Source organism: Phyllostomus hastatus, unplaced genomic scaffold (genome assembly GCF_019186645.2).
Source record: "Phyllostomus hastatus isolate PE091 unplaced genomic scaffold, TTU_PhHast_1.1 phas_contig_98, whole genome shotgun sequence".
Classification (NCBI taxonomy): Eukaryota; Metazoa; Chordata; class Mammalia; order Chiroptera; family Phyllostomidae; genus Phyllostomus; species Phyllostomus hastatus.
In genome coordinates, this window is record NW_025333999.1 from 5412124 (window position 1) to 5537534 (window position 125411).

Below are 125411 nucleotides of genomic sequence, written 5' to 3' on the forward strand. Positions count from 1 at the left end.
TACCAACGAGGTACTGACCAGAGATCACACTGTCGACATTCACAAGCACATCCGTGGAGTGGGTTTCAAGAAGGGTGACCTTCAGTCACCCAGAGAGATCCGGAAATTTGCCTTGAAGGAGATAGGAACTCCAGACGTGTGCACGAACACCCCCAGGCTCAACACAGCCATTGGGGCCGAAGGAATTAGGAGTGTCCTGTTTGGTATCCAGGTGTGGTGGTCCAGAATCCGTAATGAGGATGAAGATCCACCAAACAAGCTCTGTACTTTGGTTACCTACGTACCTGCCACCACTTTAAAAAATCTACAAATAGTTAACGTGGATGACAACTAACTACTGATTGTCAAATAAAGTTATAAAATAGAAAAAAAATACATGGAGTCACCCGTTATGGGGTGAATTGTGTCTCCCCAAAAGATATGTTGAAGTCCTAACTTCTGGCACCTATGAATGGCCTTATTTAGAATCTTTGTCATCAAACACTGCTGAGGCCACAAGGCGGGGCCTAATCCAATGTGACTGTTGTCCTATGAGAAGAGGAGAGTAGAACTCATATGTAAAGAGGAGAAGGCATGTGATCAATGACGGAAACAGAAATTGGAGTAATGCAATCTTTTAAAGATTACATATACTTAGTTTTAGAGAGGAAGAGAGGGAGAAAGAAAGGGAGAGAAACATCGATGGGAGACACATCGATCATTTATCTCTCCTAAGAGCCCAGGCCAGGACCAAACCCACAACCCAGGCACGTGCCCATGGGGAATCAAACCAGCGACCCTTTGTTTTGTGGGTTGATGCTCCAATCACCTGAGTCACACTGGTCAGGGCTAAAGTAATATTTTTTAAAATCCAAATCAATGCAAAAAAATCCATGATGAGCAAAATAAAAAAAAACAGGATCCAGCCCTGATTCCCATATTCCCCTTATTTGTCTCACTGTATTTAAAATTGTGACATTTCATTTATTGTGAATTTTTCTGCATTGATTTTGATTTTTCAAAAATTGCATTAAAACATTCCTCCTTTTGCCCCAGATGGTGTGGCTCAGTGGACTGAATGCTGGCTTGCAAACCAAAGGGTCACCAGTTTGATTCCCAGTCAGGGCACATGCCTGGGTTGCAGACCAGGTCCCCAGTAGGGGGCGTTCGAGAGGAAACCACATATTGATGTTTTTCTCCCTATCTCCCTCCTTTCCCCTCCCTCTAAAAATAACATTTTAAAAATCTCTAAAAAAATAAAATATTCTAAAGTAATTTTTAAAAACATGTCTCCTTTTACCACAATTTTTAAAATTGGAAAAAAGTGCTATTTATTTTATCTTTATTGCTTTTTTTTAACCGACGTCCCCCCTCAAATGATATGCCTTAGGACAATGGCTCAGCTGACTGCAGGTTACACCAACCTCTGCCCATTCCCGTGACAGCCCCTGCTATGGCCACCAGAGGGCGCTGCTTCCCCGTTCATGTTCAGCGCAGGCACCTCCTTCCAGGCTGAGTGAGATTCCGTTTATTAACATATCCCAGCCTGGATTTCTCTTCAGTAACCTGGGGATGATCACGTTTGGGGTTCAGGGATGGCAGGGGAGGTATGGAAATCCCCTGGCCTCGGTCTCGGCACCTACTCAACACAGAATACTCATGACTATTTTCTAAGCGCACAGACGGAAGAGTATTTTACCCTTTCACTAAAGAGAATAAGAGGATTTCAAACATGAAAGTCGGGAGAATCATATAATGAGCCCACGGTTGTCCCAGCCCTGACCACCATCGCCCCAGCCAATCTTACCTCGTCCTCCTCACCACCTGGGATTATTATTTCTAAACAAATCCTAGTCTTTCTATAAATTTTATCATTCTATAAGTATTTTTTATTATGTGTCTCCAAAAGATAAAGACTTTAAAAATCTAACAATGCCATATCACACTTTAAAAACTTTGTCAAGAATTTTTTTTTAGATTTCACTTATTTACTTATTTATTTTTGGGGAGAGAGGACGAGAGGGAAAGAAACGTCGATGTGTGGTTGCCTCTCACACACCCCCTACTGGGGACCTGGCCCGCAACCTGGGCATGTGCCGTGACTGGGAATTGAACTGGTGACCCTTTGGTTCACAAGCCAGCACTCAGTCCAATGAGCCACACCAGCCAGGGCTCAAGAGTGCTTTAATATCCATAGATTCCAAGGTAGCTGACAAAGCTACAAGGTTTGACTCTGCTCAGCTTGGGCAAATTATTGAATTTCTCTACAGCTGATTTTCATCATTGGTAAACCAGGGAGCAAAATGAAGTCCCAACGTCACTGGGAGTATTAGAGGCAGTATTTGTATTTGTTCTTGAAACCTTAAAATTACTTAACGTGTAGCGACATGATCACAGTAACATGACTATATAACATGAGAGAGCAGTGGTTCTCAATCAGGGGGTGGGGGCGGGGACGCTGCTCCCCAGGCGGCAATGTTGGGAGTGCTGGTGCTACTGGCATCTAGTGGGGAAGGTTTCCCATCCCTGGGCCCTGCTCAACATCCTGCAGTGCACAGGACGGCCCCTCCCCAGAGGATGGTCCGGCCCCAAATGTCAGCAGTGCTAAGGATGGGAAACCCTGCTCTAGAGACTGAGATTTTATTAACACTTGCTGGCACACAGATACCGGAGGTGTGGACTCCTGACTTCGCCACTTGCTGAGTGGGCCTAGTGATGATGTTGATCAATCATGGCCAACGTTTGGTGGGCCTTGTGCATGATTCCAGAGTGGTACTAGGCTCACTGTACATGTGCATTTCATTCTTTTCCCACCCAGGAGGTTGCTGAGAAAACTTGAATTCAGAGTGGCTCACGAAAGGGGTCTCATCTCCCTGGACCTCATTTCTTCATTCATGGTACAGGATCATAATATCCACCTCTCAGGCTGTGTGTGGGCTGAGGATGCCAAAGGCCAACCAGCTGGCACCTCGTGGACCCACAACAAATGGCATCTGCTGTGCCGACTGTATTAGCCTGGCACACAACAGTTAACTGCCAAGTCTGGCTAAGTGCCCAGCTAAGCTGGGACGCTGGGGCCTGGGAACCACACAATTTCTTTCATTATCCCAGTTGCTGGGGGAATTGGCAGGGAGAGACCTGTGAAGTACCTAAGACAAAAGTTACCAGGATTGCTGGAGGCTTGCCTTCCGGCCAGCCTGAGCCCAAAAAACTGTCTTCTTCAATCTACTTCCCTAGAGGATTCTAAAGTGGCCCTCCCACCACCGACATGAGTGAGAGGGAGGCTGGAGCCCTTGAGGAGAGAAATCGCTGCAAGGGGCCTCCGTCCTTCCCAGGGAAGTCCAGGCCCGCTCAGTTGTCTGCAGTGGCAAACAGGAGCTGAGAGAGATGGGTAGTTGTGATGAGCTTGTGGATGTGACAACTATTTACTGAGCACCTACTATGTGCCAGGCATGCCAACCTTGGCAGACAAGGTTCCTCACTTGGAAATCACATTCTCTTGGGAGAGACAACCAGTAAACAAGCAAAGAAGAAGTACCAGCTGATGGTGAGTACCGTGCAAAGAGTTAAAATAGGGTGATGGCGTCAGAGTGACGGGAGGTCACTGAGTCATGAGATGGTAAAGGAGAGCCTCTCAGGAGGTGGTGTTTAAGCTAAAATGTGACAGATGTGAAAGGACGAAGAAGGGAGCATTCATGGTGCATGCAAAGGTGCTGAGGTTAAAATAATTAGCAATGTTAGACCAGGGGGTCTTAACCAGTTCTTCACTTAAGTACTCTGCATCACAGTGCTTACTCTGTGTCACAGTCCTTACTCTGTGTCACAGTGCTTATTCTGCATCACAGTGGATACTCTGTGTCACAGTCCTTACTCTGCATCACTGCTTACTCTGTATCACAGTCCTTACTTTGCATCACAGTGGTTACTCTGTGTCACAGTCCTTACTCTGCATCACAATGCTTACTCTGTGTCACAGTCCTTACTCTGCATCACAATACTTACTCTGGGTCACAGTGCTTACTGGTTTGTGCAGGGAAGGATGAGCTCAGCAGACCTAGGTTGTCCATACTCTGCTGTGAAAGCTTTGGCCTTTGCCCAGCTCCTGGGAATTGTCCCTTAAGCCCTAGAAATGACCTGACTGATAAGAGGGTCTTTGCCAGATAATCCATGCTAACACTGTGACTTAGGACAGGGGCATTGGGCCATGTGGTGTCATCTGGACCTCTAGAGGTCCGCCGTGTCTGTGTGACTGGCACCTACTTAAAGCCCTGGACACCGAGGCTCGGGTGGGCTTCCTGGGCTGGCAGCACACCACACATATTGTCACACATCATTGCTGTGAGAATTAAACATTGTCCACATGTCTCCAGTGGGAGGGGACAGCTGGAAGCTCATGCTCAGTCTTTCCTGGATATTCCCTGGATGTTCCCCAGGCACCCTTTCCCTTGGGAAAGGGAGGGAGAGAGAGAGTGGGGGAAATATCGATGTGAGAGAGAAACATGGATTGGTTGCCTCTCTCATGCACCCCAACCAGGGTATGTGCCTTGGCTGGGAATAGAACCTGCAACCTTTTGGTCTATGGGACAATGCTCCAACCAACTGAGCCACAGCCACCAGGGCTTGGCTCCTTTGAGTCTGTATCTTTTGTATGTGTGACTTTCTCCAGGAGGCCCTCACTAGCTACCCAATGTCAAGCAGAACCTGCTTGTTAATCTTTTTCATAGAACTAGTGCTAGGATAATCTTACACTTAAGGTCTCCCTTCAGCTATTTCTGTTTTAGCAATAAAGCATTTGCAAATGTAAGGGGGTGTCAAAGAGACACCCAGTGTAGCTGTTTTATTTAGAAGAGGCATTCTGGAACTCTGAAAGCCTTCCAAAAATGCATCATTTCTGTTAGTTAGTAGCATCTAAAAGAATATAAAGTATTTTAAATGGTCAACATTAAGTTGTATAAAAATTTACGCAGCCCTGGTCAGGTGGCTCAGATAATAGGAATGTTGTCCTGTACTCCGAAAGGCTGTGGGTTCAGTTCATGGTCAGGGCACATGCCCAGGCTACAGGTTAAATTCCAGGTCGGGGTGCGTTCAGGAAGCAACCAACTGATGTTTTGTTTTGTTTTTCTCACACCACTGTTTCTCTCTCTTTCTCTCTCTCTCCCTAAAATCAATGAGCATATCCTTGAGTGAAGACTAAAAAAAAGGGAAAGAAACTTATGCATATGGTCCCTGACTTACAATGATTTGACTTAACAAATTTTACAATGGTGGGAAAGTGACACACATTCAGTAGAAACTGTACTTCGATTTCTGATTTTTGATCTTTACTGGGGCAAGTGATACGCGGTACAAAACCCTCTTGGGACGCTGCGCAGCGGCAGGGCCAGCCCCCAGTCCGTCTGGTTGTCAGGAGGGCAGACAGCAGGTGCTGTGCGGTGTGGTGTTAAGTGCATTTCTGATTTAAAATAGCTTCAACGTACAGTGGGTGTGCTGGGGTTTGACCCCATCGTAACTTGAGGAGCATCTGTGTAATGAGAAATAAGTTTCCCTTCCAATCAAGGCCTTGAACTCTGCCAACCCTAGCCAACCCTTGCAGCAAACCATAACGGTGAGTAGGACAACTTTTTCCACACCTGGTGAGTCCTTCTCGTGAGTCCCCAAAAGCAAGGGTGGTCTTGAGGACCCCCGGACAGCAGGGTCTTTTCTGAGTGAACAAGGCAGGGAAGGTGAGTTGAGGCAGAGAAGGAAAAGGTAGGGAAAAGCTCATACTATTTGGTTGAACTGACAGCACTATTTGTCGAGTGCCGGCACATAAGTGGAGGCTTTGCACGCTTCTCTCCCAAATGTCCTGGGTGCATTTTATTGATCTCCGACGGACGTGTTGGCTTTCATCTTGACTTCCAGGCACACTGTCGTCCTCGCGTGTTGCACCTGAGGCGAGTGCCTCGCTTTCCTCCCCCTAGCCTACCCCTGAGTGGTTCCCACCCCCACTTCACTGACGGTGCAGCTGACGTCCCAGGAGAGAAGCCACTTGCTTGAATCCTCCAGGAAGGCAGTGGAGGAGCCGCATTCCCACCGGGATGTGGAGGTGTAACCTCCGCTCTGTCTGTGGTTTATTAACTGTGACAGGCGGGTGGGCAGGACTTAGATCTCAGGGCACTTCCAATAAGGTCTAATCCTGAGAAGGTCTCTCCCTGGTCAGGCAGCCCATATTTCTTATTATTTTCCCAGCTTTATTGCGATGGTATCGACATATAATATTGTGTAAGTTTAAAGTGTGCAACGTGTTGGTTTGAGGCACTTACAAATTACAAACTGGTTACCACCCCAGGTTAACCAATACCCCCATCACATCACATAATTACCATTTCTTTTTTGTGATGAGAACATTTAGGAGCTACTCTCTTAGCAAGTGCCCAGTAACACAATACAGTATTGTTAACTGTACTTCCCATCCTGTAAATTGGATCTCCAGAGCTCATCCGTCTTATAATTGGACGTTCGTGATCTCCGACCAGCATCCCCACTTTCCCCACCTCCAGTCCCTGGTAACCACCATTCTGCTCTCTATTTTACGAGTTTGTTTTCTTCAGGTTCTACAGATAAGTGACATCATACAGTTACTGGTCTTTTTCTGTCTGACTTATTGCGCTTAGCATAATGCCCTCAAGGTCTACCCATGTTGTTGCAGGTGGAACTGTTGCTCATTATTTCAAAGAGCACTCTCGGTGTGTGGTGGGTAGGTCCCCCACTGCCCCCAGAGACTTGCTAATCTCTCTTCTATCGGAGAGAGCTGGCCTGGGCTCCTGGCCTCCGCAGGCAAGGAAATCTGCCGAGAGCTCACTGAGAGCTGGTTCTCGATTTCCCCACACTGCCTGCATTTGGGGACAGATGTGGTTGCTGTCCTATACACCAAAGGGTGTTCAACACATGCCTGGGGTCCACCCACTAGATGCCCATACCCCGCCCCCTGTCATGGCAACCCAAATGTCTCCAGGCATTGCAAGTGTCCCTGGGGAGAAGCATGGCCCCCAGCTGAGAACTGCCAGTTTAAATAGTGCTCGTGCTGTCTGGACCTCAGTGGAGGGCCGGTGAGTGCAGGATGGGGCGGGGAGTCCCACTGTGTGTTCATCCTCCTGGCGTGCCCTGACAGGGCTGGGCACGGCTCCCAGAGTCCCACAGCCTCCCTCTGCACACCTGGACCCAAGCTCAGCTTTCACAGAGCCCCAGGGGACCCAGATGTTGGAGAGGCTGGCTGGCCCCAGGGCCCCAGGGCCCCAGGGCCCTAGTGCCAAGTGCCAAGAAACCACAGTTGCTGTGGCGACTGCTGAGCTCTTAGGGCGAGGAGCTGGTTGGTTGAGGGGCAAGTCTCCTGTGCCTGGAGGAGCCAACATCCAGGGCCTCGGCAAGAAGGCCACCATCCAATGTCCACCCATTAGCATTTGCAGACCAAGCAGAGCAGTGGGGAGTGGTTGGTTCAGCTTCCCAGGAACACTGGAGGGGACAGGGCTGCAGGTCACTGAGGGGACCTTGGAGGGTGAGACAGACACTTCACTCTAGAGAGCCCTGCCTGGCTGGCTTCCCAGGAAGGCCACCTGGCCACTGGGGTGAGGTGTCTGACATCAGGCTCTGTCCCAGAGAAAGATCATCCAGGTGGGTGGACAGCATGAGCCTGGGCCCCCTCAGTCCAGATACCCGCCGGCGGCTTCTCCAGGGCCAGGTGGACCCCCTCCCAGAACCTCCCTCCAGCAGCGTGGCCATCTTCATCAGCTCCACAGTCTCAGGTAAGCGGCAGGGCAGGGCTTGGGGCCAGGGGAGCCGGCACAGAGCACAGCTCACGGTGTGCTCTAGGGGACCCCAGTGCGCCTGCAGCCCTGCTGGTGACCCCCCAGTGCGCCTGCAGCCCTGCTGGTGACCCATGTGGGAACGGGGAAGGGGAGCACCCCAGACCCTCTGTTTCTTCTTTGATAATCCAGCCTGAGAGCCTGTCTTGACAGAGTGATGTCAGTGGCAAATGAAATTGCAACTAACATTTCCGATGCATGCAGAAATGTTAGGGGTGAGAAAGTGCAGCATCTTCCAGCGAGGACAAGGCCCTGTGCGACCAACCACTCACCTCCCTGACTTTACCTCGTGTGACCCGCCCCTCCCCCACACACGCTGGACTCCAGCAGACCCTGGAACCCGTGAAGCCCTAGGCCCCCAAAGCTGGAGATACTCAATTTACATGTTCACTTTATGCCTGGCTCCTCCCACCCGGCTATAAGCGCCTCAATAGCAAAACTACATTGAGTGGTGTGCTGGCAAGTGTTTAATAACCTGTTCTTCAAGAATTTTAAACTACAGAGACAAAAGCCACAGAGCACCTGATTTGTACTGCCTGCCAGTTTCTGGGTGCAGGTGCTCCCACTCAGTCCATTGCAAGCTGCTGGTGTGACTTCTCGGACACCAGGGGCAGAGCTGCGCCCTGGCCTGCCACCCTCTGATATTTTCCTGCTACAAAAGCTAGCGCAGCAAACAAAGTCAAGGGCAGGGCTCACAGCCAAACGTGGTAAAATGATCAGGAAGTGATGAGTTTTGGGTACTTGTGATCTTGCTTTTGCTATAATGTATTCCATTGTAAGTTCAGGTCATTTAACTTTTCGTAACGGCTGTGCCAACAACTGGCTCACTGAATTCCTGAAGATTTAGCCATCAGCTCTCCCAGGCCAGCAGGGGCCAGCTCGGGCTCACTGCATTATTTATACATGTCTCATCTGATGCTGTGCCCCAGATCTAAGCGGTGTCTAGATCGAAACAAACTCCCCAGTTGGTATTTTGTGGACAAATGTAAATAACCTGTGGGGTTTATAAGACAGGCCCGGGAAGGGAAGGGGCGGGGACAGGTCCAAGAATGGCATCCAGGTCAGCCCTTCGTCCCAGTGGCCGTGGGCATCCTGTGAAGGACGCAGAAATGACCTCCCCTCCCCCCAGCCACGTGGAGAAAACCAGTGCTTCTTCAGAACCTACCTTGCACCAGGTTCTTCACTCGTAAGATTCAGTGGTTCTACCGGCATTTACTGAGCACCTGTGTTGCGTGCTGAGAAATCAGTAAGGGCTGAGACCAGAAGAGGTTTTCTTCTATATTACTTTGGGGAGCCCTGCAGAGCAGAGGGATCACCCCATGTTACAGAGGAGGAGACTGAGGCTAGCCTGACACTTGGCACCACAGTGAAGTCAGTGGTGGAGAAGGTCTTAGAGTCCAGGTTTACCTTGGGTAGGACTGCCAGATTTGGCAAAACAAAACAAAACAAAACAACAACAACAAAAAACAATAGAAACATTAACAACAAAACCAGGGCATTCAGTTAAATTTCATTTCTTTTTTTAAGAATTTATTTATTTATTTTTAGAGAGAGGGGAAGAGAGGGAGAAAGAGAGGGAGAGAAACATCAGTGTGTGGTTGCCTCTCATGTGTCCCCCACTGGGGACCTGGCCAGCAACCCAGGCATGTGCCCTGACTGGGAATTGAACCGGCAACCCTTTGGTCTGCAGGCCCACTCTCAATCCACTGAGCCACACCAGCCAGGGCTAAATTTCATTTCAGATAAACAACAAATATACTTTTCTGTAAGTATAACCCAAATAGTGTATGGAACATACTTAGGCTAAGGACTGACTGGTTGTTTACCTCATATGCAGTTGAACTGGATTCATCAGATATGCATTGGTGTCCAAACATTGAGTTGAACAGGACATACATATGCTAACAAATTATTTGTTGCTTATCTGAAGTGCAAATGGAACAGGGTTCACTACAAATGCAAATTTATCCATATTGTGGAATGGAATGGATTTATGCTATTAAGTTATTCATTGTTTATCTGAAAAGCAAATTCTAATGAGTATCCTGTATTTTATCTGGCAACCCTAACCCAGGGCAACCAACCACCCAGTTAGCTGGAAGCAAAGGGTTTCCGTTGTGTGGGATTTTTAGGGCTCACAGGAGATGAAGGCCCAGGCTATCCAGGTGGTTGGTCTCCTTAGGTTGACCTTATGTTTTCAAGTCTTTTGATTTGCCCAGAAGGGCCCCAGTCTGGATGGGGTGGGGCGGGGCGGGGCAGGTGGTTGGGATGGCAAGGAGACAGAAATAAAGCTAAAAGCAGAGCCAGCCCTGGCCTGGTTGCTCAGCTAGTTAGTCATCCCAATACATCAATGTTTCGGGTTCGATCCCCAGTCAGGGCACATACAAAAAGCAACCAATCAATGCATAAATAAGCAGAACAAAAATTGATGTTCCCCCCCCTCTCACTCTCTTCCTCCCTTCCTCTCTCTCTCTCTCTCTCTCTCTCTAAAAAGAATATCATGTTAGTAAAATAAATAGACAAAGACGTTTGGTAAAAGCAGGACCAGGGAAGAGGTCTGGGTTCCTCCATCTAACGCTTTCCACGCTGTCCCTTGCAGACATGGATGTGGAGAGAGAAGCTCTGCAGAGCACCGCATACCCCGAAGTGCAGACCTTCTGCCAAAAGCACGGACTGATGTTTGAGGTAATCGCCTGCCCACTCCTCACAGCCTCAGTTTCCTCTGCCTGGAAACTCGGTAGCCAGGGTGTGCCCCCGGACAGTCTGTCACAGAGGGGCTCTGTGCGCACTTACTGCTTTCCTGTTGAGTCTTGAAATTCATAATGATTTTTGAACAAGAGACCCACCTTTTCTTTTGCCAGCAGCCTCTGCAGATTCTGTATCAGGCTCTGGCAATGGGCCAGGGAGATGAAAAGTCCTTTGAAAGGCAGGTGGAGGAGTTACGGCGGTGGGCACTGCTGTCAGCACAGGCGGTGTGGCCCGGTGCTGGGAATGGATGTCCTGAGACCCTGCTCCTTGGGTGTGTCACCTTTTGTGTCGTTTTCTCCTGCCCTCCCAACTCTCCCTGCACTGAGCAGCTTCAGGGGAGTCTAAGAGGGCTGTGGGATACACAGGGTGGGCACTGAGGAGGGATGCGCCTTCTTCTGGAGCCCAGACGGGGTGCCTGCTGGACACAGTCATCACTGGCCCCAGACAGAGCCTCACACCAGCCTCGGTGGGGATGTCACTGCCCACACGTGTGATATGGAAACCAACAAACCATCTCTGGAGTCTCAGCTTTCATGGATGTTACCTGCTTGCCCTTTATGACAGCAATTCAGCACCTCGAAGGTCCTTGGACTGGAAGACATACCATCATTGATCTATTACTAAGAAAACAGCAGGATATACTGCTAAGAAAATTCAACTCTGCCTGCCATTGAACATGAGACACAGCTCAGAGGCAGAGGCACTGAAAAGGAAGACCTCCATGCTGAGAACTAATGAAATGCCCACGCTCATCCTTTAATGCCCACACAGGTGCTGGCTGTGCGACACGCACTGTGACCAGCCTCAGCTCAGAGGTGGGGAGACCGTGGTCTGGAGGGAGCAAAGTTCATGCCCAAGGCTGATGATGGCTGACACTCTTCCCTTCTCCCTGCTTCCTCCAGTCCCAGCCAGCACTGCGGTCTTTCACCCTGCGCTATAGTTCATTAGGACCCGTCTTTCCCTCTGGGCAAGAGAATTTAGGGAGGTAGAGACTGTTCTGAGTCCCATTACCCCTCCCCCCACCTCTGCCCTGTCCACCTCAATCCAGCCTTTCGCAGGGTCAGCCTAGCTACTTGAATTGAGCTGTTCTGCCGGAGCCCCTCCAGCTAGCGGGCAAAAATGGACCACAAGTGTGTGGTTGCCAAGGAGACTTCACCACATCTGATTTTGGCCAAACTAAACAATCTCCTTTGCAAAGAAAGCGCTGCAAATAAGTGTGGACATGTCTTTGCTTTGAAAGAAACAGTTTGAAAATGCTCAAGGTCTTAAAATTTTTTAATTTTTTAATTGATTGATTTGAGAGAGAGAGAAAGGGAAAGAGAGAGAAAGAGAGAGAGAGAGAGAGATCAGTTTGTTGTTTCACTAATATACGTATTTATTGGTTGTTTCCCGAATGTGCCCTGACCAAGGATTGAACCCACAGCTCGGCGTATGGGGACAATGCCCTAACCAACCAAGCTGCCTGGCCAGGTTGATGTTTTTAAGTAGACTGTTGTTTTGGAAGTCAGATTTACAGGAAACCCCGCATATGGTACAGAGTTTCCATATATCCCGCACCCAGTTTTTCCTGAATGTGAACATCTCACGTTATCAGGCCCATTTGTATAACTGAGAAGTTGACACTGGTATATTATTATTAACCAGTCTCCTGACATCATCCAGAGAACCCCAGTTCTCTCTGGTCTACAACCCCGCCCAGGGAACCCCAGGTGCTTTTAGTAGTTGTGCCTCCCCCATCTCTTCCAGTCTGGGATGGCTCCTTGGTCCTTCCTTGTTGCTCATGACCATGGCAGTCTCTGGGAGGACTGGCCTGGCATCCTGCAGAATGCTCCAAATCCGCATTTACCTGATATTTTTCTCATGATTGCTCTGGGGTTATAGGATTCATTCAAGTTCTTTTAACCCAGGCATGCCCCTTTGGGGAGAGCCTGTCAAAAATTATTGAAAGAAAACTTTATGACTTTGCCAAAGGGAATTGAAAAAGTCACCCATCCTGGCACTCCCTGACCAGCCTACACTTGTAATCTCCAGGTGGTTGATCTGAGGTGGGGAATTCAGCACACCGAGGCCACCGACCACATGACCACGGATCTCTGCCTGGAGGAGGTCGACCGGTGTCGGAAAACATCCCTGGGGCCGGCTTTTGTTGTGAGTCTCTTGGAAGGGATGGGGTCACTCTTATTTCTCCTCCAGTACCAGGGTATGGCCCCTGCTTTCAAGCCAAACCCACCGGTGGAGGGAGGTGGGTGGCACTTCTGCCATCATACCCAATTGCCATAGCCTGTGTGTTGCAGACATTGCTAATCATTCACAGCACATTTTCTGCAGAGCTGGCTGAGATCCAGACATTAGCAGTCAAGTGGAAGCAGCAGGTAAACTGGAGAGCAGAGTGTTGAAGTCCGAAGGGATTTTAGAATTGGCCCTGGACCTTCCCCCAGCTTTCCCACCCCATCCACTTTATGTCTGGGATTTTTTTTCCTTCCATGTGCCTGTGGTGCTGGGAGCTGGCTCTGTGGCCCATCTGGAGCCTGCCCCAGGGGTAAACCTCCTCCAATCCTAGGCCAATTTTTATAGGGTCTTCTTTCCTCCCCTCCCAACTACCCCCTCTGTCACCAAAATAACCCCCAGCTCACAATCAATGGGCTATGATCAGCAGATGATATTCAAGTTTTGATTTATTATACCACCAGGTTCCAGATCTATCTGTGAAGTATGACATTTTGGCTCCAAATTCCCAGAGCAGGGATCCGCTGACTGTAGCTCATGGGACAAACCTGGCCCCTACCTATTCACACAAACAAAGCTTGATGGGCATGTAGTCACACCCAGTGCTTACGTCTGGTCCTGGACTGCTTTCTAGCTACAGCTCTGTAGCCAAGCAGCTGGATCAGAGGCTGTGCGGCCTGGAAAGTTGAAAATATTGGCCATCCAGCCCTTGATAGAAAAAAGTTTGCTAATTCCTCTTCTAGAAAGTAAAGGTGGGAAAAGCCAAGAAAGTATCTTCGCCCAATACACCTTAACCACAAAGAAGCTTTGAGCAGCTACCAATAAAAAGAAACCCCCCCCCCCCGGACCTCTCCTGGGGATAAGGATGCAGACTGAGGAGAGCGTGGTACCATTAGAAACGTTCTTTTCTAGGAAATACAGAGAACTAGGCGGGACCTGTTTGGCCTTAGAATTGCCATCCCAGTGCAGTAGCCATGAACCACATGTAGCGATTCAAAATTAAATCAATTAAAAATCAAGTAGAATTAAAATTTCATTCCTTAGTACTATGGCCCGAGTTGCAACACAGGTTGCTACCAGACTCCCGAGGCACAGGAAGTGCCGCCTGAGGGGTTAGGCCACTTTAAAAGAAGCAAAGGGAAAAAAGGAAAAAAAAAAAAAAAGAAGCGAAGGCCTGGGCAGGGTGTGCGAGAGGCTCTCTTTGTTGTAGATTGTTTCATCTCTGCGGAGGAGCTCGTGTGCAGCCCTCGGTGCTGTTACTTGGTCCCCAGCCCGACTGGGACGAAACTGACGTGCAGCCCTGTGTGTGTTGAAGGTGTTCGGCTTGATGGCTTCAGTTACATAGACTGTGAAATGATTACTACAGTAATAAGTTTAGTTAACATTCATCCTTTTGTACAGATACAAAAAAGAGAAAAGGACTATTTTTTCCTTGTGATGAGAATTCTCAGGATCAACTTTCAAGCGACCCAGGCAGCGGGGTTCGCTGCAGCCATCGTGCTGCCCTTCCAGCCCCAGGACGCATGCGCCTCGGCACGGGAATTCGCATCTCGTGAACACCTCTGCCTTAGGTGTCGTTGCTTTAAAAGACCCCCTAGCATTTGGCAGGCTCTATGCTCCTGCTTGCATATCTCCCTCACAAAAAAACTTTTTCCCAACCTTCTCGTTTAGTTTTCCAAACAAGCCTGGTGATTGATCATTTTGTTCAGTTTCAAGGAAAAAAAAGAAAGGAAAAAACTCTTAAAGGAAAAAGGGAGATGGGGAGAAAAAGAACTCCAGGGGGAATTGGATTTTGCAACCCATGCTGCAGGCTGCAAAAAGCACAGCGCAGCTTCCAGGCGATGTGGGGCATGGAGCCTGATCTCCAGCTTCCCCCAGGCCTCACTGTCCCAGGAACCTTTCGAGTCCTTCTCAAAGGGCTCTCGGGCAGATGGATGGGTGACCTCTGCCTATGTCCTGCTTCTCCTGTGCCAGGCATCTCCCCTCCGTTGCCGAGAGTCACAGCTTCACTCTCCTTCAGTGGCTCTGACGTGGGTCCTTTCCATGAAAATTGGAGCTGTGCTTGGGACCTTGGAGAGGCTCCTTTCTGGTAAATAAGTCATTAGGCAGCGTGGCAAGGGCCCTCTCCCCGGGGGCTTCCTCCTCGAGGCCCAGGGTCTCCTGGGCACCAGAGCCCCACACTGGTGCTCTGATGGCTCCTTGGTCTCCTTTGCAGCTCTTCCTGCTCCCCTGGACCTGACCAGTTTTTTGTTTTTGTTTCTGTTTTTCAACCATCTGTCTCCTTCCAACGATTTCTGTTTTGTGATTGGCTGGTGACACCTTTTTCACCTTCCTTGTTCCTCTGAGGTTCTCACTGCTGGGAAGGCCCTGGGAAAACAGCATCCTCTTCAACCGCCTGTCATCACAGATTCTATTTATCCAGGTCTCCTGGGTGCACATCCCAGAATAGTCTAGAACAATTCAATGAAGCAGGGAGGGGTGCTTGCTTCTATTTTATGAGGACACTGAAGACTTTGGGCTCAATGTCCTAGGCCTAATTCTCTTGCATTCCAGTTTGCACTTTCTCTGAACATGTTGGGGCAGGGAGAGGGCCTCCTAGTGTTCTCAGCACTAGGACCAAAACCTTTGGGCCTCACCACACTCTACAAAATCTTGCCCACAGGATGTCCTTTTCTTCCACCACTGCTCCCTCCTTGTTGGTGTTCAGTCCCCTGGATTTTCTGCACTGGAACATGTGTTTCCTCTGCTTGCACTTGCCTGCACTTCCTGCCACAGGGACTTTGCACATGCTCTTCTCACTGCTTGCACATGCCTGCACTTCTTGCCATAGGGACTTTGCATATGCTGTTCTCACTGCTTGCCAGACTCTCTGCCCAGTGCAGTCTTCTCATATCTCATTCTGCACCTCTACCATCACTTCCTCAGGGGAATTTTCCTGATTCCACAGCCCCTGTGTGACCCACGTTTATCCTTTCCTTCTAGCACTGGGTCAGCTGCACTTTGACATGGGGCTATTCTCAGATTGATGCCTGACTCTCCTGTTAGGACTCCATGGTCCAGGAAGGCAAGGACCAAGACCGTATTGGTCACTGCTGTCAATATTTATTGAGCAGCTATCATGGGCTTAGTTCAATACATATTTGGGGAATGACTGTGCTCAGAGCTCAGAGGTTCCACACTGGGATCTACCCCCACCTCCCTTGTTGGCCCTTTCAAACCCCTGACCTCACATCAATTCCATTTGGTGCCTTACTTGGGGCTTTAGTTTCCACATCTAAAAAGGAGGGAGCAGGACTTAGGGTTTTCTGAAGCTTGCAGCTGTTCTAATGCTCCCTGGAGGGGCAGGGAGGAGAGTGAGGCACTTGTCCACAGCACAAAATTTAAGGGGGTACCAAAAATCTTAGTTATAAAGATAAATATTTTAATGCAATTTTTTTTGTAATCAAAATTGATCCAAAAAATCCATGAGGAACAAAATATCAAAATTCTGAATAAAGATAGGATACTTCCTACACTCTTAAAAAATATTTTCTTTATTTATTTTTAGAGAGAGGGGAAGGAAGGAGGAAAATAAGGGAGAGAAGCATCAATGTGTGGTTGCCTCTTGTATGCCCCCTACTGGGGACCTGGCCCACAACCCAGGCATATGCTCTGACTGGGAATTGAACCACTGATCCTTTGGTTTGCAGTCCAGCAATTAATCCACTGAGCCACACCAGTGGGGTCTTCCTGCACTTTTGAGACCTACCTCTACTTTCCACTTATCGGGGAAGCCACTTATAGCAGCCACTGTTCCCTGGCTGCTGTTGGAGACAGTCTGTTCCCAGGGCCACCTCATAGCATGAGATTTGGGCAGAGCCAATGGAAGCTGTATCTCTTGTCCCAGCTGTATTCCTGGGACAACCCAGTGCCTACCTATAAGGGGCCCAAGTTTTATATACAATGAAGGGCAATATGAGTGTGCTGAGGCTGCTATAATAAATGACCACAAACCATGTGGCTTAAAGCAACAGAATTTATTCTCTTGTGCCCTAGAGACCAGAAGTCTGAAACTGAGGTGTCAACAGGGTCACACTACTGCCTATATTTCTCAGAGAGAATTTTTCCTTGTCTTGGCCAGCTTCGGGGGCTCCACACATCTTTGGCTTGTGGCAGCGTCACTCCCATCTCCGGCTTCATTGTCCTATCATCTTTTTGTCTTTCGCTTGTGTCACACCTCCCTCTGCCTGTCTCTTCTTAAAGACTCTTGGGATTGCATTTGGGTCCCATCTGGATATTCCAGGATACTCTCCCCAGCTCAAGAGCCTTAACTTAATCACAGCAGCCGAGACCTTTGTATGAGTCAGGGGTTTCCCAGAGAAACAGAACCAATGGGATAGATAAATAGATAGTTAGATATAGAGAAGATATTTGTTATAGGAATAGGCTCACATGGCTATGGAGGCTGAGAAGCCCCACCACATGCTGTCAATAAGCTGGAGCCCAGGAAAGCTGGTGGTATAATTCAGCCTGAGAATGGCGGGGCTGGTGGTGTAAATCCCATCTGAGTCTGAATACCTGAGAACCGATGTCCAACAACAGATAGCTCAGCTGAAGCAGAGAGGAAATTCTGCCTTCTCCTTCTTTCTGTTCTGCCGGGCCCGTGATGGACTGGATGCGGCCCACCTGCACTGGGGAGGGCCATCTGCTGTTACTCAGCCCACCAGCTCAGGTGTTCATCTCTTCCACAGATGCCTGCACAGGCAGACCCAGAAATCATGCTTGACCAGTGCTCTGGGCGTCCCTTAGCTCAACCATGTTGACACATAAAAGTAACCATCACGACCTTCTTTTGATTAAAGGTGCATTCACGGGGTCCAGGAATTAGACCAGATGTCTTTGTGGAGGGCCACTATTCAATTACCGCAGAGCATTCCCCAAGCAAAAGGTTCTGTGATGTCTGGCGCTCAGTCAGATTCCATATTTACCAGCCTCATGCCCCATGACCTCAGGTTCATCCACACGCAGGTGCTGTCTTTTCCTAATGCCTGCACTTGTTAATAAAATCATCACCTGGCACTACAGCCAGACTGATTTTTAGGAGCTCTGCATGCCTTACCAGCAGTCATAGAGCTAAGTTCCAGAGCCAAGATCGGAACCTGTGCCTCTCTCTCTCCCCTCACTCTGCCAGGCCCTCCTAGGGAACCAGTACGGCCACTGTCTGGTCCCCACGCTGATCAAAGAGAAGGAGTGGGAGGCCCTGAAGGCCCAGCTGACCAGCAGGCCAGGTGACCTGGAGCTGGTGGCTCACCATTTCCAGAGGGACGAGAATACCGTGCCCCCCACCTACGTGCTGCAGGCCCGGGGCACCAGGGAGGCCCATGGGCCTGAGGAGGCCACCCTGACCTCTGTGCTGCGCTGTGGAGCCCAGGAAGCCAGGAGGCTGGGCCTCATCACCCAGGAGCAGTGGCATCGCTACCACCGGTCAGGTGAGGTAGTGGGACTGCCCTCGGGGTCTGTGGGAAATGCCCATGTGTTCAGAAAACACACAGTGTTGTCCAAAAGCCACGGTCCATGCTTCTCTAAATGCCAAGGCTGCCTAACTAATTGCTTCCATGGCACGTCTGCCATCAAGGCCAAAGTCAGTGTCTATGGTCTGTACTTCGGGATGGGGCTGAATTTATAGCTCAGCCTGGCCCCTTTCCAACTATACTGGCCTGCGGCAGACTTAGAGCCTCCGTTTTCTCATCTGTAAAAAGGGACTAGTTAGAGTTAGTGCATGATGGAGCCACTGTGGGGTTTAAAGTGTCATGTCTCATCTGTGACATCATTCAAGCTCTAACCTGCAGTGCCTAACCTAGCCCGGTAAGAAGTCCCACCTGAATGAACAAAGAGGAACTCCTTGAAAGTGTCAGGAAGCACAATGCATGTCAGCAATGGTGTTCAGGGCATGTGACTGTCCAGGTATCTTGCTTTCTCTTTAAAAAAACTTTTTATTTTGAAATAGAGATTCACAGGAAGTTGCAAAAAAGTAGGAAGAGGTCCTGACCAGTGTGGTTCAGTTGGTTGGGCTTTGTCCTGCAAAACGAAAGGTCGTGAGTTCAGTTCCCGGTGGGGACACATGCCTGGGTTGCGGGTTCAGTCCCTGGTTGGGGGTGTGCAAGGGGCAGTTGATGGATGTTTCTCTCTCACATCGATATTTCTTTCCTTCTCTTTCTCCCTCCCTTCCCCCCTCTTTAAAAATAATGAAATAAAACCTTTTAAAAATTAGTAGGAAGAGGTTCCATGTATCATTTGTATTATTTTTATTTTTAAAGAAAAAAAAGTTTATTACCTACAGGCCGTGGAGTGGACAAGGGGTGCCGGGACTCACAGCAAGGTGTGCGGGGGGAGGAGAGAGCAAGAGTAAGCACGAGCCTGGGGATCTGCTTTTTATTTATTATTTTGACATTCAATATTACTTCATATTAGTTTCAGGTACACAGCACAGTGGTCAGACATTTATGTAATTTACAGAGTGATCCCCTGAGAAGTCTAGTACCCACCTAGCACTGTACATAGATATCACAATGTTATTGATTAATATATTCCCTTTGCTTACTTTACATCCTGGTGACTATTTTGTGACCACCAACCATAGATCACTTACCCAGTTTCCCCCAAAGGTGACAGCTTGCAAAACTAGAGTACAATGCCACAGCCAAGAAGTGGATGTTGTTACACCCCAGAGAGAGCACGCTTTCACAGGCACATGTCTGCGTGGGCATGCACTGTGCGTGTGCCTGTGCGTGTGTGTTTCGTTCTGCACAATGTTATCACCTGTGTAGCTTTGAGGAACCACCACAGTTAATTCATAGGGCTGTTCTCTCCTTTCGAGGCTCACTCACCGCTCGCTGCCACGCCCAGCCCCTGGCAACCACTAATTCGTCTCTATCTCTGTAATTTTATTTCAACATGTTATAGAAGAAGGAATTGCACAGTCTGTAATCTTTTGAGATTGGCTTTGTTCCTTTAGCATAACGTGCTCAGCTTTCCACCAGTGTTAGATCATAGAAAATCCTCATAACAGCCCTTCAAGGTTGGACTGGTATATCTGTGTGGCAGGAGAGGAACAGATTCAGAGAGGTGCAGTGATTTGCACAAGGGCACACAGCTCGAAGGTGGTCTTGGATTGGTTCATGCTGAAATGTGTCCAAAAAGATTCCATTTTGGGACTGTGAGTTGTCTTCACACCTCTGACCTGTACACACAGGACTGAGGCAGAGACTTAAGTCCTGTCTCTCAGGGCCTGACTGACTCAGCTGCAGAGAGCTAGGATCCTCTGCTGAGTGCAGGGCAGCTTCAGAAAAAACTTCTTGGGTCTGACCTCTGTTTCCAAACAATAGCCTCCAAGAAGTCAGTGTAGGCTTTTGGTCCAGGAAAATATGGGTTCTCGGGGCAGCCGCTACATGTTCTGGGACCAGGGTGTGGCAAACAATAGCCCAAGGGCCAAATCTAGCCCACCTTTTGCCCAGGTGGGACAGTGACTTATTTATTTTTGTAAATAAAGTTTTACTGGGACATACTCGAGAATATCCGGTTGCATGTGGCATGTCTATGGCCATGACATGTCACTCAGGTGCATGCTGAGCTTCAGAACCAATATCCCCACTTCCCTAATGTGTCTCCCAAGTGCCACCACCCAGGCCAGCTGATGACACAATGACCACACTCTCTTCCCATCTCCAATTTTCAGCCATCGAGTGGGAGATAGAACGGGGCCTGCTGAGCCTGACAGATGGGGACCAGGGGGCCACTGTCTTCTTGAGGGATATCCAAGACCTTAACAAACACATCCTGGACGACTGTGCCCTAAAGATGGTGGACCGGCTCGCAGATGGCTGCCTGGACACGGATGCCCAGAACCTTCTCAGCAGCCTCAAGGGGCGCATCGCTGACATGCAGCCTGGAGTCCTCAAGACCCACCACCTGCCATGGAGCCGTGACCTTGTGAACCCCAAAAATAAGGCTCATGCCCGGTACCTGAAGGAGCTTGGAGAGCAGTTTGTGGCCAGGGCTAACCACCAGGTCCTTGAGCGCCTCCGGGAGCTGGAGGCAGGCAGGCAGGAACTGGCATGGCTCTACCAGGAGATCCGCCACCACCTGGGGCTGAGTGCCGAGGCCACCAGGACCTTCTGTGGGCGCCAAGAGCTCCTGGCCCAGGTGGGACAGCGACTCCAGCAGAATGACAGCCACCCCCACACGCCCCTGGTGCTTTTCGGACCCCCAGGCATTGGAAAGACGGCTCTGATGTGCAAGCTGGCTGAGCAAATGCCAGGGCTGCTGGGCCGAAAAACGATGACTGTCCTGCGGCTTCTGGGGACATCGCAGATGAGCTGTGACACCCATAGCCTGCTCCAGAGCATCTGCTTCCAAGTGTGCCTGGCCTACGGGCTGCCCCTGCCTCCTGCACAGGTCCTGGAGGCCCACAGCAGGGTGGTCCACTTTTTCCACACCCTCCTGCACACTGTCTCCAGCAGAAACTTCGAGTCCCTTGTGATCCTGTTAGACTCTGTGGATGATGTGGACCCCATCCACCATGCTCGGAGGGTCCCCTGGCTGCCTCCCAAGTGTCCCCCGAGGGTCCACCTCATCCTCTCCGCCTGCTCAGGGCAGCGGAGAGTTTTAGACACGGTGCAGCAGACACTCATGGACCCCGAGTCCTACTGGGAGGTGAAACCCCTCTCCAGCAACCAAGGGCAAGAGATGATCCAGCTTCTGCTGGCGGCCTCCAGGAGGACCCTGAGCCCAGGGCAGCAGGATCTGCTCTGGGCCAGCCTCCCAGAGTGCGGGCACCCGGGGCAGCTGAGGCTTGCCTTTGAGGAGGCCCGGAAATGGGCCTCCTTCACTGTGCCCACCCCTCTGGCCTCCACCGCTACGGAGGTGATGCACCAGCTGTGTGCGCGTCTGGAGCAGACCCACGGGCAGCTCCTGGTATCCCGGGTGCTGGGCTACATTGTGTCTTCCCGGTAAGTCTCTTTTTATTATTATTATTATTTTTAATCCTTACCTGAGGATATGCTTTTTGGTTTTAGAGAGAAGGAAGGGGGAGAGAGAGAAAAATATCCCAATGCTCCAACCAACTGAGCCACTGGGCCAGGGTTGACTCATTTTTAAAAAAAGTCTGGATTAATTTTAGGTTTTATGCTAGTAAACAGAGCTCAAGTACAAGGAAAATACAGAACATGCTACACAAAAGTCTAACTCTTAAAAATAAGTATGATTTAATGTACTAAGTTGCAATCTAACATACAACTCATATATTTTAATACATGTTACTGAGAATCATTAGTTGCAATGCATTTTTTGAAAGGTGCTTCCTGCCTTATTTTTAAAGAAAGTTTTATTGTTGTTCAGTTACAGTCGTCCCCATTTCCCCCTGTTGCTCTCCCCTGCCCTGCCCACCCCCATCTCCCACATTCAACTCTCCCCACCGTTATCCTTGTCCACGGGTCCTTTATACTTTTCTGCCTTATTTTTTACAATAAAACTATTTTTAGTTTTTTTAAAACAAACAAGGAAATTCTCAGAATACCTCAAGCAAAAAACTTTTACAGGCCTGAGGGAGTCTAATAAGTTTATAATATTAATTTGACCTCTATTATCATTGTCATTATATTATTATTATTTTCAATATAACCTTGTTCTAGATCATATATTTTTTCTTTTCCAGCAATTCGCCATCCTCCTCCCCTTTGGCAACTGTCAGTTTGTTCTCTGTATCTATGGGTCAGGTCTGTTTCTGTTTTGTTTTGTGTTTTAGATTTCATGCATAAGTTAAATCATACGGTATTTGTCATTTGCTGACTTACTTCATTTAGTAGATCCATCCAGGTTGTCACAAATGGCAAAATTTCATTCTTTTTATGGATGAGTAATATTCCATTACATATGTATGTCTTCTTTATTTGTTCATTCTCGGGTGGACACTTAGGTTGCTTCCATACCTTAGCTATTGATTTAAATAACTCTTCAGTAAACATAGGGTATGTATGCTTTTTTGAATTAGTGTTTTTAATTTCTTTGGGTAAAGAAATACCTGGAGGTAGAATTGTTTGATCCATGTGGCAGCTTTATTTTTAATTTTTTGAGGCACCTCCATATTTTTTCCCATACTGGCTGTACCAATTTGCAATCCTACCAACAGTGTACAAGGGTTCCCTTTTAACTCTTTTTAAGACTGAGATATAAGGCATGCAGTCATCTCCTAGGGCTGCAGTAACCAATCCCAAATGGAGTGGCAGGTCCAGAACAAGAGAAATCCATGCTCCCACAGTGCTGGAGCCCACGAGTCTGAAATCGAGGCATCAGCAGGGCCATGCTCGGGTGCTACAGCAGACTCTGCTCTAGGCCTTTCTCCCTGTCCCGTAGCTTGTAAACACATCCCTCCGATCTCTGCCTCCATCGTCTCCTGGCCTCTCCCTGTGTGTGTCTCTCCGTCTGAATTTCCTTCTTCTTGTAAGGACACTTCTCTTTGGATTAGGGCCACCGTAATCCAGGATGGCCTCATTTTAAACTTGATTACTTTCCCAAAGATTGTTTTCAAATAAGGTCTCATTCACAGGTCCCAGGTGGATGTTAATTTGGGGAAACACCATTCAACCCACAACAATTCATGTATCATAAAGTTCACTCTTTTATTTATTGATTGGAGAGAGAGAGAGAAGAGAAGAGAAGAGAAGAGAAGGAGGAGGGGGAAGGGGAGGAGAAGAAGAAGAAAAAGAAGAAGAAGGGAGAGAAACACTGATCTGTTGTTCCACTTACTTATGCATTCATTGGTTGCTGCTTGTACAAGTGTGTGCCTGGACTGGGGATCAGACCTGCAACCTTGGTGTATCAGGAGGATGCTCTCTCAGTGGAGCTACCCAGCCAGGACTCACAAAGTTCACTTTTTTAAAGTGGACATTCCAGTGACATTTTGTACATTCCCAGTGTTGAACAACCACGATCCATCTCTAGAACATTTCATCACCCCCAAAGCAGACCCCATCTGCATGACCAGTCCTTCCCCATCCTCCCTCCCTCAGCTTGATGTCTCTATGGAAACAGAAATATAATATTTCTTCGTAAAAATTTTACTTTGAGATAGCGTCAAATTATAGACTGTTGGAAGAACTCCCATAGTGCAAAACATAGGGCAAAGAATTTCACTATCAGGTTTTCTCAGCCGAGGCACTGCTGACAGTGGGGCCCGGGGCCGCCTGTGCACCATGGGCGGGAACAGCCTCCCTGGCCACGCCCACAGGGTACCCCGGCGCCATCCCCATCAGGGCAGCTGCACAGTCTCAGGATGGTGCCAAGTGTCCCCTGCAGGCTGCACAGGCTCCAGTCGAGAAGTGCCGCCACATTAGCTTTGTCTCTCCCTCTCATGCTCTCTGTCTCTCTTTTTACTTATCAATTTTTTCCCTTCATTCCCTCCTTCTATTTTCCTGTCTATGTCATTTTTCTTTCTATTTTTCTACTCATCTATCATTTATTTTTCTCCAAGTAGCTAGCTATTTTTCTTTTTATTTATAATCCTTCTTTCTATTTACCTATCATTCTATCTTTCTTTGTTCTATCTTTTTAGATATCTGTCTACCTCATCACTGTCTCTATAGCTATATTTACACACGCACACACACAAAGACACACATAATTTTCTCTCAACCGTGAGAATTCATTACAGGCATCACTCCTCTTTTTTTAAAATATTTATTTATTTATTTTTAAAGATTTTATTTCTTTATTTTTAGAGAGAGGGTAAAGGAGGAGAAAGAGAGGGAGAGAAACATCAATGTGTGGTTGCCTCACGCACAATGGGACCTGGCCTGCAACCCAGACATGTGCCCTGACTGGGAATTGAACCTGTGACCCTTTGATTCACAGGCTTTGGTTCACAGGCCGGAGCTCAATCCACTGAGCCACACCAGCCTGGGCTCCTCTTTACCTTTAAATATGTCAGATGTTTTTGAAATACAAGGACAATCAGAACCCCACATTGTCACAGGATAATTATAAAACTCAGGAAATATATCAACAACACAATAATATTTTTAACACACAGTTTATAGTCAAAACTTGTAACTGTCTCAAGATGTCCTTTATAGCTGCCAATTTAGGATCCCACGTTGCATTTAGTAGTCATCTCTTTGGTTTCCTATAATCTGGAACATCCTGCCCCCTGTCTTTGTACTTTTGAACAGTATGGGGTACATTCCTTCATTTTTTTAAAGATTTTATTTATTTTTTTTAGAGAGAGGGGAAGGGAAGGAGAAAGAGGGAGAGAAACATAGATCTGTGAAAGATACATCAACCAGGTTGCCTCTCACGCACCCCCATCTGGGGACCTGGCCTGCAACCCAGGTATGTGCCCTGACTGGGAATCGAACCTGTGACCTTTCGGTTCACAGGCTGGTTTTCGATCCACAGAGCCACATCAGCCAGGGCCACATTCTCAATTTTTAATGGATATATTTATCCTTGTCCTGTTTTTGAATAATGACCCTGGCTCAGCCAGTCTGGGATGGGGCTTAGGTCACAGGGTTTCTCCCACCCATGCTGCTGGCCCTGAGGGGGGCCAGCCCGGGGGAGAAGGGGGGACTGTAGTTTGGTCAGAGGTCTCCTTGTGATCCCATCTAGGTTACACCTGAGTGAGGCTCAGCCCTTCACTGTAAAAATCAGTGGGCACTGATGTTTTCCCCGTGTAAGTTTGCAATGTTCCCCTTTGTAATGATTAAACAACATGTAGGGAGATCTCAGAAAAATCTCCTTAAAACTTCTCTGATGCTTCTCTGAAGAATCAATTGCAAGCCTGTGTCTACATCTAATTTCAGGCTTGTAGCATGGGAGTTAGCAACAGTCTGCCAGGAAAATCCAGGTCCAGTGTGTTTATAGAGTTTAAGGAATGAAGGCTGAAATGAGGTTGCTCAGCCCAGAGAAAGTTTTGGGCCTGCAAACCCTGATGAACCGGGGTCAGGAGGGTAAGGAGGCCAGAGATGCCAGATGTGGACAGCAAGTCAGAAATAATGAGCAGGAGAGAGGAGTGTGTTTGTCAGACGTCCAACATCAGAGTCCCCGCCCCCTGGAGGAGGGTGGAGGCCAATTAGCAACACACCTGGCAATAGAGCTTTACCATCACAAAAACAGCCATTGGGAACGCCAGAGCCCATAATCAGAATTGACAATGCAATCTCGGCTCCTCTCAGTTTGGGGACAATTTTCCTCTTTCTGACCTTTGTCTTTCACCACAGATCAAGCAAGATGGGCGGGGACCAGTGAAGGGGGCTTTTTGTTGGTTGGTTGATTGGCTGGTTGGTTGGTTTGCCAGGAACAGAATCCCACTCACACTAACACATAAAAAACAAGGGCTACGTGCCAAGGCCACCGGAGGAGCTTGGGAAGCCAGGGCCACCCCGTATCCAACTCTAGGGGAGCATACCCCAGATTTTGCCATGGGTGCCCCAAATAGGGGCCTGGCCTGAGCTCTACAAACCTAGACTGGGGAATGTTCCAGAAGAAAGGGGTTGGACCATCAGGACACTCTGATGTTGTCTATGTGGAGGAAGCAGGGTTGTCGTGGAAACCGGCAAGCCACAAGAATCAGAGCAGTTTCTCACCCCCTCTCCCTCTGGATCCTCTCTGCACATCAGGTTTTGTTCTAGACTCTTCCTCTCTCCTCCCCAGCTCAGTTTGCCTCAAGCTTCTGTTGGCATCACGTGCTCCCATTTCAGGGGCCTGAGGCAGTCGTTCTGGCTCCTTCTTGAGTCCCGGCTGCAAAATCTGAGGAGACAAATCAATTGGCCTTTTTGGTCCTATGTCTGATCCAATTAGTAAAGCAGGGGGCTTCACAGAGTGTGGGACCCACCCCCCAGAGGAGAAGGGCAGTGGAAGGATGGCGGCAGTGTGGAGGCGATCTCACCTCCAGCCCCATGAAAACATGTCACGTTTACAGATGGAGTGGCTGCCATGGCTGGTGGTCCAGCTCTTGGAGCAGATCAGAGCTCTGCTAGGCCAGCGGTTCTCACCTGGGGCGATTCTGCCCGCCCCCGCCCCCAGGAACACCTGGTGGTGTCTGCAGACATTTTGGTTGTGATAATGGGGTGGGAAAGCTACTGACATCTAATGCGTGGAGACCAGGGATGCTGCTCAATGCACAGGACACCCCACAGAGAATGGGGGCCCCAAATGTCAGTAGTGCTGAGTGTGAGAAAGTCTGCCTTAGCCTGAGAGATCCTGTCTGCATTCTCTTTCTCTCTCTCTCCCTGTCTCTGATGTTGAGACCCATTGTAATCCAGCAGAAAATTCTAAGTGAGCAGGTATTCTGTATATGTGAAGAACATGGCAAGTGTCTTAATCAAAAGGAGGACTTTGCTCAACATCAGAAAATTTTTTTAAAAAATCCACAGGAGGTGTTTTTACCCCGAGAGGTGCAAACAGAAGCTGCCTCCCTCTCTCCCCGCTCTGAGAGGAGATGAACTCTGGTGTTCCGCACCCCAGCAGGGCTCTCGCTGCAGGTGCATCCACAGCCTCTCCCGGTTCAGGCTCACAGACGTTAGGAAGTCCGTTCAGTTCAGCACCAACACTCCAGTCGGTCACACTGTTTAAAGCCATTCCCTTTCTCAGGCCAGGAAACATGGGGTGGGCCGGGGTGGGCACAATTGGTTTCTGCACTATTTCCCTAAGTTACTGCCTCCCTCCCTCCCTGTGCTCCCTGGGGGGAGGGCCAATTTGAGGATCTGTCGCTGCGTGGGTGCAGAAGGAAAGATCAGGAAAGGTCTTGTGTGATGGGTATAGGTGGGTGCTGTACAGCTGGCCACGTCCCCCCCAGGAGCCTCCGTCCTCCACATGCAGGAGACGCAGGTGTGTTTCTCACCCTTCTTGCCTGCAGGCGCGGGCTCTCGGAGCCTGAGCTGAAGGACGTCCTGTCCTTGGATGACGAGGTCCTACAGGCTGTGTACCGAGACTGGACGCCGCCCAGCAGGGAGCTGCTGCGTTTCCCACCCCTGCTGTGGGTCAGGCTTCGTCGTGATCTGGGAAACTGCTTGGCCAGGCGACCCATGGATGGGTTCATACTCCTGGCCATCGCCCACAGGTAGGTCCGGTGCAGAGGTGACACTGGCTGGGTGCCCAAGAGCCAGAACTCACCAATGGGGCTCCTTCTTGACCCAAATGCCCTTCTGTCCCTATTTCCTGGGAATCAGGCCCATTTGGCACAACATTCAAGGGTTTCTGTGCATGACCAACTAGAACACAAGTAACTTGTTTTTTAAATTGAGGAGAAATTCACACAACATGAAATTCACATTTTAAAGTGAACAATTCAGTGGCACTTAGTACATTCACAGTGTTGTGTGACCCTTGTCTCTATCTAGTTCCAGAACATTTTCATCACCCCAAAGGGAAACCCCACCCCCATGAGCAGTGACTCACCATCCCCGCCCCGGGCCCCTGGCAACCACTGACCCACTTTCTGTCTCTGAGGATCTGCCCGTTCTGCACCTTTCACATAGATGGAGTCACACAATGTGGGGCTTTTGTGTCTGGCTTCTCTCCCTCAGCATGATATTTTTGAGATTCATCCATATGGTAATGTGTGTCAAACCTTCATTCCTTTTTATGACTGTATGGATGTATCACTATTTATGTATCCATTCATCAGGTTTTTGGGCTGTTTCCACCTTTTAGGCAAGTAAAGAGCGCTGCTACAAACTTGTGTGTACAAGTTGTCAATTCCTTTGGTATACACTTGGAGTATACACACTGGGTATAATTCCAGGAGTGGAATTTCTGGGTCATGCAGTAACTTATTTTATGGGGTTTTTAAAAGATTTTATTTATTTATTTTTTACAGAGGGACAGGGAGGGAGAAAGAGAGGGAGAGAAACATCAATGTGTGGTTTCCCCTCATGTGCCCTGTACCTACCAGTGGCCTGGCCCGAAACCCAGGAATGTGCCCTGACTGGGAATCGAACCAGCAACCCTTTGATTTGCAGGCCGGCACTCAACTAGCCAGGGCTTATTTTATGTTTAACATGAGAATTCCCAAAGTTCCTCTTTAAAGTACATTTATTTGAGGAAAAAAAAAATAGATGGGCCGATGTTGAGATAAATGTTAGGTGGTCAGTAGACTTTTTGAGCATCTGAATGGTGGTGTAGGATGGACCTGCGTTTGGGAACTGCCTCCTGGAAGGCTAGTGGTCAACTCTGAGCTTGCCCGGTCCCCCAGACCCACCGGCCCACGCCCCCTCTCTGCAGACAGCTGATGGAGGTGATCCGAGAGCGCTACTTGTCAGGGTCCGAGAAAGCCAAGAGGCATGGAATGTTGGCCGATTTCTTCCTGGGGACCTGGAGCCAGGGCACCAAGAAACTCATCACCCTGCCATTGGTGGGGAAGCCCATGAACCTGGACCGAAAGGTGAGGTGTCTGCACCCCATTCCCCACCTGCAACTTCCACACTGCTATGTGGGCAAGACCAAGTCGCTATTCACAAATTCCCTTCCAGTCTTTCTTCTTTTGTGCCCGGGAGCTCTAAGACTTGGCATCCTTAACTAGTGTGCTGCCCCCTCATTTTTTGCCTCTTAAACACCTTACAGCCCAACTCAAATGCCTCTTCCTTCAGGAAGCTTTCCAGGTTTTCCTTCTTTCCTGATTACTTTGTGTTCCCTTCACTCTGAGGCAGAACTTACAAGTTTTTAAAAACTTTTAGTTTTGAAATCATTTTAAATTTACAGAAGAGTTGCAAGTCCAGTAGAGAGAGTTCCCAGGGACACTTCTGTCAGTTTCCCCTGATGTTAATGAACATCTCCATAACTGTAGCGCACTGATTACTACCAGCAAATATACTTGTAAGTCTTTTGTTATCATTAGATTTTTCTTTCACTTTGTCTCCATGGATGGACAGGGGAGGCCAGAGGCAGGGCCAGGCCTGATATTTCTTGGCGCTGCCCTGATGACTCACAGGTCTCCTCCCTGTGCCCAGAACCCCTGGGGGCTCAGTCTCCTCCCTGCACTCTGGGCCGTGGTGTGTACTTCTTTCTGGCCTCCCAGACTCGGGACCTCCTGCTTCAGTCCATCCTCCCAGGGAATGCTTTTGACAATGCAATCTGATCATGCCTCTCCTGTAACACCTCACATGGTTCCCGAGTGCCTTTGTGTTCTGCCCACCCCCACCCCAGCCTGATATTCATGATCCGCTGCCTGCAAACTCCCTGGTCTCATCCCCACCATGATTGCCTACTCTGCCTTATAATTCAGCCCTCCCTAAAACTCTTGTCCTGCACCCTCCCACCTCTGGACCTTTGCACATACCATTCCCTCGCCCAAGAACCCATTGTTTTCTGACATATTTCACCAGACAAACTCCTACTTATCCTCTGAGGCTCCGCTTCCAATGCCCCTTGGATTTCCTGAGCCCCACGTCCCTCCCTCTGCCGCAGCCCAACTTGCAGTGGGAATAGGGCGTCTCTGTCTGGAATTGTGTCCCCATTCCCTCCAGCATCACGTGGTGCCCAGCCTGGCTCCTGTTTGTGGAGTGAATGAATGACCTCCTGTGGTAGTGGCCTGGCTGCCATGCCCTCCTCCTCTGCAGGTGGCGCCCCAGCCCCTGTGGTTCTCAGACACTGTTGCAAACCTTCGGAAGCTGAAGGAGTTGCCCCATCACCTGCTCAACTCAGGCCGCATCGAGGAGCTGAAGCAGGAGGTGCTGGGTAAGGCCCCCTACCCCGCCTTGAAGGAGATGGAGCAGGTCTGTACCCTGCCCCATGCTCCCTGTTTCCAGAGCCTGGGAAGAGTGAAGGGCAAAAGTCAATATCCTTGGCTCCTCTTAGGGCGCTGGGTCTCACCTGGTGCAGCTCTGCACCTCCTTCCCAGGGGACACCTGGCAATGCCTGGAGATATTTTGGTCATCAAGACTCGGGGAGGGGGTGCTACTGGCATCAAGTGCTGGTTGATAGCAGAGGGTGAGAAAGTCAGCCTTAGAATGAGAGAGATCCTGTCTGTCAATATGTCATCAATTGTCTCTATCTCTGCTTATCTGTTTATCTGCCAATCATCTCTACCTATCATATCTGTCTTTCTATCCTATTTCTAATCTATATCTTTCTATCATCTTTATATCTATTTGTCCATCTATTGTCTATCCATCCATTTTCTCTTTGTCTATTTATTACCTATCATCTCTGTCTCTAGCTACCGTCTAGGTTTGTCTGTTTAGCCATCGTCTCTCTTTCTCGCTATCATCTATGTCTATCATGTTTATGTCTACCCATCCACCATCTATCTATCCACCCATCCTTCTGTCTATCCACCTATTTGCCTATTGTCTGTCTGTCTGTCTGTCTCTCTCTCTCATTCATCTCTGTGATTCTCAACCAGGGGTGATACTGCTGCCACGGGCAGTGTTTGTGTTCTTGATTGTCATGACTTTGGGGGGAAGCTGCTGGCATCTGGCGGGTGGAGACCAGGGATACTGCTCGATGCCGTGCACTGCACAGGACTGCCCGCCACAGAGGGTCACCTGGCCCCGTGCCAGCAGTGCCAGGAGTGAGACCCCCTGGGAGAATGGGAGAGGTGGGAGCCCACCTCCCAGGATGAACTGGAGGGAAGAACGTGCTCCCCACAGCCCCCCTTCTCCCCACAGGCAGCATGGACTGGATTTCCTGCCGGGGTATCTCCGGGGGCATTGAGAGCCTGTTGGATGACTTTGGCCTGTACGCCCCTCATGTGGACTGTCCCGAGCTGGGCCTGGTCCGAGAAGCTCTCCAGCTGTGCCGCCCAGCCGTGGAGTTCCGAGGCATGGGTGAGGGGGGCTGGCCTGGTGGGGGGATCCACTCTAGTGGCCACTAGAAGCTCACTCTCCCTACTGAGCCACCAGCTGGATTGTTTTTAACCTGCATACCTTTCCTGTCTACACCTACGGGGCTTTTACCAGCCCAGACTCTAGAACTTTAACTTGAACCTGGAAGAGCTTTGGATTGACAGCCACCAAAGCAGTGCCTATCCCTCGCCCCCGGCCCAACCCCTATTTCTAGAAAGGACCAGATAGGTGATATTTCAAGCAAAATCAAGGAAATGATGCCAATACTTAATATAACAAGAGAGAAAACACATTCCCACAGATTTTTTATTGATGAAATTCAAAATACAACTATAATATTGAGCATGACTTTTTTTGGTAACTTAGGTCTACAATGATAAAGACAAGGGAATTCTTGTTCTGGGGAATAATGTTTTGCTTAGTTGTGGGTCAAGGTCAGTGTTTCCTGCCATTCCATGGATTGCAAACGCTGGTCTGGAAAAGCCATTCGTAGCTCTCAGGGCAAGTCGCCGGGCTGCCCTAGAAGCTGAAGAACCTCTCAATGTTCAGTTGATGCTCTGTCCAGGATGGTATTTTGTTTGTTTTTTATTTTCTATGTTTTATTGTAAAGATTTTATTTGTTTAATTTTAGAGAAGAGAAGGGAGGAGGAAAGAGAGGGAGTGAAACATCAATGTGTGGTTGCCTCTCGCACACCCTCTACTGGGGACCTGCCCCGCAACCCAGGCATGTGCCTTGACTGGGAATTGAACCAGCGACCCTTTGGTTTGCAGTCTGGTGCTCAATCCACTGAGCCACACCAGCCAGAGCTGTTTGTTTTTGTATTTCAAAATTGTGGTAAAATACATGTAACATCGAATTTACCACTGTAATCTTTGTTAAGCACACAGTTCAGTGGCGTTAAGTTGTTCACGTCATTCTGTAACCATGACCACTGTCTGTCTCAGAACTTTTCATCTTGCCACACATTTAACTGTCCCCATTCAACACCAGTTCTCCACTCCCCTCTCTCAAAGAGGACTGGAAACAAACATTGCGACCAGAGGATGCAGCTGGGCAACCATGTGCTCTCTGCACATTCCAGCTCCTAGAAAACGGGTGGATATTTCTGACTTCTGTTGTCTCCACCTCCAGGATCACTTGCATGGTGCCATTTTTCTCCTTCCTTCCTTCCTTCCTTCTTTCCTTCCTTCCTTCCTTCCCTCCTTCCCTCTTTCCCTCCTTCCCTCCTTCCTTTTTTCTTTCCTTATTTATTTAGAGAAAGGGGACAGGGAAGGAAAAAGAGAAAGGGAGAAACATCGATAGGCTGCCCCTCACACCCCACTAACTGGGGACCGCAACCAGGCACGCATGTGCCCTGATGGAGGATCAGTGACTTGGGGGATGGAACTGATGACCTTTCACTTTGTGGAATAACACCTAACCGAGCCACACCAGCCAGGGTAGTGTGGTGCCCTTTCTAACCCTGTTTTTATTTAAAAGATTGTTATTTTGTTCATCATGGGTTTGAGGTACATTACTTTTGATTTTTTAAATGTTGCATTAAAACAGTATTTATCTTGATGGCTGAATTTATAGGTGCCTCCTTAAATTTTGCACCCATGACAAGGGAGGCACTTGCCCCTAGTCCTGGCCCTGCCCCACCAGCAAACCAAGGCACAGGACATTGCCACCACTGTCCTGAGCCCCACAGTTACAGTGTGCCAACAACAGGAGCAAAGTAAACTGCCCACCTGCAGTGTCTCTGATCTTTACTCAGCACTGGAATCAAGCTCTTTAGGTCAGATCTGGCTGTGTGACCTTGTGTAGATTGCTTAACCTCTCTGTGCCCCAATTTTCCCCTTTATAAATTTGAGGTGATAACGATGATACCTCTGTGAATAACTGCCAACCACCAGCAAATGTATATTCACTTCCTAATCTCTAAAACCCGTGACAACTGCCTTACCTGGCAAGAGATGTGATTAAGTGAAGGATCTTGAGATGGAGAGTTCATGCCTGGTTATATGGGTAGACCCTCAGTGAAAGCACAAGCATCCTTATAAGAAGGAAGCAGAGAGAGAATTGAAACAGAAAAGGAGAAAACATGGAGACACACAGACAGGAAGGTCATGTGAAGATAGAGGCAGAGATTGGGGTGATGTAGCCACAAGCCAAGGGCTCCTGGAGCCCCCAGAAGCTGGAAGAGACAAGCAGGATCCTCTCCTAGAGCCTTCAGAGGGAGCGTGGCCCTGCCGTCGCCTTGGTTCTGGACATCTCCTCCCTCAAACCGGGAGAGAACAAAGTTCTGTTGTTTTAAGCTACCCAGTTTGTGGTCATTTGTTACAGTAGCCACAGGAAACTAATGTGCTCTCACTGTGAAGTAATGGGGTAATGATAGGTGTTTTTCTAGCAGATACTTGCTGGGTGTCTGTAAGGTTCTAGCTAGGCAGTAAGAACACAGCAATAAACAAGATAGACCTTATTCCTCCAGGTCCAGGCAGTGGGGGCAGCTGGGCCATCAAATAAACACATGAAGAAATGTCAGATGGCAGCTGCAATAAGATCTGAGCTTCAGGACTGTAGGGACCACAGGGCTGGACTGGAGAATGCTTTACTCAGAAGTGACCTTGGAGCTAAGATGAGGATGAAATGATTGGTATAAGAAACGGGAGGGGGAGGAGGGGGGAAGCATTCCAGGCAGAGGCCCGAAGGCTGGGAACTACCTGGTGCACTCGAATCAGGGACAAATGAATGCGGGTAACAGGCAGGAGAGGATGATGGGTGAGGTGGGTGTTCGACTCAGGAAAGCAGAGCCCTTCCCTTAACCGGAGTTCCTTCGTTGCAGAGAGGAGCATCCTGTGTACAGAAATCCTGGCCAGACTCCATTTCTTCGCCACCTCGCATCCAGCACTGGTGGGACAGCTCTGCCAACAGGCCCAGAGCTGGTTCCGGGCATGCCCACACCCTGTGCTGGTGCCTCTTGGAGGATTCCTCCAGCCCCCAGGAGGTCCCCTCCGGGTGACCCTCACTGGCTGTCACAAAGGTGGGTCTCCCAGTGTAGCAAAAGTCCTGCTAGGCCCCCCCTTTCCCCAGGGGCAGTGGAGGGCAGGAGTTTCAGCCTGCTCTCTGGGGCTCCTCTCTGCTGGTAGGGAGGTCCCACGGGTGCCATCAGGGCTGCCCCTGCTGTCTCCTGCTGGCTCGCTCTCTCTGTCCCACCAGGGACTGTAGATGACTACTGTGAAGACTGCTAATGAGCCCAGAGTGAGGGGATGCCAGCCGCCTCAGGGGTCTGGTCTGTAGGCATTTAGTGCCCGTCTTACAGAGGGTTTCTGCAATTTACAGGCTGGTGCTAGTAAGTCTGGAAGCTAAGGACTGGTGCCTGACTAGCCCCGGAGATGCTGATGGAACTCACAGATTCCCTGGCACACCAGAGTGTTAAAGAGACAAGAGGGTTTCAATCTCTCTGTTCATCTGTCATCCATTTATCCATCCTTCTCTCCTTCCATCTGTCCTTCTGTTCATCCCCCCTTCCTTTCTTCATCCATCCATCTATGCTTCCTCCCTTCCTTCCTTTCCTCCTTTTTTCCTTCCTCCCTCCCCCTTTCTTTCTTACTTCCTTCCATCCATCTATTCATCTATCCATCCATCTACCTCACTTCCCCCCTTCTATCCATATGTCCATCTATCTGTCCTATCCACCCATCCATCCACCCACACTCCCTTTCTACATTCCTTCCTTCCTTCCATCCATCCATTCATCACCATTCATGCTTTATCACCTTTCCACCCATTCCTGTATCCATGCTACTTACGTTTCCATTTCCTTCACCTGGCCATGCTCCATCCACTCACTTACCCCTCCACCCATCCATCCACTCAGCCAGTTATCAGCTCACCCACCCATCTGTCAATTGATTCGTCCACCTCCTCATCTAATACCTATCCATTCACACACCCACTCATCTAACCAACTGCCTGGCCACTTACCAACCAATCCACCTCCATCGTCAATCCCTTTTTCTGCTCACCCACAACCTCTTGCATTAATTAGGAGGCCACTCAATACAATTAGCTTGTGGTTCAAAGGTCAGTTATTGCGACTCAGGACATTTCTATGCTGCATTGCCCTGAATGAAAATACACTCCCAAGGCATAGCACTTCCAAAACAGAAATTCTAAGAGACACTACATACAATTAATGGAAGAATTGATTTAGGGTCAGCCACTAGAATGCTGTATTGAGGAGTCTGAGACTGAATCTGGTTTAATGTAATACTGTATATTTGTTAAGATACAGGTTTGAATGCTGTGACAAAGGCCAAAACAGCAGTGGCTTCGATAAAATAAAATAGTTCATTTCTCTCTCGCATAACAGTCCAGTGCTACCCTGGACAGCCTGGGTAGCAGAATTGCTGCTGGGTAAAGAACACTGAACTAGAGAGACACTTGAGACCAAGCTGTGGTTTCTCTCCTAAGGGCAACATAAACATTACAGCCGGGATCTTAGTCTGGTGTCTGGCAGCTCTAGGTTTGCGATCCTGGCTCTGTTACCTCCTAGGTGTGTGGCTCTGGACAGGGACTGAATCTGACCCTGCCTCAGTTTCCCTGTCTGTGAAGTGGGGGTCCGTGAGAGGACCTCATGGCTGAGCACTCATATATGGGGACTGATGTTCTCCCTGTTGTCTTCTGTGGGCTGTAGGCATCACTGCTATGGCATGGAGCCTGGAAGAGAAACTGCTGGTGGTTGGCAGCCAGGATGGCATCGTGGCCGTGTGGGACATGGAAGAACAGCAGGTGATCCACATCCTAACTGGACACACAAGTGAGACTCTGGGGGGGGGGTTCCCATCACCTTTTTCCTAGTGTCTCACATCAACTAGTCAGTCTCCAGAACCCTTTCACTACCAATTCACTTCTCTGCACCAAAACCCTGGCTTTGATCCTGTTATCAGTTAGCTATTGCTGCATAACAAAACACCTCAAAACATAGTAGCTTTAAACAATAGCTGTTCATTTAGCTCACCTTCTGTGGATTGGCAGCTCAGGCCGGACTGAGCTGGGCAGCTCTTCTGGTCTCAGCCGGACTTGCTCATGCATCTGTGATCCGTTAGTGAGGCATCTGGGGGCTGACTGGTCCGGGATGTTCTCAGCTGAGGCAAGTCAGCTGTGCTGCACACAGTCTCTCGGCCTCCAGCGGGCTGGCGGGGGCAGCGGCAGGGCCTCCAGAGGGCAAGCAGAAGTGCACAAGACTCTTAAGGCCCAGCACTGTCCTTGGAACTGGCACCCTGTCACATTCGGCTGGCGAAGGGAAGAAGTCACAAGAACAGACCAAAATTAGTGAGCAGGGAAACAGACTTCATTTATTGATGGGATGTGTAGAGCCACACTGAGAAGGTACATATGTACCAGGGAGGGTAAAGACTTGTGGCCATCTATGCAACTGTCTAGCGCAGTAAGGTTTTCTTTTCTCAGAGTCCCATCACCACTATGGTTCACTCATTTGATCAATTATCAATTATTGAGTGCCTACTGTATACCAGGCCCTGTTCTAGAGGTCAGAGAGAGGCAGACCAGGGACAAGATTAGGGTGAGAGGAGTAAGGCACACACCTCAGGTGTACAATTTAAAGGGGAGCCCCCATAGTTGATGAAACCTTACTCATCGAGATAAATACTATTTTAATACAATGTTTTTTTTAAAATGGAAATTAATGCTAAAAGAACCACAATGAATAAATATCTTGAACCCTGTCTTGAATGAAGGGTCCCATCACCACTATGGTTCACTCACTTGATCAATTCAGTCGCACAGGGAGCTCCCTGGTGACCTCTTGCGGCCCACCCCTGCTCCAGCACCCCGGCTGCCCGGCAACCGGCAGTTGCTTTCTGAATCCCTAGGTTGGCTTTCTGGGCATTTCGTATAAATGGAATCGTGCGCTCTGTGAGCGCTTGCACCCAGCTTCTTTCACTCAGCGCGACGGGTCTGAGGCGCCTCCCCGCTGCTGCGCTGCTGCGGGGTTCGTCCGGCTGCATCGCAGCGTCCTATCCGTTGTGGGGGTGAGTGGGCTGAAGAGCATTCACACCGTTTCCAGCTCGTGTTGTTTGAGTAATGCTGCTGTGATCACGCTCCAGAATTTATTAAACTATTAAAAATGTTTATGTTTAGACTATTTCTAGTTATCTGCTATGCTGGGTAATGGTGGGATGAATCTCTTATTACTCTTATCAATATTTTTAGCATTCTGTCGAATATTTCCAGTAAGCGGGACCCTTGAATTGAAGGGCACGAACACTCCTCTGAGTTTGGACAAGTTTTCGTATCACGGGTTTCTAGACAGGCGGCGCGCAGCACACACCCCCACCCCCCACCCCCAAAGCTCCGGCGTCTGACGTTTCCGTTTGCTCTTCTCTTCCCGAGGAGTGGGAGTGCAGTGGGTGCTGTCAGGGTGTCTTTCAAGTGAGGTACCGTTCATTTCATTATCGCCAGGACAGCTCTGTGTTGACAAATACAAATATTCAAGACCTGTGCCCATTTACAATGGTGACCTTGATTTCTTTTTTAAAGTCACCAAACTCTTGTTATTTGTAATCGGAAAAATTCAGTAACCAATTTATTGAAAAATTCAATTAGACACGTACATGAAAAGTGAGTTTCTGACCACACGGCAGCACACTGCGGGTGGTTCCTGTTGGCTTGGCTTGCGGCAGCTGGTCGGGACGTTTTCAGGGATGTTGTAAGGCAGTTGACAGATAAGCCATTATTAAACAGAATATTACGTATGTAATTAAATCACTTCTATTGCTACAAGGTAATATATACTCAAAACTTGTCACTTTCTAATTGTTTCACCACACTCCGGCATTGCCGATGTTCTCGGCCGCTGTACCAGCGTGGTAGGAACGGTGAGCCCCTGGGCATTGCTCTCCCCGCCACAGTCAACGGTGGCTTGGAATCAGCCACAGCTGGAGCACTTGCACCGTGAAAAACGAGCAGCACCACAATCAGGGCTTTCTTCCACCTCCTTGTAGAGCTAGTTGTTCAACATTTCCCAGCATATTGCTGTTCTAATCTCTTCCTCCAGGGGGCGTTGGGTTTTATACAGTCGTATCCTGCTCAAGGACAGGGATCCATCCTGAGGAACGATTGCTAGGAATTTCGTCTCTGTGGGAGCATCATAGTCACACCCGCGCGCAGTGGATGCGTTTGCAGCAGCATCGCCACAACTAGGGAGGAATGTGTCGCATTACAGTGGCTACAATGTCACTATGCCATAGGGATTTTTCAGCTCCAATCTCATCTCATGGGACCACTTTGTGTACACAATCATTGACCAAAATGTCATTATGTGGCATGTAACTGTATTCAAATATAGTTATATATACACAAGTATATATAGTATGTATGTATGCAGTTATATATATGCTTTATATACATATGGTTATATAGTCATATAAGCTTTTACCTTTTTCTCAGTTAACATATATTTTACCTCTGCATATCATATATATGTCTCTAATTCATGTTAGCAGTAATATATTGTTCTCTATGGGCATATATTGTAAAATACTACTATTTATAAAAATCTTGCTTGAAAATACCCAAATTACAACAAATAAAAATCACACACTATCTTGGTGGCATTTGAATTATAAAGGAATAAAACTCTCTCCCTTTATTCTCTCCCCCTTTGCATACCCCCTTCCCCCCTAAAGTGGCCAGAGTTCACAGTTCGTTATATGCCAACGGCACATTCTCTGTAGGCTGCTGCCGACATAGCTCCCTATGGGCTCAGGTACTTGGAGTTTTGTCAAAAATCAGATCATGTTATTTTATATACTGTGCTGCAACTAGCTTTTATCACAATACCTTGTAACAATATTCTGTAGTGGTTGAGAGCTTGGGCTCTGGACTCAAATCCTGACTCCATTACTTATTAACCATGTGGCTTTGGATAAGTTACTAAATTCTGCTGAGCCTCCATTTCCACATCTGTCTAATGGCTAATAATCATATCTCACAGAGTTGTTATGAGGATTAAAAGAATTTAATGTATGTAAACTCTTACAACTATGCTTGGCACATAGAAGACACGCAGTAAGTATTGGCTGTTATAATAATAATGATTATCAGGGTAAAGACACTGTGTATATACATCCATCTTATTAGTATTATTATTTTAACCCTCACCTGAGGATATATTTATTGATTTGGGAGAGAGAGAGAAAGAGAGACATTGATATGAGAGAGAAACATCGATTGGTTGCCTCCTGTACAAGCCCTGACCAGAGGTCAAACTGGCAACCTAGATATTGTATGTGCCCTGACTGGGCTTTGAACCCTCAAGCTTTTGGTTTATGTGTTGATGCTCCAGCCAACTAAGCCACCTGGCCAGGATCCATCTTATTATCTTTAATGCCTGCATAATATTCTTCATGTACAAGTAATATGAAATTAAAGTGCTTCTAGAACTTCACAGAGTTATGCTATTATTTCTGCAAGATATATTTCTAGAAGCGAGATTTCTGAGTCAAATTGTATGCAGATTTTTTTATTTCTCTTTTTCTTAGCCATTTACTTTGAAATATTGAGTACTTGCAGACCCACATGAAGATGCTAGCTAAAATGGTACAGAGAGCTCTAAAATGGTACCCTTCATTCACCTGACTGGTAACATCTTAAATGATTCCAATATGTTACCAAAACCAAGAGATTGCCCATTGTAACTTTTAATAAATGGTACCAAATGCCCTCTTACAAATTTATATCAACTTAAACTTCTATCAGCAAGGTAGGACCATAACTGATTTCTTGTATCTTTGCCAACCCTTCAATGATCAACCTATATGTCAATATGATGGGTAATGATGATATTGGAATTTCATCTTGCATTTTTGCACTGACTATGAGAGGTTGAGCATCATTTTCTAAAGCTTATTGTCTGTTTTACTATTTCTGTAAGTTTCCTGTTTATATTCCTTGTCCAATTTGTGAATAGGTTATTTGTGTTTTCCTTGCTTATTTGTAAGAACTTTTTGTTTATTAAGGAGGTCACCACGCATATGTTATATACTGCAAATATTTTCTCCCAATCTGCCACATGCCTTTCAGTTACATTTTACCCTCCTGAAATTTTACATTTTTATATAATCCAGTTGCTTAATTTTTCCCTTTATGTCTTTGAAATTCCATGTTTTGCTTAGAGAATATCTCTCCCAAATTGTAGAATCTCCTCCTATAGTTTTACCTTGCTTTTCTTACACGCCCTGGATGATGCTGAAGTTTTATTTATTTTAATAATCTCTGTTTATTACAGATTCAACATCTGGGCAGTTGATCTACTCCCCACCAGTTGTTACATGCTTTGCCACATATTACCTCCCCCCACCTTTGTTTTGTAAATGAGGGAATTTCCAAGCCAACAGGCATTTTGGTAGATGGAAGGTCAAAGTGTGCCCAGCTAATACCCTCTCCCCCACCCTGGCCTGCTGCAGGAGAGATCAGGTGCATAAAAGTGTTTGCCAAAGGGACGCAAGCCATCTCTGCCTCCAAGGACCGCACGCTGCGCTTGTGGAACTTGCTCACTGGCCAGGAGAAATTCACCATTTGGGAGGGAGGCTCAAAAGATCCCACTGAATCTCAGGTCTGGAGCCTCCACGTGGACGAAGCGAAGAAGATTGTATATTTGGCATCTAGCTTCAAGGTAACAAAGGTGGCTCATAAAAATTTAGTTACTTGTGGCCCCTGGCTGGCGTAGCTCAGTGGATTGAGCACAGGCTGTGAACCAAAGTGTCGCAGGTTTGATTCCCAGTCAGGGCACATGCCTGGGTTGCAGGCCATAACCCCCAGCAACCGCACATTGATGTTTCTCTCTCTCCCTCTCTTTCTCCCTCCCTCCCCTCTCTAAAAATAAGTAAATAAAATCTTTAAGAAAATTTAGTTACATGTGGCTTGCATTGTATTTTTATTGGTTGATGCAGGCTTACATATTAGAGGAGTGTTGATTTCAAAACTGATTATAGAAATCATCTTTGTTATCTGCAAAGTTTGGAAATGACAGTAAAGAAACAATGAATAATAACAATAAACTCAAAGATAACCGCTGTTAACATTTACATGATATTATTTTATGTGTGTGTGTTTGCAAATGCCTGTGTGTATAAAACAAAATCAGGATAAAACCATATGTGTTTTATAAAGCTATGTCTTTTTTCTATGTTTTTTAAAAGATTTTATTTATGTGTGTATTTTTGAGAGAGAAGAAGGGAGGGAGAGGGAGAGATACATCAGTGTGTGGTTGCCTCTCATGCGCCCCCTACTGGGGACCTGGCCCACAACCCAGGCATGTGCTCTGACTGGAAATCAAATCAGGGACCCTTTGGTTCCCAAACCGGCGCTCAGCCCGTTGAGCCACACCAGCCAGGTCTGTAAAGCTATTTTCATTGGCTCATAACCTTAAACAGTCTTCAAAAAGAGCTTGCTGAGTGATTTTATAAGATGCCTCTGCATGGCTCCACTATTGTTTATTTAACTAATCCCTTCCTGTTGGACATATAGGTTGTGTCCAGTTCTTTAAGCTTTCAAATAACTGAGATAACTTTCCTTACTCATATATTTTTGTGTGTATCTCTCCTTATTTCTTTAACACAAACCCCAGAAGTAAAAGTAGTGGGCAAATGTTTACTATTTAAATGGTTACTGCTGATAAAAATATAATTTTTTGTGAGGTTAAATAGGGGAACTGCTTTAATCAATAATTACTTGTAATGGACATATGATGTTGATGCATATGGTATGGCTGGCTTTTCTCTATTTTTAAAACTTTTTATTTTGCAGCAATTTTAGACTTATGCAAAAGTTATAAAGATATTATAGAGTTCCCTTGTGCCCTTGATTTAACCTTCTCCAATGCCAACATCTTACATGAGTACATTTGTCAAAACTAAGACATTAATAGTGATCATTTCTATCAACCTAATTCCAGACTTTATTTGGATTTCATCAGTTTTCTGCAAATGTCCTTTTGCTCTTCCAGGATCCAGTTCAGGACATCTCTCTCTGACTCCCTTATATTTGGAGCTGGCAGAGTGTTGGAAGTAAAATGCATGAACTATAAAAAGGAGCAGGTTTTGCAGTTGACTCTGGAAAACTTGCAGCCTAGGCCGTCTGCCAAGTTTTCTCTTCCTTTCCATCCTGTTAGGTCAGTGCGTGGAATCTGGAAACTGCAGAGCTGGTTTTCCAAGTCCTGGGAGATGCCTCCGACCCCTGGCTGTGCACGGCAGTGCTGGGGGCCGCGCTGCTGACGGTGTCCGAGGGCTGTGTGGTCAGTCCGTGGAGCTCGGCCACAGGCAGAGTGCAGGGGAAGTGGCACTTGTCCAGTGTCAAAGAGGAAACACCTACCTGTGGGGTCTTAATCCAGAAGTCAGGACGGATGGTTATTGGGTTCAGCAAGGGCTCCATCTCTTTGGTAAGCAACTTTTATTGAATATGAGGCCAACACTCACTCAGCTCCAAAGTGCTTGGCTGTCCTAGAAGCTGGGAGAAACCATCTTTTAATAAATGATGCTTGACTTCCTAATCCCAGAGATTCACAATTCAGCACATTTCAGGAAACATCTACAGCTACCTCCTGGGGGCTGGCCAGTGGGGGCCATTGCTGGCATCCAGTCCTGCTAGGGATGACATGGGAGGCAGTGGAAGAATGGGCTTTAGCGCTGTCCCCGCCGAGGAGCCAGGAGTTCAGGTACTACCCACCAGCTCCATCCGTGTCGGTTGCTACCAGGAGCACTCACACAGGGACCAAGTGTGATGGTGGGATGGGGGTGGGGGAGTTAGGATAAATACCAACCCAGGCACAGAGTTGCAGGTGTGCAGTGGGCAACCTCCAGGAATACAAAAGGACCTTGAAAGGGTGTGGATGGGCACCGATAGCAAGTTGTATAAGGAGTCATAGGCAGAGAAATGAGAGCACCACAACAGGCTCTGGAGGGGCTGTAGAAGGCATAGGAGTCCAACTGTGCCCTCAAGAACTCAACTTAAGGAGGGAGATGAACTCGCCAACTACATATAGCCACACTAAGGAGAACAGACTCTATTTTCAGTAGAAGTAGAGATAGTGTGTTCTTCACTGGGGGGAAGGAGTAAATACTTCCAGTAAATACTGGAAGAAGCAATCTGGGAAGGCTCCCCTGGGGAGGCACCCTTGGAACAGGAAGGATTTCCAGGATGAAAAGGGAAAGACAGAGGGAATAGGGGATATCATGGTGGTGAGGTAGCATGTGCCTGACATTCTAAGGAAAAGAGAGGCATCATGGAAACAGGTCACAGAGGGTCTTGTATGCTCTGCCAAGGAGATGAGAATTTGGGGTGGGGAGGAATATGGCCACTGGAGAATCATCCTGAAGCTCCATACTTTTGGACCTCATGGCCTCGTAGCCTCCCTGAGGAATCAAGGAAACAAACACAATAATGGAAGAGAACCTCGGTTCTTTTATTAGGGCTCTTGGATGTTTAATGTTATTTCTCCATTTACTGATTATCTTCAGTAATATCCTTCAGCCTAGAAAGGAACTTGAACTTGGGGGTTAGACACAGCTAGGTTCGAAAATCCAAGCTCTACCTTAAACTACTTGTATTCCTGAGCAAGCTCAGTGCCTTCTTTGAGCCTCAGTTTCCTCATTAGTGAAATGGGGTGGAGGGGGCAGAGGTGGCAGCTACATCCAGAGCCAGGACAAGGGATGGATAGATGGGCACCTGTTCAGACTTTTGACAAGTAAGATATCACTGGAATTAATTGGAAATAAGGTGCTAGTTAAACTCACATTTCTCCCTACAAAGCTCATCAGTGGTGCCCTACTCCCATCCCCTCAGCTCTGAAGGCTATTCTTCTATTCCTAAAGGCTGCCATTTTATGGATCCCAAACCTATTGATGTTGGCGCCTTGGTTAGCAAAGCCACAGTGCTCATCTGGGCACACATCACTTGTAGGGACCTCCACAAGCATGTCCTCCGCTGGGGCCCCTATTTATGGCTGGGGCAGATCTTGTGGTTCTTTTTTCCTCTTCTTTTTTAAAAAGATTTTATTTATTTGCTTTTAGAGAGAGGGAAGTGAGGGGAGACAGAGGGAGAGACAGCAATGTGTGAGCCTGGGCCACGGCACTCAGCCTCCTTGGGTGCTGTACGTGGGCTGGGGCCAGCCGCACCACCTTCTGGGCCTCCTTTCCTTCTCTTCCATGAGATTAACCAGCCCTCCTGCTCAGGGGAGAACCCAGCAAGCAGCTGTTCTCCAAGTGCCCCCTATAGGGCCCTGTATGGGCTCAGTGCTCTGTCCTCCTCCTTTATTTATTTAGTTAGTTTTAAAAGATTTTATTCATTATTAGAGAAAGGGAGGGAGGAAGAAAGGGAGAGAAATATCAATGTTTGAGACATACATCTATCAGTTGCCTCTTGTAGGCCCCCAAAGGGGGACCTGGCCAGCAACCCAGGCATGTGACCTGACTGGGAATCAAACCAGCGACTCTTTGGTTCTCAGGCCAGCACTCAATCCACTGAGCCACACCAGCCAGGGCTCTTGTGTTTCTTATGATTTCAGGATGCAGTTCAGCAAGAAACTATCAGGGAACTTTGAGGGACAAGATTTATTACTCATGAGTCCTGGGAGCTATGTGGCACCAGCATACCCAAGGGCCACACAGTTGAGGACTGTGAGAGAGGAGACAAACAGAAAGGGACAGAGGGACAGAGACTGAGGCAGAGAGACTGAGAGAGGGAACCTTGGGCTCTGCATTTATTAGAGTCTAAGGGTGGACCCAGGGTTTTGTAAGTTCACGCTTTATTGGCGGATTTGTTTTATTCATTTATTCATTTTTTAAAATTTTATTTATTTTTATTTTTATAGAGAGGGGAAGGGAAGGAGAGAGGGAGAGAAATATCAATGTGTGGTTGTGTCTCCCACATCCCCTACTGGGGATCTGCCCACAACCTGGACATGTGCCCTGACTGGGAATTGAACCAGCAACCTTTTGGTTCACAGGCCCGCGCTCAATCCACTGAGCTACACCAACCAGGGCTTTATTGGCGAATTTAAAGGGAGGAGTGGGGTCACTCAAGTGGTCGCTTATCTAGGCTACCCACTAGTAGCTGTGTCATACAGCTAGCAATATGTTTATTCAAGATGGATGTCTTTTGGGATGGATGCCTTGGCAATCAAAAGCTTAATGACAGGCACTTACACTACAGCAGTTTACTGCGCACGTCCAACTCTGCACCTGGGTTTTTTTTCCTGACTCCCCCACTCCCCTAGCACATTTGGCCATTGTGTTAATGCTCCTGAGAGCAGCCTTCCCCTAACCACTGGTGGAGCTGATGGATATAACCCCAGCTCCTGGCCTCCCTGACACATGTTCTACACTCTCTCCCAGAACATCCTCAGCAGGACTGAGCTCCATTGGCCCACATCGTTAATGGGCTTTATGAGCCACATTATGGCTGCCTTTCCTTCCCAGTCCCATTTCTCCACTCCCTACCAGTGTTTCCTGGGATCAACTCCCAAATAAACTACTTGCACTCAAATGCTATTCTCAATGTCTATTCCTGGGGCAATCCAAACCAGATTCTTGGAAAAATATAAATTTGGGCAGAAAGCTGCAGGCAGGACTGGAAAGACAATCTCTGGCATCCCCAAAAAGCTGATGGTCAGGCTATAAAGTACAGAGAGAGGTGCCATGATCTGGAAAACTGGTGGCTGGGTTTAAGGAATGGGGATCTGTGGGGTTTCATCAGTGCTAGGACACTAGCCCTGCTAGAGGAAGTCTTGATACCACCCTCAGAACATTTGAGATAGTGGTAAATAAATTTAAAAGTGTAATCTACCCCAGACCCAGTTGACATATAAATTAGATTAATTCAGACCCCTCCACCCTAGAGACCCAACAGGGTACCTTTTCTCAGGGCACTAGGCTCTACAATCCTTTTCCATACACTATCCATTATATTACAAAAATCATGGCACACCAGGAAGCAAGAAATTGGGATCATAATCAAGAGCAAAGTAGGACCATGGTCAAGAGCAAAAACAGTCAATAGAAGCAGACACACAAATGACCCGGATGTTTAAATGATCAAAGACCTTTAAAATGTATACAATAAATAGTAGAAAAGGTGGGTAACGTGTGAACAGATGGGAATTTCAAATTTTAAAAATCAAATCTAGAGAAGACAATAACATGGAAATACTAGAAATAAAAAGGCAATGTCAGAAATGAAGAATTCATTTAATGGACTTAAAAGCAGACTGGTCACAGCAGAGAAAGGTCAGAGAATTAAAAGCAAGTAAATGGAAATAATCCAAACAGAAATGGGAAAAAAATAAAAGAGGGTAAAAGGAAAAAGGCCTCTATGAAAAGTGGAACAATGCCAATATCTAAAGGACAGTTAGAGTCTCTGAAGTAGAGACAAAAAAGAGAATGCTGCAGAAGAAATATTTGAAGATAATGGTTGAAAATTTTCCAAAACTTATGTAACATGTCAGCCCAAAGGTCCAACAGCTCATATGGTCCCAAGCAAGGTCGAAAGAAAGAAAACTACATTGTTTCATAGTCAAACATAGTCAAACTGTTGAGAACCAAAGATAAAGAGAAAAATCTTAAAAGCATCCAGAATAAAAGACTTGTTATATATAATGGGTGACAATAATAAGAATGACAGCTGACTTCTCATCAGAAACAAGTACAGAGGACAATGGAATGACATCTATGACTTGGTGAAAGAAAAAACCAAAACCTCTCAACCTATACTTCTATAACCAGTGAAAATGTCCTTTAACTCTGAAGGCAAAATGGAGGCATTTTTAGGCAAGCAAAAGCTGAGACAATTTGTCTCCAATATATCTGCACTATAGGAGATGCTTGAAAAAAGTTATTCAGGGGGAAGAGAAGCTTAATGAAAGAAGAGAATCCGGAAAAGTAACTAGAAGAGAAGGCTCAGCTCAAAGCTGTCTGTTTCCCAGAACCACAGGGAAGGAGACTGAATGAGCAGGTAACCACAGACTCTGAAACCATTTGGGCCTGGGAAAAGCAGTCTCCTTGCACTGAAGTTCCTGAGTATCATCCAACCATCACTCTTCATCAAAGCTGACCTTGAAATATTTAAGTCCGAGTAGAACTCAGGATGCAGAGCCACTGGACCTGCAAGCCAGGAGATGAAGATCGTGCCTATGTCAACCAAGAGCCAGGTATTGAAATAACAGGAAACTTACAACAAGGATGTAAAAAATATTAGTAGGCCGCCATCCTGCTCTACAGAAACAAACACACAAACTTCTGATGAGCACAACTGTATAGCTGCATGTGGCGGTTGCATGGGCAACTCCAGATGAAGGCTCTGACTCCGAGCCAACTGTGGCCTGCCTCTGGTCATTGTAATTCAGCAAAACTTTGAAAAGGACTTCTGCTTAGAGCGATGCTCTACCAGGAATGGGAACTTCATTTTATTATATAGATGATGTGTTGTTTTTTTTTAAAAAAAGCACCTCCCAAGACTTATCTAGTTCAGCAAAACCCATATAATGGACCTCTTATATTAAACATAAATGTATATTTTTATAAAAACAAAATCCATTTCTTGGGCACTATTTTACCTTCTTCATGAGGGTATAAATTGGTGAGGCCTTAGGAAAGCAATCTGGGCCGTGTCTCTCAAGATTCAAAAGTCACATCCCCACTGAACCCAGCAGTTCTGCTCACAGGAACTGGTCCTGAATACTTGCAGATGTGCACACAAGTATAAGCACAGTGTGGCTGCCTTTTACGTGAATCTGACTTCGGTAAATTTGAAATAGGATTGTAAAAGTGTTCAGTATCATTTTAGGAGCAAACCTGAAATAGGGAAAATACAAAAGCCTTTAAAATTTGTTCAGCATCTCACGAATGGTAGTCTGTATTTACACTCATGTCAGTATCAGCACCTGGTAGGCAGAGACACCCGCAACCCTCTGTTGGTCCAAGGGAGGAGTCCCTGTCAAACTCAGCATATTAGCTGAGATCTTCAAGAGTGTACCCCTCACTTAAAAATGAGACCGGCCTAGAGGATGGTATTTACTGTAGCAGTCTATGTGAAAAGAAAACATTGACATGATCTCACATGTCCATCTGTAGAAAAGTGGTTAAATACACTTAGGAATATCTGTGTTATGGAAGATTACATAGCCATGAAAAATCTGATGGTCTTGGGCAGTGGTCAGCAAATGGTGGCTCACAGCCTGTTGTTTTGTGTAGCCCACAAGCTGAGAATGATTTTCTAATTTTAGTAATTGAAAAAAATCTTTCAATATCTTGCAACGTGAAAATTCTGTGGAATCCATAGTTCCGTGTCTGTAAGTGAAGTTTTATGGGCACACCACACCCATCTGTGTATGTGCCATCTATGGCTGGGTCTGGGCTATAACGGCAAAGTTGAGACCACATGGCCACAAAGCCTAAAATACTTACCGGCCAGTGCACCACAGGACAGGTTTGCCAATTCCAGAGCGAGAGCTGTCTTCACAGGCATTACAACAAACTTTCAGGCAGCACTCCCTGTGTACTAAGCACTAGTCTAGGCACTTCGTATTTGTTATCTTATTTAACCATCATAGCAATGCCAAGATGTAGCTGCTGCATTTTTTTGTTACACATCAGTAAACTGAGGCACAGAGAGTGGCACAGATGGGCTTTGAACTCAAGCAGATGAGCTCTAGGATCCATGTGCTTAACCACTATGCTACCCCTACCCTGGCACTATCGGCATTTGGGGCCAGGCCCTCCTCAGCTGTGGGGGCTGAGCTGGGCATGGAGGGCACTCAGTGTAGCCCTGGCCTCCACCCGCTTGACGCAAAGCATCTCCTGATCTTAGCAACCAAAAATGTCTCGGCACATTGTCCAATATCCTCTGGGGAGACAGAATCACCCCCCAGTTGAGAACCACTGCCCCAGACATGTTAAGTGAAGGAGCAACTTGCAGAATGTCTGTGACGGATTGTGCAACAAAGGACACTCATGTGACCATTTATTCATCAAATGGACAACGGTCCTTTCTGGGGAGGAGGAGGAAATACAGGGAAGGTGAAAAAATGTACATTGTGTATACTGGATATTTCTTTTTTAAAAAGTTTATACAGTATTATTGTTTAGTTTTTTTAAGTTTTAAAAGAATCACATTTAAAAAATATCAGCAGTGACAATATTAAAAATATCGTCCATAAGGAAATTCCCTTGCTTCTGCACATGTTAAATAAATGTTGAACAAATACTTTTTTAAATCCTGGCTTGAATTGGTGTAAAGAACTCACTTTCCTAGGCTGCCCACGTGTCCCATCCCCTCCCTCCCACCCCCAACAGATAATGGACATAACTCTTTGGGTACATGCCTTGTGGCAGTCGGGCACTCAAAACTCAGTAGATGGATTGGGGCTGAGAATCAGGGTAAATGAATGAATCTCCCTCTCAGATTCAAACAAAGTCGATTCATTTATGCAACTCGGGAAAGGGGAGAATGGCATTGCCTTCCTCTGTCCCCACCTTGTGTTTTGATTTTATCTGAGCTCTCCAGACCTCATCTGGGGGCAGTAAACAAATGCTAGAATGTTCTCTGGGTCCCTGAGTTGGTTATAACAACAACAATATCAACAGGAAGAACATTGGCCACTTTGGGACAGTTGACAGGTGGGGGTGGGGGACCACCTACACACTTCTCAGCCCACCATAGCCTGGTGAAGCAGTCCTGGTATCATCACCCATTTAACAGATGAGGAAACTGAGGCACCCAGAGGTTAAGAAATTTGCTTAGGATCACATTGTTGGTGAGTGGCAGAGCCCTGTGTGAAGCTCTTGACCCTGAACGCTAAATCCTGTGGAAATACTTCATGGGCATGTTTGACTTTGTGTAGGTTTCCTCCGAAGGAGACAGCCTGCTGGAGAAGCTTCCGGAAGCTGTGGGGTTCCTGGTAGCCTCTGAAGATGAGTCTCTTCTCGCTGCAGGTAGCGTTTTGCTCCCCAGGAGTGAGGAGCGGGAAGCTCTGGATTTGGTTGGAATGGAGCGGGGCTCACGGAAAAGGCAGAGTCTTACACCAGCGATCAGCAAACTTTCTCTGCCAAGGGCCACACAGTACACATTTCTGGCTTCGCAGGCCTGATGGTCTCTGTCACAACTGTGGAACTCTGCCCTTGTAATGCAAAAGCCACCCAGGTGATATTTCAAGTGGTTGTGGCAATGTGACAATACATCTTTCTTTGTGGATGCTGGAATTTAAATTTCCAATGATTTCCATGTGTCATGGAATAATCTTATTTTGAGCTTTTCAACCATTGAAAAAGGCAAAAACTATTCTTATCTCATGGGCCATACAAAAAAATAGATGCCTGGCCAGTTCTGGCCCCAGACTGCAGCTTGCCAACCTGTGTTCTGGGCACATCTCCTAACCTTTCCGGGTTTCTGATTCATTGCCTTTGATGTGGGAGTAGTTAGATCGTCACAAAGATAGGGTGGGGCTGGGGGAGAGGATGGGGTACAGTCAGGGGTGAGCCAGCCCACACAACCCCTGCTTTTAGGGGCTTTCAGGCTAGCAGGAAAGATGGACACATAGGTAGGCACAAGAAAGACAAGAATCAGGGGCCATGGGAGTGTGTGACAGATTTCCTTCTTTAGTCTGAGCAGTCAGGAAAGGCTTCCTAGTGGAGGTAACTAACATATGCTCCAGACCCTGATTTTTTTAAGGGCAGTTTTAGGTTCACAGCCAAACTGAGCAGAAGGTACAGAGTTCCCATATACCCCCCACGTGCACAAGCACAGCCACCCGCATTGTCAACACCCCCCCGCCCCAGAGTGGCATGTCCTGGTAACTGATATTCCCGCACTGACATACCACCTGAAGCCCACAGTTTACACGACACAGTTCCCCTCTTGGTTTTGCACATTCTAGGGGTTTGGACAAAGGGATGATGACACAGACCCATCACTATAGCCTCACACAGAGTATTTCCCTGGGCTAAAATCAGCCTGGCTTTTTGCAAAGCCATTTCCAGGGGTCAAAGATGCTGCAGGCCAGTGCTGTCCAGTAACACGAAACAGAAACATGAGCCATGTTTATAGTTGAGGATGTCCTCACGAGCTCATGTAAAAAGGTGAAAAGGTAAAAGGAAGCAGGTGGCCTTCATGTTAATAATATATTGTATTTAATCCAAAAGTTCAATGTGAAGTCAATATAAATATCATTAATGGTATATTTGACATTATTTTTAAAATTTGAAATCTGGTGTGTACTTATACTTACAGCTTATCTCAGTTCAGACCAACCACGTTTACAGCCTCCTGTGACCCCAGTGGAGAGTGCAGGGCTGATAAACACTCACCCTCTGAGATCGAATGATGGGTGATGGATTGATATATGCCCTCTATCCTGTTTCCAAAAGAATTTCAGGTGGCTAAAGTATGTGTAGAATGCAGCACAGCAAGTAGGATTGAAAGGAGAAAGAAAAACAAACTTAGGGGCACAAAATGGAATCGGAACGGAGGCCACAGGCATTGAGGAGCTGGGTGACCTAAAAACTTGTTACAGTTGGGTTTCAAGTGTGGCTCTTCCCAGCAGCCCATGAGAAGGAGGAGCCTGGCCCATTTTTTCCCCCACTGTTGTTTCTAGAAGCTGAAAGTCTGAAATCAGAGCTGGCAGGACTGGCTCCCTCCATAGGCTCTGGAGAAGAATCCTTTCTTGCTTCTTCCAGCTTCTGCCTTGTGATTCCTTGACTTGTGGCCACATCCCAGGCACTGCCTCTGTCCTCATCTTGCCTTCTCTGCTGTGTGTGCCACTTTCTCATGGCTTCATTGCCCTTGTCACAGATTGCAACCATTTTATTTTCCTTTCTCGCTCCCTCACTCCTTTCATTCCTCCTTTCCTTCTTCCTTCCTTCCTTCCTTCCTTACATCCTTCCTTCCTTCCTTCCTTCTCTTTCTTCTTCCCTCCCTCCCTCCTTCCCTTAAAAGGTATTTACAGTGTCCAGCCTTGTGCTGGGTTCTGGGATAGCCCAAACAGGCAGTCCCAGTCTGCAGAGAACTCATTGTCTTCTGATAATAAATAACTTTGCTGTTTTTCTGTGAGATTATTGATCACTGTCATCCCTGCTCCCCGCCCCGCCCCAGTGTGAGCTGTGTGAGGACGAGGGCCGTGTCTGTCTTGCTCACCATTGTATTCCTTCCACTGGCACATAGTAGGTGCTCAAAAAACTCTGTTGACTAAATTGAACTACTCAAGATCCCCCAGGAATGAAAGTGTAACCCTAGTCTCTGCTATTATAGGCTTTGGAAGATCTGTGCGGATATTCTTGGCCGACTCACAGGGGTTTCATCGTCTCATAAGCACTGACCTTGAACATGAGGACACAGTGGAGACAGCCGTTTTTGGTCCTGAAAACAATCTGATTGTCACTGGGTCCCGGGATGCACTCATTCAGGTGAGGGCGTGACCTAGGGCCTGTCATCCTCACCTCTGCCTCCGAAATAAAAGTATACTTTTTTAGGGATCCCTGAACTTCAAAATGTAGAAACCCACAAAAATTAATGCGAGCAAAACAGGGCAGGTCATGGGGAGGATAAGTGGGGACTACTGATACATTCAACGAAGCAGGCAGCATTCCCACGGAACCTGAAGACCAGGAGGGTTTTGACCTTAGAGGGAGCAGGGTCGGGGGGAGGGGAGGAGACCATTAAGCTCAAAGTTCTCAGGACATCTTTACATTTTTAAGATTATTGAGACTCCCGCCCCCAAGAGCTTTTGTTTATGTAGATTATAGCAATTTGATTTATACATTTTTAACGACTGATTTTTGGTGTATAATTTTAGTGTTTACAGAAGACTTGCATCCATGGAAAGCCCCCAAACATATACCCTCTCCTCCCCCAGCTTGCCCCAATGCTCACATCTCCTATTACCTCAGTCCCTTGGTCAAATCCAAGGCATTAACACTGGAATGATGCTCTTAACCGATCTTCAGATTCTGTTTCAATTCCGCCAGCTTTCCCCCAAATGTACTCCTTTTCTATTCTAGGATCCAATTCAGGATCCCACATTGCATTTAGTACTTACTGATAATTACCACATTAAAAATTTAAAAATGAGGAAATCCAGAAATACTGACCCATTAATTCATGTATGTAACATGTTAACATGTTAACATACTTTTATGACAACAACTCCGTTTTCTGAAACAAACCAAAAAGCTCATGAGGAGAGTGTCTCTTCCACATCTGGCTTCACAGAAGGCTATTGGATTCTCCTGTTTGATTCTGCATGCTCCTATCTGTTTTAATATCACATGTCCCCTAACTTCTGGAAAACACTGTCTGCTTGTGAGAAGAAGAGAGTAAAAAAAGCAAATAATGTCTTAGAATTATTACGAAAATAGTCTTGCTTTGGTAGAAAAAGCTGGGGGTACCCTCCAGGGGTTCCCTGGAACACACTTTGAGAACTGCCATGGGGGTAGACTGGTGCGATGTAGGGAGGTTTTAGTGGGTGGCGAGACATGAAGGCCTTTGAACCTCAACCTAAAGATTCACCTTAGGTGGATAAATGAACTTAAGCATATTCTCAAGCTATGGAAGAAACCAGCTCTGACTCTCTGCTCGCCATCCTCAGGTGTGGAGTCTGTCGGAACAGGGGACCCTGCTGGACATCCTGGAAGGTGTCAGGGCCCCCGCGAGCCTGCTGGCCCGGGGTGGGGCCTTGGTGGCGTCTGCCTCGCAGCAGTCCTCCTCCTTCACAGTCTGGGACCTCACTTACACTCAGAAGCCGCGGGCCTCTGCCCCGTTCCTGGACCGCACCGGCCTCACCGCCGTGTCACACCAGGGAAGCTACATCTACTTCCCCAAAATCGGGGACAAAAGCAAGGTCACCATTTGGGACTTGGCAGAAGGTTTGTATTGCAGAAGCGTGGTCAAGTGTGTGGGTCAGCACTGCAGCCCTGGCTCCGCCCACTCGGGCAGCTGTAACAGAGTGCTCAAGCGCCAGCGAGGGCCGGGCAGCAGACGTTGGTTTCCCACAGCTCAGGAGTCTGGGAGTCCAAGATAAAGTGCCGGCTGACCCGGGACCTGATGAGGGGTCTCGTCCTGGTTTGCAGATTGCCCTCTTCTCGGTGTGTCCCCACATGGGAGAGAGCACAGGGAGGGCGTGCCCTCCTGTCCCCTCTTCTGGGGGCACTCAGCCTACCGTGGGCGCCACCCTCATGACCTCAGCACCTCCCTGTGGCCCCAGCTCCAATGCCGTCACATTGAGGGTTACGACTTCAACATATGAATTTGGGAGGGACACAGACATTCAGGCCATATCATCCCCATAACTCCAGTCAAACTGGAAGTGGCTGATAGAAAAGAGCATTTGGTTTTTGTAAATTTCTGGCATGGGCGATTGATAGCTGGTTGGCAGTCTCTGTTTCAGTCAGGGTTCCCCAGAAAGCAGGGCATGTGAGGGCGCTATGTGCATAAGTGGTGTACAGAGGGGCGCCCCCAGGAGAAGCCTGAGAGGGCATGAGGAGGCAGGCAGGGGCTGGGGGGCTCCGCCTGGTCCCACTGGGAGTTCCAGAGCATAAATTTCACCGAGTTTTCCCATCTCGCAGCAAGGAGGCCAGCCTTTTGCATTCCCTACCAGGCAGTCATCGGCTTGGTGCCATCCTCGGGGTGGGGTGGGCATAGCCCCCGAGCCTTTCCAGATGAGGGTTCCCTTCACAGCAGCAGTGGGCAGCCTTGGTACTGGGTGGACTGGACAGTGAGGGTCTGGTGTGTTACCAACAGTCTGTGACAATCCCCACTGGGCGAGTGGGGATATAGAAATTCCTGTTTGTGATAAAATAATACGAGAAAAGAAATTCATTCTCAAGTTCATGTATTCATTGATTTGACAGATGTTTGTTTAGTGCCAGACTCTGGGGGGAGGTGGGCTCAGCAAGACTAATTCTCAAGGTGCTTGCCTGCTGGTTGTGGTGCAAAGCGGAAGGCAAAGGAAGAGAATGTGGTGGTGGGGGGGGGGATGAGAGAGGAGCCTGCAACCTCCAGCCTCAGGCCAAACCCAGACGGACACTTTTGTTTATTTATTATCTGTGGCAATGTGGGGACTACGAAGGCCGGGTTCAATGGCTGTAACAGAAAGTGCAGTGTGCAAGGCAAGAGCATGTACTCTTCAGCCTTTACAGAAGTGTGGAAGGGAGACATTAGGGATGAGGTCCCAGAGGTGACTCGAGGGAGTGGAAGTCACTGGAGAGTGGTATGCAGGGCGGTGAGATGACGTTTCATTTTTATGACCTTGGGTGGGTCGGGGGTTGGGAAGCGGGGAAACTTGCAGTGGTCAAGTTGAAGCTTACGGATAATGAAAGCATTATCCATAATTGGAAAAATTGAAAAAACCGTGGAATAAGCATTCCTTTGATCCATTCTTGATGTGGTCTTCCCCCCATGGCAGGTGAAGAGCAAGACACCCTGGACACCTCCAATGAGGTCAGGTGTCTGGAGGTCGCCGAGCAGGCCAAGCTCCTTTTCACTGGCCTGGTTTCCGGAATTGTCCTGGTGTTCCCCCTGAATTCCAGGCAGGATGTGATGTGCATCCCCCCTCCAGAGGCCCGGAAAGCCGTCAACTGCATGGCCCTGAGTAAGGGCGAGGAGCACCTAGCCATTGCCTACGACAGCATTGTCCTGGTGTTTGACATCAACCCTGGGGACCCCTGTCCAGTCATTGATGGGCCAACCTACACCTTCTATACCCAGCTGCCTGTGACCATATCCAGTGTGGCTGTTCTGGCCGACTACCGTGTGATTTACGGGATGACCAACGGTGAACTCTTCCTTTACGAGTGTGTGAATTCCAAAGTGTTCCCTCTGGAGGCCCATGGGAGCTGGGTCACCTGCGTGGAGGTCAGCCACAAGGAGCAGCTGGCAGTCAGCGGGTCCGAGGAAGCCCTGCTGTGTCTCTGGGACCTGCAGGCCTGCAAGTGGAAATTTGAGATGAGTTACACGGTGTGTGGCCATGCTAGGTCCAGGCGTCAGAAAACTGATGGCAGGGGTCATTTATTAAGTGTACACGCCACCTGCCATTGACCAGGGTCAGGAGTAGGCTCAGAGAAGTGAGGCGCTCACCTCAAGAGCAGAGTTAAAGAGGGGGTGCTCAAAATCACAATGAATGCAAAGGATCCATGAAGAACAAAAATATCAACACTTAAAATCAAGATAGGCTCAGCCTGGCTGGTATGGCTCAGTGGACTGAGCACTAGCCTGTGAACCAAAGGGTAGCTGGTTCAATTCCCAGCCAGGGCACATGACTGGGTTGTGGTCCAGGTCAGGCCTCCAGTAGGGGGTGTGTGAGAGGCAACCACACATTGAGGTGTCTCTCCCTCTCTCCCTCCCTTCTCTCTAAAAAAATAAGTAAAGTCTTTTTAAAAATAAAATAAAATCAAGACAGGATCAAATCCTGCGCTGGCGTAGCCTCACCTCCCTCTCCTGAACCCTGACTCTGTCGCTCTCTCACTCGCCAGCTCTGACCTCATGGTCTACGCCAGGCTGCTGCTGCTCCCGTTTTGTTTCTTAGAGGTTAATTACTTTTTATTGTTAAATGATATTGTGAAGTCTATATCTACAGTTTAGTTAGGAAAAAATGCTTTGCATTTATAGCAAGGACACATTTATTTTAGTGGAATACAACAGACACAGACAAAAGACCAGATACACATTTAAAAAAAAAGAATACATTTTTTTAACTGGCCCTACTTTTGCTATTTTGGACCGTACCTTTCCTATTAGAAAGTTATTCTTACATACATATTAAGTCTGATTTATCCTCTCACATTTTTAAACATGAAATGCAGCTTCTCACATGTCTATTTCTATAAACAAAAGATTGAGAACAAAATGGGAAACAGTTTTAAAACAAAGCAAGTGAAAGTAGACTGCTGTTACCACACAGCAGAAAAGTTGAGTGAAACGTGCCCCAGTGTGGCTCATTTCCAAGTAGCACCTTTACTCAATGAGGCAAACTTTTCTGAGGCAGGAGTTTGTCTCTCGCTCCCTCCGCAGTGCCGGGCCTGGGCACATTTCTGGGAAATGGCTAAGTGAAAGAATGTCTACAAAATGTCTGAAAGCTCAATATCAGAATAGGGCTAATTCAAATCAAAACTGTGTGCTGAGCTAACCCTACACCTCCAGGCCTCCTTCTAGCCCTGAGGAAGCAGCAGAGACCAGGGCAGACACCAGCAGCCCTGCCCCTGGAGCCTCGTTCTGGTCAGGGAGACACTGTGAGCTCTGTGCGGGCAGTTTTTGTTTTGCTCATTGAAATTGCTCCTGTCCTTAGGGGAGCTCCGACATAGCCTCAGGACTCCATAAATGTCTGTGAAATAAAAATAAGGCAGCAAGTATGTGATGAGTTGGGGAATGACAGGTGTGTGGGGGAAAAATAGGGCAATGTCAAGGGAGCAGAGAGTAGCAAGGGCTGCTATTTGAGGTCAAATAAGTCCTGTGGAATAGCATTCTAGGCAGAAGGAACAGTAGCTGCAAAGGCTCTGAAGAGGGAACTGGTGACTCCTTTATATACAAAGTGTCTTGGAGTCCCCACTGCCCATCTCCAAGAGCTATTATAATTTTTCTATCAATATTATTAAGAACTACATTATATATTATATTGTATATGCATTATATAAAATATACATATTAAAATATTCTGTAATTTAACCCTCACAATGATCTTGTACCTTTGGGGTTATTATTCCAGTTTTTTAGATGGGGAATGAAGTCCATACCTTAGGTTGCAAGATGTGAAAATTGTTAATAAACACAGGGAGGTGATCTTGTACTAGGAGAACAGAGTATGAGTAGTTTCATCTTGAAAAGTCTTTGTCCCCCCTGACTTATGTACTTACTTTTATGAAGCCACTGTAAGCCTGGGATGTGAGGAATGTGTTGTCTTGTTGAGATGGGAAATGCCACTGCTGCAGTTAAATACCCCTGGCTTTCTGTCTTGTTTCTAAATGAACTTAGTTTTGGAATGACTTTAGAATCACAGAAAAGCTTAGATATACAGCCCATTTACTCACTCGGCTTCTCCTGATGTTAATGTCTCATATAACAAGAATGTGTTTGTGAAAACTGGGAGATTAACATGGGAACACTATTATTAACTGAATTTTCAACTTCATTGGGATTCCCTTTTTCTGCTCCAGGATCCCATATTGCATTTAGCACAGAGCTTTTAATTAAAGATGATGATATCTAATACCTGTACAACTGAGGTCACTCAAGAAGTAAACCCCAGAATTTCTTCTCTCCAGTGCCAAGTATCTCTAAAACCCTCGGCCCAGTCTTAGTGAAGGTGTGTTTTGACCCCGAAAACACTGATGCTGCCTGTCTCTCCGGGTTTTCCCTGATCCATCCCCCACAGGGTGCTCAACAGGCCTTGCTTCCTACACCCGCCCTCTGGGCTGGTCTCCTGTGTGTCTCTGCGTCTGAAGTCAAGACGACATTGTCTTTTTCAACAGAACACGTACTGCCGAGGAGTCCAATGTGCCTGCTTCTCCAAGGATGACAAGTATGTGTATGTGGGCTTGAGGGATCGCTCCATAATCGTCTGGAGTGTGCTGGATGGTGAGTCATTTTTTTCTCTTTTTTTAAGACTTTATTTATTTATTTTAGGGAGAGGGGAAGAAAGGGAGCAGGAGAGGGAGAGAAACATTGATGTGAGAGAGAAACATGGATTGGTTGCCTCTCATAAAGTTCTTGACTGGGGACCAAACCCACAGCCCAAGCGTGCGCCCTTGACCAGGAATTGAACTGGCAGTGTTTCACTTTGCAGGATGATACTCCAACCAACTGAGCTGCACTGGTCAGGGTGAGTCATTTTGATTTGAGAACAGGATCAAGCTTAGATCTGGAGAAAAAGGCCCTGTTCTGGGTCCTGGGCATCAGACGCCCTGCTCTGGCCTCCCCCAGCTGGCTCCCTCGTAGGCCTCTGCAGGCCAAGGGGACAGGCCCACCTGCAGCTACAGCTGCTCTTCTAGACCCACACTGGGTCCTTGGAAGTCCAGGACCCATGGGCCTGGAGCTCCCTTCAGGACCTACACAGACATCTTCCCCAGGCCCGTCCTTCTGAGGGTGGACTGTGCCTCCAGTGTGCATTCCTCTAGGTTCAGGGGGTGGCCATGAGTGCTGTGCATGAAGTCTGGATGTGTGAGGCCCTGTGAGTGTAGGATGGAGCTGAGTGTGGGAAGACAAGGGTGTCCAGCCACAAACAGCTAGGGGCTGGCTCTCCCACACCACTGTATTCCAACATGGAATTCTCAACTTAAACCTGACCTTCCAGGTGGTTCTAAAGGTATAGCCATTTATGTAGGAAGACAAAATATATTTTGTTTGATAGTTTATTAGCTGGATTTGCAACATGTAGATATCGTGTCTTATAGGATGTGGGCATTGATTCATTCTCTTGCCCCAAGTCTCATAAAAGTTAGGGGCAGCCTGTTTAAGACCACTTTGAAAACCCCACACCTCTTGGTGTGTTTAATATTACACTAAGGGCATATTAACAAGAGTTGACACTTCCTGTGTACTGAGTGCTGTCACCGAGCCATTTAATTCTCTCAATAGTCATCCCCATCTTACAGAGCAAAAACGGAGGCTCTGAGAATGGGTGGCTTGCCAGGGTCACATGGTGAGTAACTGGTAAGCTGTGGTTTGGAGCTGGTCTGCCTGGTCCCCTTGCTCACCTCTGTCACTCTCCTACACTGTTTCCTATGGACAGTGGCTGGGGGGTAAGTGCCATTGCCATTTAACAAATGAAGAAGCTGAAGTTTGGAGAGGTTAAAGGAATTTCCCAAAGTCACAAAGCAAGTAAGTGGCTGAATGAATATCAGGTAGACTCAAATACATTGTAATAGAATACACTGTAATCAAACACATTGTAATAGAATACATTGCAATCCAATGCATGCAGTGCAATACATCGTAACTGTAGTCTAATACATCATAATCTATTACACTGTAGCAAAGATGCCCGGCAGAATGTCACAGATGGCTCAAAAACTGAGGTCTGTGGAATGTGGCCTTAAAAGCCCATCCGGGGCAGGTTCACAACTTCCCTGTCACTCCTCCTTCAATAATAATAATATTATTTACTGAGCTCACTCTGGGCTGAAATTTATATTAAGCACCCAACATGATGATATCTTTAAACCTTCAGAATTCCCCTCGGCACATAGATTCAGTTATCATTCACATATTGCAGATGAAGCAAGAGGGACTCTGAGAGGTCGGATGTCATGCCTGACCCAGTAAAGGGCATCTCAGAGATTTGATCCCATGTAGCTAACTCTTAATTGTGTGAGATTGTCCATCTCTGTGGCCCTGGTTTTCTCATTTGTGCTGCCTGACCTCCACCCCCCACAGGCACCCTACTGGCCATCCAGTTTGTCCATGCCGTAGTGAACAGAATCATCCCAACCTCCAATGGCTTCATTGCCCCCACCAGGCATGGCTATCTCCTCCGTGAACGATTCCAGTGCCCTTCATCCAGAGCTTCACAGCAGGACTCGCTCCAGAACTTCAAGAAGGCAGTGTGGATGGTTAAGTCAAGGCGGAGGGAAGAGCTGGCTGCTGCTGAAGGAGCACCGCAGGACTCGGGGTTAGGGAATGCCCAGGGAAATGAATGCAAAGCAAACAAACGCTCACAAGTCTGCCTGATAGTGTAGAACTGCCTGTGGGGGAATGCAGTTCCAGGAGCTTCTCCTATTCAATCCAGTTGAAGTGAAGAGAATTATGTGTTGGTGTCTATCTGGACCCAAGGCCTCAGATCATGTGACCCAGACCTTGCTTCTTACCATCTTTCCATTCCTCTCTCTTCCCTGTGGGCTCCATTTGCAGACCTACCAACCCTAACTTAGCACTATGGCAGCTGTTTTGGTAGAAAAGAGAGCTTCCCTTTCCCAACAGTTTGAACTAACTTCCTGGCTTCAATTCTATTGGTCCCAGTTGGCTCATATGCTCATCTCAGAACCAATCAATTGTCTGGGAGAATGTAGCTCTGATAAGCCAGTCTGACTCAGTGACTTAATTGCCCACCAGGGCTCTCAGTCCACCCAACTCTGTGGACTGAGATTGGGAGAAGCTATTCCCAGGAGAGAAACTGGGGTGCTGGTACCAGGCAAAGCGGGGATGGGTAGATGTGAAACTGACCAAACCACAGACGTGGACCACAAAGCTTTACGGTTTATAAAGCACCAGGTGCTATGGTCTGATCCTTATCACAGCCCATACTTCAGGGAGGGCAGGAGTTTCTGCGTCCACTTTACAGACGGGTAAGTGAGCCTTGCAGAGGTCGCTGTGACTTGCTCGAGGTCACAGCCCTAGGTGCAAGAGCTCTGAGCAACCAGAACAAGCAGCCATTTGGTTTCAATTGCTCTTGGACCACCTCTTCTTCGATTTTAATCTCATGAGCACAGCTATCCAGGCCACAGGTAGCACACTCAAATGCCCCAAGGGGCCGGTGAGAAGTGTACATGGCACTCGTGCCCCCGGGGGGCAGAAGTCAAGAGTGATGGAGACGATGGGAACACGGAGGACGCTCGCTCTGCCTGGGATGGGCATGGGCACCTCGGCTCCACCCTGGACTCTCCATGAGGAAGGCAGCCCACCTTCGCCAGAGCTTTCTGTGGTCATCAGCAAAGCCAGAAATCTAGACTTTTAGGCAAAATGTTTTCATTTTTAAAAGTTGGTGATTGGCTCAAATTTACATCTCCAGGCACATTCAGCCCGTGTGTCTCCAGCTCGTGAGCTGACTTCGGGGCCCAAGCTGGTGTTAAACGATAAACCTGTCAGAGTTCTTCCATCTCCTTGGCTGCCAAGCTTCAAGGATGAAGAGGCCTTTTTTTTTTAATCTTAAGAAATGGAGGCTCTTGCAAGCAGATGGAAAGAGCTGTCAACATCTCCCTGATGTGCTTTGGACCATCTCCGCCATGTGCAAGTTCAACAGTGCAACTGTTTCCATTGAAGCTACGCAGATCTTGCTCCTTTGCTCGCAGGCTTCTCAAAGCCCCACTTGCTTCTGGGACTCTTGTTGTAACAACAGGAGAGTCCAAATCTCCAAGGTGCTAGTCCTCCTCCCTTCTGTGATATTCATAGTTTCAGAAAAAGTAACCTGAGAAGAACAGAAGCTTCCGAGCTGCATGTGATCCTACTGACTATCTTACTCAGTCATTTCCCAAACCCAGGTTTTGAGGAAGGCTTTGGTGGTTCTGCGTACAGCATCACACTCTGCTAGAAAATGTTTTAAACTGCAAGTATAAAACGCATGTTCAGGCGTGTTGGGCAGCAGGTTTTAAGGTGCTGGAGATAACTGACTTAGGATTTTCCTGCCATCTCCACTTACCTTAGATTGCCAGGGAGCCCCTGAAAAAAAGTTACTCTTTGCCACCAGTTCCTGTCAGTTAGGGAACAAAGTGGGTGTTGTGACAAAGTACAATTTCTGGTTTAAAATGTGTGTATCCATCTCAACAGTCTCGTTGAGAATCAATTGCTTTGTGGGCAAATACTACAGTGAACATAGGAAAGGAGTTTTTGCTAATAAAATGCTCCTCCAAACTGTTGCCTACATCAGAGGCTTTGCAGAGTTTTCACTTGAGAGAGAGTTTGGTTGCTCTGCACTTCCAGTAAGCCCTGTGCTTGGAGGCATGACTCCCCTGAGGTCTCCCAGCCGTGGAGGAACCAGGATGAGGATGTGGTTGTCAAAATCCTCATCTTGTTCTCTTTTTTAAAAATTTATTGATTTAGTGGGAGAGGAAGGGAGAGAGAGAGAGAGAGGATGACAGAGAAACATCGATCTGTCATTCTGCTCACTGATGCATTCAGCGGTTGCTTCTCATATGAGCCCTGACTGAGGACCAAACCCGCAACCATGGCATATCAGGATGATGCTCTAACCAAACTGAGCTACCCCACCAGGGCCTCACTTTGCTCTCTTATGCTCAGTAGCACCATGTATGCCCTCATGCAAACAGGGACACTTTTTTTAAATTGTATTTTTTTTCATTACCGTGTATCCCCCTTATCTGCCCTCCCCTACAATCACCACACTGTTGTCCCTGTCCATGAGTCCTTTTTCCTTTTTTTGCTTGATCTCCCCACACCCTAACCCCACCCCCAGAGCTGTCAGCCTGCTCTCCATCTATGAGTCTGTCTCTATTTTCCTTGTTAGTTCAGTTTGTTCATCAGATTCCACATATGAGTGAAATCATATGGTACTTGTCTTTCTCTGACTGTCTTATTTTACTTAGCATAATGTTCTCCAGGTCTGTCCATGCTGGGGGACACTTTTTAAGAGTAAAATGGAATGTTTTTAACAATCACTCCCAGACCACTGAAACAAACTGGATTGTCCGAGGACTATGGAAACCTACAGCCCCTCTAGCTGTAGCAAGAATTAATTTGTTAAATTCTAGAGACTTTTTAAAAACTGAGATATAAGTGACACATATTAGTTTCAGGTATACAACATATGATTCATTATATGTGTATATTGCAAAGTGATCACTACAATACATCTAGTTAATAGCCATCCCCACACAGTTACAGTTACTTTTATTCATTCTTTCTTTCTTTCTTTTTTGTTTGGTTTTCGGTTGCTACTTCATCTCGCTTTTGGTTTGTTTGGCTCACTGAGGTATAACCAACATATAACATTACATTAGTTTCAGGTGTACAACATAGCGATTCGTTATTTGTATATATTATAAAATATAATCACTATAATAAGTCCAGTTAACACCTATTACCACACAAAGTCACAAAATATTTTTCTCGTGATGAGAAATTTTAAGATGTATTCTCTCAACAACTTGCAAATATGCAGCGCAGCATCCTTGACTGTGGTCGCTGTGTCAGACATTGTGACCCAGGACCTTGCAACCCAGGCCATACCACCTACCTGGGCGCTCACGACCACCTTGACCGTCTCGCCTGCCCTCATCTCTCCGCTTCTGGCAACCGCCACTCTGTTCTCTGTGTCTATGAGTTTCTTATTTTTTGAATTTCTTTTAAAGTTTATTTTAAAAGTCTGAAGACTGTTTACCTACCTTAACATTCAAACTCACAGCAGAGCTGCTGTGTGTGCACAGTGGCCACTCGCAGACTCGGTAGTGGTGGCAGTGCCCTTGGCCTCCATTGTCTGCTGAACGGGTTCTAGGAGAGGGCCGGGACTGGGGTGAGGAGAGACACAGCATTCAAGGTGGCACCAAACAGCACGACAATCAAGATAAATAATGTTTTATTATCATGTTTTTAAAAATCAAAATGAATAAAAATGCATAATGAACAAAATATCAGCATTTTAAATAAAGATGGAATTTGACCCTTTTCTCGCACAGACTCGCCTCACTCTCCTCACCCTCACTCTAGCCCTGGTGACGTCAAGACACAGGACAGTCCCTTAGGAGGCAGGTCACTCTCCCACACAACCACACACACCTATGAACACTGATAATCGTTATTTAATATCTTTTCATAGGCATCCCTAATTTTCCTTATTAGCCCCCAAACCTCTTCTATAGCTGTTCCTTTCCAATTGGGACCCAATCAAGATGAGTTCATGCATTGTATTTAGTTATTTTGTTTCTCTAGTCTCTTATATTCTAGAGCTGGCCTCAGCAAACCACAGCCTGCGAGCCTGCATCTGTTTTTGTAAATAAAGTTTTATCAAAACATGGCCACATGCATCATTTACATATTGCCTGTGGTACCTTACATGCTACAGTGACAGAGAATGTATGACCCAAAGCTGAAAATATTTGCCATCTGCCCCTTTACAGAAAAGTGTGCCAGGCCTGGTCTTAAGGCTCAATTAGATTCAGGGTAAACATTTTAAAAACAGACTTTATCTTTTATAGAACTTTTAGGGTCACAACAAAATAGATTGGAAGGTACAGAGATTTCCCATATGCCCCTGCCCCCATACATGCATAATTTCCCCCACCAGAGTGCTACATTTGTGACAATTGATGAACCTACACTGACACATCGACACATCATTGTCACAGGGTATACATTTTTTAAAAAGATTTTAGACTGGCCTGCAACCCAGGCATGTGCCCTGACTGGGAATCAAACCAGCAATCCTTTGGTTCACAGGCCTGCGCTCAATCCACTAAGCTACACCAGCCAGGACAGGGTATGCTTTTTCGACAAGGCTACTTCATAGGAGTATTATTAGTTACCTATTGCTGTATAACAAATTACCACAAGCTTGGTATCTGAAAATAATAGCCATTTATTATCTCACAGTTTCGAGGGACAGGAATCTGGGTGCCTGTGGCTGGCTGAGTTCTCTGTGCAGGGTGTCACAAGGTGCCAGCTGGGCTGGGAGCTCACTGAGAGGCCCAGAGCCCTTTTCCATGCTCATTCAGGTTGTTGGCAGAATTGAGCTCCTCACAGAGCCTAGAGGCTGCCGCTCTCCCTAGGCAGTTCACTAAAAGGTTGGCTCCTCCTTCAAGGCCAGCAAGATCGCATCTGTTTGCTGCTTCAAGACTCTGACCTCTAGACTGTCTCTTAAAGGGTGCCCCTATGAGGTCAGGACCACCCAGAAGAGTCTCGCTTCTGATGAACTCACCATAAAGTCCCATCAACTCATTTGGGACCTTAAAGACACTTCCAAAATCTTTTCATCTTTATCATGTGACATAACCTAATCTCAGGAGTGACAGGCATTGCACTCCCAGGTCCCACTCACACTCCTCGGAGGATTAGACAGGGTGCATGCACGAGAGTTGAGAATCTCCATGTCCATCTTGGAATTCTGCCACAACACTTGATTCTGGACTTGAGAGACTTTGGTCATCAAGTTTGCCATCTGGGGAGACAGATTGAAACAGGATCTTTTGATCTTGCCTTCTTAACCCCACCAAAAGACTATCCAACAAAAGACCTGCTTAAGAATCTCCCCTTAATGTTAAATTTGACAAACAGTAAGGGAATTTGTGTTCCAAAACTGGTCCATCTAAACCCTCAAGTCTAAGGTTTTCAATTTCATCTGTGTAGATGAAAATGGTAAAGGAAAAAATTACCTTAGAAATTTTTTATGCTTTAAGAAAATGAGAATGACAAGATGTATGTGTACCATTGTCCACATTCTGACACAGGCATGTAGCCATACACGTACAGATTCAGGAACAGCATGGGAGACAGGAAATATTGTGTGACCATTATGGGAAAATACCTCCTACCACCCAAGCACTTAACCCCGCCCAGCAGAGGTTGAGGAAGGCTTCTTGGAGGAGGTAGCATTCTAGCTGAGTTCTGAAGGATGCATTCACAGACACACACCCTAAGGTGGAATTGGTCTGTGGTTGGTTGCCCATTCTCCAAATGAGCGAGGGCTTCCTCTGACCATATGAAATCTATGAAAAGAATGGAAAGCTAAAAGTAATCCTTAAAATTTGAATAGAACCACACTCCTTGGAGGCAGGGGGTATTGTATGAGGACTCTGTCGGTGTGTCAGAAGCATACATATGCTGTTGATTCTCCAGGACAGCGACTAGTAAGTTGTCAGGCATGGGTGTGAAAAGGACTGTCCAGACATCTGGTGGTCTCAGTCTGTCTTAGCTGCGTGTTTCTACAGGAGTGCGCTGAAACCGTGCAGAGTTCCTTTCTGGGCTGGGGGCCATGTTTCTGGAACCCTCACCCGACTTCTACCCAGCACCATATTCACTCTGTTTTACCTTCTAAGTATCACTCCCGTTCCCCCACCCCCACAACTTTCACTGCTCCCATCCTAGTCTAAGCCACCATCATCCTTTGCCTAAAGGATGAAACAGCCTCCCTGCACTCACCTCTGGATCCCCTCCAATCACTTCCCTGCAGAGCAGCCAGAGCAGTGTGCTTCCAAATTCAAAGCTGCTCAAGCACCTCCTTGCATAAAACCCATGTGTAATTTCCACCAGAGTGAAATGCCAAGACCAAAGTTCCTAACTCATCCCACCAGCTGCCATAGGAGGGAGCTCGGCTGCTTGAAGAGGCCACCTGTAGGTGCTCCTGACAGCAGCCCCAACATGAGTCTCAGCCTACAGCCAGCAGCAACTGACAGGTGGGTAAACCTTTAGAGGATTCCAGCTTCAGCCTCCCAGCTCCCCACCTGACCACCAAGGGGCCACGGATGAGCTATTTCTGCCAAGCCTGCCCAAATAGCATATTGGAGAACAAAGTAAATTTTGTTGTCATCAAAGTCTCTAACTCTTGGGGTGGTTTGGTAAACAGTCACAGTAACAGGAACATAGTAACTGTTACATTTGTACCTTTTTTTGAAGTATCTATTATAGTTGAAACTTGACATTCATGTGTGTGTGTAATTATTTGATTCCCATTCTTCTTGAAAAGCTAAAAGCTCTAGGAGGGCAAAAGCCTTGTCAGTTTTGTTCACTATTCTATTCCTGACACCTAGCACAGTGCCTGGTAAATGATGCATTCATTGCCAATGTATTCTCAGCCTCCCAGTACCTGTTCATGTAGAACAAGAGATGTCATTTGGTCATTGATTATACGCTCATTCATTTCATAAATGCTCACTGATGTGGCTCTGTGTCAGGAAATTGTGATGAAGCACAGCAGAGGAGGGGTCACTTTGATTGTGTTTTGAAGGACGCATAGGATGCATAGGTGGGTAATGAAGAGATGAAACAGAGCTTCTGGCAAGAGAAATGGAATGTGCCAGCGTATGTGGCCAGGAAGCAGCCAAGCTAGGCACGAATTGACAGGAGACTCTACCCAGATAGAGGGTGGGTAGAAAATTCTGCAAGAAAAGGTTCATAAGGGCCAGGTTCTGATGGCCTTCAATACTGCGTGTAGATGCTTAGATTTCATCTCACAAAAAGAAAAAAAAAAAAACACGGAAGACTTTGGAGGTTTGGAAGCAGCTGTGGATGATCCCAGTTCTCGATAGCACCAGGGTGGGGAAAACTGGTTACACGGCTACTGAACTGGTCCAGTGGGGAAGTGATGAGGTCAGGACTAGGGAAGTAAAGATGGGAGGAGAGGGACAAAAATTCACCACATAGGGCCCTGTGTTAGGCTGCGGTGCCACATTGTCACATCAGCCCTAGAAAGCAGGGTTCCACCAACATTTTTTTAGTAAATATATCAGGCTCTGCTGACCTTAGGATGTCTCACCAACCCACCCTGCTGCTGTAGCACAAAGGAACCAGAGATGATGGTTCAAGCGTGCACATGCATGTGTTCCAATAAAACTTTATTTTACAGAAACAAAAATTTGAATTTCAGAATTTTCAAGTGTCACAAAAGTCTTCTCTTTTGGACATCTTCCAACTTTTACAAAATGTAAAAACCATTCAGAACTTGCTTGTATAGTCGGGCAAAAGGCGGCAGGGCTTGGTTTACCCACCAGTGCTGTAAATGCTATTACTTAGTACTGCGTATCAATTTTAGGGGTAAGCGCTGACAGCAAAGCCCGCACGAAGCCCCGCCCTCTCTGACATCATCAGGCCGCGCCCCCAGGCGGAGCCGGCGCATGCGCGTCCTGCCCGCGGGCGGGGGCGGGGCAGGCCAGGGTTCCGATTTCCAACATGGCGCACGCTGGCGGCGGAGGCGGCCCCGCGGGCCGGGGGCTGAGCGGCGCCCGTTGGGGTCGCTCGGGGTCTGCGGGTCACGAGAAGCTGCCAGTGCATGTGAGTGGCGCCCTAGCCCTCCCTCGGAGACCCCGTCATCCGGCCCCCACAGACCTGCGCCCCCAACCCGTGCCCCGCCCGGCCCCACCTCTGGCTCTCCTTCGTGGGGCTCCGAACCTTAGACCACTGACCTCTCACTTAGGGCCCCTCGGATGGCGTTCCGTCTCTGTCCCAGCCAGAGACCCTCGTCCCCAGTTCCCTCCGCTGACCTGGCTCATCGGGATCTTACCCCTCCCCCTCCCCCTTCCCGTAGGTGGAGGACGCCCTCACCTACCTGGACCAGGTGAAAATCCGCTTTGGCAGCGACCCTGCCACTTACAACGGCTTCCTGGAGATTATGAAGGAGTTCAAAAGCCAAAGGTACCCGTGGGGCCCCTCTCCACCCCGGGGGTCCGCCATCGGGCTGAGCAACGTGGGAGCCCCCAGCTGGGTGACCTTGCACAGGTCGTCGAAGCTCTGGGATCCTCGGTTCCTTTAAAAAACGAGAGTGGAGAGTCCCCTCGTTGTGGAACTGTTAAGGGAATTCCTGGAAGGAAGGGCAGGTGTGGGGATGAGGCAGTCAGAACAGCAACGTCTTTCTTCAAAATTTTGATTTTTAAATGAAATTTGTTTATCTGGGACTCTCTAAAATTAATTTTTAAAGCACTGCATTAAAATGTTGTTATTCTTGATTGTTGAATGTCTTGGCGTCCTCTCTCCCTTAAATCTTGTCCCTAGGGTGAGTTCCTCACCCCGGCCTAATCCCAGGCCTCCTAGGAAGTTATGTCCACAAAATCCTTGGTAAGGACCCTGCAATTTTAGAAGGCATTTAAAACACATTAGTTGTTTTTTCAGTCATAGAATAAAGAGGGTTAGACATCCATAGAGGACCCTGCAATCATTCTCTTGTGTGAAAGGAGGCTCACTGAGGCCTATTCGACAGAGTCAGGACTAGAACTTGGGTCCTCTGACACTTAGATTCTTGACTGTTACATCCCCGCCCTGCTGCTTCTCCCTCTGAGGAAGTACGTCAGGGCTGGACTGGTTTCTTTCTACAAGCACTACGCTGAGGCATTGGCCTTGACTGCAACCATGATGGAGACCCCATCCCTCCCCTTGAATTCTTAAGCAGTTCCCATGCTTGTAGGGCCTTTAGTATTTATGCATTGTAATCAGTTGCTGGGATCAACTGCTGTGTCATTGTTGATCCCTAATTCATATCAAATGAGGGAATTTATCTCACCTCATCATTTAGAAGACTTTGACCTCCTGCCACGTCTTGAAGTCCAGGACTTGCAGTTGCTCTCCTGACAGCCTTAGCACTGAGTACATGTGCTTGGGGTGATTGGGGGAGCTGTGCCACGTGACCGTTCTGGGGTGCCCACCAGGGGCACAGGGAGCTCAGGCCTGGCTGCTCTGGAAGTAGATCACTGTCGGTAGAATCACCCCAGTCACATTTTTGGGTGTTTTGCTGTCAGTGAGAAGCCAGTTACATGGCACTGTCACGGGAGCCTGGAATAGATTTCACTTTGAATTTGTTTGCGGACACACTTTTGCCCATTCACGTTCTTTATTCCAGCATCGATACTCCTGGAGTCATCCGACGAGTCTCACAGCTCTTCCACGAACACCCTGACCTCATCGTTGGATTCAACGCTTTCCTTCCCCTTGGGTACAGAATCGACATTCCCAAGAATGGCAAGTTAAACATACAGTCGCCTCTGTCCAGCCAGGTATGCTGCTGCAGTGGTTTGCATGATCTTGGCCTTCACACAGCCGGCATCGGTTCTCAGGGACTTAGGTCAGACAGTGTGACTCGAATATTGCATTGCAGGAAAGCCGATGACAGATTGGTCTTTCCTGGATGTGCTACTCTCTCCTAGCACAAAAGGGAATAGATCAAAACACCTATATCAGCCTCTGCTTCCCAAATCAATCCATTGGGAGGATTTAAAACAAGAGTGGATGTGTGTGTGTGCATGTGAGGAAGGCATTCTCCTGACACAGTTTATGTCCAGTCAAAATAACTGCATCTCAGTTAACTAAGGTCTTGGCCTGAGGCCTTATTTCCCTGTGAGCCTGCCAGGCAGGCCTCACTGGTACTCGGGCATGTGGTCGCTGTGACCACCCTTGATGCCACCCACAAAATGAAGCAGTTGGGATGTGGGTGTGATTGGCCATTTTTATAATTGCCAGCAGGGTCATTAGCTCAGCTCAGGCTTGTGGCTTTGGTGTCTTCTCTCTTGGTGACAACTGGCTGCTTCCTCTATCTGCAATGCAGAGGCCTCTTTGAGCTTTACTTTTATAAGGTTATTATTGTTTTCCTCTACCCTGACCCTGTTACCATTTAAGGTGTAGTGTTTTGCTGAGGGAGGTGGATGTCCAGAGCATTGGAGGGTATTTAGTAGTGTCCCTGACTCAACCCACTAGGCCTTCACCACACATTGTCAAGTATCTCCTGGGAGAGAGTTGCCCCGATGAGAACTGCTGGTCTGAGCGAACCCACTCTTTCAAACTCCTCCATCTCTGCCACAGGGGTTTTAGGGGGGAAGGTAAAAATCTGCCGCAGGAAGCATTTTGCAGGTTTCTCCTCTGCGGAATGAGTGTCCTCTCTAATGAGGGTGTCAGATTGGGAAGGAAAACAGTGAGAGACGCCTACACAAGGCAAGCTCCACGTCCAGTGAGTTGTTTTATTAAAGCCAAGGGGTGCATCTCAGTTTGAAAAAGAAACATGGAAGCCTGTGGCTGCTGAATTCCAAAGAGCTTCCATTTTATGTTTCTGAATGAAGCCCCAGGATCCAGACAGGGGGCTAGTGCCTCCAGACCATAAAAGCCTTGGCAGGATTAACCTTTGAAACAGTGACAGCTGGGGGATGAAGCCAAGCTCATTGTCAACAGAGTGCACAGAGCGCTTAGTGAGTCCAAAGCACCCTGTGAACACGGAGTATCATTCCCATCACTTGCTGAGAAAGAGCAAGAATTGTGTTTCCTGTGTGGATGTGGCCTTTCTCAGTCCCTGGCTGTGGGAGTCACTCTGCTCTGGGCTAGGTCTCCATGGGAACTGTACCATGGTGCCTCTGCTGTTCTACACACTCCAGGGAGGGTTCTTGTAGAGATAACAGACCAGACCAGTCTGGTCTTCCCTGGCTTGCCGAGGCAGTAAAGGCCCATATTAACTTGAGGAAAGGTGGCAGAGAACTTAGTGAAGAGCCACTCAGCAGGGCTTAGTGAACTTAGTGAACAGCCACTCAGCAGAGCTTAGTCTTGCTTCTTCTGAAAGAAGCCACATCCAGGTTCCGCTCCCTCAGCTGGAGGGTGCATTTGGGAACACTGGTCCGCTCCACTTCAGTCAGTGCTGAGGACCAGCAGGGTTTCCAGCCGGCTTCTCAGCAGTCCTCAGTGTCAGGCACAAACAAGGTGTCTTCCTGGCTTCCCGGAGTCCTTTGAGAGGACAAAGCAGCTGGATATCTTCCCAGAGCTCCTCGTATGCCAGTGCTCTGGTGATGTTTTTTAAAATTGGTTTGTCTAGCCTTGCTGTTTGAAGTTCAGCTTGGTTCTTTTCATTTTTCACCTCGTCATGAATCCTGTCAACTGCAGACAAGGAGGGAGTAGCTCCTAGATGCTGAGGAAGAGAAGTAAGGGCGTTCTGGCCTACAGGGAGCCCTTCATGCAGGGTTTCCCAGCCTTGGCACCATTGCCATTGGGGCTGGGTTGTTCTGTCTCTTGGGGCCTCCTTTGCACTGCAAGGCACTGAACAGCACCTCTGCTCCACCCACCTGATTCCAGTAGCACTTCCTCCTCCACTGTGACAACTTAGAAATGTCTCCAGACCTTGCCAAGTGTTCCCTGTGGGGCAGAATCAACTCAGCTGGAGAACATCATTCTGAAGGGGAAGACTGGCAGACATGTGCTGTGACAAGGGAAGCATGGCCAAAAGGAGGCCCAGAGGACCACGAGTGGAAGAACGTGTCCTTACTGGGGCCGCAGCTTCCATAGTCGGCACCATTTTGGATCTGGTCATCTGGGCCTTGTTACCTCACCTGTGCAGAGAGAACCCCAGTGTCATCCTCTGTGTCACTCTCATACCACACCTTTTTGTAGCAAAACCAGAAAGTAAACATTCTGCTGTTTCTTATAGATTTACCTTCCTGGGAAAACCAGGAGTCCTCCAGGTCAGACAGGACCCTCATCTGTCTTGGTCCTGACTGTGTCCCCCCTTCAGCACACGCTGTCAGGCATGTGTGGGCAGGGGAAGACACTGGATGTTGGTAGATCCCTTCAAGGGCAGACCCTGCCTTCTGGGAGCTGACCTTTTTATGCTTACCTGGGGCAACAGCCAGCTTGGGCAGGGATAAAAAGACAAACCTTTAGTGCAGCTTGTAAGATAAACGGCCCCATTGCGTTCAAAGGGAGGCCTGCTGTCCACGCTCTGAGTAGGGTCGTCTGGAAGTTCAGTCAATTCCCAGTAGGTTGTGTCTGCCCAGGTCACCCACAGAGTGAGTGCAGACCGTCTCTCCTGTGTGTCAGGCCCTGGAGTTTACTGGAAGTCCCAGCTCTTGGGGTGCCTGCTCAGTCGAGGTGGGAAATCCTGAGATTCAGACGGACAGAAGTGAAATGTGTGAGGGAGTTCGGCACTGCAAGCAAAAGGTGGCTGGGACAGGGCTTGAGGATGGCAGCGGGAGCTGTGCCTGGGGTGGGGGAGCAGGTGTCTTCCTGGTGGTAGGGTAGAGGCCTGAGGTAGGAATGGGGGATTGTGTTTGAGAAATAGCCAGGAAGCCAGTGGGGCTGGGACACGAAGTGTAGAGGGTGTGATAGAGAGCCAGGAGCGTGGGAAGTTGGTGGACAGTTCTGGAAAGGCCACTTTGGCTGCCTTGCCAACCGTAGACTGAGGTGCAGAGGAGACCTGGGAGGCCAGACGGTGGGAAAAGAGAGGGAAAGAAACATGGACTGGTTGCCCCTTGCATGCAACCCAGGCATGTGCCCTGACCTGGAATCAAGCTGGTGACCTTTTGGTTCGCAGGCTGATGCTCAGTCCACTGAGCCACACCAGCCAGGGCCTGTATAACCTTTTGTGTGTGGCTTCCTTCACTCAGCCTGATGTTTTCAAGGTTCGTTAAAGTTATATTAGAGCGTCCATGAATCAGAGCTTCATTCCTTTTTACGACTGAATAACATGCCCCCGTATGGATGGTCCGCATTTAGTTCATCCGTTCTTCAGCTGATGGACACTTTGGTGGTTTCCATCTATTGGTGATTTTGACTAGTAAGTGCCACTTTGAACATGAGTGTTCAAGGAATTCCTTCTAGAACACCCCATGAGAGGACACCACAAGAAGGCGGCCATCTACAAGCCCAGGGGCCTAAGGAGAAACCAAGCTCCAGAACTTCCAGCCTCTATAACTGTGAGGAATAAGTTTCTGTTGCTGAAGCCACCCAGTCTGTGGCATTTTCTTGTGGCAGCCTAAGCAGACAAGGACACCCACCCAGGTGACGGCCAGTGTGCCTTGCAGTCCCCATCTTACTGGAGCCCTGCGGGCGGCGGGCAGCACAGGTGGGGTGCTTGGGCTCCTGGGCAGTGGGAACAGCAGACTCAGTTTGTTCCTTCACTGTCTGATCGTTCCCTGGCAGCGGAGGAAGTTGCCCTGTCCCAAGCTCTGTTTCGGGCGGTGCTGTGGATACAGCTGTGAACAGAGCAGAACCTCTGTCTCCGTGGTGTTTGCCGCCTGGCCAGGGTGGACAGACAACAAAATAAGTACAGCGTGTTGCAATGCGCGTACAACAAAAACAGCAAGAGAGTGCTGGGAAACAGGGTCATTTTAGTTTGGCACAGGATGGTTCTGGAAAACTGCTTGAGAAATAGCCCCTGTTTGCTGGAGATCTGCAGGATGCCCAGGGTCACTCCTGATGGCCCAGCTACTGTCAGAGGCAGGTGGAGGCTGTCATCAGAACCATGTGCAAAATGCCAGTTTAGAAACATACCACCTGGAGGAGTGGGGCATGACGCGCCAAGAATCAGGAGTCTGAGTGCAGAGGGGAGATATGTGTGTATCTGTTTTTCCATCTGGATTGATGGAAAAGCATGCAAATGCAGGGCATGGTCGATGACTGGGCAAAGCCCGCTCTTCTCTCAGATGACTGGCCCGAGGCTTAGCACCAGAAGTCCCGCAGCCCGGGCAGCCTGGACAGTGAGCCTCCTGTACCCCTAAGTCCCTGGTGAGAGCAGGTGCTTCTGCAGTTGAAAACAGTTCTTGCTGAAATGGGCTGGCAAAAAGTGTGGGAAGTCTTCTCTTACAAAGAGGCCAAAACTTCTCTCCAGAAAGGATTAAACAATCCACATTTTGTATATTTCTCACAAATGCTAATTTTTCAAATTGCAGAGTGTTCCTCAACCCTTTGTGCGCTCTGACCCGGTAGGGAAGGATCAGGTGGAGGCGAGCATGTGAGACTTGCCCAGGAGGAGCAGTCTGCATGCTTGTGGGGCCCCTGTCTGCACCCCTCCCTCCAGACCCCCAGAAGGAACCTTTTCCTGTGTCCCAATAGAGCACTCGGCTCTGTGCCGGGTTCTGCCTGTTATACAGACAGTGGCCTGGCCTGGCATTTGTCACAGTGTCCTGGTGTCCAGCTGCTGGTAACTCACTGTCATGTTGTTGTCAGGAGAATTCACACAACCACAGCGACTGTGCTGAGAATTTCAAACAACAGCTGCTGTACAAGGAGGACAAGCCCCAGGTGCCCCTGGAGTCAGATTCTGTGGAGTTCAACAACGCCATCAGCTATGTGAACAAGATTAAGACCCGCTTCCTGGACCACCCTGAGATCTACAGGTCATTCCTAGAGATACTGCATACGTACCAGGTAGGAGGTCCCACTTCTCTGTGGCTATTCCTAGCATCATCCCATGTTGGGTGCATTAGAAGCATTTTCTTGTCTGAATTATGGAATTCTGTAAAAATCTGGCTTTTTTACTGTGGTAAAATACAGATACTATAAAACTTAGCCTTTTAACCATTTTAAGTGTTCAGTTCAGTGGCAGTAAGCACATTCACACTGTTGTGCAGCCACCGCCGCCATCCATCTGCGGAACGCCTTTCATCTTGTAAAACTGACACTCTGTCCCTGTTAAACACTAATACCCCTCCCCCATCCCCTGCCACCCATCATTCTACTCTCTGTCTCTGTGGATTTGTGGACTCCTCTGAGGACCTCATGTAAGTGGGATCCTGCAGTGTTTGTCCTTTTGTGACTGGCTTCTCTCACCAGCACCTGCGGTGGCAGGTGTCAGAATTTTCTTTTTAAGGTTGAGTACTATTCCATTGTGTGGATGGACCACACTCTGTCCAGTCATCTGCTGAGGGACATTTTGGCTGCTGTGAACACGGGTGTACAAATACCTGTTGGAGTTCTGTGTAGTTTTTACTTTAATTTACTCCTTGAGGCAGCTCTGCACCCAAGGAAACGTACATCAGAGGGATTTAAAGAGAACCTGAGGGGATACTCTTTTAATTAAAAGATGACTTCGTTATTGTTTAGACCACGCAGCTTCCTTTGTTTCTGCTGATTATAGCTGGACCCTGTGCAGGTGCTGGAGTGACAGAGATGAAAGGTCGCTGCTGCCCTGGAGTGCAGTCTAGAGGTGGGAGAAACTTAGAGGTGCTTGGGTTGGGAACGAAGGAAACTGCAAAGAAGGACATCAGGATTAATGGTTGTCCTCTGTGTGGGGGTCAGATAGAAGGTATTCAGGTTAAATCTTGACAAATGGGTCAGAACCATTAGGTGCACAAGTACAGATAAAGGGTGGGCTCTTGGTGTTGGGGACAGCCTGTGCAAAGGCCCAGGGGTCAGAAGGGGACATGTCGGGAAGTGCAAGCAGGCCAGTGCTGAGGGACCTCTCTATCATACAAGGAATTTGGACATCATCCTCTTCCAGACGTGGGGTTTCCTTTTATTTTTCTGAGCAGTGGAACCTAACTTTTAGAAATGAAACCTTCTGCACAACCTTGATAAGTGAGGTAAAGAAGTGGAATTCCCTTTGGCCAAAAGTGTAGGGTCAGATTGATGGAGTTTACTTCCTGTAAACCCAGGGGAGCTGTTGTGACACAACAGACTTTTGCCATCAGTGGTGCTGGCAGAAGTGCATGGTCCCATCAGACTCACGTCTAGACTGTACGTAGTAGTGCGTGTGCTGTGGTGAGGGCTTGCTTGTCACAGGGGGGCGATTGCAGTGGCAGCTGTGAACATTCGATGGGGCCAGGGCTGGGGGTGACGATGTTTGGCATGGCAGGAGCTTGTGGGTCCTTCACAGACCACGGGGTCATTACAGCTTAAGGGCTGGGAGGTGTCTGTTCTGTTGGTGGCAATGGAGAGGCAAAGAAGTTAGACATTTATCCACGGTCATTATCCAAAGTCATGTGCGTGGGCCACAGATTCCTTCAGAGAAGACTCACTGGGTAAGGTGCAGCTCCGCGTCCCCCAACCAGAGCCACTGGGAGCTGGTGGGAAACACAGGTGCCTGGGCCTCCCCTGGGTTGTGACTCCTCAGGTCTTGCCCAGCATCTGCATTTCAAACAAGCCCCCTAATGGCCTGGACCTCAGGCCAGCCGTTTCTTCAAGAGTAGCTAAAAGTGAATTTTTGTGTGAATTGTTCTGATTTTAGAACATTGGTTTAGGTTTTTAAAAAGACGTTGTCAGGCCAAAAGCCAGCAACGCTGGGTAAATCTGCCCACATGTTACAGGATTTCGATCTCTGTTGGGCTTTTGGTTCAGACCTTAGCCCTGCCCCCTCAGAGCCCTTTCCCTCACGCCACTGAGCCTCAGGTCCTAATCTGTCAAATGGCCGTAAGACTGGTGGTGCTGCTCCTGCATCAAATGCGGTTGACTGAGGTCATCGTCTCACACAGTGCTTGCCTTGGGTCATCTGTGGGGAGCCGGTCTCCATTGCCCAACTTCATGAATGTGTCCCTTGTGTACGTGGGTGAGCACAGCCAGTTCTGCCTCAGTGGAACACAGGAGATTCCTAAAAGTGACCCTGCTCTGAAAATTCACACCAGCCACAGGGCTTATGGGAAAACGGTCAGAGCACGCTACTGGGAAACTGTGTTAGCGAAACATTTAAAAAAGGCACCTACTGAAAATGGCAGTGCCATAGAACACATTAAATGGCTAAGAATGACATGAATATTGCCACACTCCTGGCACTTGACATTGGAAAGACCTGAGGTTCACCCTTGGGTGGAAAAGGTTGAAGCCTGTGGGTCACTGGGAAGTGCCGGGAGGAGGTTTCCTGAAATGGGTGTTGTAACTTCCTGTGGGGACAGTGGGTTGCTCCTAACAGATGTTGGGGGGAGGGGTATATTCCCACACTACTCCGTCAGCTCTGCGATTTTTCTGCCCTCACCCACATAAGCAATCACAGACTCTGCACTGCACTCTCTTGATGCCTTAGCGTGCATGTCAAGCTCAAACAAACGTGTTCAAAATAAGCATTGGAACAGAACTGTCTCCATGGGAACATCCCCAGAAAGTGTGTCCCTGAGTCAGGGTGTGCACCTGTCACGTGGTTGTAGATAGCGCCGTCTTTCCCTGCTCCAGGTGGCACCAGTCTTCCTTTCCACTTCATGATTCCCACGTCCTCGTCGGAAAGCCGGTCCTTTCCATCTTTGTCGGTCTCATGAGCAAAGTAGCGCTGTTTGATCGTTGTTCCATTGTAGAGAGGTGGCACCCTCTCTAAACTGAGTGGTCTTCGCCCATTTTTTCTTTGGATTTCAAGTGTCCCGGTGACTTTGGTGGGGGCGGGGCTGGGGGAGGCAGTTATTTTTCCCCCTCATAAATATGTGCTATGGGTACGGGATTGAAAACTAGCCTCCCTTGGGGTGCAGCAGACCAGGAGGAGGGAGGCCATTGGCTCATTCCCCTTTGTGGCCCTGGAAGGGGTGTGCAGAGCAGGAAAGTCCTGCGCCCTGGGAGGGCCCCGGCCTCTGACGCCTCTTGCTCGGTCACATTTCCAGGTGTAAAGCTTACAGAGACTTATTTCTAATGTACATCTTGAGTTCTGCCTGTGCTTCCTGCCTTCCAGACCCAGGTCCCCTCTGGTCTTCATCTTGTCACTTTGAGCACTGGGTCAGGCCATCATCTTTTGTCAACCCTCAGGTCTTAGTGACTTGGCGAACCATTTCATTGGCCCAGAAGTGGCGTCCCTTCCTCTTTACCCTCCTCCCTTTGAGGCCCAGCGCCATCGTCACACCCCCCTGCCTGGCAGTACATGCTCCCTTGCCCTTGAGAGGGCTGGGACCACTGCTTCCATGACCGGACCCCTGCCCGCCTCCCCTCACACTCCCAGCATGGACCCCATCCAAGGCCAGGGTGCTCAGGCTACGCTGTGGAATAAGGTCCAGACAAGGGAACCTGGCACAGGGCACCCCAAGGTGGCAGGCCGGGCCCCTCTCTCGCAATAGCTGTCCTTCCATGTCATCCACAATGAGATGCTTGAGTGTCACAGCCTTGGTACCTGGTTCCGTGGCTAACAGCTCATTTTCCCTTTCCTCACAATTGGCAGAAGGAGCAGCTAAGCACGAAGGGCCGGCCCTTCCGAGGCATGTCTGAAGAGGAGGTGTTCACCGAGGTGGCAAACCTCTTTCGGGGCCAGGAGGACCTGCTGTCAGAGTTTGGGCAGTTCCTGCCTGAAGCCAAGCGGTCCCTGGTAAGTGAGAGCACCCACCCAGCCTGGGTGCCACCTTCTCATCCAGAACCCCATGCCTCACTGCAGCCCCAGAGCCAGGCCAAGCTTGTGTGAGCCCCAGGACATGCTGGGTTCCCCCAGGAGCCACACAAGATACAGACACCCAGGAGGCCCCAGTGCAGGTTCTACCTCCACATCAAGCTGGAGCAGATACTGAAGAGGCTTTCTCAGTATGGACAGTGCCAGATGGTGAGGGCTGTTTTGGGAGGTGGAGACGAGGGGAGGGGACCTTGTATTCCTCCTGACCTGCAGCCCAGGACCACAGAGCCCCCTGCCTTGTAACCAGGGCCCTATGGGCAGGTGTAGGTGGGGGCGGGCTGAGTCTTGGCAGTGACTGAAGGGCAGAGAGCTGAGGAGGGACCTGGGACAGGGACTGTGAGGGTGCAGACTGTATTGTTGGTCTTTCTCCCCACCCCCCCCCCTTGTGGCCTGAGGTTTGCTGGACTACACTTCTCATTCCCTCCTTTTCTTTTCCATGAACATGAGGCTTTTCTTTTTTAATTGAAGAAAAATTATATTTTATGTTATTTTTAAAGATTTTATTTATTTTTTGGCAGAGGGGAAAGGAGGGAGAAAGAGGGAGAAAAACAACAATGTGTGGTTGCCTCTCACGTGCCCCCTACTGGGGACCTGGCCCGCAACCCAGGCCTGTGCACTGACTGGGAATGGAATTAGCAACACTTTGGTTCGCAGGCTGGCACTCAGTCCACTGAGCCACACCAGACAGGACAGAATTTTAAAGCATACAATGTAGTGGCATTTAATGCATTTACATGTTGTGCAAGCACTGCCTTTGTCTAGTTCTGGAACATTCCCAGTACCGCAAAAGGAGACCCCATTCCCATTACAGTCACTCCCCATGCCCCTCCCCCTGCCCCTGACATCCACCAGTCTGCTTTCTGTCTATGGATTTGCCTGTTCTGGACCTTCCATATAAATGGGATCATACAACATGTGGCCTTTCATGTCTGGCTTTTCTCCCTGAGCATATTTTCAAGGTCCGTCCACACTACACTGTAGGTTGGTGTGTCACTCCCTTTCATGGCTGAGTGATGGTCCATTGTGTGGATGGACCACGTTCTGTTTCTGCATGAGTAGACATTTGAGTGATTTTTGCTTTTTGGCAGTTGTGAGTACTGCCGATGTGCGCATGTGTGTACAAGGATCTGTTTGAGTTCTTGTTTTCACTTCCTGGGGGTCTGTACCTGAGATTGGAATTACTGAGTCATGTTGTCACTCTGTGTTCAGGTTTTTGAGGAACTTCCAGACTGTTTTCCAAAGCAGCTGCGCCATTTTGTGCTCTCACCAGCAGTTTCTCCCCACCACTGACACTTGGTGTTTTCCTCTTTTTAAAAGATTATGTCTTTCATGGTTGCTGTGAAGTGGTATCTCATTGTGGTTTTGATTCATATTTCCCTGATGGCTAGTGATACTGAACATTTTTTCACGTAATTAGTGGCCATTTGTATACCTTCTTTAGGGAAATGTGCATTCGAGTCCTTCGTCCGTATTTTAGTTTGTCTCTTGGTTGTTGATGTGGCTCATGCTTTCTTTTTATATCAAGTCTCTAAGAATCCATTGCCAAATCTTTTACACTCAGGAAGGTTTCTCCCTATGTTTCCTGATAGTTGTATAGTTTTAGCTATTATGTTTAGGTTATTGATCCCTTTTGCGTTAGTATTTGTATATGGTGTGAGGTAAGGGTCCCACTTCATTCTTTTGCATGTGGAGATCCAGTCACCCTGGCATCATTTGTTGAAGAAGCTCTTTTGTTCCCGTAAGTGGTCTTGGCACCCTTGTTGAGAACCAGTTGGCCATGGTTGTATGAGCTTATTTCTGGACTCTCCGTTTCTAATCCATTAATCTCCATGTCTTCCCTTAGGCCGCCAGCACCACGCTGTCCTGGTTACTGTAGCTTTGTAGTGAGTTTGAAAGCCTCCAACTTCGTTCTTTTCCAAGATTGTTTTGGCTCTTCAGGGGCCCTTGCAATCCCATATGACTTTAAAGATCAGTTTTTCCTGGTGATCTTTGAAAGTCACCATTTCTGTTGATAAGAATTGCATTGAATCTTTCAACTGTTCAGGGAGTAGTCGACTTAACAATATTAAGCCTTCTAATCCATGACCATGAAGCATCTTTCCGTTTATTTAAGTTGTCTTTAATTTATTTCGGCAATGTGTTCTAGTTTTCAGTGTACATGTCTTGCACCGCCCTGGTTAAATTTATTAATTTTTTTATACGTTCGGAAATGGAATTTTCTTTTTTTAGATATTTATTTTTAGAGAGAGAGGGAGAGAAACATCAGTGTGTGGTTGCCTCTTGAGCACCCCCCACTGGGGACATGTCCTGCAACCCAGCATGTTCCCTGACTGAGAATCAAATCAACGAGCCTTTGGTTCTCAGGCCAGCACTCGGAATTGTTTTCTTAATTGCATTTTTTGATCCTCCATTCCTAGCATATAGAAAGACCACTTCTGTGTGCTTTCTGTGTGTCGATTTTGTAACCTGCAGTTTTGCTGAATTTGTTGATTAGCTTTGTTTTTGTGCATTTGCAAGGATTTTTTGTTTATCAAACTACTCCACCCGCTAATACAGTTTTCCTTCCTCCTTTCCAGTTTTTATGCCTTTTATTTCTTTTTTTGGTCTCATTGCCCTGGTGGAACCCCCCAGTAGTGTGGTGGAAGCAGGCATCCTTGTCTTGTTCCTGATCTTAGAGGGAAAGATTGAAGTCTTTCACCATTGAGTGTGCTGCGAGCTGTGGGTTTTTCATAAACGGCCTTTATCAGATTGCGGAAGCTCCCTTCTCTCCCTAGTTTGTTGACTTTTGTTTCCTTTTTTCATTTTTCTTCCTCTCTGCCCATGATGACAACCTGGAGTGTGAGCGCATGAAAAGTCGCCCCCCTTCATGTGTCATCACCACCTCTTCTGAATGCAGACTCTGTGGAAGCAGGGCTGGGGGCAGTGGCTTTGAAGAGAGATCAGGGGCCACCAGAGTCTGGGTTTAGATGCTCTGAGCATTCTTGGTCCAGTCAGGGTGGGCTGGGGTTTGTCCCGTATCCCTCACACACTCTACCTGCCCTGTGTCGCTGTCTCTAGGACCCTTAGCAGGGATGCCGCCAGGAAAAACTTCCTGACTCCAAGTCAGAGAAGCCCTGTGCCTATCAGTGGAGCTGCTATTAAGTGCTAGAGCTGGAGCCCTGGGTGTCTTAGGGGGCTGAGGGACTGGATGGAGTCCTGTGAGTACACAGCCTGGGCCACGGCACTCAGCCTCCTCGGGTGCTATACGTGGGCTGGAGCCACCGCATCACCTCCTGGGCCTCCTTTCCTTCTCTTCCATGAGATTAACCGGCCCTCCTGCTCAGGGGGGAACCCAGCAAGCAGTTGTTGTCCAAGTGTCTCCTGCAGGGCCCTGCACGGGCTCAGTGCTCTGTCTTCCTCCTTTCCTCAGCAAGTCTCACCCCCTCCTTCTGCATCCCTGGTAGCTTGAGCTGCATTCTGTCACACTCTGTGAAGCCCCATAGTGCCCCCTTGTATGCTTAGTAAATTTTCTTTGGCTCTCATCCTCTTGGATTTGGGTCTTGTATCTCAGCTCTGACCTCAGCCTTGGCAGCTCTTTCCTTGAACTTGTCCTCACAGGGGGAAGGGTACACAGTAATGTCTGTGGCTGGCCTTCCCAGAGCCTTTGCCATCAGCACTGAGTAGTCCAGAGGCAGCCCACGTTCATGGGAAAGAAGGCCTGGGCGAGTTTTTGCCTGCTTTCGCTACTCTGGTGGAAGTCAAGGGGCGAGGAATGTGTCCTCACCTCACACCCCAGGGAGGCTCAGGAAGGCAGCAACGCCTTGACCAGATGCAGTGGGTGCAGTGCCTGGAGCAAGGACTGACGATTGCACACCTGATCTTTATCTCACTGTCACTTTCTTGCTGTGGGAACTTGGCAGGTCACTTCCACGAGCCTTAGCTTCATCTAGAGGTGGCAGTGGGAACCTGCCTTCCCAGGCCTGTCAGAAGGTTCCTTAGGGAAGTGCCTGGCCAGGGTGAGCCGAGGGCCCTGCCTTTGCTAATCCGTGCTGCAGAACCCCCCGGAGGTTCGTATAGCTGATGGAGAGCCTTGTCCACTGCGGTTGTGGGCATGTCACACAACAGACACTAGGTAGTTGATAGAACACTGCTTGTTCCAACTGTGAGCAGTTTTTTGGCAAGGGCCTTATTAGTTCATGAAACTTCACCTTGGTGGTGATTCTTTAAGCCCTGGGTGGGTGGCCAGTGAGTGGAACCTCTTGTCCTCTATGGTCGCAGCGACCCCTGGTGGTATGATTGGGATTTTACAAAATTGGACGTGGTCCAGCCTGGCTAAAAAAAAAAAAAAAAATAGTAAGCATTTCCTTCAGAAAACTTCCTGTCCACAGTTCTTTAAGTGGCATTTATTATCAGTTCAACAAAGTTTTTTAGTGTATATTGGGTGATTAGAGCTACCTTATATATTTAGAAAGATTGAATCAGATTTTAAGTCATTAAAAACACCCATGTACAATCTGTTATATAAAGTGCTCTTTATATTCATAGTCCTTTATATTAATTTTTGGATTTCTATTAAAACTTCAGGAAAAAGAAACCAAAGATGAAATTTGATATTGTCCTAATTAAACTCGACTGTTTGGCCTAGATCGGAGTTGGCAGATGTTTTCCTATGAAGGGCCAGATAGTAAGTATCTTAGATTTTGCAGGCCAGGCAGCTTCTGTCGCCAAGAAACTTTATTTACAGGAAGAGACCGAGCATGACGAATATGCCAGCCCCCAGCCAAATGGGTGTTGGGGTCCATCTAGCTTGAGCATTTACAAATTGGAACTGTTAACGAATGTTGTTAACTAATATTGTCCTTCTAGCTGAGCAAGCCTGGCTGGGCAAGCAGTGGGGGAGCCACCCCCACCCCACTCAGCATGTGTCACAGTGTCGCCCACCCACCTCCTCCTTTAGGAATTGGTGTTTGCATCTTATTCTCGTACCCAAAAAAGATGAGGGAGAATTTTCCACTAAGGTTCTTGGAGTAACCGAATCTTTACATAACTACTTCCAGAGAAGTTCATCGCCTGAGGGACAAGTTTGGCCTGTAGTTAACGATAGGGTTTCATTATTGTCATTATAATTGTTATAAAATGGTACATGCTCATGAAAAAAACAGGTATCTGTAAGAGTATCAGTATGAAAAGTAAGTTTTCCTTCCTTTCCTCAGTTTCCCCGTCACTGTCCTCAGAATTAAGCACCCACAGTGTCTTCTGTGTGTTCTTCTAGAAACTCCCACTGCATGTGCAAATAAAGGTTTATCCTTTTTTTAAAAAATGGCATCCTGTTTGTGTATTTTTCGTTTTTTTCTTCTGTTGCACGTAACTGTGTATCGGCACACCCATCCCTGGCAGTGTGCACAGGCGCAGAGCTCTCGCTCGCCCGATGGACACTGCTGTGCTGTTTGGAGGCAGCATGGCTTGCTTGCCCCGCCCCACTGTGGGCCCCGAGTGTGTCCTTCGTGTGATGTCTCTACTGTGGGGGGGGCAGGGAGCAGGCAGTGTGGCGGGGTGATTTCGGTGTGCCCTCCCGGCCCTTCCCGCATCTTGCAGAGGCTGAAGCCCGTCCACCTTTCCCCACCCACTCTGGCCTATGGCACATTCACATGGAGGCAGATACTGACTAGAGTCAGAACTGTTTTTTGGTAAATACTGCTGACACCCTATAGACACCCCCCTTGGGAGAAGCATCCACATAATCTGTTAGTCGATGGCTGGCATGGCCTGAGAGGACTGGTGAGGAGCCCCCACTGAGTGGTGACACTGCTCATCCTAGATAAGAATACAGACTTAGCTGGCAGGCACCCCCCGTCCCCAAGTGACCTGGTGGCCGTCGACCGCTTCCTTTGGCTACTGGGGCTTTGTGCATGCAGTCCCCTTGTCTGAAAGGCTTTTTCTGTCTCTGCTGCCCTTGAACACCAGACCCTCATTATCAGTGGTCTATGGGTGAGCCCCACACACCAAAGCCCCACTCCCATGTTACACCTGAGGTCTCCTTTGCCTGTCAGGACCCACCCTCCAGTGTGGCCTTCTGTGAGCCTTCTCCCATCCTCCTGCTGTTCGTTACACTGTCATGGCCTGTGTACACAGGTCTGTCTCCCAGTAAACATGAGCATCTCGAGAGGTACGGCCACCTCGCATGTGAACGGAGCCCCTGCAGACAGTGCTCGCTGGGGCTGGGGGCTGAGCTGCAGGCTGTTGTGTGCACTCAGACAAGTGAAGAAGACACACTGATGGGCCCAGCCGCACTCTCCGGTGCTGACCACCTTCTGTGTTCATGTCCTTAGTTCACAGGAAACGGGCCCTGCGAAATGAACAGTGTCCAGAAGAGTGAGCACGAGAAGAACCTGGAACACAGCAAAAAGCGCTCTCGGCCCTCGCTTCTCCGTCCTGTGTCGGCACCGGCCAAGGTAACCGTCAGCCGTGAGTGTAGGTGTCTAAGTGTATGGCAGCCCAAGCAGCCAGGCCTTATCTGTAGGTGGGCCTGGGCAGCAGCACTCGCAGGCCCTGAGTGGTCAGCCTGGGGCAGGAGGCTGAGCCTGGACCCTGGTCTGGCTTGAAGTGCACCAGCTGTGGAAGCTTGGGAAGTCAGCTCACCTCCCAGGTGGCTCCTCATCTGTGTCTGTCTCACAAAATGGTTGTGAGGAGTGTTACCTCCTCCTCGAGAAATCGGAAGTGATGCTCTGCTTGTTTCTTTCAGGGGCAGGGCCCTGTGTACAGGTGGGTCACTGCACCAGGTGCCCTGCCGGGGGAGGAGAGGGCCTGAGTTCTAGCTCCTGTTGCACTTATCACCCATGGCAGTGACTTTCCGGATCCACTGTTCTTTGTGCCTTCCCTAATGACTTTCTGCTGTAAGGAAGGGCTGCTGCCTCAGCCATGTTGATTCAGTTACCTGTGTCAGCATGGACTTGGTGGTGCCCAGATTGCCCCAGGGTTGACCAGTGGGGCCCTTTTGGGTTGGCTCCTGGGTCCTCCCGACACGTCACCATCGTTCTTCAGGCACTTGGGAGATGGTTTTGTAGGCTCCGGAGTACAGCTAAGTTTAGGTCCTAGTCCAGCTTAGAGACAAATGGCTCCATGGAGATTTAAAACCCAGGCTTCTCCAGTATTCCACCAGTTCAGTCCTCTCACCGTCCGTTTCCTGTCCCCTTCCCATCACTGTCATGGCCCATAGGACAAAACAGGCAGGGAAGAGGTTTCTGATACTGTGTCCAGGGGAACAGCTCCCTGCTGTTCCAGCTTTATGATGGCCCCACCTGTTACTGAAAGCCCTAAACTGTTGGACTTAGATCCCAGGTTGTGGGCGGGGCAGTCATGTGACCTTCACTCTTCACTGGGTCACGGAAGTGGAGGTGGATGGTCAGAGACTTTCATCCACAGGGTCCTGCGCTGACCTCACCCAGCACCCAGTGATGGATTCTGTCGGAGGAACTCAGTGCTAGCTAGCGGTGTTGAGACTGACTGAGATGGACAGAGGGGCCGCCCACGGGACACACAGAGCCCTGACAACACGAATTTCTCTCCACAGAAGAAAATGAAGCTGCGTGGTACCAAAGACCTTTCCATTGCTGCTGTGGGGAAGTACGGGACCCTGCAGGAGTTCTCCTTCTTTGACAAGGTGACCGATGGGGCTCACACGTGCAGGGCGAGAGCTCCTGGGAAGGGAGCAGGTTCGGAGGGGGGAGTGTGGGTGGGTCTGGGAGATGGGGCTAGCACCAGCTTTCCCTGTGGAAGGGACTGTGGGCCATCATTGAACAGATGGCAGGTGGCGGACAGGAGGTGGCAGAACTCAGGGTCAGAAGCAGGTTTGAGGACACGTCTGCCGCTCCCCAGCTATGTGACTTTTCTAAAGCAGGGATCTTGCTGGGGCTCCCGCCCAGAGCCAGGGAGGTATCCCGTGCTATCTGAACTGTGGACGGCTGCAAGGAGAGCACAGCCCTGCAGACCACTGCCAGTCACTTCTGGGCACACCTGTGATGGTGACGTCCTGTGCCTGGTGGTGTCCAGACCAGGTGGGAGCCAGATTGGGCCCAGCCTGCAAGGCTTCCTGACTTGTTCTTCTGCAGGTGCGCAGGGTCCTGAAGAGCCAGGAGGTCTATGAGAACTTTCTCCGTTGCATCGCCCTCTTCAACCAGGAGCTTGTGTCCGGCTCTGAGCTCCTCCAGCTCGTCAGCCCGTTTTTAGGGTGAGCAACACTGCCCCAGGCTCTCCACATGAGTCTTGTTGTTGTAAACTCTGTCCACCTTTCGTAGGCTGTTCTTTTTGAAAAGTAGTGGGTGCTTTTATTGATACTGTCTTGAAGTAGCCGTTGTTGTAGTGCTTGTTAGAGACTCACGGGCAGTTGTGAGGAAGAACACAGACCCTAGAACTTGTTCTTCCCGTGGTAACATCTGCAGTCAGCACCCCAACCAGAATGGCGACTCTCGGGCAGCCCCCCATCTTCACAGGTTTCCCTGTTTCTAGTACCCGTGTGTGCACACTCGTGTGTTTATGTGAGTACAGCTCTACACCTGGGGAGGGTCATGTGTCCACTACCACAGGACGCACCACGGCTCCAGAGTCACAGGCCTGTGTCTCCCCAAGCCTCAGGCAGCCACTCATGTGTGCTGCATCCCTGACATTTACATGACAGAAGTACTATAGAAACAGAATCATACAGTGTCTTTTGGGATCAGCTTTTTCCAGTTGACATGAAACCTTGCAGAGTCTCTTAATGTAGGCTTTTAAAATTCTAACAGTCAGAAACTGCAAGAAGAATAAAAGGCTGCCTAGCGTCCCAGCTGCCTGAAGAGAAAACCCGTCCTGCCACAGAGTGTGGGCTGCTGTGTATGGGCAGACCGTAGGCCGGGGCAGCTGCTGGGAGGGTGAGCATGTTCTAGGAGGCCAGTGCGCATGCGGTTTGTGCCCAGTGACCTTGGGAAAAGGGACCTGGCCAGGTCCCAGCACGGCCTTCCCTCCCCAGCCCTGTCATGTTGGGCAAGTTTCTTAGCCAGTCTGACCACAGTTTCAGGAAGCTCTACATGGACATTGTGTGTGCGTGTGAGACCCTTAAACTACAATCTGGAATATGGGGAGTGTGCGTTATACACGACTGTGCGTGTGATCTGTTTATCCCCAAAGGCATCTCCAGAGGAGGAGACTGCCTGGCTTTGTCATGGCAGGATCACCATGCCAGCTGTCATAGTAACTGCACACTTTGAGTAAGATTTGATACTCATTTAAACATTAGTCCAGGGGATGCCAGGGTAGACTGCATGAAAACCTTCCCATCAACATGCGTGGCAGTTACGTTATGACTCATGAGACTGTATTCATAGAGGGTGTCCCCAAGAGGGTCTCCCTCCTAGGGGAGGAAGACTCTGGAGCAGAGCCTGGCAGATGGATCTGATCTGTCAGGGGCCAGGGGCTAGGACTACCCAACTCTGGCATGGTGCAAAAGAAGCCACAAGTGATGCATCAGGGAAGGCTGTCACTGTGCCAGGGAAACCTTACTTGCAGAGGCAGGTGAGGGCAGGCTGCTCAGCCCTGGCTCTTCCAGTGAAGGAACGCTGCCGGCCCAGCTTCTGCCAGTCTAGGTTTTCTTTCCAGTGTGTTTCAGGGCCATCCTGCAAGTGGTGGGGCCTGGCTGGTGATGGAGTTTGGGGGGACAGATTCACTCCCAGGTGGGACTTTTTGTACATCTGGTGCTAGGTTCTGCCTCTTGCCTCTCTTCCCTGACCTTGTATTCTGACCATCTGTGACCACGAGTGTCTCTACGGAGCTATTCTGAAATCTCTAGATCACTTCCAGAAGGCCCCAGGGGTGCCGACTAACTATTTGTCTTTATTTCTGAAGGAAATTTCCAGAACTCTTTGCACAATTCAAGTCCTTCCTGGGGGTGAAAGAGCTGTCATTCGCCCCGCCCATGAACGACAGATCTGGGGATGGAATAAGCCGGGAAATTGACTACTCATCTTGCAAGCGCATTGGATCCAGCTACCGGGCACTCCCCAAAACCTACCAGCAGCCCAAGTGCAGTGGGAGGACGGCCATCTGCAAGGAGGTAGCTCCCCAGGGTTTGTGTCGGCCCATGTCATGCATGACCCGTAAAACACCCGCCACTCCCACGTGCCAGGGGAAAGACTGAATGTCAGTCCCCCAGATGCTGGATGATGGATGGTGCTGGGATGTGGCAGATACCTGAGCAGCGATGACAGTTTCATGCCCTAGTGGCAGTTTTGGCAAGCTACGGCACCAGGGTGGCATTTGGCGTGTTTCTCCATCGTTTTTGACTTGGGTTTATTTTGGCTATAAGCCTGCGTAGTCCTGGGCCCACTGGCCTCAGTAAGGCCCCATTTCACTTGGCAGTCAAACACTCTGCAGGCTGGAGCCCAGACTATTACTGTGTGCCCAGAACTTCAGAGTGCCTGCTGGGCCCCAGGGTGTAGCCAGGGGTCAGCAAAGAACAGTCTGTGGACCAGGCCCCAGGCCAGAGCTGGCCCACTGGTTGTGTTTATCAATAAAGTTTTATTGGTGCACAGCCACACCCTTTGATGTGCATGTTGCTTGTGGCTACTTTAGTAGGACTCAGAGTTGCATGGTCCTGGCAAGTCTGCACAAGCCCATAAAACCTGAAATATTTGTTATCCAGCTTTTTACAGAGAAAGTTTGCTGATCCCTGAAATAGTGTGATTTGTTCACTTTGATCAAAGTCATGTTTTCTCTTAATGCCACTTTAAAATTAATGGTAACTATTTGTATGTGAAGGAGTGGACTATGAAATCAGAATGCTGTTACTTCTCGTATGTTTTACACTAGACAACACAGTGAACAGGTCTGGCCGTCAGGGCTTGTCACCCGGGTAACAGCGTTTCCTCTGGTGCAGGTGCTGAATGACACCTGGGTCTCCTTCCCCTCCTGGTCGGAGGACTCTACCTTCGTCAGCTCCAAGAAGACGCCCTATGAGGAACAGCTGCACCGCTGTGAGGACGAGCGTTTTGAGGTGCGTGTGCTGGTGCTCCAGGCCCTCTGGGTGGCCCTGGGTCCTGGCCCGGTTGGGGTGGCCGTCCCCTCCTCCACACTGCTGCCCTCTCTCCCCTGCTCATCGCCCTGTCTGTCCTGGGAGGTACCCTGATGCTGCCTAACTCCTCAGCGTCCTCTCAAGTGTCAGGGGTGCCAGCGCTTTCCAGCAGGGACAGCTCGTACAGGTCTCTTTCCTGCCTTGCTCTCCCTTGGGCTGGCTAGGCAATATATTTGAATTTAATTACTTATTTTTTAATGTAACTATTTGAATTAAAAATAAGCTTAGTATTTTTAAGATTTTAGTTATTTATTTTCTTAAAGAGACAAGAGGGCAGGGATAAAGAGAGGGAGAGAAACCTTGATGTGAGAGAAATACATCACACACCCCCAACTGGGGACCTGGTCCACAGCCCACGCGTGTGCCCTGACAGGGAATCAAACCTGCAGCCTTTCAGCTCGAAGGCCGGCGCTTAATCCACTGAGCCACACCAGCCAGGGCTGAAGTTAATTTTGAAAACTAACTTAATTTTCTGGCAAGAGGGAGGCTGAGGTCACCATAGAGTCACATGCAGTGTAGGGATTGCACAGCAGTCCGGGTTCCCTTTCCCCAGTGCTGACAGTTTATAAATCCCTGTCAGAGTATCACAGCCGGGCCAGCGACATTGGCACATCTGCCCAGTTGGACTGAATTTGTGTGTGTGCGCGCCCGTATTGTGCGCACACGTGTGTTCAGCTCTGGGCGGTTTTCCCACCTTTGGTAGTTCGTGAATCTACCACCACAGCCAAGACAACAAATGGCTCCTCACCGCTAGCACCCTCGTTCTGCCCTTTATCTGAACACCTCCCTCCTGGCCCCTCCCAGCGCTGCCCCTGCAACACTGACCTGTCCTTTGTCTCTCTCACTGTGTTGTAAATGGAGTTACATGGTGTGTGTACCCTTTGGGGATTGACTCTCCCTACACACACCCAGAGAGTTATCCAAGGGTTACGTGTACCACGGGTCCCTTCCCTTTTTTTGCCAGGCAAAACTTGCTCTTTATGCCCCTGAAGGGGGTCAGCCAGCAGTGAGCAGCCCATGGCTCTCAGCGCCCCCAGTGCTGAGTCCTGCATTTGTGCCTCCCGTGGCTGGGCCCCAGCCCGGTAATCAGCTGCACTCGCTCAGGGCCCTGCCTCTGAAGGCCTGGCATCCTGAATGCTCTGTCCAAGCAGCCTTTCTCCTGGCTGGCCCCCGCCAGGGCCCCCCTGACCTCTTCCCGCCTTCCTCTCCATAGTTAGACGTCGTCCTAGAGACCAACCTGGCCACAATTCGGGTGTTGGAGAGTGTGCAGAAGAAACTCTCCCGGATGGCGCCGGAAGACCAGGACAAGTTCCGGCTGGACGACTGTCTGGGGGGCACGTCTGAGGTGATCCAACGTCGCGCCATCCATCGGATCTATGGGGACAAGGCCCCTGAGATCATCGAGAGCCTCAAGAAAAACCCTGTCACTGCTGTCCCTGTCGTCCTCAAAAGGTTTCCTTGGCTTCTGGTCCCCTGGGAACTCATGAGTGTTATAGGTCACAGGTGTTGTCACAAGGCTGGGTGGGGGTCCCTGGGGCCTAAGGCTGGCTCACTGGGTTTTCCGGTCTTCTTCCTCTTCCCCTCTCGAGAGGAAAGCGTACTTAATAGTCCGAGTCCCTCAGCCACCCACACATAATTAGATCTCACCATGAGGAGTGGTACCCGTACCACAGCTTGCCTTTCATGTAGAAATGTATCTTAGCAGCTTTTCCACGACAGGGAACGGGTGTAAAGTGGCTGCCCTCAGTTGGGTGCTATGTTTTGCCTTGGGTGGTGGAGCTAAGTAAGGCCCACACTGTCCTTTCCCTCATGGAGTTCACAGTGGAGCCAAGAGCTGCACGAAATATCGTCAGTAGCAGGAGCCAGGACGAGGAGGAGATTGGTCCCATGGCATCTATATTTGAGAAACCATGAAACCAGCCATGCTGGTCCTCCAGGGCTATGGCCCCCACCCTCCCTCCTTTACTCAACACAGGCTGGAGCTGGCTGTCCCAAGTTTGCAGTGCATTGGCTGGGCTGTGGGAGGAAGACAGGCTGGTCCTATGCAGGGACGACTCAGTTGGGTGTCCTGGGTGTTGCTATGCTCTCCCTGCGCTGAGCCCCTGTGGCCCCCCAGGCTGAAGGCCAAGGAAGAGGAGTGGCGGGAGGCCCAGCAGGGCTTCAACAAAATCTGGCGGGAGCAATATGAGAAGGCGTACCTCAAGTCCCTCGACCACCAGGCTGTGAACTTCAAACAGAATGACACCAAGGCCCTTCGCTCCAAGAGCTTGCTCAACGAGATCGAGAGCGTCTACGACGAGGTGAGGCCCTCCTCCACACTGGTCCCTGTGCCTCTGTCCCGGTGCTGGGCCAGGGCTGGAGGCATCGCCCTCACAGGGCCGTGTAGGGGTGTGGGTGGACGTTTCTGCAACACGCAGACTAGATCTGGTCAGGGGAGAACTGTTGTCAGCTGGAGTACTCCCTCGCCCCCCCTCCGCACCTCGAGGGCCTTGAGGGGCAGGCCTTCCTCAGTGGCCTGGTACTAGTGGTGTTCCTTTCTCCACCGCCAGTGTGTGCAGGGCAGTGTTTCAACCCCCAGAGGGAACATCCAGTATAACTCTTGCTCACAGATCTTCCTGTGAAAGTTTGTTAGCCAAGTTTTAGCAGAGAGGAAACTGAGGCACCAGAGGTGGCCACTTGCCAAGGCCAGTCACAGGAGACCAGAGCTCTGGGCCCTGGGTCTCCCCATCCAGCACCCAGCAGCTGCACCATGCCTCCTTGCCAGTCTCGGAGCGTCTGGGCTCATGGGCCCTGAACCACAAAACTGGGGCAGGGCTGGCCTCTTGGGCTCTGAGAATCTGGACCTTTGAAAAGCACATAGAGGGTGGCCTGGCAGGGAGATGGAGGCTACCGGGCGGCAGGTGGCGGGGCAGGAAGGTTGGTCAGCGCTCCAGGGGGTAGCACAGGAGGGTTGCTGCTCCCGGGCTGTGCCAAGGAGACAGAGACAGTGGCATCAAAGACTGAACATTTGCGTGGGCTGGTCACGTATTCCTCTTTATTCTTCACATAAGCAGTAAGCAGTCGTACGTACTCTTACAGGACAGAAGTTGAAGGTGGGGGAGCTGGCTGCGGGGGGTGCCCTGTCCAGAGTGCATGCTCTTCCATGTCACTGGGTGGTGGCCCAGAGATCCTTCCTTCCCGCCTCCCTCTTCCTGGGACAGCTTCTCTCCTGCAGGGCCCACCCCTTGGCCCCTGGCTTTATCCTCCCACCTATCTGATCTCCTTACAGGGGACCTCAAAGCCTGAGACGTGCCCCCATCCGTGGGGTCTGTGACACATTGTCAAATTGGGGGTGGTGATATCGCCCAGCAGACCTGTTGCTCACCACTGAGTTCCTGGGCTGCTCCCCCGGGGGCAGAGAGGGCAAGGGCATTTGGTTGGTGAGAGCTGGGCACAGTGTGGAAAGCCCCGCCCCTGTGTCCTTCCAGTCACTAGTTCTGTTGGAGAAGCAGACTGTCGTCACCACCCCCTCACTGCCCTGCCCTCCGCCCCCGCCTTTAGGACGTCCTGCCTGCCAGGATGGCACCCACAGTTGTTTTTCCCAAGAGCCTGGCGTCCCCCAGTGCGCTCAGACTGTGGAAGAAGCCATTGTCTTAAGGTTTTCTGGGAGAACGATCGTTGGCTAAAGACTGAGGGGAAGGTGAACCCAAGGCCATGGTTCTACAGGTAGAAAGAGCAGACAGCTCACACACAGGTCCTGCGCACCACAGGGCAACTCAGCCCCCGAAGCCTCAGAGGAGGGGCACTGATTTTATTGTGAGGTGGGAGGCTGCAGGGCCACGGGCCAGGGGCTGCAGTCCTCTGCTGAGCAGTGTGGGAGGGGCGGTGGGGTGGGCTTTGCTCCTGTGGGCCCAGTTGTTCTGGTCTCAGTGAGTGTGTGGAGGTGGCAGGTGAATGGGAACAGGCAGTTAGGGGAGGCTTATACAAGGTGATAGGAGGACTATAGAGAGGCTGGTGGCGGCTGGAAGAGGGGACAGGCAGAGTATGGGCTAGGTGAGCAGGGCTAAGGAAGGAGAGGGTTAACATGTACGCAGTCTCGGGGCTTCAAGGTCTGGCTGGGCATCCATGAGTGAGTGTGGTGGGCTGGCCCAGGGGGCACCCGAAGCCTTCCTCACTTCCCTGAAGAACTTGGACTGGGCAGCTTGGGTCAGTTGGGACTTGGTGACCAGGGCCCTGGTCCTCTCATGTCCCAGGCCTGTAGGCACTCCTGCGGGAATCGGTGGCAGGAGGGACAGGGGTTGGCCCTGTTCTGGTCCTGGTGCTGGGTGATGAGACACCATTGGAGCCCCTCAGCCCTGGGTTCCCATCTTGGGTTTTCCCAGCGGATCGCTTCTTGCCTGACACCCCCCTGTCCCCAGCACCAGGAACAGCATTCAGAGGGCCGCAGCGCCCCCTCCAGCGAGCCACACCTTATCTTCGTGTATGAGGACAGGCAGATCCTGGAGGACGCGGCCGCACTCATCAGCTACTACGTGAAGCGGCAGCCGGCCATCCAAAAGGAGGACCAAGGCACCATCCAGCAGCTGGTGCACCAGTTTGTGCCCAGCCTCTTCTTCTCCCAGCAGCTGGACCTAGGGGCATCTGAGGACTCTGCTGACGAGGGCCGGGGGAGCCCCCAGGGGCAGAGCATGGACCCTGGCGACCGGAAGAAGCCGGTGCCTGGGCCACAGAGCAGCCCCTCAGAGGAGAAGGGGGCCTCCAGCGAGGGTTCTGCCCCCGAGCAGCAGCAGCAGCAACCGCAGCAGCTGCCGCCGCCTCCGCCACCACCACCGCCACCGCCACCGCCACTGCCACCGCCACCTCACAAGCCCATGGATGACGTCTACAGCCTCTTCTTTGCCAACAACAACTGGTACTTCTTCCTGCGTCTCCACCAGACTCTGTGTTCCCGGCTCCTCAAGATCTACCGCCAGGCTCAGAAGCAGCTCCTGGAGTATCGGACTGAGAAGGAGAGGGAGAAGCTGCTCTGTGAGGGGCGCCGGGAAAAGGGCAATGACCCCGCCATGGAGCTGCGGCTCAAGCAGCCTAGTGAGTTCCCCAGACCCTGTGAGAGCCCAGAGATGCTGTGCAGGTGCTGGGAGTCGGGCGGCAGCCCATGTGGGCCCCAAGGGCTCCGGTTCGTAGCTTATGACCAGAAATATCCCCTTGAGTTTTTCTGACTTCGTTTGAAATGTTATCTCAGATTAGAAGTCACAAGAATAGTAGTCTGGAGCATGCCTAGCCTGCCTAAGCAGAAGCACCACTTCTGACTGGTGCTGTGGTGGGACCAGGAAACCAGCATTGCCAGGCCACAGCCGCTTCTTGCCTGCCCTCCCCTGCCACGAAGCTGTGGTCCTTTCCCCCAGGCTGGGATGTGTGCAACTCCTTACTGCCCAGGCACGCTTCCATTCTGGAGTCACGGGCCAACATTGGGAGGCGGGGAGCACAGAGGTTCCAGATCACCCTGGCGGGGCCCTCGGATAGCCAGGGTGATCTGGTCCCCACCCGCCCTCAGGTGAGGTGGAGCTGGAGGAATACTACCCAGCCTTCCTGGATATGGTGCGCAGCCTGCTGGATGGCAGCATCGACCCCACACAGTACGAGGACACGCTGCGTGAGATGTTCACCATCCACGCCTACGTCGGCTTCACCATGGACAAGCTGGTGCAGAGCATCGCACGCCAGGTGAGTGTCGGGAGGCTGGACACACGGGACCCGGCCCCTCCCCCAGGCTCTGCCAGCCTTCCGCTTTGCACACCAGCCCTTCCGTCTCTCTCGAGCTGTGCAGGTAGCCCTCTGTCAGCGTCTTCTCTCCTCTGTTTTTTTTTTTAATTGAGACAATTCATAGAACATTAACCGTTTTAAAGTGAACAGTCCCGTGGGGTTTAGTGCGTGCACAGTGTTACACAACCATTGCTTCCGTGTAGTTCCAGAGCATTTCTGTCGCCCCGAAGAGAGGCCCCATCCCCAGGAGCCCCCGAGCCCCTGCCCAGCAGCAGCCCGCTCTCTGTGGCATTCCTGGCCTGGCCTTGCATCTGCGTGGAGCCATGCACCGCGGGGTCTTCCGCATCTGGCTCCTCAGCGAGGTGTTGTCCCGGTCCATCCGAGTTGTGTTGTGTCGGTGCTTCACTCCTCTGTACAGCCGAGTCACAGTCCCTGGTGTGGGTGGCCCACATCGTGTTCGTCCCTCCGTCTGTGGATAGATGCCTGGGTTGCCGCTGCTTTTTGGCAGTTGGGGATATTGGTGCTGTGAACGTGGATTTGAGTCCCTGCTGACCAGCCTTTCCTGAGGGTGATTGCCAGTGTGTGAAGAACCTTAGCCCACTCTGGGGGCGGAGGGCGGATGTCAGGGGTGCAATGACGTTCCCCAGCAGTCAGCGTCACTTACGGCAGCAAAACACTCCCCACAGCCAAGTGTCAAGGGGAGGAAACTAGTCATGTAAATGGAAACAGCAGAGCCAGACAGGGTGGGCGTGGTGCTGGGACACGGGTCCTGCTGGCGGTGTTTTTCTGCTTGACTCTTGTTTCCTGAAGGCTCACTAAGGCCATTCCGTAAAGCGGAAGAGAAGCCAGGAAAAGAACAATGTTATTACTCACCCACCCAGTCGGTGGGAACATTGTAGAAAAGCCATCTCCTTCTAGGTTTGAGAAACGCCTTGATGAGGTAGAGCACGCACACAGAAAAGGGCGCAGGTTGGCAGGCCTTCACGCAGGGACAGCCCTCCCAGCCCCCCCACCCCCCACCACCGTGGCGTCCGCAGGCTGGGATAGGGTCTCTGCTCTCGAGCTGTGTGTAAACGGACGTGTGCCGCCTGTCTGGCCACAGCAGGCCGTGTGATTCGGTGACATTCCCTTTTCCTGAGATGCCTGTGGCTCCTTCCTCCTGGCCTGCTCAGGGAACAAGCTCACGTTGAGGCCCTTGGAGCAGCGCTTCCCGTCCTCAGGTGCCATCTCTGAGTTTCCTCCGCTCCCACCAGCCGCTGTGGAGGCTTCCGGTTTCCCAGTGGGCGTTTTCCATCTGGCCCAGAGCTGGGGGTTGGATGTCTTTCTCATCCCTCCTTCCTGGGCCTGGGGAGCAGAGGCCTTGTTGTGGTTTACACTGCGTTTCCCCCATGGCTCATGAGGTTGGCGCCTTTTTGTTCCTCTGTGGCTGTCCGGGTCCTGGCTGTGGAGGGCCCACCCACGTTGTCCGCTGCTTTTCCTCACTGGCAAGTGTGAGAGGCTTTGAGTCTTCTGGTTACAAGAACATGACCAAAACTGACATCTCTGTTCTGACCTCTAATACTTCTGTCTTCAGGAACCTTCCCATTTCCCTCTGCCTGCTGGGCTGTGCGTATGCCCCTCCCTCTCACTGTTAGCAGCCGTGGCCATTGTAGCCCGGGGATGGGGAAGCACACGCAGGGCCTTGCACACACCTCCAGGAGGCAGTGACTTGGGGGTACCAGGGGACTGAGGGCTGTACCCCCAGGGCTCAGCGTTGAGCCTGCCTCCAACAGGCCGCAGCTCTGGGGGAGCTGGGGTCCACCAGGTCCTGCTGGAAATGCCCTGGGCCAGCTGTGCACGGGGTCCCACACACTGACAGCTGTAGCCCGCCTTGGTGGGATTGTGTCCATGTCCTTTGCGTCTCTCTTTTCATTGTTATCATCGGCATTTCCTGTTTTCAGTAACAGTAGCCAGTGTTTGGGGAAACCTGCTGTGGGCCAGGCCCGCAGGTCACTGCATTCCTGCATTCGGTGGTGTGGCACTCGGGGAGGGACTCAAGGTCCTAAGTCCGGCAGCCTGTCTGCTGTCGCTTGTGGCAGGGCCAGCCCGCACCCGCTCCATCCGCCCTGTACCTCAGCTCCTTCCGTGTGTCCTGTCTTCTTAAGCCTTTCAGCGCTAGTGTGTCTGTAGGAGTTACAGGACCTCACTGTGTTTGTAGCTGGAAACTTGGAGAAAATAGCCTCCCTCCCTCCCACCCACCACTTTCAGATAACGACCAACCCCATTTTGCAGCACTTTCTTTTGTGTTCATTCTGTATGTTTCCCAAACCCAAGCAAGGATTGCTGGTCCTTTCTAGTTTGGACTGGTCTGCTCTGACTCGTCTGGTCTGCTGTGAACTCGTTTGCTCTTGTCTGCTCTGGTCTGAGCTGGTCTATTTTTTCCTGCTGTGGCCTGCTCACACCCTCTGCTGGCATCACTCACTCTGCATGGCCCCTCTGATCCCGGCCTTCGTGTCCGTGTTGTGGACTTTGTGTCCTCTCTGGGCGAGGCAGGGACTCCAGCAGAAGGAGTGCCCGGAGCCGTGCTCACCCCTCCCAGGGGCACACACCCCAGGCACCCACCAGCTCTCCCTCCCCACCAGCTGCACCACCTCGTGAGCGACGACGTCTGTCTGAAGGTGGTGGAGCTCTACCTAAACGAGAAGAAGCGGGGCGCCGCTGGTGGGAACCTGTCCTCCCGCTGTGTCCGCGCCGCCAGGGAGACCAGCTACCAGTGGAAGGCTGAGCGGTGCATGGCTGACGAGAACTGCTTCAAGGTGAGAGGCCAGCTGTGCTCAACCCCACATGAGGCTGGGGGTGCAAGCGGAATGCCTAGAACAAGAGGGCCATGGTGCTCGGGCGGAGGGGAGGACTGGATGGAGACTGGACTGCTGTGGCTAGTCCAGTGACACGCACCTCCTTGCCTGGGCCTCCAGATGCCGGCCCTGGCCTCTGATGGCTCCCCAGGGCCCATGAGGTGGGCGCCCAGTACAAGGTCCCTGGAAGAAGGATCTAGACCTGGAGGCTATTGAAGGAGGTTCATTGATGACCTTTCAGCCTTGCCCTGTGTCTGCTTGGGCTATGCCAGTGGCTTCAGGCTTGCCCCCCACCTTCCCTAGGTGATGTTCCTCCAGCGCAAAGGGCAGGTGATTATGACCATTGAGCTCCTGGACACTGAGGAAGCCCAGTCGGAGGACCCCGTGGAGGTCCAGGTGAGTACCAGGGCCCCGTGCCCCATGCCTTGTGTGTGCCGTGGGGGCCGGGCGGCCACAGGCACAAGCACAGGCCGCACGATCTCCATGGGGGCCTTGGAGGGGCCGGAGTTGCAGGCAGCCCCTTGGGAATCCAGAGTGTGACCCAGCGCGGGAGGTCCAGGTTACTCTTCCCTAAACCCTGCCTCCTGGTTCCTCCCACCTGTGGTGGCCGGCATGGTCACTCCCCTGAGCTGTGCAGCCTCTGCACTCCCTGCACGTGGAGCTCAGGACTCCTGGTTCCCGGCCTCAGTCACTAGGAGGACACCCGCCTGGCCCACGCTCTGAGTCACATGTTCCTCTAAATTAGACATCTTCCGGTGTGTCTGCCTTCTGTCCTTACAAGGACACCAGACTTTGGATTTTGGGGCCCCCCTTACTCTGGTGTGACCTCACCTTAACTAGGTGGCATCTGCAAAGACTATTTCAAATGAGGTCACATTCACAGGTGCCAGGATATAGGACTGAGGCATGTCTTTCTCAGGGACTCAGTTCAACCCACACGAGTGAACAGCTCATCCCAGCTTACCTAAGACATTCCCGAGTGTTATCACCAAAAAGTTCCACGTCCCAGGAATTGCTCGTTCTCAGACAAACAACGACTGTCGGTCCCCTGACACTTAGCTGCATCAGAACTTCTTCCGGGGTCAAGCAGCCTGTAACCAAATAAGTAAGGACACCAAAAAAGCAGCATTTCTGTTGCTGCCTTGGCTGTGTGGCCTTGAGTCCCAGGCCCTCCCCCCGTGTGACCTTGAGTCACACAGCCAAGATCTGTGGGCCAGCAGCCCTGGAGCATCGTGTCCGCTCAGGAGCTTTGTGTCGGAGAACTGGGAGGATGTGGTAATGCTTGGTGCCCTCACACCACTGGGAACAGGGCCAGGGCCCACCCGACGCTCCCCACAGCCTCAGGGGCTCCCCTGCTTGCCCTGTTTCAGGGCTCCCCACACAGGAAACTCTTCTCAAGATGAGTGAGGGGGGAGGTCTGCATACCCTGCACCTTACAGGAGTTTCCAGCTCGAGTCTGGAGGAGCCTGTGGCTTTAACAGGGTGGTGATCAAATGAAGGGTCATTGGACACTACCACCCACGCCCACCTTGGACCTGCGTGCCCCTTCCAGCCCCACCTTTCGTTCACTGCTACCTCTGACCTGGTCTTTCCCTCTTTCTACCCTGTGTCCTGATGTCCACTCCTGGATCCCACTTCCCTCCACGTGGGCTCCCTTGTGGACCTAACCACACGGTGAACAGGTCATTATGCACCAGTGGTTTCTCCAGTTCAGCATGTAATGCCACAAGTGGTCTGCTTGTAGCTGGATGTGCACGTCCTGCCCCAGCACAGTCTGGCGTTCCTGTCACACACAGGGTCTCCCACAGCCAGGGTGGGGTGTGGACATCTTCCCGGGGGGCCCGAGCTTAGGGTCCTGGCTGAGAACCTTTATGCGGGGAGTCACAGCCATGTCTCCCTCTGTCCCCCCAGCACCTGGCTCGGTACGTGGAGCAGTATGTGGGGACCGAGGGTGCATCCAGCTCACCCACTGAGGGCTTCCTCCTGAAGCCCGTGTTCCTGCAGAGGTGAGAGGAGCCGCAGGGAGGTCCCGTGTCTTTAATTGAGGCCGAACAACGGTTTTCTCTGGGAACACTTACTGGGCGCCTGATGTGTGCGAGATAAGGCCCTCCCCACTGAGGTCTGGGATAAGCAGACCAGTATTCCCAGGACAAGGAAGGTAGGAGGTGGCCGCCCTGCCTAAGGGAGCAGAGGGCCTGGGAGGAGTGGGTAACAGCCTCGAGGGAGAAGCTGCTAGAAATGGCAGCCATCGGGCCCAGAGGCAGGAGTACCACCCTCCTCAGACCCAGGACCGGGGACCAGGCCGGGTCAGATCTCGTCTCAGGCCAGGCTGAGACAGCAGACTTTAAGATCAGTGGGGGCTGTTGGTGGGTGTTTAGATTTGAGTGGGAACCCCTTGCCAAGTGGGGACCAGGCTGAGGGTGGGGTCTCAAGCCCACTGATGAGACAGAGAGGAAACCGGATCTGGGAGAGTGGAAGCAGTGAGGGGAGATGCTGGATGAGGGGACCCCCCTATTGGAGGGACATGGGAAGCAAGTGAGAGGAGCCAGCAGGGCCGGCCAGGCGCCCCCCACCCTGGGGTTGCCAACGCCCCTGCCTTGTGTGGGGTTGGTTTCCACTGGGTGGAAGGGTTGGTTTTGCTTTGATTTGCATCGCCCTGTCTCCTGGGAAATCCAGCCAAGGGCTTCCTCGTCTGCAAATGCTTCTCTGACTCCCCAGGAACCTCAAGAAGTTCCGCAGGTGGCAGTGCGAGCAGGTGCGGTCCCTGCGTGGTGAGGCCAAGAGTTCCTGGAAGCGGCTGGTGGGGGTGGAGAGCGCCTGCAACGTGGACTGCCGCTTCAAGCTCAGCTCCCACAAGATGATGTTCATTGTGAACTCCGAGGACTACATGTACCGCCGGGGGACCCTGTGCCGCGCCAAGCAGGTGCCTCTCTTGCCCTGCCCTGGGAACTGTGTCTAGCCCACAGCTCACCGGGGGTGCCTGGCCCCTGTGATCCAGTCCATGGCCATCTGGCGGGGACCTGGGTCTGGTGACTCCACCCCACCCTCTGCCTGCAGGTGCAGCCCTTGGTCTTGCTGCGGCACCACCAGCACTTCGAGGAGTGGCACAGCCGCTGGCTGGAGGACAACGTGACCGTGGAGGCAGCCAGCCTGGTGCAGGACTGGCTGATGGGCGAAGAGGATGAGGACATGGTGCCCTGCAAGACAATCTGCGAGACGGCCCACGTGCACGGCCTGCCTGTGACCCGTTACCGCGTGCAGTATAGCCGCCGCCCTGCGTCCCCCTGAGGCAGCCAAGCAGCCACCACAACACGCAGTTGGGTGTGGTTACTTCCTCAGCCTAGGTGTCAGTCAAGGGCATTTTTATGAACTACCTGAGGGAAGGAGAGCACCCCCAGCCTTGCCACTGCAGGCTGCCAGCTCCGGGGAAGGGGGTTCTGTCAGCTGCAGCCTCATGCTACCACCCTTCACAGCGCCCCAGCTTCCTTTGGGCTAGTCCTGTGCCAAACCTGAGACCCCTGCACTTGAACTTGAGGCTCAGTTCCCAGCAGAAAGGGGAGGATCCGTGCACTGCCTGATGACAAGTGGTTGTGTTCACACACCTGCCACGTGGGGCCACACTGGTCATTTTGTGCACGGGACATCTGGGAAAGTCAGTGACAAGCCCTGTGAGGGCACACGGCTGGGAGGAATAGGCACAGAAGGAGTTGGGCCAGGGACCTGCTTGAAAAGCGCGTCCTTCCCAAGTGGTTTTAAAACTTTCCAGAAACTTCTCAAGCTGGGCAGCACCTACATCTGACAGTGGGGACATCAGCTGGTGCTCGGGTCCTCCTCATTTTTTAAGTCGTGCAAGCCCTTTCCACTAGGTGTGGGGTGGGCAGGGGGCACCAGAATGGCCCAGAAGACCCCACTATGGAAAACAGACACGCCAAACCCTGTGTTGATCCAGCAGCCGGCCTCTGGGTCTGCCAGGGACGGGACTCGGCCCGACAGGCCCATCATGCTCGAGTGACCCGAGTTGGGAAGGTCCCAGGGTGGGATTCTGTACCTAAGGTGAATGTTTTAGAAATAACGGATGCGCACACATATTTATTCCTTTATACCCTCTTAGTGGTTGTAACTTTCGCAGCAACCAAGTCCCGAGGCTTCTTGGGGAGTGAGTGTGCTCCTCGTACGCACCCCACCACTGCTGTTGCTGCGGCTGCCTCTCGGGGAGGGCACGTGTGAGGGCTGAGGCAGCCGTCCTGTAGGGGCCTCCAAGGCTTCCTGTGCCAAGAACGCCATGCAGTGTGGGCTCACACCGGCTCTGCGAACTCCCTGCCCTGGGAGGAACCCTGGCAATGCACCAAGAGTGGGATCTGCTGGCCGGTGGGACTAAAACAGTCCCCAAGCAGCCGCCTTGCCGCCACCCACAGTGCTCCCTGTCCTGCAGCCAAGCTGTGCCAAACCCACCGTTCCCACGGTGGGGATGTGTTTCTAAAAGTTACCTGTGGAACTCGAGGTTTGTGAAGCCTTTGACTCTAGGGCCAAGGCCCGCGTGTGCCCCAGAGTCTCCCTGCCAGCGTGTTCTCAAGTGTAACCCAGGCACTTTGTCCGAACCCTTGTTTCATAAGAAGGGAACTTACCACAACTCCTGGACCAGCCCCTTCAGACTGCCCTCCGTGCCTCCTTGGGGCTGGGGTTTGCCAGCCGCCCCCCAACCCCTACCCTGCATGCTTCTCGGCAGCCCTTTCGTTTCTGAAGACTTCTGTTCTGGGGCTTAGACTTCCTTTGCAGCTGTTTTGATTGTAGTCTCCTTTTCTATTTATTTGCACATTAATGTTAAAAATTAAATATTGACCTGAAGCTGTGAGATCCCATCCATTTTTTTCCTGCGTACAAACCCCAGGGCGGCCCCCCACTCCATACCCCGCCCAAGCTTTGTCCCAGGCGCTAGAACCCATGGAGCAGCTCCTGGCACCTGGTGGTCCCTAGACCTCGCCTGCAGAGCCCTGGCAGCTTCCCTGCTTGGGAGGTCACATTTCCCATGGGGCAGTGCTCTGCCCCTGTACCAGAGCGCTTTCTAGAATACTCATTCCAATTCAGGCTTTATATTCATTGGAAATGCCGAGTGTTTCCTTCTGATGTTGTGCATCAAAGCCAACTTCAGTGCTTGGTGTTGGCTCTGAGCTTTCTCTGCCTGAGGTTGGGTGCCTCGGAGGGATGTGGGGGGCGGGGGGTGGACTTGCTTCTTCGGGTATACAAAACCACCCTCTTACCTCTTCTCCCCCCATCACTGATTGCCCTCTGAACATCTCTGGGCCCTCCCCCCGACCTGTTCCCACTTAAGAATGGGGTTGCTCACACCTCTGCTCGGGCCTCTTAGCTGACCCTTCTGCTTCTGCAGAGGAACTGGCTGCCCCCTCCAGCTGCACCCTGTACCTCCCCCTCCCCTCAGCCTTGCTGGTGCCTGCGCCAGGCCTCCCCTGTCAGATTCCTGCCTCCAGTTGGCACAGCCCTGCCAACTGGCCAGTCCTCTACCAGGAGTGGTCCTGACCTCCCAGGGACCCTTCACCCCATGTGCATCCCCCCACACATGTACTGCCCCTCCAGAGGGTCGGGGTAGCAGGGTACTTAAAGGCTCGTTCTGTGTTAGATTCCTGCTACCCTGGAGCCTACAGCGGGAGTGCTCAGGCTGCATCTGTGCCCACGCACCGGCCTTCCTCGGTCTGAAGCACTGGGAGGGAGGCCTCCCCGCCTGCAAACAGTGGCCGCTGCAGCTCCCTCAAAGAGCAGAATGTAGGGGGTCCCCTTGTGGGCAGAGCTCTGATAGGGCCCCAGGGTTCCCACCCCCATGGACATCCCCACTAGTCCCTGCCCTCAAGTGCCCTGTGACTATGGTCAGGTTGCTAGACAGCAACTGAAAAGATGGTCTCCTGCTGGCCTGGAAGACAGCAGCCCCATGTTGGGGAGGGGACATGACCCCTGCAGATGAGGGCCTGGCCCTGCCTGGACTCCTCACCCTGGGAAGCACCAGAGCTTAAGGGCCCGTTGTCCCTGGCCACTGTGTCCTAGGCGAGGGGTGAGGCCACAGTGAAAGATCAGCCCAAATTCATACGGCAGCCCTCCCTTCTCACTACCCTATGTCTCCCCCTGTACCTCTTCAGGTGCGGAAAGGGGAGCTGTAGGCCCAGGTGGGCTGCCCTCCCCACTGCGGTGGAGAGGGGCTTTGTGCTGCATAGGGGGTGGGGGAGGGGGCGGGCAAAGAACATTTACTCTGTTATTAGAGGGGCATTTGTCTTGCTGGCTGTGAAATACAACTAGGACTCCACGCCTGATGTCCTGGCTGAGAATGAGGCTGATTGTTCTAAAAGGCAAATGGACCTGGAGTCAGTCTCAGGAGGCCACTGGTGGGGGTGGGGCCAATAGGGGTAGGAACTTCCTGGTAGGAGCATGCAGGTACTTGGGTGTGGGGGGAGGACTCCCTGAGCGAAGGCCTCAGGAGTACCCGCCGCGCCCGCCAGGCTCTCCAGCCCCTCGCCCTAGGTGTGGGCGCTCCTTCCTAGGTACAGTTGAGCCAACTGGGATTTGGGGCCTGGAGAGGAAGTGCAGGGCCACCTGGAGTTGGGAGGTCCAGACTTCAAACCCCAGCACCCGGCAAGATGGGGTCACCACCTCCTCCTCTTGGGTCACTGCAATGGGTTAGCACCCTGCTCACAGGGCGGGGCCCAGCCCAGGGTGAGGGGCAGGAAGGCACACAGGGTGCCCATCTGGCACCAACATCAAGAAAACACAGCAGCCACAAAGATGGCCACCCGGAGAAGTGTTGCAGTGGAAGGCCTTGCAGACCCCACATCTCTCACTGCAGACGGGGGTTGGGGGTGGAAATGGGGGGGTGGCAGGGTGGGCAGTGGGAGTATCCGCCTCCAGGGCTGCTGGCCGGGCTGGAGGGTGAGAACATCCGGGACTAGTGACTGAGTCGGTCCTGTCGGCCATTTTTTCATCATTTAAGTTTTAAATTTTGGTAAATAAAATTTACCACATTGACCATTTTATTTTAATATTCACCTGTTTTTATTGAGAATATGTTTTTATTGACTTTAGAGAGCCAGAAAGAGAGAAACGTTGATGTGAGAAACAACCCTGAGTTGCCGCCCATAGACACCCTGACCTGGGATTCAACCCAAAAACCTAGGTGTGTGCCTGATTGGGGATCGAACCCACAACCTTTTGGTGTACAGGACAACACTCCAACCAAGTGAGCCATCCAGCCAGGGCCCACATGAACCATTTTTAAGTGCACAGTTCAGTGGCATTAAGTAATGGGTTGGCTAAAAAGTCCATCTGGTTTTTTCAGACAGTGGCTGTAGCAGCGCTCAGTTGTCTCCGACTCCACTCGAAACAGCTGTGTTGGGCTGTGTCTTGTGACAGCTGTCATGCCAGCGTGCATTTAAAAAAACACCAAAATGGGGGAATTTTTGTGCAGCCATTTTAATAATGAAGATGGAAGAAAATAAACGTTTTCAGCAATTATGCTTTAGTGTTTCAAGAAAGGTAAAGACGCAGCTGAAACACAAGAATAGGTGTGTGCAGTGTCTGGAGAAGGTGCTGTGACTGATCGAATGTGTCAAGAGTTTGCGAAGCTTCAAGCTGGAGACTTCTCGCCAGACGCTCCACCGTCGGGTAGGCCCGTCGAAGTTGATAGTGATCAAATCAAGACATTAATTGAGAACAATCAACATTTTACCACGTAGGAGATAGCTGACATACTCAAAATATCCAAATCAATAAAGTTATCGGTGAAAATGAAAAATGTGTCTTTTATTTCACAGGAAAAAAAACACACAGACTTTTTGGCCAACCCAGGACACGCACATTGTCGCGCAGCCCCCACACCCTTCCTGCCCAGGACTTTCCCATCTTCCCAAACAGAAACTCTTCCCCGCCTAGACAGTAATGCGCCCTCCCCAGGCCCTGGCGCCAGCCACCCACCTCCGGTCTCTATGGACCGGACTCCACCAGGGACCACGTGTAAGTGGGATCACACGGTATTTGTCCTTTTGTGTCCGGCTTATTTCACTCAAGGTCCATCTATGTGGCATGTGCCAGAATTTCCTTCCATTTTGAAGTGATCTTTCTGCTTTTTTTTAAACGTAAGTTTTTATGGAAAGTGACGCATGTATTGTACAAAGACGCATGCAGAAAAAAGTAAAGGCCTAAGTCCCTCTTCGCAAAGGCAGCTGCCCCCGGTATCCCAGGGGAGGTTAGCACCCAGTAGGAACAGGCTGGCAGCCTACACCTCCCTGGCCCATTGGGGGTCCCTCTGTCTCCTGACCCAGGGTTGTCTCCATGGTGGGGGCACTGCCAATGGGCCCCCCCCCCGCTCTGCATTGTGGGTAATATCTCCTGTACAGATATGCTCCTTCATGGGGGTGTCTGCTGTAAATTCCTAGGCACAGAACTCCTGGGTCCAACAGCCCATCTGGGGGAACCGGACCTGCCCTGGGCCGGCATCACTGCCGCCAGCTTCCCCTGCACAGGCTTCTTGCAGGGTGGCAGGGTGTCCCCATCCCAGTTTTCCTGTCCTGAGGGTGTCATCGGTCACGCATTGCCCAGAGACATGGGCCTGGGCTGAATTAGTCCCTGGTGGAGACTGCTCAGAAATGGGGAACAGCTCCTGGCTGAGACCCCTATCCAGTGTGGATGCTCCAGGCCTCTGTCCCCTGTACCCCGGGGCTGGGGGCAGGGACCTCAGTGTCTCAGCCTCTGGCCACACTGACTGCCCGCATTGCTCAGTCACTTCCTGTGGTTGACTAGATTAGGGCTTTGTGTGCCAAAACACACTACATCTGACCCCCTCTCCCACCCTTCATCCTTTTTTCTTCCTTGGCCCCCACTGCCCCTTTGGGGTCCTCCTGCTCCCAGGCACACGCTCCTGGCTGCCATGTCCCAGCACGGACCACCAAGGCCGAGAACCCCCAGTTCGCATCTCCCCAGGGCAGGACTTGTTGGAAGCCTCTCTCAGCCCTAGAGGGGAATGGGGGGTTGTGTGCAGGAAAGAGGAGTGACCTCCCCTCTGAGCCTCAGTTCCTTCGTCTGCACAGCGGGCCCCCATTAGAATGCTGGAACGTGGAGAGGCCAGAGGAAGGAGGCCCCCGGGACGTGGTTCGGGTGGTCTCCTGACCTCGGCTGGCCTGGCTGCCTCCCTCAAAGGCTCAGATGTGGCTGTGACCAGCCATTCCTAGGACCCCAGGCTGAGGGGGGGCCAGGGCAGAAGCAGGAGGAGCTCCCAGAGGAGGCAGTGCCAGGCTACCCTCAGACAGTCCTTGCAAGGCCACAGGGTCAGCAGCTCTGGCTGAGACCCACACCTCCAACCCAACTCGCAAGGCCCCTTCCCCCTCTGTGTCTCCCTTTGCGCCTGCCCAGGGAGCCATGCTGGGGCACCACTAAGGCAGCGAGAAGGTAGGGCGGCCCCCACAGAGATCCTAGAGGCTTGGGTGCATATGCAAGGGTTGGGGGGCCTTCACAGGCTCTGACCTATGACCTGGAAGGCAGGACTCTAGTCTTGCCCACCAGAGAGAGACAAGAAGTGGACATGGGGGGTGGCTTCAGGAAGGGCCACGAGCTCCTGATGGGGGACGTGACCTGGAGGCTGGGCTGCCGTGAGAGCTGTGACTGGCCAGCAGGAAGTGTTCACTTGGCCCACAGAGGCTTCCTGGGCTGGTCAGGGGCTGCTGCCCCGGACTTCCTCCCCAACCTTACTGGCCCAGTACTTGGGTCCCATGAGGCACCTCTGCCAAAAAAAGTGGCCCTGGCTACCAGGCCACCTCAGGTCATCCGTGGGCCTCCCACACACAGGCTGGCTGGGGGCAGAAGCTGGCTTATCTCGCCGGGCCCTGTCTCCTCCTTCGCCTGCATTCAGGAAGCTGGCGGTGGGGGTCCAGCAGACAGGAAACCCAAGGCCAGTTGGCTGAAGCCCAGAGAGCCCAGAGCGGCCGGTGCCCAGCCCTGACAGCATGTGGGTGCTCCTGCTGCTGTGGCCCCTGGCACTGGGGTTCAGCCCTGAGAGTGGTACCCAGACGCCCAGTGTCTACGACGAGGACGAGAGCACAGAGAGAGGAGACAGTGAGTGACTCCAGGCACTGCCTGGGGACTCGGGGGAGGCATCACAGGTGGGCAGGAGGGGACTAGGGGCCCTCCAGCTCGTCCCCAAGCCCCACGGGCTGGGGGTTTCTGGGTCATGTCTAGCTCTGTCCCACTGCCCTGGGGGCTCCTAGGAGCTGGGGCCTGGACTGCAGCCCCTGGGGAGTGGGATACCATTGCAGGAGAGACCAGCTGAAGGGCAGGGGATGACGCCTGGGTTCTCAGAGCCTCCACCCCCTTCCCTCCCTCAGATGGCACGTTGGGACCTTGGACTCAGCCCCAGGTGGTGACCCTGTGCCCATCCGGTCCAAGAAGCTTCCCCAGCTGGTCCTGTGCCAACAACAGTGACACTCTGGACCTTTGGGACAGCTCTCGGGCGCTGCTGCTAGGCTGGGTGCCCACAAGGCTGGTGCCCGCTCTCTACGGGCTGGCCCTGGGGGTGGGGCTGCCCGCCAATGGCCTGGCACTGTGGGTGCTGGCCACGCGGGTGCCTCGGCTGCCATCCACGGTGCTGCTCATGAACCTGGCAGCTGCTGACCTGCTGTTGGCCCTGGCCCTGCCACCCCGCATCGCTTACCATCTCCGGGGCCAGCGCTGGCCCTTTGGCGAGGCCACCTGCCGCCTGGACACAGCCGCACTTTATGGCCACATGTATTGCTCCATGCTGCTGCTGGCCGCCATCAGCCTGGACCGATACCTGGCTGTGGTGCACCCACTGCGCGCCCGCACCCTGCGAGGCCCGCGCCTAGCCACCGGGCTTTGCGCTCTGGCCTGGCTGGCAGCGGCAACCCTGGCGCTGCCCCTGGGGCTTCAGCAGCAGACCTTCCAGCTGTCACGCTCGGACCATGTACTCTGCCACGATGTGCTGCCCGTGGGTGCCCAGCTCTCCTACTGGCGACCGGCCTTCATCTGCCTGGCCGTGCTTGGCTGCCTCCTGCCCCTGCTGGCCATGCTGCTCTGCTACGGAGCCGCACTGCATGCACTGGCCGCCGGGGGCCGCCGCTACAGCCACGCGCTGAGGCTGACTGCACTGGTGCTGGCCTCCGCCCTGGTCTTCTTCGCGCCCAGCAATGTGCTGCTACTGCTGCACTACTCGGACCCAGGCTCGGAGGCCTGGGGGAACCTGTACGCAGCCTACATGCCCAGCCTGGCGCTCAGCACCCTCAACAGCTGCGTGGACCCCTTTGTCTACTACTATGTGTCCACCGAATTCAGGGACAAGGTGCAGGAGGCACTGCTTTGCTGGGTGCCGAGTTCCTCCACAACCTTCAGGGAAGGGCGCAGCCGGGGGATGGGCACCTTGTCCTCCTCACTTGTGTGACAGCCCCTCAGGTTGCAATGAAGAGAGGTTGCAGTGGGGTGAAGAGTATCTCCCCGCAGATGCACGTCCACTAGGAAGCTCTCATGAGCTTGTTTGGAGACAGGGTCTATGCAGTGGAATGAGTTAAGATGAGGTCCCACTGAGGTAGGCTTGGCCTTGAACCTTGTATGACTGATGTCCTTATAAGAGGACACAGGGACACAGGGAAGAAGGCCATGTGACCATGGAGTCAGAGATCATGGCCACAGCTTAGACACCAAAGGTTGCTGGCAGCCACCGGAAGCCAGGAGAGGAGCCTGGGAAAAGCTCTCCCTCAGGCCCTGCAGAAGGACCCAGAACTGAGACAATAAATTGCTGTTGTCTTAAGCCACCTGGCTTGTGGTGCTTGGTTAGAGCAACCCCAGGAAACCAAGACAGGGGTTAAATGCAGATCCCAGGGCCAGCCAGCTCCCTCCTGTGTCGCACTGGACCTGATGGAGAGCCCCACTCAGAAGGCTCAGGCCCTCTCACCCCCGCCCCGGTGGCCCAGGCAGTGGGGACCTGGTTAGTGCCTGGTTAGTGCCCCCTCACCCCCAGTGGTTTACTGCCTGCTCTGAACTGGGTGGGAGGGCGACACCAGGTGGGGAAAGGCAGCTGCCACGCCCCCTCTTTGCACCTGAGAGCAGCTCTGGTTGTCAAGAGCCACCGAGGCATCACCTGTGGGGGTCAGCGAACCTCCCAAGGCAGAGGGCCGTGGGGGTCATTCCCTGGACTGCGCACTGGGTCTGCGTCTCTGGTCTGGGGAAAATGAGCTGGGGCAGCCCTGGGACACGTGCACACACACACATGCACACACATGCACACACTCCCCCTGGGGAAGTGTAAGATCAGGGAAGTGCTCCCATGGCAGTGGCCCGGTGTGCTGATGTACTGAGACACCGCCAACTGGGGGAGCCTGAGTAGGGGCGGGCGCTGGGACCTCTCTGTAGGGGTGCAATTTCTTACAAACGCCCAGGAACCTGATCGTCTTGGGGTGCAGGTGTGCAACTCCCTTCTCCCCACCCTGCCCTAGAAGGTTGGGCTGTTGAGGAAGGAACAGGGGCCTGGGCACTGGATGGGAACTGGGACTCTCGTTTTCAGGGGCTGGCCCCCCAAGGCCAAAGCTTGCCAGTGACTCTGTGGAAACAAGCTTTTATTACACCAGTAGCCTCCAGCGATTGAAAAACGGGGTCTAGGTCAGTGACCTGTCCCTCACAGACTGTAGGGGTCAGGGCATGGGAAATGGGCTGGGGCGCCACCTCAGGCCCTGGAGGGGCTTCTGAAATAAATACCACCTGGCGTGGGAGGCGGGCAGACAGGCAGACTGGAGGATTACAAAGGAATCAGAGCACAGCTGGAAGGTCCTGGCAGAAGGCGGCTCTGAGCATGCGGCTTCCATGGGTTGTGGAGCCGGGCACCTGCCCCTGGGCTGCAGAGGGAGTGGAGCCCCTCCAGGTGGGGTGCGGGGTCCAGGGGTTCAGGGGAGAGGCCTCGACAGCAGTAAGGTCCAGGTGCATCCGCCCAAGACTAAACATTCAGGCACCTCTGGGGCCAGACTGGGCGGGGGGTGTGGGGACTTCCTGCAACAGTGTGGGTACAGGTCAGAGCGGGGCTGAGGGGCGCACGGATGCTGTGTCCTTGGTTTGTCTGGAGTCGTATCTTCTCAGAAACAGTCCTTAGGCCATGAGCTCTTTCCAGAAACATCCCTCCTCCCTAGAGCAGAATGTCCAGCTGAGGAAGCTGCTCTGGTCCACAGAAAAGGGAGGCCCAGCCCTGGGATGGAGGCTGGGGTACTTAGAGCTCCAGCTGCAGCTGGGGAGTCAGGGCCAAAGGGCTCCCAGCCACCCCCAAAAAGGCCTTCCCTCTGGCAGAGGTGGGGGCTGGGCCACCAGAGGTCAGTTACCCGTCAGGCAGGTCAGGTCTCTGCAGTTGGGTTTATGGGATGCATTTGGGGGTGGGGTCACCTGGGACGGGGTCCACCAGCCCGACAGGCAGTCAAGGGAGCTCTGTAGTCAGTGGCCTCCTTTCTGCGGAGGACTAGAACAGATGCAGCCAGACCAGGTCCCACTCGGAGCATCAGGAAGAGAAGCCGCTCTGACTGCGTGGGAGAGAAGGAGGAAGTCGTTGTGGGCTGACAGGTCTTGCGGCCAAGCGCCCTTCCCTGACCCTGCCTCCACGTGGCACAGCCCCGGCCCATTGCGACAGCACAGCTCACCCGGGGCTGTCACCTCTGTGAAGGGCTGAGCAGCCTGTGTGGGACCACTAGCCAAATCGAAAAACCATCTGTGGACCTCAACTCGCTGTGAAAACGGAGGAACTATTGATACATAAAACCGCAGGATGCGTCTCCACTGAGGGAGAAAGCCAGTCTCAGAGGTGGCACACTCCACACTTCCTTTGTGGAGGGCAGGTGGGGCAGGGATGAGGGCGGCCCGAAAGGCAGCAACAGGGGTCCTGGAGGTGAGGGGCTGTCCTGTGTCTTGACTGGGGTCGTGGTCACCCAAACCTACACAGGAGAAGAGCTTGCAGACTCAGGTGCAGATGAGCGCATGTGAGCGTGGTGACAGGGGAATGAGGCGGGTGGACTGCATGCACATCAGCTTCCTGCTGTCACACTGTGTTCTGGTTCTGCAAGGTGTCAAGGGGAGGGGGGATGGAGATCCTTGTGTTATTTCTTTTTTAAAAAAAGATTGATTGATTGATTGATTTTTGGAGAGAGGAAAGGAGGGGTAGAAAGAGGAGAGAAACATCCACCAGTTGCCCCTCAAGAGCCCCCAACCAGGACCTGGTCCACAACCCAGGCACATGCCCTGACCAGGAATTGAACCAGTGAACCCTCAGTTTGCAGGCCACCGGTCAATCCACTGAGCCACTCCAGCCTGGGCTGTGCTATTTCTTACAACCGTGTGTGAACCTATGATGACCTCAGATTTAAAAGTTTAACAACCCCCCCAAACAAAAACAAAAGCAGACCCCCTCAGAAGGCCCTGAAAAGAGCTGGCAGGTACGGAAGGGGGTGGCAGTGCTCGGGAGCACGCAGCTGTGCGTGAGGCAGCTGTGCGTGAGGCAGCTGTGCGTGAGGCAGCTGCAGCATGAAGCGTGGGCGAGACCGAGACTCGGAGACACTGGGCTTCAGCAGTGACACATGGCTGCTGAATCGGTACAGCACTCACCCCCGACAGACGGGGAAGTTTAAGGATGACTATTGTCATCCCCAACGCCGCCACTAAAACAAAAATAAGGCTAAAGGATACTAGCGAAATTCAAATGAAATTCTAAAAAAAAAAATATTCAGTTAATCCAAGAGAGAGCATGAAGGAAGGAACAGATGGGACAAAAAAAAATATTCCAACAGGAGCCTTATCAATAATTATATTAAATGCTCGTGGGCTAAACCCACTGCCTGGTACCAGACGAGGCATCCCTGAAGCTCTGGGGCTTTGGTGGGTGCCGGTGGACAGGCATTCTTGCTGCGCTGGCCAAGCGGGCATTAGAACCGGCCTTTGCCACTGGGATGGGGTGGCCAAGAGCCTCCTCCGGGGAGTCGGAGCTCAGAGGGCAGAGCCTGAGGCCGACAGTGCAGCCAGCCCTGGAGCAGGTACGGGGCTGAGCTGACAACTCAACCTGCTGCTGTAACCTCTTGAGTTGAGTTTGCTGTAACATACACCCAAAAGATTGGCCTGCTTGCCCTGGCCAGGTGGCTCAGATGGTTGGAGTATCTTCCCATACACCAAAAGGCTGTGGGTTCGATTCCTGGTCAGGGCACAAGGCACATACTAGGTTGCAGGTTTGATCCCCGGTCGGGGAGTACCTCTGGCAACTGATCTCTCTCTCTCTCTCTCTCTCTCAAATAGCCTCGGGTGAGGATTAAAATAAGGTTTGTCCCCCTCTGGGAAGTCTGCTCAGAAGCCCCCTCCCGGCCTCACCCCTCAGGGCTCTCCCATGGTCTGACTACCCCCACTGGGGTGACAAAGGTCCTCTCCCTGACTCAACTCCATGCAGGCTCCTCTGGGCTCTTTTTCAACTAGGTCTCTCCAGCCTTGAACTGCCGTGTTCATCTTGCTACTGTCAATCGTAGCAAGAATCCTAAGTCAGTTTAGCCAGAATTCCCACCCTCCATATCTGATCATTTTCGTAGCTAACCAGGGTCCACCCCCGCCCCCCATCAATCCTCCCCTGCCGCCCACCCCTGGGAGGATGACCGATCTCCCAGCCCGCCTTCAGCAAGAATCCTGTTAGGTCGGTTTAGCCAGGCCCCCCCGACCCGAAGTTTCCTCTGAGTCATTCTCCATACACTCACTGCCCCACCCAGCTCCTTAGCTACAAATCCTCACTTCTTGTGCTCAGAGTCAGGGCCAATGTCTCTCCCCACCCCGAGGCTCCCTCTACCTCTCTCCATACCCACCCCCTTGAACAGAACCGGACTCCTGTGTGTCAGGAATATTTTCCTGAACAGTGGTCCTGAGCCCAGTGCGTCTCAGGAGCAGGCCTGGGGCCTGGTCCTCTGGGGGGTGGGGGGGGCGGTGCTCGGCTGCACCCTGCACACACAGGCCGTTCCCTGATGTGCGCTGCATGGATGCAGCTGGGGAGACGGGACCCCCACCTTGTCCTGGAAACCATCCCCCAAGGCTGACCCTCCACTGCCTGGGTGCAGGGCTAGCAGAGGGGGCTGGGGACAGACCAGCCCTCTCCTGTCTTCTGCCTCCCCCTCCAAGTCCATGGCCTCATGGGTGCCCAGGGCGCCCAGAATCCAGAGGGACCAGGTCATAGTTGAAGTTATAGGCAGAGGCTGGTCTCGGCTGCTCTGGAAAGAAGGGAGACCTAGCAGGTCAAGGGTGCTGGAGGGGGAGGACTTGATGGGGCGGGGAGACTTAGCAAGATTGAGAAGAAGGTGCAAAGGGACCCAGGAACTAAGAAAGGGATACGGGGGATGACAGGAACAGAGATGCAGACTGGGGGAGAGAGGAAAGGGCCACAAAGAACAAGGAAAGCTGTGAGGAGTGAGGATACAGAGGGAGCCGCCTCAGCAGGGGAGGAGAGACCCAGACCCAGGAGGCAGACCCGGGAGGCAGGGGAGGGGCGGGAAACGAGGTTCAGAGTCGGGAGGAGGGAAACAGAGAGAAGAAAACAGAAGTGGGAGGAGAGACCCGCAGGGGGGAGGTGTGGACACAGGCAGGCAGGGACCAGGGCCGGGGAAGAGAGGCCCTCGCCAAGGGACACGGAGGCAGGGGCTGCTCAGCAGAGCAGTGACAGGAAGGTAAAGGGAGGGGAGGGGAGGGGAGGGGAGGGCAGAAGAGGGCGATGAAGACAGGGTGGAGGAGGTGAAGGGGAGGAGGGGAAGGAGGTGATGGAGAAGTTGGGGTGCATGACTCCAGGGCAAGGTGGGGTCCCCGAAGCCGAGGCCAGCATGTGTGGGTCTCACCGAGAGAGAGAGGGAGGGAGGGAGGCTGACACTCAGAGAGGAGCCCGGGGGCCCGAGGGGACGGGGTGGCCACAGCCCTGGGGGTGGGCAGGGGAGGCTTCCTGCGGGGTGAGGCCTGAGTGAACCCATACCCAGGGGCACACACAGTGGATTCTCGCAAACACCAGCAGGCTGAGGGTCAAGGTCAAGGCAGGTGCTTGGAAAGGCTCTGGTTGCCATGGCAACCACCCACTCTGGGCTCCCAAGTTATTGCTATGGCAACGAGCATCCTCATGGGCAGCAGCATGTGCCCCTCTGAGGACCCACTGTGGCCCAGTCCTGACGTCACCCCTGGGAAACCTAGAGGTGGGAGCTGGTGCATCATGCGGGGGCCGCAAACAGCCGTCCCCACCGGCGGCCTGCCGCCGGGTCCGCGGCAGCCATTCGGAAACAGCTCTTCCCTTCCACAAGCTCCTGAGGCACAAGTGCCTAGCATTACGGCCTTTGACTGTGATGTGTGAGGCCAACACTAAGCTTCTGCTTGTGGAGGTACCTGTTTCAAAGCTGTTGCTCTCGAATAAGCCTCGGCTAGCTGTGTGGCGGTTCCTAGACCAACGACTGCACAGGGAGCCATGCTGCCCCCACCCAGAGGTCCCCCTTCAGAAAGCTCTGGGTGACCTAGTCAGCTGACTGCTTGAGTGACCCCAGTTCTCCCTTCCTGCACCCTAATTCCCACTCTTGTATTTTAAATTAACCAATAAAGAGTGAACCTGCAAAATCCTAGACACGCCCCCGCTGGGGTGCCAACAAAGCCAGAGCCCCAGGTCCACGATCTCCCTCCACCCACAGCCTGGCCGTGCGGCCGGGCATGCTGCGCCCCCGTCAGGGCCTGTGAGCAATGCTCCTGTGCTTTGTCACCTGAGCCGGCGGCTGAGGTGCATCCTACAATCACAAAAAGAACCGCAGGAGCCGGTGACACCACAGCAGCGGCGCCGTCGGAGGAAATGTCTCTGTGGCAGGCAACAAGGGGTGGGGGGCCCGGGTGAGCACCCCGGTGTGTACAGCCGATACCATCACTGTCGGTGGGCTGGGACTGACACAAAATGCCGTCCCCGAGCACAGGGCAGATGGCCTTACCTGGCACACACCTCCAGAGTCACCTGGTACTCCTGGCGATGCTGGTCGGCTGCTGGGTCATTGTCACTGGCCGAGGATGCTGGTGCAGGGTGCCGGGCTGCTCAGCCTCAGGCTCCTGGAGCCTCACAAGGAGCTGCAAGGACGGCTTGACCACTGGGTCTGGCACACGGTAGGTGACGTCAATCTGGGGGGCAAGGGAGGACGGAGTCTTAGGTGCCCTGGGGGTTGGGGGGGAGGCGAGGCGGGGGCAGGTGGGGCCGGCCAGAATGATGATGACAGTGACATCAGCCATATTCCATTTAGGCTTCAGAGGGCGAATGCTGTTTAGATAGATCACCCAGGTCTGCTCACCTCCGGGACTCTCTCTCCTACCCCCTGTGCTGTCTGGGCTCCCATGTCAGAGATGGGAGAGCTGAGGCCGAGGACTTGCTCTGGAGACACCCGGGACGCTCACCTGGGTCCCCAAGCGCTTGCTGCCAGAGCCCATGAGGCCGTCCCGCCCCAGCCCAGAGCTCAGCTAAACCTTAGGACTCGGTGACAGAGGGACCACAGGCAGGGCCAGGCTGAAGCCAGTCCAGCGGATCTTCCTGGAGAGACCCCACACCCAAGAGGACACGTGGTCATCTCCACTGGACCCCACCGTGAGCAGGGTGGGCTGCCTATGGGGTGCTGACAGTCTGTCCCAGGGTCTCTCGAACACACCTATCCACCCCGCATGCTGAGCTCAGATCCTGCCCCTCCCTCACCCACTCCTCCCGGGTCCCAGGTCCCAGGGTCCCAGTTGCCACCATGAGCGCCCGCTCTCCCTGCAGCCTCACCTGCAGCAGGCAGCAGCCTTCACCCGTGGCACTCACGAACAGCCCCGTGGGGAGGCTGGGGATCTGGGGAGAGAAGACACACATGGGTATGCGAGTGGCGGCCCCCTACCCCGGCCCTGGAAACACTCAGCACTGCGGTCTATAGAAGCTTCTGGTCGGCCCCGTGCAGTTCAAAGGTCTCCTGGTCATCCAAGTTGGTGGAGGCCAGTAAGACGGTCAGGTTGATGCCGCCAACGTAGGACAAGATGGCATATTCTGCCAAGGCCTGCAGAGCCACGCATGTGTCCTGGGGACAGAAGGGGAGGCTGCCCTCAGTGCCAGGACTGGGTCAGCCAGCAGTCCCGGGTCCCAGGAGGTCTGGCCCCAATCGGGGACAACATGGACACTGCTGGAGGCTGTAGACCCACACACATACAGGGGACAGGGAGCCGATCTGGTGCAGGTACCCATGAAGCCAGGGCCCTAGGCAGTGGGTCAGCACCATGGAGGCAGGGGCTGTGTCCCTGGTCCCAGAGTCAGGTGCATTTGTCCCTTGGGCCTCCTGTTGGACTCCATGTCGCCAGAGGCTACAGGCAAGAAGCCTTCCTGGAACTTGGAGCACCAGCGGCTTCCTGGCCAGCTCTGGGCCCTAAGCCTGGACAGTAGTAACCCTGCCTCTTCCCGAGCCCTTCCCGCTGGCCCTGCCCAGCTCGCTTGAGTGGAGGAGAAGCCCCCCGAGTTCTGCTGCTGGGACAGCCACCTCACCACAGGCAGGGCAGTGGCCACATCGCTCAGGAAGGTGAGGTCAGCAGGGCATAAACCGTCATTTCCACCTCCACTGAGACCACTGCGACAGAAGGGGCGGCTGAGGCCCTTTGGACACCAGGACCCGAACCCCGTACCCAGTGGGGCAGGGCTGGCAGCACCTGCCTGTGGGACCCACCACTGAAGCTCGGGAAGGTGTCCTTGATCCTGTCCAGGGGACCTTCCAGGCTCCAGTGAGTGACACCATCTGCAAGGCCCAGACAGGTGAGGGGCCACACCCCCGTGTTCAGCCTGACATCCCACGGCACGTGGTCTCAAGAAGAGCCCCCAAGACTGGGCCCCAGCAAGAGGAGGGTGCCAGGTGGAGATGGCTGAGATAGGAAGGGCCTCAGGACTCTCTCAGACCTGCAACGAGGGGACAGCCCAGCCCTTCCTGTGCCCCTGACAATACTCACTGATGGCTTCCCGCCTGGCTAAGCCCTGATGTGTCCCCAGGTGTCACCACTCAGCACCCTTGAAGTCTGCCCACTTGCAAAGGCTCATGTGAGCTGTAAAAGGCCCCCAAACCCAGAGAGACCAGGCGCCCTATTCCCCATCCTGAGTATTTAGTCCCAAATAGACACCATCATCCAATTGGTTGGTTTCAGAGTTTTGCTTCCTGACTTTTTTCCTTAAGTAGTGAAAACAACTTTTCAGGCGATGTCTTAAGCAGAAAAGCCTGAACGGAAGCTCAGCCCCAGTGCAGCTGCTGGGACTATGGGGGAAAGTGGGACTTGGGTGGGGAGAGGGGAGGGGGCTCACTTTGGGGGCATTCAGTGAAGCCACAGCTCAGCGAGCGGGGGCCCCTGAGCACAGGGGGCGGTCATTCTGTGGCTGAGAGACTGACACCCTGAAGACAGGAAGTCTTCCTGAAGCTCGCCCGGTGACAGTGGCCAGTGGCGGGGTGAGGACCAGCAGGCACCCTCCCCCGCCTCCCAGCACCCTACCAGGAGCGATTTAAGGAACCCTGGGGACCCTGTGCTGGGGATCCTTGGTGTGGGGATCAGGGTGCCCTATTTAGAGGGGGAGAAAGTGGTGCTCAGGCTAAACCACACCTCCAAATGAAGCCTCTAGGAGATGTGATAATGAACGAGTAACGTAATAAACAAAAGAGATGAGCAAAAGATGCCTCCCTACTCCACACGTGTGTTCGTGAACTATTTCCTGAGCCCCTCACGGTGGCCTCTAGGGTAGCAGGTGGGAGACACCTACTCTGCGTGAAGGCCAGGCTGCGGAGCTTCCGCAGGGCTGCAGGGGCCTTGGGGGCTGCGGGGCTGCGGAGAAGGGTCAGCGCGCAGGCAGTCGGGGCGCTGACGTGGGGGTCCGAGGCCCGGGCTACGCTGGACTCCAGGCAGTGCTGCGCTCTGGCCACGGTGTCCTCTCCCCTGCTAGGGCAACGGAAAGTGGGGCCCTGGGAGGCCACCCCGCCCCAGCGCCCCCTGCAGGCTCCCCCCACCTCATGCCAGAGGAGCGCACTGGACGGCTCACAGCCCCTCGCTCTGCACCCTTCTGGGGCTCCCATCGCCTGAGGCCGCAGTTTTCAAAACCCCACCCCCTGACTTTCATGTTGGCGCCAGCTTTTTCCAAATGAAGTTGGAGCACAGCAGACCAGCCCAGAGGGGCTCTGGGAAAACAGGTGGGGCCCAGGCCGCCCCACTCCCACTCCCAACATCAACCCGTCACCAAACTGGCATGTAAGACCCACTGCTCAGGCTTTTCTCATCCTTGAGGCCTCAAGTCAAGTGTCACCCCCTCCAGAAAGTCCACCAATCCTGAGCCCACTTGCCCCCACCCCAGGTGCTGCCAGAGGGCAGAAACCCAGCCCATCATCCAGGGGTGTGCTAGGTCCAAGGAAACTGCCCGATAATAACGGTGATGTGGAAAAATGAGCGATGAGAAGCAGGAACTAGTCCAGCACTCGAGCAGAGAGCACTGGCGTTCCTGGGGCACCAGCGGAGCCGAAGGCTAAGGTGACTCTGCCCTCTAATACCATGGAGATCACAGGGTGCGGGCTCTCCAGGAGTTTCCCATCTCTAGACCGGGAGCTGCTGTGAAGGTGTGTGGTCAAAATGTGCCATGCACCCCCGGGGCATATGCCAGGGGTGGCGCAGCAGGTCCTGGGCCCATGCAGGCCTTCAAGGGAAGACCCTCACTCCTTCCTCCGGCCTGATCTCCCAGGTCCCCCATGCTCTCCTGAGGCCACATCTGTTTCCAGAATGGAAATGCAGCCACGACGTAGGCTGTCGGCGGGACTGTGCCATGGATCCCACCCTGCAGAAGGGTTCTTGGGCTTCACCCCGAGCCAGAGGCGACAGCCCCCACGGCACGGCCCCGGGCGGCACCAGGAGCAGGCAGGGCAGGGCCAAAGCACCAAAAGGAGGCCTGTGCCTGTGGCCAGTGCCTGGGCCCCCAGGTGGCCTGCAGGTGGCACCCGAAGAAGAACAGGGCCCTCACCAAGGATGTTGCTGAGCCCCAGGTCGCTCGCTGAAGGACACAGCCACCCAGGTGGGCTGTCTCCCCAGAAGCCACACACACCTTCTTGGTCAGACGACGTTTCCCAGGGTGCCCGACACACCGGATGCCCTTGGGAAAGGAGATCTTCACATATACCTGCAGAGGGTGGCGTGTGCTCACGGAATCTGTGTGTTCCCCCAGCACATCCCACCACCCACTTGCCACCATCGGCCCTCCCGGCCCTCTCCAAAAGCCATGCCCTCCTGGGAAGGCCCCCTTACCAGTTCCAATCAGAATGAATGCTCACCACTCTCCTGACAGGAATCTCCTCCCTCCCTCAGCTCCCCACATCCCACGGCCCTGCTCCTGGGGACCAACTCCACACCTACCCTGGGGCATCGGGTGACACACCATCCCCCTGCAGTCCCCTACAGCACATCTGCTGACCCTTTTCCCGCCACTGAGATCTACAGCTTCATAATGAGCTCTGTGTGTGCATACGTGTGTGTGCACACATGTGTCTCTGTGTGTGTTTATAACCCTGATCCGGAACGGGCTCTTCACTCCACATCTGTTTGTCCAACCAGCAGACGGGAAGCACCTGGTGCATGCAGGTGCCCCAGTAGGAGCTAAAGACACAGCGCTGACCGGGACACCGAGCCTGCGGGGGGAGTGGGCCAGGCTGAGCTCTCATGCCCAGTTCATAGACTGGCGAACCGAGGACAATGAGCCGGTAATTTAGCTGAGTAAAAGCCCAGAGGATCTTCTGAGGACAGCGTGTTGAGACCTTCAGGTCACAAATTCCAACCACTCCCTTGCCAGATGTCCTCATTTTTCAGAAAAAGCCAAAAATCTGTTTTGGGGCAGGGAGGGGAATCTCTTGGTTTCCACAGTGTCCCTCATTTGGGGCTGCAGCCCCTATCCTCTGTCCTCCAAGTGAAAGGAACCAGAGGCCTTGGGAGTCCCTGTGCACCTGCGCAGGGCCAGCAGAAGGAGGATAGCATATTCCCAGGGCCCTGCTGGCCCTGGTGAGGCTGAGCCTGTGGCCAGGACTCTGGGACACCCTACAGAGAGTGGCAGGCTTGCTCCTGGCTGGACAACGGAGCCTGTGCCCACTCACCCTTCTGCCCAGCCTCAGTTTACAATCCCTGGCCCTCAGAGCGGCCCTTGACCATGGGGCCTCTTCTCCCCTCCCTTCCTTTGACGCACCAGCTGATGTGGGGTTCAAAGGTGACAAAGGTCAGGGAGGAAAGATGCCCTTGGTCTCCCCAAGCTGCACAAAGGCACAGCCCCTCCAAGCACCCCTTCTCCATTGTGCCCCCTCCCGATCTTGGTCCTCACAGGCCCCTCCACCTCGCCTACCCCCGACCCTGTCACCAGGTTCTGAGATGGCCACACACACCCGCCCCCACCCCGCCTCCAAGGTCAGCCTCCTCCAGGGGAGCTGTTATGGGTTGAACTGTGTCCCCCCAAAAGATATGCTGAAGGCCTGACACCCACTGTGTGCAAATGTGACCTTCTTTGGAAACAGGGTTCTCAAGTTACAATGAGGTCTTACTGGTGGAGCCTAATCCAATACGGCAGGCAGCCTTCCTTATAAGAGAAAGTGTGGACTCAGACATTCACAGCGGGGCGGTGGCCACGTGAAGACAGAGGCACAGAGGGCAGCGGCGCAGCTGCAGGCAGAAGGAACACCAGGGTCACAGCGGACCCCCAGAAGCCAGGCAGCCATGGGACTCTCCCCTCAGAGCCTCCAGAAAGAGCCGACTCTGCCCACGCCTGACCTTGGACTCGGGCCTCCGGAGCTGTGACAGAATAAATTTCTGTTGTTTAAAGCCGCCCAGTTTGTGCCACTTTGTCACAGCCGCTATGAGAAACTGGCCCAGAGGCCTTTTCCATTTCCTCCAGCGGGGCTGTGGCCCCCACTGCACGCCCGACAGGCGCTAGAAGAGTGATGTTCTGTGACGCGTGGAAATGACATGAAATCCAAATGTCAGCGTCCAGAAATAAAGGCGTGCGGGCTCGCAGCCTCACCCGAGCACATGCGTGTTGACTGACAGCTCTGCTGCCCCAACAGCCTCAGGGAGCCCAGCAGCTGCGGCCGAGACTGCCGGCCTGCAGGGACGGAAATGTTTGTTCCCTGGCCCTTCACAGAGAAGCTGTGCTGCCCCCTGCGCCAGGCCATTACATGGGGTCCTGCAGGCCAGGAGTCCCATCTGTCACCCCCAACCCTCCAGGCACACATGCCCACCCAAGCCCCACCCGAGCTCGGAGGGCTGGAGAATTAGAAGTTGACCCCAGCCTGCCTCTGCGTCCTCAATAACACAGAGGCCACCCCGCACCGTCGCCCAGCCTTCTTCCCCAAAATCAAAGACGCTGTCCCCACAGCCGCCCAGGATGACCCCATATCCCTCACCTCCCCAGTATCACAGATGCTCACCCCACAGCCCCCTCTTACTCCTGCCTCCCTGACAGCAAAGATGCTAGCCCCCACCTACCCCCCCAGGGTGAGCCCATCCCCCCAGCTGCTGACTTCATGGGTGCCGCCCCTGCATCAGGAAAGGCTGCGTGGGGTGCGGGCCTAGTACCTTGGCACAGGCGCCCACGTAGTTGTAGATGCTGAGTGGGACCTTGACCTGTTCCCCGCGGCCCACGTGGTGGGGCAGCGTGAAGTCCACAAAGAAGGGTTTGAAGGTCTTCAGCAGGGAGGGCTTGGCGATGCCCAGGCCCCACGCAGAGGGTAGATCCCCAGCCTCGCCCACCCAGCTGGTGAGGGAGTCAGGGATCTGGACATTGAACGTCTCCTTGCTAGATGGGTCACTGCAGGAAAGCAGGCAACCAGGGGCCCTTCTCCGGGGCCAGGCGGCAGCAGCTAGGTGGGAACGGATGACTGTGACCACGTGACCTCCAGGCCCAGGAAGGTGCCCCCTGCAGCCTAGAAATAAGCATTTAAAGCACCAAGGAGCATGTGACAGCAAAAAGCCAACCCTGTGCCCTGACTCGCTGTCGTCAGAACCACGAATGGCTTTCAGGGTGATGGCAGACACAAGCCCCCAAATGTGGGCTCAGAGATACAAACTTTCGCAGTGTGTGCCCCGCCCAGTTTAGGGGAGAAAGATGCTGAGTCGAGGGGTTCAGTTGCTCAGGGCATGCTCATGAACCCCAGAAAGGCGTGTTCACGTCCCGACCCCTGCAAATGTGACCTTATTTGGAACCCGGTCTTCGCAGACTTGACAAGTTAAAATGAGGTCATGCTGGAGTAGGATGGGTGCTGATCCAAAGACAGGCGTCCTGATAGGAGGGAAGCTCTGATTCGGGGGGAAAGGCCACGTGAAGACAAGGCAGACACACAGCGGAAGGCCATGGGGAGGCAGAGGCAGGGACCGGGGTGATACAGCCACAAGCCCAGGGTGCCGGGAGCCCCAGAAGCTGGAAGAGACAACAGAGCAACCTCCAGTGGGGAGCTCAGTCTTGCCGATACCTGGGTCCGGGCTTCTGGCCTCCAGAATCTCGAGAGAATAAGTTTCTGTTGCTTCAAGTCCCCTGTCTGTGGTCGTTTGGCACGTCAGGGCCAGGAAACTGACAGAGTAACTCCCACAAAAAGGAAAGAAGGAGCATAAAGGACATAAAACGTCTTAGCAGGATTCTT

The 125411-nt window shown here is 51.3% G+C and overlaps 3 protein-coding genes across 5 annotated transcripts; all 3 read left to right on the top strand.

The window, feature by feature from the left end:
* The first annotated feature begins 3329 nt into the window (after positions 1-3329).
* Positions 3330-63763, top strand: NWD1 (NACHT and WD repeat domain containing 1). Of its 2 annotated transcripts, none has more exons than XM_045853257.1 (19): positions 3330-3526; positions 10420-10505; positions 12600-12716; positions 17965-18262; positions 20509-21781; positions 27682-27885; positions 29049-29208; positions 30383-30500; positions 31433-31591; positions 34435-34632; positions 36289-36411; positions 41081-41289; positions 42787-43053; positions 50509-50599; positions 52911-53065; positions 54247-54523; positions 56062-56612; positions 59120-59225; positions 61023-63763. In XM_045853257.1, the coding sequence occupies exons 2-19, from the start codon at positions 10422-10424 to the stop codon at positions 61322-61324; spliced, it is 4692 nt and encodes a 1563-aa protein (XP_045709213.1). In that variant the 5' UTR covers positions 3330-3526; positions 10420-10421; the 3' UTR covers positions 61325-63763. The 2 variants fall into 2 exon arrangements, with proteins under 2 accessions (XP_045709213.1, XP_045709212.1); XM_045853256.1 differs by lacking the exon at positions 3330-3526 and adding an exon at positions 7612-7760.
* A 5401-nt stretch (positions 63764-69164) lies between these two features.
* Positions 69165-104553, top strand: SIN3B (SIN3 transcription regulator family member B). Of its 2 annotated transcripts, XM_045853136.1 has the most exons (19): positions 69165-69299; positions 69553-69659; positions 70858-71011; positions 75933-76133; positions 79831-79974; positions 86361-86483; positions 87602-87691; positions 88140-88258; positions 89908-90115; positions 90938-91054; positions 92346-92584; positions 93249-93432; positions 95530-96199; positions 96666-96835; positions 99496-99669; positions 100012-100104; positions 101620-101714; positions 102427-102631; positions 102766-104553. In XM_045853136.1, the coding sequence occupies exons 1-19, from the start codon at positions 69198-69200 to the stop codon at positions 102994-102996; spliced, it is 3426 nt and encodes a 1141-aa protein (XP_045709092.1). In that variant the 5' UTR covers positions 69165-69197; the 3' UTR covers positions 102997-104553. The 2 variants fall into 2 exon arrangements, with proteins under 2 accessions (XP_045709092.1, XP_045709093.1); XM_045853137.1 differs by lacking the exons at positions 69165-69299; positions 69553-69659; positions 70858-71011; positions 75933-76133; positions 79831-79974 and adding an exon at positions 84641-84715.
* Positions 104554-109660: 5107 nt separating this feature from the next.
* Positions 109661-111440, top strand: F2RL3 (F2R like thrombin or trypsin receptor 3). Its single transcript, XM_045853502.1, has 2 exons — positions 109661-109812; positions 110082-111440. The coding sequence occupies exons 1-2, from the start codon at positions 109704-109706 to the stop codon at positions 111149-111151; spliced, it is 1179 nt and encodes a 392-aa protein (XP_045709458.1). The 5' UTR covers positions 109661-109703; the 3' UTR covers positions 111152-111440.
* Positions 111441-125411: the final 13971 nt, after the last annotated feature.

What these genes read in the sequence shown, in the direction of transcription:
- NWD1 (XM_045853256.1), top strand. Translation starts at nt 7,643, where the DNA reads ATGAGCCTGGGCCCCCTCAGTCCAGATACCCGCCGGCGGCTTCTCCAG. An exon ending in TGAGTCTCTTCTCGCTGCAG is followed by an intron (nt 50,600 to 52,910) that starts GTAGCGTTTTGC and finishes CTGCTATTATAG; the next exon opens with GCTTTGGAAGATCTGTGCGG. An exon ending in CCCGGGATGCACTCATTCAG is followed by an intron (nt 53,066 to 54,246) that starts GTGAGGGCGTGA and finishes CGCCATCCTCAG; the next exon opens with GTGTGGAGTCTGTCGGAACA.
- SIN3B (XM_045853136.1), top strand. Translation starts at nt 69,198, where the DNA reads ATGGCGCACGCTGGCGGCGGAGGCGGCCCCGCGGGCCGGGGGCTGAGC. An exon ending in CTCGTCAGCCCGTTTTTAGG is followed by an intron (nt 88,259 to 89,907) that starts GTGAGCAACACT and finishes TTATTTCTGAAG; the next exon opens with GAAATTTCCAGAACTCTTTG. An exon ending in GGACGGCCATCTGCAAGGAG is followed by an intron (nt 90,116 to 90,937) that starts GTAGCTCCCCAG and finishes CCTCTGGTGCAG; the next exon opens with GTGCTGAATGACACCTGGGT.
- F2RL3 (XM_045853502.1), top strand. Translation starts at nt 109,704, where the DNA reads ATGTGGGTGCTCCTGCTGCTGTGGCCCCTGGCACTGGGGTTCAGCCCT. An exon ending in GAGCACAGAGAGAGGAGACA is followed by an intron (nt 109,813 to 110,081) that starts GTGAGTGACTCC and finishes TCCCTCCCTCAG; the next exon opens with ATGGCACGTTGGGACCTTGG.